Raw genomic sequence first — 139,938 nt, 5'->3', positions numbered from 1 at the left:
GTTAGCCTTGCTGTTTGTCATGTTAACGTTATCGTCGGCAGCCCTGAATAGCTTGTAAAGCTTTAGCATAGTTAGTTAACACATTTGTTATCGGCCCATGTGTTTACTGCTACAGAGAATTAATAAATCTTTGGTTTATTTGCACAACGTCGCCTCTCTGCCGTCTTTTATCACGCTTGCTAACGCTAAGTTAACTTTACCAGCAGATCTGTATGAGGCACAAACTGAGGCTACAGTTAGCAGTGTGCTGATGCTTAGTGGTATTTCGTAATCCTTTCTGTGAAACTAATGTGCATTTAATAAACGTGTACATTATTAGCATTATATTTTTAGGGGAAAATGCAAGTGAAAATACTCGCACCGTAGACCCATGCCTTCAGTGGACGCGCTCCCACCATTGTTTGCTGCTCTGTCTTCATTCAGTGTCCGGCTGTCTCGCGAGATCTCTCATCATGACCTCAGGTGCGAAATGCTGATCTCGCGAGACTACCTGGGTTGATAGTACTGCAGGCTGCTGCAGTCTGCTACCAGCTGTACAACACGTCCACGGAGAAAAATAGTTATAGTAAAAGATCGATTTTTTAATTAATGAATCGATTTTGTGCCATTTAAAGGAAAATCGATTCAAATCGATTAAATCGATTTTTTCAACCCAGCTCTAGAAAATACTGCGGGATTTTAACTTCAAACCTGCTTTTTGTTTGTCAGTGGATCAATCGCTTTACGTTGCCTCAAAAAACAATATGCCAACAAATGGGCCTGACCACACCTCATTTCAAGACCAACACGCCCATGGAAGTACAAATGGACACAAGTACATTTGTACTGTTAGAGAGGGGCCTATGAGTGATTTGACTGAACAAGTAAATGTGCTATTAAATCAAAACATTGCACTAAAATTAGCTTAAAAAAAACACCATGTAGCTGCAGATCTAGTTTATTTGTGGTTCTATCACAGTTAATGAACCCTTTACATTCTGATTAACTGGTAATAGTAAAGATAATTAGTGTACCCACGGTAATACTGAACACTTCTAATGAATCCAACAAACTATTCGTTACACTCAGTTTGGGATGACAGCAGTAATTTCAACACAAAGGTGAGCAGTTTCTTCAAAGCACTTGTGTCAACACTTTGCATTTACCCAAAGAGTTACTACTGCAACTGCCACCTCAGGGCAAAGTCTCCTGTCTTATCTCAGACAGGTGAACCTAAAGGAGACTGTTTCATTTTCAGCAGAGCCTGCAGGGCATCACTGAAATCACCCCGCATAATTACTGCCCAATACAGGCAACAAGAGCAAGACAGACACTGTACTGTCTCTGACAAAGGACAGGGGTGTTCAAAGTCTTTTGTTTGACCCTATGCTTGGTGTGTGTGTATGTGTGTGTGTGTGTGTGTGTGTGTGTGTTTGACAGGAAATAATAAAAGGAAAAAGGTATTATTTGATGCTTTCTTCCAGCTCTGTTCATTCTCGCCTAGATTTATGCTTTTTTGAGTGTGTTCACTTTCCGAGACAGTAAATTAGAGTGGGATTGGCTTTTTAAAAGTGCATGAACCTGTGTTTAAATCACTCCGTTTGTTCAGTGTGTGTGTGTGTACAGTAGGTGTGTGTGACCAAGTGCTCTTCATTCATAAATCACGCCCCACATGCCAAAGAGTCTTAGCCAGGATTTGTCCCTAAATGCATCAGATTTCCTTTTGCAAATGCACCTTTCATCAGCTGAATCTTTTTCAGTGGAGCGACGATAAATTACTGTCAAATTAAAATATTTAATCACCCCCCCGTAAAAGCTGAGATCTCTATCTGTCATCCTGTCCTCCCTCAGAACAAATAAAGAGACTGAGAAAGTTCCAGAGGAGGCCTTAACAAGACACTGCATGCTGCCCGTCCTCTCTGAACTCTACTGAACATATTTGTCATGAACAGTGAATTATGTAGAGAAGAGCTGAACTGAGCCAGCTGGTGACTGGAAGTTACAGTCCTCATGAAATATATTGGCGAAGCTTCCACAAGTCAAAGTTTAAACACTACTGGTGACTTTTAACCTTGTGAGCTACTTATCTTATGTAAGACTTCCTCAAAACTTTCTATAATCCTTACACTCTACAAGTATACTTTGGCAAACTACTGTAAGATCTTGTCTTGATTAGCAGTTTTATCTTGGGTGAATGGCCCTATCTAGAGTCAGTGTTTAGTTTGTCCGTTCTGGGCTACAGTAGAAACATGGCAGACCCAGTGGGAGAGGTCCCGCTCCTTGTGTGGATACGAAGGGCTCGTTCTAAGCAAACAAAAACATAACTTCTATTTTCAGGTTAATATACACCAATGAAAACCTAAGTATGAATGTTTTTTCTTCTGCAGTTACACTTCCAAAACACTAGTTGGCTGGACACATTTTCCCCAAAATATAACATGCTAACGTTATTAGCATAAGCCTAATGGCATTTTACATTGCGTAAATTAGCAGCTAGCAGAGTTTTCCTTTACTCACATGAAGCAAGGAACAACACCAACATTTACCAAAGGTACAGATACATAATACGGCTCCATTACAACTCATAAAATTCACAATGTAAAATGCTGTAGGCTTCTGCTAATGGGTCCATGTCATTGGTTCGACATCCCATTGTTCCGACCATATTAAACTCATTGTTCCGAAGTCCGTTCCGTAATCATCATGATGCCCTGTGGTTAAGGTCTGGTTAGGTTTAGGCACAAAAACCACTTGGTTAGGGTCAGGAAAAGATCATGGTGTGGGTTAAAATGAAAAAGAAAGTGACAAACACATAAGCCGTGAGCCTGCTCCGCCTCAAGCCAGTCGCGGCGCACCATACGCCCGCCACGAGCCGTTCAGCACCGCAGACAGTCGGACTAATGGGATGTCGAACCAATGGGCTGTCGAACCAATGACATGGACCCATTAGCAGAAGCCTACAGCATTTTACATTGTATAAATTAGCCTTGGGGCTAGCTGAGTGAGTATTGGCTTCACAATTTATTGTTTCTTAACTGTGAAATAAAAGTAAATAAAGCTTCATTTCCACTAAGCTCACAAAAACAATCAGGAAGTCTGCAATGCCACGACATGTGGTTACATTTCTGGAGAAGTGCACGCCAGGCTTCGGCGTAGGCTATGGTGTCAATTAAACGCAAAGGGATAAATCCTGCCACACTCATCTGAAGGGCTTTTCCATCTGCACTTTTGGCTGCCCAGAGTCAGATTGTGCTGCACTGATTTGCATTTCCATTACACACAAAAGTCACACCTGAGATAGACCATCTCTGGAGTCAGGACAAAGCGTACCTGACCATCATCCTGTCTCTGTTTCTCCAGCAATAAGCGGTAGATGCCAAGCAAAAATGTAACATCGCTTATGATAAGTAGCTGGCTACCAACAACTGTTGCACATTGCAGAAGTAAACAAAGCAAAAGACTGCAATGCTTTTAGACATCATCAGCTCAAGACAAGCACACCATCAGTTGAAGACATGCCTTCCAGCAGGTAGCCGTGCTGTATAGAGATGCAAATTCCTGCTGCTTTGGGCTGACGTGCAGAGTCCAACCGAGTCAAGCCAATGCACATGCGCATAAAAAAGGGCTAATGCTGTTGTTGTGGAGCGGTGGTAAGAGGCATCTGGGACTCAGAAAACCCAGTAGCTGCCCAGCCTGTGTCAGCTGGCAGAAAAGGAAAGCTCATTCAGAGAGGCATTTCCTGACTGTTGAGGTAATTAGGCCCATCGAGCCTCAGACACACAGGAATAACCCAATCTAAGTGTGGCTACGCTAATTAGACTCGTTAGTGCTTTTTTTTCCCGCTCTCTCTTTTTGCACGTTGCCAACATTTATTTAGTAATGGAGTGAACAGGAAATCCATATCGGGGCTGTGTAATTTCCCAGCCCATTAGGCAGCAAAATAATATTACTGACTATTATTAGATGAGAAGAAATCCTGAGTAGCAATCATCTGGGCGATGACGTTTAGGGAGGGAAGCAGAGAAAGGAAAACATCTTCCCTTGTCTTTCCAAAACAGGTTGAACTCCTGGCGTCAGTGGAGGAAAGGTCAGGAACACACACACAAGCCTCTACTGTTGCTGTGTTGTGGTCGAAAGGTAAAGTCTTGGGAGGAATGCATGCGTGGGTATGGTGTGGGTGTGGGGGTAAATTGTATGCTGTTTTCTTTTTCAGCGATACATCCAGATAAAGGCGTACAGATAATCTAAGACGAGGAGAACAAGAGCATTTGGCATTTGTCTGTCGCGCAGAAATCCCTCTCTACCTGTCACTGAATCATTCATCATCATTATGGTCAATACTTCTCCTCTCCTCAGGGCTGTTGTTGGGGATAAGCTCCGGCTTAGATGCTGTCTGCAGGACGCTGCAGTCCAGAGGTCAACAGCTACAGCTCCGCCCTTGTTTTGTGCTTGTGGGGAGAAAGAAAAGAAAAGCAGATGAAGTTTAAACACAATTGAAAACACACAGAGACACAGCTCAGACTGAGGGAGGCAGTTTGCTGGGAGCATCATTCCTTTCTTCATCACTCATCAAGACAGTAATGTTGAAGGGGGCATTCATTTCATGGGTATAAACGAGCAGCATTATCACATATCATCTCTGAAATACACTGGAATGTAGCTGAAGGAGCGAGAGCAAGAGATGGGGGTGGTTAAAGGTCTTGCCAGACCAGCTTGGGTTGACGTGGTGGTGTGAGAGAAAGAAGCAGGAAGGAAAGAATGAGGGACAGAGGGAGGGAGGAGAGGGAAACAGAGGGGAGAGATCTGCAAAACAAATCAGGGCAGCGTCTGTACACACACACACACACACACACACAGACTCCAAAACACACCAATAACACACTCACATCACCACGCAGGGAGCGGAACAACTGACAAACAGTAGTGAAAACGAAAAAAGGTTTCTGCCGTCAGTCACGGCCTGTAGCCATGACAACAGGACTCAGGGCCAGATGTGTACGCGCCAGTATGAGCGCACAGTCAGCAAGTATGCAACATATTGTCATGTGACTGTGAGCTGGCCTGGCCTGGTCTCAAATCCTGTGCCTTTGAGAAGTGGAGTGCACACAGAGTTTGACCCAAAACAAACACTACAACTGGATGTCAATGAAAAAACACCTTCAGCAAGCAAGGAGGGGATTTATGGAGAGAAACAAGCCTCGATACATGTTTCAACACATAAACCAACCACTATGGACAAATGTTAAACTATTTGATAATGGATATGAGACAAATTGATTGTATGACAGTATTCTAGATAGATAGGTAGCACAGATAGGTTGCACAGGTGGTCCAGCTTCTCTAGGAAGGTTTGCTGTGTCTCCCAGCACAGTCTCAAGAGCACTGAGGAGATACCAGGAGACCGGCCGTTACACGAGGAGAGCTGGACAGGGCCGTAGAAGGGCATCAACCCAGCAGCAGGACCAGTATCTGCTCCTTTGTGTGAGGAGGAACAGGAGGAGCACTGCCAGAGCCCTACAACATGACCTCCAGCAGGCTACTGGTGTGCATGTTTCTGACCACACTGTCAGAAACAGACTCCATGAGGGTGGCATGAGGGCCTGGCATCCTCACGTGGAACCTGTGCTCACAGCCCAGCACTGTGCAGCTCGATTGGCAGTCACCAGAGAACACCAGAATGTGCAGGTGGAAAAGAGTATTCATGTGAAACTTCAAAATGAAAAAGTGTTTTTTGTGGATTGGAAAAAAACTTTCATAATGAACACTTTTATCCCTGGAAATATGCTGGTTCTAAATAGCTAGCTGGTAGCAGACACATACACTCTAGAACACGTGAGGACAAACTATGTCATGGCAGGTGTATTACACAAGACCCAAGGAGGCAAAGTGTGGAGATGTTTGGATGACCAGGTCTTTGAGGAAGCCACAAGAAGCAACATCGAAGTCCAGGCAATCAACCTGATTCATGTTTTGAACAGGCGCTGCACTAGTGGAGACTAATTTCAGAAATACTAAATAAACTCAGCTACTTGGCCACTTCCGTTGCAGCTAAACCATCAATGTACCTTTTCCTATCAGTTTTCTCTTTGGAGTTTTTCCTGAAGATAGAGGCTATGTAATATTCTGCAGTACAGCTTGGGAAACCCTTTACATCAAATCTGTCTCATGATTTTTGGCTAATATATGTACTATTGACTTGATTTGACTTTGGTTAAACAGCAACAGGAGACAGAGGACGAGGACAACGTGAGCAGTGCAGAGCAGGTCAGAGAATCTATTAGAGCTGTATTGCTTCCCCTACAGCTCCAGGCGTGTCCTCTCCCCTCGACAAACACTCAGCCCCGGGGGGAAGTCTCCCTGTCTGCCCTGTAAATCAACATGTGTGAAAAGACACACACATATCCACACAAGTGTTGGAAAAAGAGCACATGCTACAGAAATGAACCAAAGCCTTAAATTAAACACAGTTTTAGTGGCAGAGACAGAAGAGTTGTCTTTAAAGATGGATTCAGGTTGGGTTTTTTTCTTTTCGAGTGACTGCATTTCTAAACGTTGTCACACAGGAGAGAGATTAAATTTTGGATGATACTGAATCTCATAAGATAAGAAAAAAAACCACCCTATCAAATGTTTGTACAATAGGTAGCTTGTGTAGCTAACAACTCAAAAGTCACAAGCACACAAACAAAAAGTTGTTTAGCAGTAGTCAAGGACAACAGCATTATCATATCTGTTCTGAGAGCTGACCACAGCAGCACGTTGCCAAAACCACATCCTCTGCATGATGTAAGACTCATCACAGGACTGAGAGACAGCCCCAAGAATCAGAATGGGAAGTATTAGTAATGGAGGATTCACTGTCGTTGATGTCTCATTTCACAGGGAGTGGAATGGTGGAGGAAGGCCAGGACTATTTGGCTTTGGAGAAATTGACAGTTACTTTGTCTTTTCACACTTTTTTCACTGCTGATTTCACTGCATTTTTTCATTTTCCAGTAACCAAGTATGATTTGAATTAAGGATCTGTGCAGGCAGACATGGGGGGAGTTCAAATGGGAGTCTGTGGCGGCAAGTAAGCTGTAAGTGGTGAGAAAAGTGAGGATGCCAATACTGAGTGGAAAGGTTTCCCGTCCTTGTGTCTCAGTTTTCATTAGCCTGACATGACATGCATACACACACACACACACACACACACACACACACACACACAGCTATCTGGATCAGAGTTAGCCATCTGGATTGGCTTTCATCATTACAAATGTTCCACTTCAGCCAGGCTAGGCTTACCTGAGTTATTCAATAACCAAGCACATGGGTCCAGTGGACAGAATGACTTTTCCATTGAGGCTATATGTGTTAATCTGTTGAAACTTTAACTACCTGGCAATGACAGACAGAAACACACACAGAGTGCCATGACAGCAAAGACTCCACCTAAACTACAACATGGTTCAACTTAGTAATAAAAATCATAGATCTAACAAATAATGGACGTAGCAACCATGATGTCAGACATGGGGTTGTGGACTCTTGTTCTGAAGCCTCAAGTTTGGCATTTTTGGCCGTCGCCATCTTGGAATTTTGGAGCCAGAAGTGAGGGTGGGGCTAGCCCTAACGCTAGCTGCTAGTTTGGTTAGCATGGTGCAATTCGGCTTTAGTAAACTATGATAAGGCTAAAGCTGATTTTCACTAGCAAAAAAAACAGACTTAAAGTCATTAAAACAAGATGTAGTTATTAGAAAAACTGAACTTCTGACTCCTAAGTGCCCATGTCCACATTTTTTTTTTTCAGCACCGGCGTCTTTTTCAATTGTTCCCAATGAGTAGAGGGCATATGCAGCCCACACAAAAAGTGCAGCACCGGTTGCCTTTTTTCAGAGTGCTTTGCCTTTTTTGTGCAGCCACTCCGAGAGCCTCTAATTGAAAATCTCTGAACTTTTCAGAAAGGCACCGGTGCCATCACTGCTGCTTCTTTAGCTAGGCTGCTGGTGACTGTCACAGCAAAGAGAGATAAGGTCATTTTTTGGGAGCAGATTGACCAACAGACACTGGATGATGCTGGTGAGTGTTGTGCTTTTATCACAATTTGCTTTGTTAGCTTGTTGTTGTCTATGTAGTCAGTCGTCTTTTTATGTAGCTTTACGTTAGCTACCTAGCTAATGTTAGTGTCAAGATATTGTTGTCATAGAAACATACCCATATGGAGTACATAATTTAAAAAGTGTGTGCTTTTTAATGAAGCAATAGGATGAAGCGCTTCCCAGGACCCTGCCTCCGCTTTTATTCGTGGACACAGTAGACCAAAACTTTCATGAACTGAAGTGCAGTGTTGGATAATCTAAAAACTCATTTTCGATTGGGAAAAATCTTGTTAACTGTCGCTCAAGTCGGAATGCCAACTCAGATAATCAGTGAAAATTCTGGTACACAAGCTACCAAGTTGACTTCATACAGCAGAAACATGGCGGATGAAAGTAAATGTCAGTTGATGGTAAAAACTTTTTCTAAATTCACAGATTGCATGCCAATTTAGGTGTAATTTTTAACATGGTATTTGTAACCTTTAGTTGCTGTCTACATAGACTGACCTAGATTAGTTCGGAAACTTATTCATCAAAGCAATATTTTAGTAGTTTTTGGGGATGTACTGAAAAAATGTTGCTAAATGCTCTACACAATAAAATACAGTTCTTCTCTGTTGTAGCATCCACGTTGTTTCCACAACATGAGTTAAAGCTCATGATCACACCAAAGTCGGAGGAACAATTTCCAGTTTGGGAAATGGGACCATCCAGGGAGCCATTCCAGGAACTGCAACTTTTGTACTCACGTGTTGGCTTCATTTTTCATTCCCGAAGGCTTAATAATTCAACTGTGGTAACAACAAAATGTATTTGGGTTACATTATTGTTGACCAGTTTTTGAAAAAGATTTCCTGCACTCTAGACACACATTTGTTGTCCATGCATCCAATTCATGTTTGTGTTCCCAGACCAGGTGGGAAATGTAATCCCTCCAGCCATCTTCTGGCTCTGTCACTTGGATTCCTCCCACTTGGACGGCCCTGAATACCTCCAAACGGAAACCTCGAGGAGTGAACCTGAATCCAAAATCCAGAACTCACTCATCTGGCTCTTTTCGACTCCAGTCTCCAGATGTCCCAGCTCCTGTCCTCAAGGGTAAACTCAAACACCCTGCACAGGAAACTCTTTTCTTCCCGCTTGCATTTGTGATCTCATTCTTTGGTCATCCCACAGCTCATGATCATGGATGAGAATTGCAACATCGATCAGCTGGTAAATAGAGAGCTCCACCTTCAGGCTCAGCTCCCTCTCCGCGAAGGTCATGGTCCAATGAAGTCAACAGAGGAACATCATCGGCAAAAAACTGAGATGAAATTCAGAGGTCACACTCTCTTCACACCCTGTGTCCACAATGTCTGTCCAGGAAAATCACATGCAGACTCAATGACAGAGACAACTTCTCTCCACCAGAGAGATGGGCAAGACTCTGACTACCTCCTCTACAAAGGGTGAGGGTGTCCGGTTTAGCTCCTCAGACACGTCCTGAGTTCCAGCAGTTTTGATCTTGACCCAGAATAACAGGGGAGGCAGAACCTTGATGATTAGCCAAAATAAACCAAACAAGCAATGACCTAGCCAAACTTCTTTTATACCCTAAGAAACTGCAGAAACTGGCTTTCTGATCCATTTCTACAGAGTCAGAGCTTTTTGACCCTAGAAGTCTAAATTCTTCAGCTTGACTACTTCAGCTCCACTGTTGGTGTTGCTGTCTTGACAGGCACTGACCAGGCCACAACTCTGTGCAGCAGCCTTTGTAAGAGAGTCTTCAGACATGACAGACTCGGATTTGAAACCCCCAAATTCCCCCGGGTTGCAGAGAAAATTCTTTCAGAGGTGGGAGCTGAAACCCTTGCCGTCAAGAGACCTCAGCCAGATGTTTACGGTTCACCCTCACTGCACATTAGTCACCACTGACTGACAACTTGCTTCACCTAAGAGTCCAAGACATATGGCTGTAGATCTGAATGTCAATCATTGATCTTACTAAAATCTTGTGATCATCATTCACTCGCAGACTGGTCGGATGCCTCAACTCGATGTGTTGTTTCAAAGGTATTACCAATGTGACTGTCGTTAACGGCCACAAGAGTTAAAAATGCTCATGTTCAAGTTCATAAGTTGCAAACTGAAGCATACAATTCACCATTGAGCAAAAATATGAGCATGTTTAATGAACATTAAGGACAACTATGAACTCTTTTAAAACATTTGTTACGGACAGTTCATGAACACAGAGCACAGAAGTCCAATTGAGAAACACTACCAGGTTCAGATCAGGTGGCCCAGAATATCTGTGGAGTCCTAAAGGAACATCGTAAAAGTCCCAAATAACTCCAGAACCCCTCAGAGTCCCCCAGAAATGAGCCTAACTATATCTAATTTGTACTTTCCACATACTGTACTAGGTTTGTCTCCCTCCCCTCTGAAGGTGATATTATGTGTGCCAAAAAGATCCAGTTTTGGTACCAGGGATCAATTCACTACAACAGGATCCCTTGATTACTACCCACTTGGCAGCGAGACCCTCTTCCAGGCTTTGTTCCAGGAGGGGGCCTTTGGAAGAGGTTGCTCTCTGCTGAAGACACTCATCCATAGAGGTCTTTGAAAAGTGTGGCCCCTCACCTTGGACCAAACTGCCTTATGAGACAATAACAGGAGCTGTTGCCCCTGACAACACAGCTCCAAGGGTCATAGGGGCATCAGGGTATGAAAGACACTGGTTCCAGTAGTTAAGGGTTCACTAGCAAGACCTGATACACAGAGTGGTTTGAATAAAAAGTCTTTACTTGAAGGTAGGGTTCAGGCAAGCAGTCCAAAATCCAATAATCCAGACAAAAATATCCAAAAATGCGAGGCAAAGGTCAGAGCATGAGAAACTGAATAATGATCTGATGAAAACAAGGAAAACACAAGGATTAATGGCTCGAATGTCCACTGAAACAGGAAAGACGAACTGGCAGTGACAGAAGGAATCGTACAGACTAAAATACATGTAGGAGGAAGGTTAATGAGGGATAGGTGGAACTAATCAGGACGGGGTAGTTGCTCACATTGGCAAGAAACATACAAGGGCAGGAAGTGAAGTAGCTGAAAGGAGAGACAAAGGTGGTAACCAGAATAAAACAGGACATAGTGATGGGAAAACCAGGCCCCAGGAAGTGCAGTGGGATTTGAAGCCAATTTTTGTAGTGACCAAATTTACAACTCCTGGGTCTGTCATGTGATGCCAGCGGGCCCAAAAAGACCTTTTTCCCATTGACTTACGTTGGTAAAGAGGGTTTTTTTTCACTTCACAACCCCCGCAGAATGATTTCTTCCACTATCAGGATTTAACCCATTGAGATAACAGAAAGTCTAGAGAGTCGCAAGTATAAATTATTTTATCCCTGTTCAAGTCAGAAGTGACCAGCTCGGTCGGAGGAAGTCCTGAGTGCACCGTCTCTGCGGGCTCAATGGTGTGGAAGCAGCACTGATTATCTGGGTAATTTCATACTGTGGAAATAGAGCTTTTTTGGATTCATGAGCCTCTAAGCAGCCTTCAAAAAGACTGAATGAGGGCCTGCCATCAATGCTGTATCCAGGTCTCTTAATAGACCCTTTTAGGGCCAACGTCACAATGACAACTCTCCCCCACAGGGCTGTAGGCTCCATAGGAGTGTTAAAATGTGTTTGTCTTGTTGTGTTATTGGGAGCCAGAATAGAAGGAGTCATGGCTCAAAACCAGCCGCCACTGCCCGTCAACAAAAACAAAGACAACTATGGTTAAATGTGATAAGACCAAAGGACTGGACGGAGGCCATCACCAAAAACGCTCACATGTGCAGCGCACACTTCATATCAGATTAGGGGAAAAGTATTTCCTGTTGTAGGGATGAATAAGGTTATGTGTATTAAGGGTTATCATGTCCACCTCATCAGAAACTGGGGAAGGATTAAGAGGAATATTGGATTTCTCTGGAACGCTAACTTTTTAGCACATTAGCTAACGTTAGCTTCCATAGCAAAACAAACAAGAGTGGTCCTCCTTTGTAAGATTGGCTTCCTGTGACATCATCCATCCACTGAGTGAGAGCATACGGGTCGGCCAGTCTGGTCCCGTTGGTCAGTGTTTACTTATTCAAGTAACACTGGCGGTCCCGGAGAGTGAGTGAGTGCTCTGGATAACTGAACTGTACATTTAGACAGCGCTCTGAATTTATGAACAGTAAAGTTTGTACCAGAATGCACTCAGAATAAGTGTCTCTGACACACCACTCACATCATTGCCTAAAACAAGCCAGCAGAACTTGACATGAGCCAGTGTTTAGACTGCACCATCAGGTTGAGGTGAACCTGGATGATGTGCTGAAACACAGTCTTGTAATCCTCTCTTTACAGCAGTTTGTTTTTCATCACTGCTCCCAACTGTCTGACTGGCTGCCCGCTCATCTGCGTATCAGCATGTCTGTGTGTCAGGTGCTCCGCCACTCTGTCTTTATGTCTGTCAGCAGCTCGGCTCATAAGGCTCCGTTCGTGATTCAGTGTGCAACTCAATTAGGACTTGACAGGGGCAGGTGTCAGGTGGTCAGTCGGTGTGTGTGTTTGTGTGTGTGTGTGTGTGTGTGTGTGTGTGTGTGTGTGTGTGTGTGTGTGTGTGTCCAAGGTGTGTCTACCAAATGAGACCAGTCACTCTCTCCCTCTTTTTTTAACCACACACTTTATCTCCACAGACTGATATTAAAAACCAGCCACACACACACACACACACACACTAACCACACGGTCATTACGGAGCACTGTTGACTCTGAACTGTTATCACTGCCTAATGAATCTGTCATAAAACTCTGGGACTGCTGCCAGCTGTCTGCCTTTGGAACCACAAAGGATAAAAGCCTTTGTATTTGTATGTGGGTACCCTTCAGTGCTCACCCAAAGACACAACAGTATTAGGGTGATCCTTTCCTTTAATGTATTGTGTTGTTGTGTATATAATTAGGCTGGTATTACTACAGTCTCCTACTTAAAAGCTTCCTGTACCCCTGACTTTACTATTACTCATTACCAGGAAACCCTGACATATGCCTTCTCATAAAATACACACATATGAAAACTAAACACACGTTTCTGAGAATATATACAGACAGTGCAGGCAGCGCGATTACACTGTGAGTGGGACCTCCATGGTCAGAAAACATGGCCTTGCGAATAATTCAAATCACCACTGTAGAGATTTGCCTGTGATCAAGGAATAAGACATTCATTTAAAAATGGTGCCATTCACTATATAGAACATTGAAAAGAGAAACTCATATCCATCATGGTTTTTCTTCCTTCAGTCATTTATTTTGTAAAATTGTCTGAAGCAATGTATCACACAATATGTAAAAATATGCTTATTCTACATTTGACAAACAAAATGTCACCTCCACTGGTGAAAACTAAATCACTGCCTCTCAGCCTTATTGTATGAATGGTAAAAGGGTCTGTAAGTAGCTGACAGGCTGGCATCAATCACCCGGCTGCTGCCAAATGAGCACACAGGCTACTGTTTCTACTGTTTGGACAAACACAGGGACAATCAGTGTGTCCTGCTGGGTTGCCACGAGATCAGTAATCAATCACACTGACCGGTCAATTTCTCTCGTTGTGGTGTCGCTGTGTGGTCTGTGTAGGGATCAATGGTGCTGTGGTTTAGCCCCAAGTCAACACCCGAGACGGTCACACTTAATATGAAGTGCATGTGTGTGTGTGTGTGTGTGTGTGTGTGTGTACATGTGTCATCCTGCACAAAACTGTTCAGCTCTCTCATTCCACAAGTTATATTGTAAATATTACTTGTTATATATTTTTATTGATTTTTTTTTATTCTATGATTTTGTTCTGGACTTTTGCAGTAATTTGCCTTTATTTTTAATTCATCTTAATACGTTTATTATATGCACATAAATGGATTTCGGGGATATAGCACACTGTGCATTTGTCCCCCCCAATAAAAACCCGAAACAACGTAGACATTAGCACTGTAAATTGATGCAGAAAATGTACAAATTGCTGCATAAAAATTCACCAGAATCCATTTCACTTTCCATTTGCTTGGCCTGCTGCCCCCATGACCCGAGGGCAGCAGGCCAAGCAAAGCACCCCACATGTCCCTCTCCCCAGCAACGCTTTTTAGCTCCTCCTGCAGGACCCGAAGGTGTTCCAATGCTAGACAAGATACATAATCCCTCCAGAGTGTTCTGGGTCTGTCCCAGGGCGTCCTACCAGTTGGACGTGCCTTGAACTATTCTAACAGGAGGATCCTGATCAGATATCGGAACAACCTCAACTGACCCCTTTCGACACAAAGGAGCAGCAGCTCTACTCCAAGCTCCTTTCGAATGTCTGAAATCCTCCCCCTATCTCTAAGGCTGAGCCCAGACACCCTACAGAGGAAACTCATTTCAGCCGCTTGTATCTGTGATCTCATTCTTTCAGTCACTACCCAGAGTTCATGACCATAGGTGAGGGTTGGGACGTAGATGGACCAGTAAATCAAAAGCTTTGCCTTCTGGCTCAGCTCCCTCTTCACCACGATGGTCTGGCACAGCACCTGCATCACTGCAGACACTGCACCAAACTGCTGATTCATCTCACGCTCCATTCTACCCTCACTCGTGAATGAGACCCCGAGATACTTGAACTCCCTTGCTTCGGGCAGTAGGTCTTTCCCAACGCAGAGGGGGCAACACCGTTTTCTGGCAGAGAACCATGGCCTCTGACGTGGAGGAGCTGACTCTCATCTTGACCTCTTCACACTCGGCTGCAAACCGCCTTAGTGCATGCTGGAGGTCACATAATGATGAAGCCAACAGAACTACATCATCTGCAAAAAGCAGAGATGCAATTCTGAGGTCCCAAAACTGGACCTCTTCCTCCCCCAAGCTGCATCTTAAGATCCAGTCCATGAATATGGCAAAGGGACGACCCTGGAGGAGGCCAGTGTCCACCAAGACCATGTTTGACTTCAAGCTAAGTATGCGGATGCAGCTCTCACTTTAGTCATACAGGGACCGGATGGCTCGTAGCAGTCAGCCTGGTACCCTGTGATCCCGCAGTAACCCTCCCCCCCCAAGACACCCTGGGTATTGAGTCTTGAGTCCTTTATATTTAATTCCTCTTAGTATGCACATACATGGATTTCGAGGGGTATACAGGGGCCACGTCCCCCTCAATATTTAGAACATGTGCATTTGGACAAAATAAATCCATTAAAACTATAAATTGAAGGAGAAAATGTACAAATTGGGGCATAGAAATTCACCAGAATGCCGGGAATGAAGTGTTTGATGCTCAAATTCCTTTGGCAGAGGACCCCAAACCCCATTTTAAATGTGTCCCCCCAACATTGAAACCAAACCCATGCCCTTGTATGCACCAAATGGCAAGGCAAAGTCCTTGAACGCAAAAACCAACTTGACAATACACCCTTCAGATTCAGATTCTGTGTTTGTGAGTGTGTGTTCTCCGCTTTAGTCAGTCACATGGTGGGGTCTGAAATGTGATGACATCTGACAAAAGTCATCCAAAAATAGTTCAAGTTCCAAGTTTGCATATCATGAATCACCAGCTTGAGTTTCGCCTGATTTTTCCACAAGTGCAGAAAATGTGACTGACTCACACACTCTCTGAGCATGTCAGAGGGGTACACACTCCAAACAAACACACACCTAACACTGACTAATGCATGTAATACCCTACCAGTCTAGACTTCTTATCTCTCTATTGTAATCAGACGGGGCTTTTTAGAAAAGGCAGACCAGGTGTGCATTATAAATAAGCGTGTGAGTAAATAAAGTCACTCTGAGCGTCACTTTGTCATTGTAAATCCACGGTGATAAACAGCGTGTCCATAAAGCAGTGTGGTGCAGGAAGCAGGGGAAGAAAGTGGATCAGACGCAGTGTGTAATTACCAGCACGCTACTCTTTCCATAAGACAGACAGGGCCGAGGCAGACTGCAGGGTGAGTGATGTAACAACACAGAGGTAATAATCTACATTTAAATCAACTGCATCTGTTTTACCAGCTGATATACTGCCAGCTAACGATGAGGTTTATGACGACATTTTGAATAAAATGAATCAGATACACCGTCCCAGGAATAAAACCCTCCAGGCTACAGGAAGAGAGCTTTTAATTTCCAGAGATTTGTTTGGAATAAACAGAGGAAGCAGTGCCAGAGTTCAGATAGCAGCATTTACAGAACGCTGAAGGAAGGGCAGAGGATGGTATCTGAGTGAGATCTGACTTGTGAGGAGCTGAGTTGTTATGGCTTGAGAAAACAGTGAGGGTGGGCTGGGTGATTGTGGTCGAGTGAACGGATCATTACAACACACGGAAAAAGTGACCATGGAGGAAATGAGAGGGAAGTTGAGCAGTCGCTGTTTCTAAGAAGTTCCTCATTTTCTTAGAGCCTCTGCTCAGCTGCAGAGTAATACACAACACACAATACATACTTACACTATTATCTAATTATGGAATCATTATCTTGTTTTACTTATACAACAGAATACTTTTGCTACTGCTACTACTAATGTTTTCTCACACTACGCTAATCTCTTTTAATACAAGTGTGTACTCATGATTTAGGCGTTTATTGCAGCTGAAAATGACAAGATAAAATTATATGTTTGATCACCTGTCCTCTGCAACATTAGCTTTTTTTTGTGAGCTAAGAAAATGAGCCGTTTTCAGCTTTGTAACAATGTGTTTTACAGATAATCCAGTTGGGTTTTAAATGTTTAATTTAGCTCAACAAATTAAAGAATTCTCTCAACCCAAATGGATAAACTTCTTCTTTTAGTTTATCTGAAAAATTCAAAATAACCAAATCTATCTAATCTTTTTTGGACAGTGAGGACGGGATACAAACTGTTATGAATGCAAAGGTTGGAGCCACAGATGCTAATCAGTTTATGATTAATCATGTAATTATCAGTCCTCCAGAATGTACATGCCTTTTTTATTTGTTGCAGCCTACATGTCTGTTATCATATCATTTAACAGATGCAACAGATGTGGATGCAACAGTCAGTGGCGCTCCCAAGGAGAGGCCATGGCCCCCTTCATACAAGTGCTGCCCCTTCTTGCAGAAATAATTAAAGGCTGATATTACTGTCCTCAAGAGGCTGTGGTATGCTCATTCATAAGCTAGCATGAGGGTATCTTGTGAGGCTAGACGGCCTAAAGCATCCATTGGTACCAATCGGCATATTTTGTTGGGAAGGGGGTCAAATAAAACTCCAAATTTCTGCTAAATTTTCAGGAGGAAACAACCGGCACAGTCATTTTCAAATCAGCCATGCCTCAAGAGATCTGAATGAAAATAGGTTCTGTGGGTGCCCACGAGTCATGGGTACGTTTGTTAACAGTAAACATTTTGTTCCTCAGGCCCCGTGTCCACCAAAGTGTTTTTCTCCAGCTGAAAATGTCAAGTCCTCAGGAAATGTCCCCAGCTGAGAGTGTGTGAGAGCACTTTGGAGGCGTGGCGTTTTTTCAGCTGAGACGCTTTGGTTGAATCCACTGCTCTGAAACGGAATATCCGCTAAAGGAAACATGTCAGCACAAGGTAGAGTTCTTGCTGTGGATGAGGGGAAGGATGAAGGATTTATGGGGAGTGGACGGACCTGCTGGTCTGTGTGGGTTCATGAGAGGAAACATAATATATACAGTGTGGTGACAGATTTTTTCTCTATTGTTGTTATTCAGCACTTGTACATGTAAAGATGTGACGATATGTCTTTGTGGTATTTGTCCCTCCTCCACTGTGATTGAATGACTGAAATGACAGTGACGAGTGTGGAGTTTTACCCAAAGTTGAAGTCCTGAAATTCAGTTTTGTTTTTTGGTTTTGATGTGCCACCCCAAGATGTTCAGTGGCCCCATCTGACCAACCCTCTGAAACATTTCTCTGGGCGCCACTGGCAACCGCCCGTTTGGTGATTTGTCTTGTCGTTGTCAACACGCTTCAGCCATTCTGTGGGTGTGTTTGCAGTAGAAAAGTGTTTGACAGTTGATCACTTTTGTTTGTGTTTCACTACAACGTTGCACCCCGTGCCCCTGCTTTGGTGCAGAACACCAGGGAACTGTTTTGCCAGACTTAAGCCTTATCTTTTGTTGGTAAATGTGAGACGTTAGCATCGCGTGTGTGTCTGCATCTTCACAACCAGAAACAAGGAAGTGAGTTCAGTGACCTGCGGGACACTACGATGATCACTCAAATTTGTGGAGAAGTTGTGGCAAACTGCAAGGTCGTGCAGGATTCACGGGGAGTGAGGGCAACAATGCAACATCCTGAAGGGGCTGAATAATCAGGCAACAGTTCAGAATATGGTGAAATCAACAGAGCAATGTTAACATGATTTATTAAAATCTTTGTACATTACTTTTACATTCTTTCCATACAGAGTGATAACAATGTACAATTAAATAAGATTAAAAAGATTAAATTGTATATGATTTGATATGCTGCTACGCACACTTTTAATGCCTACACACCCAAATATGAAGATTCAACTGCAAACATATGATGAAGGTGAAATGTCTACAGAGAAACTCGTCCAGTTTTTCCTATGAAGTCACTTTGACGCCTTCGTACGGATCAGTGGAGCGAGAGAAAGAGCAGCAGAAAGGGTCAGAGGAGACGGAAGTGGGTTAAACAGGGACATCCCTCCATCAGAGAGGGATCAATGGAGACTGACAGTCAGCCAGCCTGTTCTATTGATCCTATCGGGCCACCATAGCGAGGCATGAACATCATGTATCACAACCAGGGGCAGAACTGATACAGTATCAGATGCACGTGGCTGCAAGTTGGCACAGATAAGGAGAATGACTCTGACTGCACAGCATGATGTCACAGAGCAGAGCGGTGAAAACAATGTACACACACAGGACGGTGTGCAGTTAATCTGTTAATACACACAACTATACACACACTGACAGAATTTTCCTCGCAGTGGCGAAGGTGTTTGTGTAGAGAAAGAGGAGTGGGAGGTCCTGCGATGAAAGGCGATCTCAGATTCCTTGCAGGACTGAGACGAGAGCGGGGCGTCGCAAGGTCCAGCAGCCAGGAAGGAAAGGGCCTGAGCGTGTTGACATAGATGCTGTAGGAGAGCACACACACACACACACACACACACACACACACACACACACACACACACACACGACAGGGGGTTGTGCAACAGCGGCCGCCTTTAAAGAGCGTGTGCAGTCAGGTGGGAAATTCCCTAGTCACAGTCCCCACATTCCAAAGGAGCCGAGTTAATGCCGCTCGTCACATCCAAGTGTCGGTCGGGTGGCGCGTCAGTGTCGCCCTCCCTGCGTGTGTCTGTGCCTTTTTCTGTGTGACAGACGATAAATGAGGAGGAAGTCCAAATGAGCGAGGCTGCTTGGAGTTCATGACCCCTCCCTTCTCAGTATTCACGACCCAAAACAGGACGAAGACGTGTGCGTGCGTCAGTCGGCCAAAAACACAAAAACAACAGGTTGAGCCATGCGTTTGATCCCCACATGGGGTCTGAGACAGGCTCCAGGCATTCATAATACCACTGTAGTTACCAATACAGTCGAGTCATACACAAGATCACAGGCGCATTGTACAGTTCCTATTCCCCGAGGGACACTACAGAGCAGCTAGGTATTATTTCACTGTGTCACACTAACACACTGCTGTTAGATTGTGCTGAAAGGCTTCTGTTAAATAATAAACATAACGGTCTCCTCCCTTCAGGGCGAGTCTTCAGATCTGATACAGCTCGGATAAAGTTAATCTGATACAGAAAGTGGGCTCAGGTCACAACTTGATAACCTTAAACCCAAAGTCTGACAAGTTAAACAGCTTGCAGAACAAATTTTGAGGTTTTAAATGAGATAAGAAGTGAGCGTGTGTTTGTTCGTGTCAGTCTTAGGCACTGGACAGCATCGTAGACGTGAAGATCTGCTGCAGTATTTGCGGGATCTGCTTGGTGTCCATGGCAACGAAGGATCTTCCTGCTGGAAGCGTCTTCTGGAGCCTGAATCAAAGAAAAAAAAGAGTTTGGGGTTAAAAAGAACTTCAGCAACAGAATCGTTTCCCAAAATAAAAAGACAGACGAGTGCTTGTTTGCTGTGTGAATCAGCACCAGACAGAGGACAGTGTGTGTGAATCAAAGGGCTGCCTGTCACTCACATGGAGGAGCTTTCCAACAAGACAACACGGCCACTTCCACTGCGACTCAGTCCTTTGAATGAACCCACTACATCTGATGGGACTCTTTCTATTCATTCTTGCACATTCATCTCCTTCAATGAGCAGTTTGTCCTCCACATGAGGACACACCAGGACAGTCATAGGGACATAAACAGTCTCTCCAAAACATGAAATTATGTAACTATAGGGCTTTTCCCAGAGTTCCTATGCTTGCACGATGAATATATCATTCCTTGATCTCCACATTCTGACTTGAACCCAGACACTGTACATAGTTAAAACCAGCCTTCAAGAGTTAATTTCCACCCAACTGTGGCTTCTGGAGTTTAAGGGATAATTCAGTTTTTTTGAAGTGGGGTTGTATGGGGTACTTATCCATAGACAGTATATTACATACAGTAGATGTCAGTCAGCACACCCCCAGTTTGGAGAAGCAGGCTGGAGTCTGACATGGAAGCTAAGAAATGTACTGCTGTGGAGGGGTCAGCAACAAAACGTATTTTAGCCACCTAAAATATCATTATCAGTTTAAGTGTGCGCACGTATTTTTACTCATTCATTTCTGTAACCGCTCATCCTGTTAGGGGTCACAGGGGGGTGGAGCCTATCCCAGCTGACACTGGGTGAGAGGCAGGGTTCACCCTGGACAGGTCACCAGACTATCACAGGGCTGACACATAGAGACAGACAACCATTCACACTCACATTCACACCTACGGACAATTTAGAGTCCGCAATTAACCTGCATGTCTTTGGACTGTGGGAGGAAGCTGGAGCACCTGGAGGAAACCCACGCTGACACGGGGAGAACATGCAGACTCCGCACAGAAGGACTCCCCCACCAGGAACCCTATTGCTGTGAGGTGTCGCTGCTAACCACTTTCACAAGTCTTAAACATGCTACAACATAGGATTGTATGCCTCTTTTTTCTGACATTCCACTGTAAATTTTTAAAATGATAGGTAATATCTTTTTTTTAAAATTAATTTCCATCTTCTTAAACTTGTCATTATGGGAATCGAGGCAGTGGAAAACCACATGAAGTGTGAGAAATGCAAAATGCCAAGAAAAAAGGCCAACAAATGCCACGTATCAGTTTTGTTGGTGAACTAAATATATACTTGGATGATGATATGTTTTAATTGCTTGTTCTGCTCCAAAAGTGTTTTTTTTATGTTTGAAGTAGATAAACTAACTTTTTCAGTGGACCCTAAACGTCATGTTTCTGTTATAATATGGAGCCTAGTGGCTATGCCGAAAGCATAGATGGGGAACCAATCAGAACAGGCTATCTGACGGAAAGATAAAGTGGTGAAAATACTCTTAATACAGCGTACACTTGAACTGATGGTGATTTTCTTGGATGGAGCTTTCTTTTAGGTGGCTAAAATACATTTTGTTGCTGACCCCTTCACAGAAGTACACTGCTTAGCATACCATATCAGACTCCAGCCTGCTTCTCCAAACTGGGGGCGTGCTGACTCACATCTACTGTATAATAAACTGACATATATGAGTACTCCATACGGCCCCACTCAATAAAACCCAGTCTACCCCTTTAAAGAGTGATTCCTCCTGTAGCAGGATCAGAGGCTTCTTTCTTTGTGTCCTCTCCCTCCTCTTCACGGAGTCATGAGCGGGGTGCAAAACAGGTCATTGTCATTCTGAAGGTCCCTCAGCTCGTGACTGCGTCCTATCCATGAAGCCAGCGGCCCCTCAAAGCAGACAGAAGAGTGCATTTACCGCTCTTTTGTCCTGCCTGCAAAGCTCAGGACGTAATCTGGGATGTGACACAACAAAGGTCAGCAGGACCAGCAGCAAACGGGAACATGAGTAGACCTCAGAGAGACATTGTTCCACTTCACTTTGAAGTCAAGTTGCTCTTTATGGGTTTTGGATGGCCGGCCACAGTCTATATTAACTCTGAGCGGAGTATCTTATGAAGGATCCTTAATATGAACTAGAGGGCTGTTATTGTTTCATGGTTTTTTGATGTTCAAATGACGGCCATTTTGAGTTTTTTTTATGCCGGGGTACAGAGAATAAAAGGGTAAATTGCTGCACCCACGTCTTACATTGGTTGGGAAAACCGTGCTGTTTACTCTGGCATCATGTTAGTAACAGTCTTAGGTAAACAAACATGTAAAACACAGCTGGCAATATAAAGGTCAGCAAAATGATGAAGGTCAAGTCCACATATCATACGATACATCAATAGGGTAATTATTGTGACAGGCCTACCTCCGCCCATTTCCTCCTCTCTCTGGCATCTTTTCTTCCCCTCATCTTTTATTTTTGCTTACTTCCTTTCATCTTTCCGTTTCTTTGGCTACTGCTCTTTTTTCACCCTCTCATTTAACCCTCCCATTTCCTCCTTCGCTTCCTTTAATGGCTCCCTCTACTTGAAGCACCTACAAGGAACTTTAATTTTGTGTTGATTTAGGTGCCCCCTGTGGACAAAACCAAAATCAAGACTGCCTTTCCCATGAGCACCGCTGTCTCATGTCGCAAAGATCTTGGTCTGGCTAGCTCGTGAATTTGATTCGGAAGTGAGTGAAAGAAAGACGCGTTAGCTAGCTTTGTTTTAGCCACCAACATAAATTGATTTAATGCTACCTGTCGATGAGGCAGAGTCAATCCAGAATATGAAACCTTTCGAATTCTGAAATTCCCCCCATTTGTTAACTGACTGTCCAAGGTTGACGTGTAGTTTCGCCCGTGCTCTACCACTACCCCTTTAGCAAATGTGCGTTTCCTACGATAGCAAAGGCATGGCCTGCCCAACTCTCCCTCTGATTAGGTGTTACTTGTTGCCTTTGTTGCCTAGGTTAGTTGGGTTTAGGCAAGATGATAGGGACTGGTTAGGGTAAGAATGTCAGGGTAAGCCAATCAGAGGCAGAGGAAAGCAGAGTAGGGTGGGTCATGACTTTTCCTATCCTAGGAAACACAAGTTTGTGTCCCTTTTTGTTCTAGGAGCAATTCTTTCTCTCTCTCTTGCTGATCCTGCCCTTGTATCAGCCATAACCACAAAATATAACAACAAGAATAAAATTCTCTAAAGAAAAATCTCCTCCTGCCTCCTTTTAGCTGGCTAACATACAACTCTTTGCCTGGAAAATGTAAACGTAGGTTCGTTGCGTGCCATAAATCCTTTCGCCTCGTTAGGTGGGTGAGTCAGACCAGGGGAAAAGCTTTCAGAATAACTACACAGAAATAGCCAGACCTCTTGCTGATGGTCTCGTTTAATCATACACTTATATTGAGACTGTTTCATGATGAGTTATAAACTCCATGTAGCTGCTTTAACTCCACAGAGAGGCCCCCACCTCCGCCCCAGTCTCCACCTCCTCACCTTGCAGCCTGATCACCGAGGGATCCAATGAAGATGGCGAAGGCATTGACTTGCGGGTCAGAGGTCAGGACCCGGGCGAAGCGCTCGGGCCGGATGCCATATCGCTCCAGGTTGGCGTCGCTGAGCACCACCACAAAGTGCTCGTCGGCCTCTTCTCGTGCCAGCTCCTTGATGCTGGTTTCTGTGCCCTCCAGAGTGTAGTCGCCGCTCATGCAGAACTGAGCGTGGGCATGCATCGTCTACAGGATGAGGGGGAAGGAGAGAGGAGGAGGAGGAAAGAGGCCAGAGAGAGAAGGTTTTACAAGACGTCCAGGCGTCCCTGACCTCAGGCTTATTATATATTATCCAGTGTATCGCTCAGGTGGAGGAGCTGTTTGCAGTGGCAGCGTATGCGAACAACTCTGAGGTCTGAACTCATGGGCTAATTTGCAGTCGTATATCTAAGGGTCAGTCACCCACACTGAAAATATAAAACTGAAGGCCTAGAAACCACCAGAGGAAAAACAACAACAAAAAATTTATGCAACAATTTTCCTGTTAATGAGAAAAAAGATACAACAACACAAACCATTGTTTTCAGTGTAAATAAATGAACATGTCTGGAAATAATCGCTGTACAAATGGACTGATCCTGAATCTGTACCTTGAGGACTTTGAGTCTCTGCTTGTCATTCTTGGGGACTTTATCCACTCTGACTAGCTCGATGTCGTAGCCATCGCCTGAGTGGCCAACAATGTCGTACTGTGTAGAGAAAACAGTTTCAGTAAAAGAACAACTGACACATGTATTGCACCACATAAACAACAGCAACAATGACAGCATTTCAAACTAGCGTAAACCCTGTTGTTTCACTCTCACACAGAACTTTGATTTGTATGTGTAATAAAGTGTAAATAAAGACGCAGGTGTGATGGTGCAGAGACGTCAGGTCGTAACTTATACGAGTTTATCCTCGCTCCGAGCTGCTCCCACTACAGTATGTTAAACCTGTCAAAAGTGTCCATGCCTCCCATAGACCATCTGTCACAGCTGGCTTACATAAGGCCGGCTCAGCCTGGCACTGTTGGCTCCACTCTGCTATTTCAGGACTCAGGTATTATGTATAAGGGCTATTTCTAATAAGGGCAGTTATGACTGTGGTGGTCGAAGGTATGCGACTGTGTGTCTCATCTGTTCATAACACTGTTGCTGGGTAAGAGGCCAGTGTTTTCAAAATGTTTGGTCCAGTTCAGAATCTTTTTTAGACTAAGTACTCTTCAGTTAGGTATTTACACTCCCCAAGGACCAAAAATGTAAATACAAAATATGATTAAAATCACTTATACTAATGTTCAGAAGTTGTTTTTGTCCACGCCTCTGCTTTGTACATTTCATGCACTCTTCCACAGTTATTTGAGGACGGTGTGTTTCTGTTGAACAATAAGCTAGTAAAGCAATTTTACCAGAGGGGGACAGGAAATTTGTGGAAGTATTTACAGCTTTACAAGAAGTTGTGTTATATCGAAGTCTTATAATGTAGCTGACAACACAATCTTTAACTATGTGATAGCACCACCGGAAAAGTCTCACAACTTTATAAAACAACTAACTCCTTCTTGAGTAATGACCTTGTAATACCCTTTTTTTGTTTACTTTTATTTCACAAATAAGAAAGAATAAATTGTGAAGGCAATACTGTCCCCACAAAAAAGCATTTTAAGTCTTGTGTGTGATTTATCCTGGCTTCATATGAGCAGAGGAAGAAAGGAGGCTTGTGCTAATAACGTTAGCATGTTGTATTTATTTGGAAAACATGTTTTAGTATAAGTTTTGTCAGTGAATCTTGTGAGTTGTAATGGAGCCGGATTTTGTAACGTTCCCTTTGTTAAATGTTGCTGTTGTCCCTGGTTTTATATGCTTAGAGGAATAGTCTGCTAGCTGCTAGGCTAATTTATACAATGTAAAATGCCATAGGCTTGTGCTAATAATGTTAGCATGTTGTATTTGTGGGGAAAATGTGTCCATGAATGTGTCTGTGTGTCTGTGAATGCTGCGAGTTATAGTGAAGCTGATTTGTGTACTTGTGTTTGAGATTGTCTCTATTAAGCCATGTTTAAAGTGTGTTTAATGTGTGTTTAAAGTGTGTTTTGAATCAACTAAACTTTACAGCACTTCACAGAAACTCCACCACCGACTAGTGTTTTGGAGGTTTAACTGCAGAGTGACACAGACACACCACCACACAAGTATACGGCGCCTTAAGACTGCATGTAGCACAGAGTCACACAAGTGAAGTGTGTGTCTTATGAGTTATCAGATGCACTTTTATGTACAGTAACTGGTGTTACCCAAAGAAAGCAGTCACACTGACATGTGACAAGCAACACTGTGTGTGTGTGTGTGTGTGTGTGTGTGTGTGTGTGTGTGTGTGTGTGTGTGTGAGACACTGATATGTGATGAGTATTAGGTTGGGTTGAGTGTCACTTAGGGGCCAAGAAGTCTGTCTCCCTTCAACTTTTTTACACACTCTCATATCTCTCCCTCTCCCCTCTTCTCTCTGCTCCTCTTCTGCATGATCCCCCTTTCCCGTCTACAACTGACACCTTAATTTCTGTTCATCAACGGCCCATGAAATGTTGTTTGCTCAAACTAATTGGTTCAAAGTTGAGAAAAGAGCCCCAGCGGCACATCAAATTAGGCAGTAGCAGGCAGGCGGTGAAGATCACAAGGTTATTCACCAGTGAAAATGTATGTTATTTACACTAATGACAGCCCGGTCAAAGTCAAGCACAGTGTGGCTGTCCTGTCCTTGACGATGTCAGAAGCCACAACAACGCATTCACATGGCAAACCAGCTGGATCATGGACTTGGGTGAAAAAGCAGAAGTCTTTTGCTAAGTTCTCACAATGACCTCAATAAATCTGTGACATTCATTTTACAGATGCTTTTGTCCAAACCGACTTGTGTGACGTTTGCTGTGACAATCTCACCTTGAACTTGTGCTCGTAGTTCTCCAGAGCCTCCATGACCATACACACAGCCTCCATGGAGCGCTCCAGCCTTCCATCCACACCGTTGAAGCGGTACATGCTGCCCGACACGTCGGCTAACACCCGCAAACGCTTGGGCTTCTGCTGCGGAGTGCCCGGCTGTAAACACAAACATTTTGGAAAGAAAATCAGCAGCGACTAATGACTGAATTAAAGAAAATACCTCCTCTTGAAAGTGTTTTTTGGGATTTAGTGTAGCTCATTTTCAAATAACATTCAACTCGAGGCCAAGATTTCAAAACTGGCTGCAATTATTTCAATGTAGACCTTCAGGCCAGACCAAAAGTATGCAACGCTTGGAGCTAAATAAGGTGGAAAAACATGGCATGCATATTATGGTTAGTGTGTGTTTCTATGATTAGTGTGGGAACTATCTCCGTGCTGTGTGTGTTTGTACATGACAGCAGGAGAAATGACTAGAAACTGTGTGTGAGCTCGAGCAGAAACACGAGGTTTCATAATAATCTCACACACACCACTGGAATGTATCGTCTCACAGATAGAGGTCAAAATTATGTCTGTGAGGCTGGGTGTGTGTGTGTGTGTTTGGAGGTGTGGCTAGGTGGAGTCTGGAGTGTGGTTTAAATAGTGTAGCAACACACACACACCTCTGGGTCCAGCTCTCCCCTGCGTTTATATATAGCCTTCTCTCCAGTCAGTCCATCAATGATTTTAGCATCGTCCAGTTCTCCCAGAGCCTGGTTCTTCAGCCACTGACGCTCCTTCCCTTTAGCCTGAAACACACACACACACACACACACACACACACACAAAGTTTGAGCACCAGTCAACCAGATGAACAAACATGTTTCAAAATCTATCTGGGGAAAATGATTTCATGTTGGTGCGGCTCTCTGAGGCAACAGATGAGGCAAATAGAAATCCAGACATTTGTAATCCAGGCTGACACATTACAAACAAGAGAGATTTACAGTACGTACAGTATGAGTATACGACAAGGAGCTCAAGACCAGCTACACGTACACACATATGTCACCACCACAGAGGCTTAATACAAAATGCCCGGACTTGCAGACTGTGCCGGCGAGTTCCTGGGAAGTCTGTGAGTGGTGATGACTCTCTAAATCCCCAATTCATCCTGTCCATGAGGGCCTCAAGCAGACTTTCTGCAGACTTAAACAGAGTCCGCTCATGGGTGCAGACTTTTTTACTGTCTTAATTACCCACAATTCATTACAGCATGAATGTGACGCTGTGAACTCTAAATTCTATATATTGTGTTTTTAAATTCAATTCTCAATGTACGTCTGATAATAGCATATGAGTCGAGCCCCTGCCCTTCTCTCTACAACTTCCCTTCTGACAGCTGTTAGCAAATCGAGCACCCTGCAGAGCAGCATCACGTCTCCCTGACCTGCCGTCATGGACAGACAGGTAACGATAGTGTTTGCCCTCAGCCACTGTTGTGAAATTAAACCAGTTTTAAAACCAGAGTGTGGACATTTGGTTTCAGCCCAACAAGAACCTTTCCTCTCCCGCTGTGCCCACAGAACAAAAGAGGCAGGAGGCTGGGGTCTCTTATAAGTCCTGATGTCATGCTGCTTTTTTATTGTGATCACTTGAAAGGAGGGAGGAAAAGCAACATCACTTTCTCCTGTCGTCAGTTTGCTCCCTGAGGAAGTAGAGCCTCTTTACAGAGGAGGAGGATAACAAAAGCAGGAACACAATGCGCTCCTCCACACCCACTCTGGGTCACAGTGATCATGGCATTGATAATATGAACGAAGATGTTCTTTCACAGAACACGTGATGTGTGTACAAAGGAACACAGATCAGCCCTCATGTCACACACAGCACACGTCTCATGACTGAACGTGACTGATAAGAATCCACTGATGAAACAATAGCTGTCACTTGTTTGTAGACAGATAGCTGCTGAACGCAAAGTACAAATAACTTCAGATTTACAGTGCAAGTTGTGCAAATGGACGTGCATTCAGATATGTTTTTGAAAAGAAAAATACACCATCCTAATTTCTACTCTGTGGCTGAGAACAACATCACACTCTCTGCATAACACACAATAGAAGCTACACTGAATGAGCACCACTCCTTGACGGTGAAGACTGAATTAAGGTTGAATAAATAGATATAGCGTGTTGTGTGCTGAGGTTGCAAGCCACAGGTTGCTGACAGCGTCAGGCCCAGGAAGTATACAGTGCTGAATATAGAGAGTGCAGTTTCAGGTTGTAAACTGAACCTGGAGGTTTCTTCCACCCTCGACCATAAACCCTATTATAGCAGATACTACTGCAAGTTTCACAACCATTAACGCTGTGTCAGCCACTGCCAGTCAGCCAACAAACAAACAATATAATCAAATAAAAGATGCTAATTACACTTAACATTCTGATACGCCTGCAAGTCCCCAGTTTTGTTGCCCAACAGACTCTTCATCTGAGTCTGACTGAGGCTGATGGTTCCTTTAATGCTACTGTTAGCCATCTTGCGGCACACTGCTCTTCCAGGGGTCAACCTAACATGAGCAGCGCTGCAGCAGAAAGTGAAAACAAAACTCAGAGTGAATAGCGGTGGTGGGTGGGGCGCAGACCAGATCTAAAATTTCTCAATGAGGGTGACAGCGTAGGCTTACAGACTTTATTCAAACCCTGTCAATACATGTGAGACTCATCTGTTGGCAGCCACTAGATGTGGAAACTTCACTGAATAATCTTTGCAACACTGGATCTTGAAAGATTTCTTTGTGATGAATGACAATAGAGATAATGATTTTGTTTTGTTTTTCTTCAACTCATGTTTTTATTATCCTGCTTTTACTCTTTCAATGACGAAAGGTTGATATTAGTGGTATTTAATTATGATTAAGATCACCCTATTATTCCACTTCTAATAGGTGAATGCATGCAGTTGCGTGATCACCCTGGTGAACCCCCACTGGTGAGTATAACGCTGTTTACTATGCTGATAAATAGGCTAACTAGGTGGCTAGCTGTTGGACTGTAAGGCGCTTTACACCACATTTTTTGCACCCTAAAATTCATTGTTTTCAATGTAGACGTGCGACAGGTGTGCTCCAAAGACAGAGTGTTGCCGCAGCAGTTCACTCGCTTTCCCAAGCACCTGTTTTTAGGGCGCAACGGCTGCACCCTGAAATAAACTGACTTCAACTTTTGAAACACAGCAGCGTGAATCAAATGGCATATGACAAGAACAACCAATCACAGCTGACACATATCTTTCCCTTCGTCCAGAAATATCAGTCTGTGATAAGTTAAACATGTTAGTGCAGGGCTGCCAGAGCTTTACATCTGTCCCACAGACGATAGGCCTACACACTTATAGACAGCTCCTGGAAGAAGATCAGCTCTGCAATCAGGATTTCAGGTAAATAGGCTATGATACGATGCTTGTTAAGGCTGTTTAGTGACCTCAGATGCAATCTGCTGCCACGCTCTTAAAAGCTGGCACAAAAAAGGCACTGGCGTAGCTCCCAGCGCCCAACCCAGTGTTTTCCAGGAGGTCAAAGATGCAGCATGTGTACATCCACTAAAAGAACAAAGGAGCAGGCCAATGTGAGAGGCAAAGGGGAAAGGTAGTGGGCTTTTTCTAATAAAATGGCACTAGTAAAAAAAAACACTTGCTGTGCCTTTTTATTGTTGCCAGGTAACCACGCCATCTTGTCCTCACCCTTAACTTCCTGTGTAATCAATCTACTGTTTTTTGTATTCCTCACAGTAATCAGTGTGTAGTTGCTGACATGTCGGTCCAGGAGCTTCTCCTCCATCATGGACGTTTACAGGCATATTTTAGGATGACTCAGGGACAGTTTGACAACCTGCTGTCTATCATCAGGTCATATAGCTCTGGGTATCCAGCAACTGCTACCACCAGTTTCTCCTCCATTATTTACCAACTCCAGCAAAAACGGCAGGTGCCTAGAGCGCAGAAACGTGAGGTGCCTTGTTGTTAAACAGGTTACATATGAAAATAAGATAATAAGATTGATAACTACTGTAAATCTTATCATATTAACCTAATGCCATATATATATATATATTGTAGAGCTTTAAAAAATAAATGTATACACAATGTTTTACTGATTTATGAGGCCGAAGCTGTTCAGCAATGATTTTACATCACTGAGCGGTGGGGCACGAAACAGTGCATTTATCCCGGGCATGTAAGAGCGATCAGAGTTGATCTGTTGAGCAGCTGCATCATGCACAAGTTGAGTTAGAACATACCCAGTGTTCAGTATCTTTTAATAAGCTAACTGTCATTAAACGTTTCCAAAATATCTCCTGAGAACTCCTCACAGGTTGGGACACCTCTGGAGCTCTCCTGAACTCTGCCAAATATATGAGTCATTTCTCTGCTTAATAAAGTAACAAAATAAAAGGGTCTAAAAGTAAAAGAGAAACTGCATCGCTGTGTGATTTTTTTTGGCTGATTTCCTCCTCTGAGATGCTTCATAAATACATGCCCAGGTGTTTACGCTTGGCAAGCCAGGTCTTTGTTGAGAGATAAATAGAGAGGGGTTTTCCTCAGGGAGACTGACGAGGGTGGAAACAATACACTATAGTTTATTGAAAGCTTGCCAGCTATAGTTAGGTGTGTATGTGTGTGTGTGTGTGTGACTCTTTAAATCACTCCTCAGGTATGATAAAAATAACATGACTTCACAGCGTCACGCCTGCGGGCTGATTAGTATAATCTCCAACGTCTTTACAGTGGAAAATGAGGCCCGCGGCTACGAGGACAAAAACAAACAATAACCAGCGTTCATGTTCAGAGGCGGCGCTGGCACGGCTGCAAACACCTGGATGGAAAACACAAACACACACACACACTCACACACACAAACACTCTCCTACCACAACACATACAAACAGAGCTTCACACCTGGACAGCAGAATAATAAAGCGAGGCTCAGTGTCGCTGCTCTGTAATCATTCTCACGTGCTGCACGATTTTCCTCTCATCACACACGCACACACACACACACACACACACACCAAACCCCGCTTGAATGCGCACATTTCCCCTAAGACGCTTGAACAAAGGGAGGAAAATCTGAACCAAAATAATGAAATGGAGACAATATCACATCCTGGATTTTTAACCACCACTCCCTACGTTCTTGCTTTTCATTTACTCGGCCAATCAAGACGCTCCTGTGGGACAGCGCCCCCCTCCTTCCTGCACCGGGGGTTGTATGAGGTCAGCCAATGGTCATGTACCAACTTCATGACCCCTCAACTTTTGTTTTCTGACTGACCAGGGTCAGCTGGACTGCAGTCCGCACAGTCTGACTGTACAGTAAGATCTCTTTAAGCAAATTACCGTTTTGATTAACCAGATCTAAAACTGACCTGAACAGACAGGCCTGTTTTTGAAAACAACAGTTTTTACCACAGAACCTATAGTGACATTCAAATCTAGATATCATGCTTCAGAAAAGTAATAAACATCAGGCTGGATTTAAAAAAGCTACATACAAAACATGCAGATTTTGCAATTAATGAAAGTTTGGATATTTCTCTTAGCTTTTCTTTACACCTTGGAATAAAATGTGTCTCATATCCAGATATTATTTAATCTGATTACATTTACACCTGCTGTTAATATGTGTCTCCAGTGTCCACACTGTGATCCGATCACTCTGTCTAGCTCAAACAACCAAAGCCATTTCAAACAGGCCCCGCCCCCACCTTTTAAAAAACTATAGTGATAAGAATAAAACAATATTTTTTACACTGGGTGCACATCATGATTGTCTGATGTTTCAGAGCCTACACTGGTGTAAATATAAAACATATTTAAAAACTAGAAATACCGCCTCGCAGTTGTATGCCCTCATGAACTCGTCAAGCTGTAGTTACACTTTACATCCATGTCTGTAAAAACATGAACGCCTCACAAACATCTTCCCCCGGCGGCACAGTAGATCTATACAATCAGCACAGTTTCAAGATTCGTGTCACCAATTCAGTATCTGACCAAATGTCTCCCCTTCTGTTCCTGAGATATGACGCTGAGTAATGGCCAGAAACGTGTTTTATGCAGAACATTATGATGTCACAGTGAAGTTGACCTTTGACCTTTTGGATATAAGATGTCATCACTTCATCATTTTATCCCATTAGACATTAGTGTGACATTTTTTTCATAATTAGCATATGAATTCTTGAGGTACTGACTTTGACTTCTGGCCTTCGACCACTTAATTCCAATCAGTTTATTCTTGAGTCCAGGTGGACGTTTGTGCCAAATTTGAGTGAACTCCCTCACTGATATTTTTGGGATATCCCGTTAACAAGATGGATGCAAGGTCACAACGACCGCTTTGACCACCACAATCTAAGCACTTCATCCTTGAGTCCAACTGGACGTTTGTGCCAAATTTGAGTGAACTCCCTCACTGTATTTTTGAGATATCGTATTCACAAGAATAAGATGGATGCAAGCTCACAATGACCACAATCTAATCACTTCAACCTTGAGTCCAACTGGATGTTTGTGCCAAATGTGAAGAAATTCCCATGTGGCAATATCTTGAGATATTGCGTTCACGAGAATGGGATAAATGAATGGACGTATGGACAGACAACTGGAAAACATAATGCCTACAGTGCCTATGCCTGGGGTGTCGATCACAAGTGTCTGCATTTTCAGAACTAATGTTGACATAAAAATGAAACAAATATTAAAAACAAAATTTTTGCTGATCTGTAGCTGTCTGACATATACATCAGAGCCAGTCAGGAACATTTAGATATTTCCGCCCACGTAGGTATGTGGATTGAAAACCACTTACGCTTGTGTTCAGTGTGGTCACAGTGCATCCCCAACCACCTGTGGAGGTGCTCTGGCTGATCACATCACAGTGTCTTCAATGCGTTTTGGGTGCATTCATACCTAAACTTTCATGTGGTCAAGCATGATCCTATTGCACTCCCATCACCCAAAACGCATTGCTTTTGACATTTAAGAGACTAACCTGTAAACTGTCCAGGATGATGCGTAGAGACTGAACTTGTCTCCTGACGGCGTTGGAGAAGCGCTCATATGTAGCAGCATCGTACTCGCTCATATCAATCTCCTTCAGCCTGAGATGGAAGGACAGAGACACACAGAGGGAGAGAGGACACAGATGACTTGATATGATATGATTTAGGCAAATAAAGTATTGTATCAAAGCAGTTAGTATGTAGGATTTGATCTGCTCATCTGCTCAGGATGTCCCATTCTAAACACGTCACTTCATACAGTCATTGCAAGCTGAAGGTGCTGCTACAAGCATCATCCTTATTCTTTTGTCCATGATTTTTCCAAAATAAAATGAATTCTAAATTTCCAAAACAGGTAGTCTATCGGTATAACCACGAACCTGACGCAGCAGAGCAGAAAAACAACTGCATTTTTTTTGTAAATTTGAAGATCATGCTTCTGCTGCTGCCTCTCGATTTACCGAAACACTCAGGTAGACAGAAAAAGAAATCTTTCATGAGCTCTGGACACCTGTGGACAAGCTTACACCGGGGTCAGTGATGTTAAATATGTAGCTTATTTTCTCATGTGTGTTCTCTCTAAAACACACCTGTGGACATGACGAGACAGGTGGGCTGAGCTTATCAGTATAATCCCACTTGAAACTTTTGGTGACAACCAGACCGTGACCACCGCAGAGATACAGAGCGGTGACTTCAAAACGCAGGCAGGGATTGAAGGATGGAGGAGAGGCTCTGGCTTTATGTGTCACAGCTTGCAACAAACCTTTGAGTGTGTGTGTGTGTGTGTGTGTGACTGGTTGCATGCGAGCAGAGTCAGATGGATGCATTGTGTAGACTGCGCTGGCATCAGCCATGCAATCAGAAAGATCGCACCCAAACACACTCACTCACTCATCTACCAACACGATGTCTGCGATGGATGTCTGAATGAATCGCACCTGGACTGTGATTTCAGAAATCCTTAATGAAGGAAAATAAACTGGCCAAAACAGCCAGTGGAGAGCCACACAGTGAGAGCTAAAATAATCAGTATGACAAAAGTTAAATGATCAAAGACAAGACTTATAAATGTGAAAACTTCAGATCACCCTGCTCACAAAAAGACTGAAAGGCAGCTTCTTTCTTAAAGCTGTGGCTCCACTGAACTCAGACATCTCCACAGACAGCTGATGAGCTGCAATATTTTCTTCATGTCACTCCAAGTTAATGACATCACTCCATATTGAGCCCAGTTGCAAGAAGAAAATGTTGGCACCATACATTTCTGCAAACCCTGGGTAGTTTCATACGTATCATATCAACGTTTCTAAAGTGACATAGTATATGAGCTGACTTTGTCATTGAAAGGTGGAGGGGTAGGTGGATGGCGTGACACCTACACAAGACATCTGCCAAGCTGCAGACCACTGTTCAGGACCAACAGATAACAAAACCAGTTGTGTTTTAGTGAGTCATTGCTGTGTTTTGAGCGGCTCTTCATCCCCCAAACATGGGTGTTTTTTACAGACCCGTGGCTGCTTCTCCAGCGGAGATAGTGACACGAAAAGTTGATGATTTTTATTGCGACATTGCTGCATTTCTGGTGTGGATTGTGTCCCCAAAAGCAGGTCTTTCAAGCCGAAAAATTATTGTTGTGATTTTGTTTCGCAGATTTTGGTTTGCAGAAACATACAATGCCGACATTTAATCTGGCATTGGGTTACCATATCTGTCATATTCCACCTTTAAAGAGGTTTTGCTGCTGCTGATGTTGCACACTTGCTAACTGTATTTTTGTATCCTTATTATTGCTCATATTTTGTACTAATATTGTTCAGATTCTGTACTTTCTTTATCATTGAACATTTATCGTCTCTTATTTCATTCTTGCCTTTTTTTCCTTTGCAAATATGTGTGAAGTTTTTAATACTGATGCACCAATGGGCAAAAATACCATTATAAATTTTGAGCATATTGTAATTATTGGTCTGAGAGAAAACTATTCTTCAGCACCTCCTCTTGGCTGTTTCAGGCTTTAGAAAATCTAACTGACATGACAGGTGACACTGGCCAATCACAGGTCTTTTTAGAGAGAGGGTGTTCCTATTGGCTGATTTACATTTGCAAATGCGTGTGCATCTGCTGTAGCAACCCAAATTCAGCCAGTAGAAACCCCAGCTTGACCGGACAGCCCCAACTCCCTGCCAGAGTAGCAAACTTTCTGTTGCTGCTGTTACATAGGTTAGACCTGGTGCTGCCTCTGGCCACTAGCCCACTGTGACACTCGGCACTTAGGAGTTTACGCTACAGCTGCCACTACAGCTGCCGAGTGAAGGTTCGTCTCACAAGCTTCGGGAAGCGGTGGAGGGAAGGTGGGGTCTGATAATCATAGAGAAAGAAAGCGGAGCAAAGAGGGGCTTAGCAAATGTGCTGCTCGCAAAGGTACAGTGAAATAAAATTAAATATCATGATCATTTTTCATTCATTCATCCATCATCTTCACACACTCATCCTGTGCTGCTCCTCATTCTCCTAGCACATGATGCACTGTATCACACTCACATTATAGCTATTTTGGACGTGCACACAGTCTGCCTGTCTGTTCCTCTGCATTCACACCACATCATGTCAGCCCACAGAGCTGTACACAGCACAGTGACTTCCTCCACACATTCCTAGGTGTGTATGTGTGTGTGCGTGTGAGGATGCACGAGAGTGTACGTGGTGGGCAGACACTCTGGCCAGTTTGCCACGGCCATTTCCTTCAAATTCCTGAACCTTGACTTCAACAGGAGGAAGAGAGTGAATGACAAATACAGAGAAAGAGTCTGTTTGGGTTCGAGGTGGAGACACTGAAGCTTCACACACAACGGCCACAAAAACAAGGCTGACACTCCCCGTGACTACACACACAACACAAACAGCAGCCTCTCCCTCAGGTTGTAGACGGGAATGATTTTCTGTTTACATATTTTACTTTGATTTTCTTAAGCAAACAGACTAAACAAGAATGGTTTTGTTTCAGAAGTGACTTTGCACTTTACTTGCTGCCTCTGTCAGACAGCTGTCCGTCACAACTTTCCACAAACATCAAACTACCTAATGCTCTCTGTTTTTTTTCTGAGTGTGCTGCTTTTACATTTAGGAGGCTTGTGGATTCACTGAATGAAACCAAGCTTATGCAAAATGACTTTCCAAGCAAGTCCACTGTCACAGACAAATTTCCACTGTGGGAATAAAATCATGAGAGTTTTGCCAGAGCTGTGGTGTGCTCCTGTGATCATCGTTTGGTGTTAGGTGGTCAACAAACTTTTCTTAAGTCAGTCTTTTTCTTGTCTTGGAATTCTGATTAAAAAACGTCAACATTGTCAACAACCAATAGCTGCGCTCTCTCTGGCACCAAACAGGAAGCAGCAAACCTGGTAGTCTGGGGCCGTTTAGTGGCCGTTTTGGTAAGCAACCGGAACCAGGGCGAGAGAGACAGGATCCAGAATTCGATGGATGCGCCTTTCCGTCAATTAAATTCGTCAGGCAAAGCTTCTGTAGCGGCTTTAAAGAGGTTATTTTATGTACCCGACAAGTTTCTTGAAGAACCTCTTCTAAAACAGACTGTTGTACGTCCATGTTTAAATGATTAAAATGTATCGATCATGGCGACAGTCTTCACTCTTCGTTCTTTTCCGATTCAACTTTCCAACGTGGAGAAACCGGAGAAAGAAATCGATGGTGCACCAGAATTTAAAGTTTTACTTTGGTGAACACTTTTACTTTGGTGAATTCCGGATCCGCTCTCTAGAACGGAACCAGAATCCAGACAAAATTCAGAGTGAATGGAAACCAGGCTCTTTGCCATATGTGAAGAGCCTGGTGACGCGAGGCTAAGTGGTCTTAGTCTTAGTGAAAGGGGGAGAAACTGCTGGAGCTGTGAAGTGAACAAGATTTTTAAACAAGAATATTGTTGGCATATGATGTTTTTTATCTTGTGTTTCTAGAGCCATGTGTTTTTGCAGACATGTAAGGAAGTGTTAATATGTCATATTTCTTTAAGGGAGTCTGGTGTGATATTTTCCACCAGGAACAGGATGGGGAATAATCTCAAAAGGAATCTAGTTGTAGTCTTGCAAACAGTGACCCTGCGAGATCCCCATTCTTCGCAAAATCTCACAGTCTTTAGATTTGAGAGCGTGTCAGAGTCTTTTATAAGTAAAGTATTCTGGTTAATGGTCGGCATTTTTCTTATTTATTTGTTTCCAATTTCATTACACATAACCAGACTTTTTAAAATACAGGAGATGTTTTTTGAGCCTTGTTACACTTTCTTACGTACAGCACATACCTCACTATGGAACTAGATTAAAACAAACTGAGGACGCAACAAGCAGCAATGAATTTGTGTCTTGACGTGGGTGTGTCTGGAGTGACATTAAAAAGACAAATCTACCTCTAATACCTCTACCTCTATTTTGCCTTCCTGTCAAACAAACTGAGAATCAATGGATCTATTAATGTTGACTTAATGTAAACTTATAAATTAATAAGCTAATTTTGAGCTACAAACATGGTATAAACCAATAAAAACTGGAGGGTTTGCAGGTATGGAGACACAGCCAGAGGCATATCCAGAGAAGTGTGTGTGCACGCTCGTGTTTAAGGCATACCTAAGCTTGTTTTTGCTTGTGTGTGTGTCAGGTGCTCAAGGGTTTACGAAAGGATCACAGTTTGATTGATGCTTAACCTAAAGTTAAGTAAACAAAGGACTGTGCACACACATGGGTGAAGGAGAAGGTATGGAAAAAGCCAGACAGAGCCGGCCTGTGATATGAGAAAACATAAAATCAAGCTGTCCTATGTGCAGGTATTTCCACCATGTGTGCTCACCTGCTGCGTTAAAGTACAGTGACATGTGCTTGGAAGCAGAGCACCAGCATGTAGCTACAAGATTTTGTCTGGGCTTAGTGGAGCACTGATAGACAGGCAGGGGACAGGGAGGGAGGGAGGGACGGGGAGGGGTGTCAAAGAGGAAATTTATAAAAGCAAATAAGAACAGAGGGGAGAGGAGATGAGACAAAAAAAGAGGAGAGTCGAGAGGTTGTCCTCTTGGTGTGAAAGCAGCCAGTGTGTGAGAAGGGCCACGCAGAAAAGGGGGAGGACGAGGGGGATGGGGCACAGAAGAAAGTAAAGACAGTGTTTGAAGCAAAAGAGAACAGAGACGGCCTTCATGGTTGAGCTGGTGAAAGGGGTGCCCTCTTAACCCTCCGCTCTGAAGCGAATGTGTGTAAGTGTAGACATACACACACACACACTCATACACACTGCCCGGTGGGATCGACCACTGCGCTCATCTATCCAGCCGGGGCACTGCAGCCTGTGGTTGTTTGCCCAGGATGGAGCACCATACCTGGGAGGGCTGAGTGACCAGGAAACACACCTGTTCCACATTACACACATTACACACACTTCAGTTCTGGGTAGTTTCCAAAGCGGAAAAAGAGTCAGTCCAAAGCATCTGTACACATAAACACAGCTCCCCACCCCTGGAGCTCCCTCAGGTTGGATATGGGTTATTGGTTTATGATCGTCCATGTTTTCCTTTCCGTGTTTTTTTCCTTTCCTGCACAGGCCAGGCTTTTTTTTAGCATGAGATCACTGCGTTTTCTGTATTCAAGGTATTTACCTCTCTTTGAAGGCTTTCTCACCCATCTCACGGGCTGCTCTGCGGACCTCCTCCGGAACTGCATCTTTCTCAGCCTGGGACACCTGGTAGACTTTGTGTCCTGCGTCTAGCCGATAGGGGCCTCCTTTGCCACCGAGTCCTGCCGTGTCTCTGCCGCCTGCAAAGAAGCATCTTATTAGAAAACCTGAACGGAATCTGCAGATTTTTTTTTTTACATTTTTTAGCAGTGATCCAGGGTGGAAATCTGTTTAAGTCAGTGGAGAAAGCAGAGACAGTCGACTTTAATTAATTAAACGGTCATTATTTTCAATTAATTTGTGTTGACTGACTAATGAATTAATGGACTAATCATTTCACCTCTATTATAACCCTTATTTACTTTCACACGGTCACATACATCTGATTCTGGCAGCTGCCTGGTAACGCTGCAGTCTTTACTACCGTCCTCTAAACCCTTCATTAGCTAAGCAGTGGGAGGTTTAGTTTCTCACTCAGGGGCAACTAAGCACCAGTGCTGTCTCATATTCACCTCCCTACCTGCCATCAATCATTGTAAAATGTGTGTGAAATGTCACCACAGATTTCAATCAGCATTTGGTGGACTGTTGGGATTTGAGCGTGTTGCTAAACCAGGAAGAAGCACTGGTTACCTGTGCCTCCTGCCCACTGGTTTCCCCCAACGTGAGGAGCGTTGTTGGGGTCGATCTTGCCGTGTTTTGGCGCAGTGACATCCAGGCCGCTGTCCCTCTGGATGGTAATCTGAGAAGAGAGGAAGGAGAGATGCCATGTGGGTCAGATTTGATGTTTTCAGGTGGATTTCAAGTAGAATCATCTGAAAGGTTTCAAGGTGGAACCGTTATAAAAGGTCATAGCAGGAACCAAAATGGTTTTCCTAAGGCACAAGCCAAAGAGCCCTAAATGGTTGTAGTTTGCGCCTTTATTTCTCAGAGTTTAGTTATAGTTCCTACTGTATGTTGAGTCTGAAAATGCTAACATGCTAACAGACCCCTGAACTCTCATCCCATCAGGAGAAACTATAACAACCGCTGGGTGTTACTGAAGTTTTTCAGTTTGATGCTGAATAAAAACCCCACATTTGCACAAAGACTGTCAACATTTTCCCCTTAAGATGCTGCTGAACTGTCACACTAAACATTTCATAAAAAAGACATACATGTACATATACATAGAGTTTAGCTGATCAGTTATTGAATAACATTCCAAACCACTGTGGGAGTCCAGTTTCATGAGAAAAGCTGCAGTGTTTAAAGCACTCTCTGGGAAAAGCTTCAATGAAAACACATTGAGTCGTGGCTGTAGTCGAATACGCACTTTGCCACTAATAGAGACATATTAGATTGTACTCTTTTGTTTTCCAAGCTTCTCCTGAAATCCTCCTCTTTGTGTTTACCTCCTGATGAGTTGAATAAGTATGTGAGACAGCCAGAAAAACGCCCAAACAGCCAGCTACCTACCACACAGTCAAAGCATTAAGAGAATGGACCCTGTATCTCTAAAGGTCTGAGGCTTCGGCAGGACGGACAGAATAGTCTCTGTCTCTCTCTGCAGGAGACTGACGGAGTGGGAGGGAGCAGAGACACAGAGTGGTTAAAGCTTCAGATTCTTAGGTCCATCTCAGCAGCACCGTCAGTGCCAAAATCAGCATGCCGGCTCTCACACTGAGGCAGGGCGGCCGGCCAGAGTCTGGCACGCATGAGGGAGTGAGAGAGGAATGGGCAGTTCAGTGGGAGACTAAGTGTATCCCCTGTAGCTCAGCTGCATTCTTACATACTGCAGGAATTTGAATGGTATCTGTGGGGGATGAGGTTTGTGTGTGTGTGTTATTATCTTGGCTGTTTTTGATTTCTGCTTGGTTCATGGTGTACTGAGCGTTTGAAAAGAGACTTATCTAGTAGGAGCAGCAGTCGAGCGGAGAAGGACCCCTCCTCTGTCTCCGCTGGCCCCGTGTCCACACCTCAACTGACACAGTGAAGCTCAGAGCTCAGGCTCTGTTCTCACATCGTCATGAAGCTGCTGTATCAGCACAGCTCTCTATATTTAGCACAGATTAGGAGGGTCAGGCTGATATAAACCATGTCAGATTATAGGACAAGATAACACTCAGTGTGGGAACCGGCTCATACAGTGGACCTACTGTCCTGCAAGTGTTGGACACGATACGTTTCAATGCTCAAACAGATTCACACTGAATGTATGAGTTATTAAACTGTGCCTCTCAACCTTCCACCAAGTGTCCCTGCTGTTTTTCATCTCTGCTGTCACAGCTGAAGCAGATGTTGGTTTTAAATGCTGTTCATAGGGGCACCTTGTTAATAGCTGAAACACTGGTTCACTTTTTCCACACACATTTTACAAGCCAGCCTGGACATTCAACTGTCAGTCTCCCATGAAAAAGCTGTCCTCTTTAACCTCTCCAGCAGAATAAATATCAGTGTGTGGGAGTGGAAAATAGAAATAATGATCAAAATCACTTAATTTAAACATTTCTGGAAACAATCCAACAAACTTCCTTATTTTAGAAAATGGTACCTATGATGAAGAACTATCTGTTTAAATCTTTAAAATGAGAGCACCGTGTATTTACGCTACACTATGAATGCCAGCAGAGGGACAACGCACAGGGCAGCACAGTGGTGCAGTGGTTAGCATTGTCACCTCACAGCAAGAGGGTTCCTGGTTTGAACCCCAGGGTGGGGGAGCCCTTCTGTGTGGAGTCTGCATGTTCTCCCTGTGTCAGCGTGGGTTTCCTCCAGGTGCTCCAGCTTCCTCCCACAGTCCAAAGACATGCAGGTTAATTGGTGACTCTAAATTGTCCGTAGGTGTGAATGTGAGTGTGAATGGTTGTCTGTCTCTATGTGTCAGCCCTGTGATAGTCTGGTGACCTGTCCAGGGTGAACCCTGCCTCTCACCCAGTGTCAGCTGGGATTAGGGTTGTCATGAGAACCAATACTTTGGTACCAAGTTGATGCCAACACGCAAAAAATACGTCGGTACCTGTTTTTTTTCGGTACTGTAAGGACTTTGACTTTGCCCTCAGCGGGCCGTGTCGATTCCTGTCGGAACTGACGGGGGCAGTAAGCGCGCGTCAGTCTGTGCCGAGGATGAGCGCCGAAGAAGAACGCCTGTTCTCCATCGTCTTTGCTAGAAACAATGGCTTCTACAAGTGCTGCTGGAGCCACAACACCTTGGCTTGTCGAAAAGTCAGGTAGTAGGAGTCGTGTGTGGAGATATTTTGCATTTGAGGCAGATGAAAGCAGAGTAATCATAAACTCACAAAAACCAGTGTACAAACGGTGCCTCTGAAGTTTCCAGACCAAACGAGGAAACACTTCAAACCTGGCTAAACACTTAAAAGACAGACACCCTGACTCGTTTAAAGAATTCAAGGTGAGTGAGTTTCAATTTACCATCACTTGTGTTATGTTATACTTATCCTGAAATGTACGTTACATTATTTGGGTTTGAGAGCCAGCTTACTGCGTTTATAGGGGCGGCTACTAGTACTCGCTACCTTACGTTATAACTTACCCTGGAACAGATGGCTAACGTTATGTGACATTAACGATACCGTCTTTAACGTTACTTAACGTTGCGTTTCAAGCAATTATTATCAGACTAATTGTCTGTCACCATATCCGTAAATTCAAAGTTTGAAACAGTTTTAATAAAGTAGTGAATTTGGAATATCATGAGTTCTGTTTTTTGATTTTTATCATGGTATCGAATGAGTATCGAGAATCGTGGAAATTCACTGGTATTGGTATCGACAACTGAAATTCTGGTATCGTGACAAGCCTAGCTGGGATAGGCTCCAGCCCATCCGTGACCCCTAACAGGTTAAGAGAAAATGAAGGAATAAGGAATAAGGACGACACACGGCAACAAAAATGAAAAACAAATATGTTGATATACACCATGTATATCAATATATTTTTCCTCCCATTAACCCACACAGACTGGTGGATCAGTCTCTTCTCTCTCTCTGTGCTTCAGTCTTCCCTTCATCAGTAAATCTGTAGATATTCCAAATTATAGCAACCAGACACAACCAAAGTGTCTCAGCTGAAAGTATTCTACGCCTCCAAAGTGTCCTAAAGCCCTCTCAGCTGTTTCCTGAGGAATGCCTGGCGTATACAGCTGAGAGAAAATGTTTTGGTTGACGTGGGGTCTTAGTTTACAGGTGTACCTAATAAAGTGGACAGGTAGTGTAAGTCAGCTGCAAGGCAACAAGGAGTTACAGTGGAAAGACCAAAAATATGGAAATCTGTCAACCAGAGAGCACAAACAATTATATTTCTAAAATGTCAAATATCCCACAAAGTTCATCTTGATCACGAGTCTTTCATAACCAAGTTCAAGGGATCTTTTTGTAATGTCTCGTATCTTACGTGTCTGTATAGAAAGAACTGGTACAGACCTGTATGTCATTATAATTACCAATCAGTAAATGCAGCCTGTAGAAGACTCAGGCTTCTACAAACACACAGAGTCACAGAGTGAAACGCAGACACACCAGGATCATCATCTTAAAAGCACAGCTGTGTTAGCTGTTGACGTTACAGATCTACATGACAAAAACTGTCCGTTCCTCACATGACGCTAACAGTCAGGACGGCGGGGGAGGGGCTGTTTAATAACCAGCAGGGTCTCAAACGTGGGCACATTAAAATGACAAACATCCTCACTGTCCTACGCAGCTGCGAACCAACACAGCATCTGTGTATCAAAGAGCTTGGCTTCAGTGTTAATGAAGATCAACAGGAAGTGTGTGTGTAGGTGTGTGTGCCCGCTGATGATCTGATGTCAACCTCAGTAACCAGAGAGATCTTGGCACCATAGCTCTGCGTTGAGGTAAAGGGTCAGAGGTTTGAGCCTCTCGTGTCACCACAGCTCACCTTCAGGAGCTCACCTCCGCCATGTGACCGCTCTCTCATTACACACTAATGTATGCGCGAGTCATACGCCGCATACGGCGGAAAACAGCAACAAGAACATGAGCTTTGCTGCACACATGCCGGAGCCACGTTGGGAAACGAGGGCGTGCACCTGATGCATAGGAATGTGCCTTCAAAGGCTTAGCTGTCCAGGCTAGACGTATCGTTCTCATGAGTGTTTATGGATGTGATTACGATCACTTGATAAACACATCACACACTCTTTTCCCTGACAACACCACTTCCATCAGGCCTGTCGGTGCATCTGTTGGGCCCTGATGCTCATTATGAGTGTCTCGGAAATCTGTCCATCTGACAGGAAGTGGAGCTATCAGTTTCAGTAATCCACCTGCAGATAAAACTCTCTTACTGGTGACAACATTCCTCATGTGTGTGTCCTCATGCTGGTAATGGACTCTATTCTGGCTCGACCAGTAAAAGAGTGACTAATGCTCTGCTTTTGGTTTTAGAGAAATGTTGAGTGACGCTTTACAGCATGTGTCCATTTTGGGCTTTTAGAGCGGCCACACTCGGTTCAGGTTCCGACTGTGGTTGTAAAAGAGGCATGAGTCATTTGGGCACTGCAGCTACAGGGTGACGTGTGTGTGCGTGTTTGTGTGTCACATTACAATGTCCCAGCAGAGATCCTGGGGCGACCTCTTGCTCACCTGATTCTTGGGTACAAATCTGACCCGCGACCCTTTACTGTGTGTCACCCTCTTCCTCTCCCTCTTTCCTGTCACTCTCCAGTTGTCTATAATAAAGAACTAGATTACCACCTCACAGTTGTATGCCTCCGTGAGTCCATCACGTTATTCTTTACATCCACGCCTATGAAAACATAGATGCTGCAAGTTCATCCTTGAGTCCTAGTAGACATTTGTGCCAAATTTGAAGAAACTGAGCTCAGCGCAAGTTCAAGACTTTCTTTATACTTTGTTCATTCATAATTCTCTCTCTCTCTCTCTCTCTCTCTCAGTCCCACTGCTTCCTCCAATCAGCTGACTATTGGCATTCCCTCTCCTGGTTAGCCAATCACACTTTGCCACAATCTCCTTCAGCCATTCATGTTGCTGCTGCCAAAGTTTAAATCTGTTCTCCTCTCTGCTCCTGTCAGCTGTCATTTTAGACTCCGTTCACCTCCTGTCACCTTATCCAGAGCCCAGGACGAGCTCATCACCCCTCTTCACATCTAGATCCTCCACAGATCCTCCACACAGACTCCATGGGGAGGGGTTCCCTAATCTACTACATCTTTACCACCCTCCTGGAATAGATGACATCATGATGGGGTCTAATTGCCAAAGACTTTCTCAGACTTATTTCCCTCTGAACAAGTCTCGCCTGATTGAAATTCCCTCAAGACATTCTTGAGATATCACATTCACGAGAGTGGGACATACATATGTATGGCTGGACGCCACACTTAACGCCAGTGCAAAGGCATAACAGCCTAAATATAATAATTTAAAAAACAATACCATGTCCCAGCAGGGATCCTGACAGCAGGACAAGATTCACTAACTACATCAATACCCAACTTGTTCTCACTCTTAGGTCATCAAATACAGAAGCTAGGTCACGCCCCTTGGTGTCTGATACCAAAGTACAAGGCACCCTTGAGCATCTGTATGGGACGCACCAGGCTTTCAATTAACTCCAATGTAAACCCATCCATGACAGTATTAGAGGCTCAGAGCAACTGACGTAGAATAAAGAGTGACAAACTCCACCAAGGGACAAGGTAGATGTCTGGGTCAAGCCAGCACAGGACTTTCACCCAGGAGACCCCACGTCTTCATGTTTTTTATTGGCCAACTGTCACTGTTATTGGTTATTTAATCTTATTCTTACTTTTTTAAATGGTTTTAATATTATTGATAATCTTACTGGTTGGTTTGTTGATCTTAATTATCCATCCATCCATCCATCCATCCATCCATCCATCCATCCATCCATCTTCAATCGTTTATCCAGGGCTGGGTTGCAGGTCCCGCAGGCTGAGCAAGGAACTCCAGATGTCCCTCTCCCCAGTGACGCTTTCCAGCTCCTCCTGGAGGACCCTGAGGTGTTCCCAGGCCAGATGAGATATATAATCCTCCTAGCATGTCCTCGGTCTGCTGGGGTGCTTCCTACCAGTTGGACATGCCAGGAACACCTCTAACAGGAGGTGCCCAGGAGGATCCTGATCAGATGCCCAAACCACCTCAACTGACCCCTTTTGATGCAAAGGAGCAGCGGCTCTACTCTGAGCTTCTCGCAGATGTTTGAGCTCCTCATTATCTCTGAAGCTGAGCCCACCCACTCTACAAAGGAAACTCACTTTTAATCCTTCTTCTTCACATGTATTATTTATGAGTCTGTTTTAACTGCGTTAACTTATGTCTAATGTTTTATCTTAACACTATTCTCATAGTGTTTGTAACTGCAACCTCTGTGGTCGTTCATGTGTTCTGCACACCAGGAATAAAATGTGCTAGAAATAAAGTTTGAGTTGCGTGTTTGATGACTAGAAGGCTGAATTCAGGGAGTGTTTGGGTGGTCTGCTTGATTGACAGCTGTCACCAGCTCCATCCCACAGCTTAAAGTTTGATTTTCCTGCTCCAAACAGATGCACAGATAATGGTGTGCGGTGAACCCATCTTTAGACTTTAAAACCACCCCTCAGTAACAGACACAGTGTTTTCCACAGTGTTTGGTCAAAAACATCCCATAAACCCAGGATTTAGTTGTTGCTATGTTGCCGTTGTTGCTGGTCGCAGCGGTCAGCACTAAGCTAAAGATGGCACCTTAACTCTAAGAAACAGAAAGACAGACAGAGAGGGGAGTGTGGGGCTGGCAGCTCAGAGGAGATTTTTATGACTGTGGGAATCGATGTCGTTACCCCACCCTCCTCTCTCAATGACTTTTCCCCCTCTCTTTTTCCTTCCCTTCACCCAGTGTCTCTCCCCCCGTCTCTCATCTGCGGTCCACGCCTTGTCTTGTGAGATTAATAGCCTCATAAATTTCTGGTTCTCCCTTAAGACGCCTAAAGACAGAGAGTGATTTAGGAGGGATGGCATGTGTTGGTGTGTGTGTGTGAGCAGTCACATGCAAACGAGCCCACTATTTGAGCGCTTTTTGGGGAGTAAATGCCCCTGCGTGAACTTGGGTGCAGGTTAGTGTGTATGTGTGTTTTGATACAACGGCATGAATGTTTAACCATGTGTGTCCACAGTGTGAGTGTAAAATAGTCTTTACGGGGTTTCCACACATTTCCAAGGACAGAATTTTAAAACTTTTCCATGACTTTTTAAGTTCGGAAAAGCACGCACTTCACTGTGTCTGCTGCACTTGCCAGCCTGGTTAGGAGTCTTGCTCCCCATAATAAATACCGCCACACTACGTCACATGTACAAGTAATGTCTAAGAGCAGAAGGCTTGGCCGGTACAAGTCACGGAAAATGAGAACCGTGCAAGCATCAAATAACTTGTTTGAGTTCATTTGCCTTTCTTGACATCTCACTGAAAATAAATCTGCCGTAATGTTGCATTTCATGGAAGCTTATCTCTGGAACTTTATGGAAACAACTAATTTCATTACAAACAACAAAATTCCATGAGTTTTCCAGGTTTTCCATGACTGAGTTTTTGCATCCAAGGAATACAAGAACTAAAATTTAGCTATTTGTTCTTAAGTTCTGGTTTAAAGTGTGTGATGTGGCAACAAGTCTGGCCATAGAGTTCAACACTTTGTTCCAAGATGTCTTTTGTACATTTCAAGAAGGTTCCTGTGAACTGCTGTTGTTTGCAGATTGAGGCACAAGTCTAAACTGCTGCAGACGGTTTGAACTTTAAAAGATGCAAGCAAGTGTATATGTGCATGAGTGTGACTGATAAGCTGGCCTCAGTAAGGTGAGGGCAGGGAGGGTAGAGGGTGGCACATGGCCAACTAGAGCAGCAGCAGCAGAGTAAAGAAACAAACACCCACACACTGACATACGGGTGTAATGACAACCAAATTGTGAAAATAAGTGTCAGGTTGAGTGAGTGGATATATGAGAGGGGACTGCTATGAATGTGATTATACCTCAGACACCTACTTGGCACCAGTTAAACAAAAGATGTGTGTGCAGGGAGATGATGAGTGATGCCTCCTGTGCATCTGAGTGTGCAAAGATGATGTCAACAGAGCTGTAATGGAGCGATGTCAGACAATCACGCACACCTGCATACACACACAGTTCAATCTGTGGTTTTCTAGAAATGTGTGCATGCGCGAGTCAAAAGCAATAAGCTGTCATGTCTTTCTTCTCTGAGGACAGTAGACATGATCTTTGCTAATAAAAACCACCTCTGACAAACATAAGAGGTGAGTGAGAGGATCTCTGTGACTTCCTGCTTCTCCTTTAACATCTCATACTTTGGTCAAAAGCCTGATTGTTACACTCTCTCAGTGTGTCGTAAAAACTTGTTAAGCCATGCAGACGTGCCATGTGCAAACAGGTAACTTCGTCCGGAGGTGAGGTGTGTAAACAGTTTGGTAAAGTAGCATATCTCGAGGCAGATATACAGAGAGCCTTGTCGGCAGGTATGTTTAAGTACAGTAGTGCTACTGTTGTTCCCAGTGAGCTCACACAGAGCACAGGCAGAGTCTGTCCACAGTCTGACCTACAGTGGACTCAAGGTGCCCGATCAAAGAGGACCTGACCACTGAGGAATCTAGGCCAGGGAGAGGTCCCAGTGTGCAGTGAAGGCGTGCAGGTGTATGGGAGTGTGTGTTTTAATGAATATATTCTTGAGTCTCAGCACACTTTTAACCATCATCATACCCACTGTGGCACTGGCAAACCTCAGAGCTATAAACAGAGCTATAAGCTTTAAACAAATTTGTTCCTAATGTCTTCATATCATTGTTTTCTGTTTTATTTAATGCGTTTTAAAAGTACCAATGTGTTGGGGTCCTGCAAGACTCTAGTCAAAAGTGACCCTTCCACCTGTGCAGCTGTATATCAATCACCATTTGCCATTTATATATCAATTACTCACTGTGTGTTACTTCAAATTTGTGCAGAAACCTTTCTTTCATACCTCCAAGGTGAACGAAGAATCCAAAAAATGAACACTGTTCATGTTTAACAGCAAAACTACACCAAAACATCTGTTTACAAACTCTCTCACCACTCCTGCACTATAATCCAAGTCTCATTTATCGAGTTGTATGCTATGTTTTCATTTTCAGTAAAATGATACGATTTACAAACACATCAGTACAAACAGTCTTAGACGCTGCCAAGTAGCATGCCTGGGCACATGCATGTTTGAACTCTGCTCAAGTGGAGCTCATTCACACATGTACGCTCAGGCACGCTCTGGGCGCACTACTCGTGTTTTACACCGCATTGTTTTAGTAAAAAAAGTGCATGTGTTTAGGTAGTACTGAACATACGACTGGATAAATGAGAGTACCTAATGAGTACCCAGAAACATAACTATCACCTCGTAATACGTTTTAGCAGGAGATTTTTGACTTTCCCCTCCTGTCTGACAAAAGAGATGCTTAAACAGAACACAGAACTTCACAATAATACATTTATGAATTTCAACCACTTATTCAAGATTCAACAAATCATCAGTCACTGATTTGCATCATCCACTGATACAATCATCCTCGTTTCAGTCCATGTGAAGGCTTCTCTCTCTCTAACCACACATCTGCAGACGATGCCCGCTACATCTGGGAGGCTACATTATCTTAAGAATTTATCTGCCTGTGCTGTGTATGTGGGCACCTTAACAATGCTTTCTCAGTGCGCTGGTTCCAAATGTTCTGACCTGTACTGGGGGTCAGAGCTGTTGCATCATAAGAACAATGCCCGTCCATTCATACACACCCACCCTGGGTGCAGCCGGGTCGTACATTTCGGGCCTGGAAACATTCCGGCTAGCATAAAATCAGGAATGTTTCAGCAGCTAATATATTCTGCCAGAGGAGTGTGGAAGTATGCAGAGTGACATCCAGCTGAAATTCTCTCCACTGGAGTTATTATTATTAAAGCAGCACTGCCCCTCTGTGGTGTGGAGAGAAACTGTAGGCTGCGTGTTTCTATTCATCACCCAGTCCTCTCATTACAACATCATCTCCATGAGCCACTGATGATTAAAAAACAAAGTTGTGACATTACCTGTAAAGGTCTGCCATCCTCTGTCCCGATCATATTCCTCCACTCCATGAGCGATCGCTGCAGAGTGTCCAATCCTGTCTCCCAGAGCCGGACGTACCCACCCATGTCCACAGTGGCGACACCTCCAGAACCGAGAGCGGCTATGAGCACGTCAGATTCTGAAACCTTGGACAACCAGCTGGTATAAGGCGACACAGACATCGACCTGCCAATCACAAATATGTAGAAAAGATACAGTCACTTAGAAAAGTCATCAGATGTGCATCAAGATGTTTTCATGTTTTACTTATTTGTGCATGGCAGGCAAGAAGTATATATGTGGTCTTGTGCAGAGGTAAGTGTTATGTAGGAATATGGTTATTAGAGTGAGGTAAGTTGTTTTTGCCAACAGGTGAGTGCAGGTATGAAGTAAAGTGACAGTATTATAGCTGTTTTAAAGATTTGTAGCTTTAGAAATGTGGACTTTTACATAGAAAGGCTTCACTCATTTTCACAAAAAGAAATTAAAAAGTGGATAAATTAAATTAGATAAAATGTCTGTAGCAGTTGAGACCTCACAAATTCAAAAGACTGTTTAATGACTTTTAAGGCCTTATTGTTGTAACATTGAATTTAAAAGATTTTAAGACTTTTCAAGGACCTGTAGACACCCTGGAGAATCAGCCTTCTACAGCAATGTGCGTTTGTTTTCCATTTAATATCAAAATGTTGGGTAGTATTAAAAAAAGCCTTATAATCACACACACAAATGTCACACTGTTTAAATTTGATTTTCTAAAAAGTTTTCGGACTATCGAGGCTTCTTCCGAGCTGTCTGAACAATGGGTCGCCACATGTTCGGTACGAGCAAAGTTCTCTAACTTGGCTGATTTGAGATATTTTACAATCCGAGGTAAGACTAAGCGGATAGAAGAAAATGTAATCACATAGAAGCAGCAAGAGTCAAGAGCTGTTAATCCCTGTTTGATGATGGGATTGTGTCTTTGTGACACAGCAAGCTGCAGTGAGCTCTGTGTGTGGCTGTCGTATGTAAGAGATACATTTTGGCACACACATGGCCACCTATCAAATGCAAATGTTTTTCAAGCCAGACAGCTGACAGCCCAGTACACTGCTGAACCTCTCTGCTCCTACCTCAACTCCCGACCTCTCAGATCCTCACAACATTGTCTTTTGACTGTCCCTTGATCGAGGCCGGTGGGTGAGGGGAGATCGTGCCTTTGCGGTAGCTGCTCCAAACCTTTGGAAAAGCCTTCCACTCTCAATCAAATGCTCCCCCTCCATTGACACTTTTAAAGCAAATCTTACAACATACATGTTTTCAGTGGCCTTTGGTTGTTCATAGTGGTTTTCATATTTTAGTATTTTCTAATCTTTTTACATATGTAATTGTTCTTGCAGTGTTATTCTGTTTTATATTTGTGTGTCATTCTTTTAATTTGCACAGCATATTGGTCAACTGTGGTTGTTTTTAAATGTGCTATATAAATAAACTTGATTTGATTTTATTGCCCACAAAAAAAACTACCTTGCCTCTTTCAGGGCTTCCAGAGAAAATATTTGCATGTGTTTTAGTATCATTGTGTGTCTGATAAGAGTAAGCGCACATAAGAATTCAATGACACCAAAAATCATAATTTAAAATAATAATTCTGCAAGTTTAAAAACATGATAATAAAACATACAGACAATTTAACCAGTGTTCCTCAGTGCAATGCTCGCTCTGACCACTAGCTGGTGCTAAAGGATGAAGAATGAGGTTCTTGTCCTGAAAGTGTTGCAGAGTGAGACCCAGTCAGAAACAGGTGTGTTGTGTTTACCTTGGTACAGGAATATATTTGACTTTTTTGGAGTTCAGGTCGGTCACCTCCAGGTATGCTGCCGTCATCGGAGGTGTTACGTCTGAGACACAAACAGGAAAACAAGTCTGAATACATTCTCTGTGATTATGAACAAATGTTTTCTCTGAGCTCATTTATACGATCTGAACTCTGACCTTTGGGGTAGACCTCCTTCAGGGGCACCTTGCTGGGTGGAAGGGCTCGGACCACCTGATTGGCTGAGAGCAGATTGACACAGTTCTCCTGCTTGGGCGGGCTGGACCGAAGCCCACCTCTGACGAACATGTGAGCCCCGCTGTCAGCGCTCTTCATCTCGGAGAGGTCAAGAGGCCTCTTAAAGCTGTACACCTCGTTAGGGGACTGGACAAGAGAAGACACCAAGAGGAGAGTGTCACTACTTAAACATCAAACACAGCTGGCAGCCGAAATGTGAATACATTTATATTAATCAATCAGTTCAGCTCAAGCACCCACACTTCAGAACCTCATTCAGCTGCACTCACAGCTTTCATTCGTGTTCTCAATCCACTTAATTCTTTAAGGCATAAATTAGGCTGACAGCAGGGACATGCTGAATGGTTAACACTGATACACAGACAGACACGTTCAGCCTTGTTATGAGTCTTTGATCCACCTGGTTAGCATGTTTTTGGTACATAAGAGTAGAATGGAAGATATCAGGGAAGCCTACAGTATGTAAACACAGTGAGAGCATTGAAACGTCACAACAAATCTCTGGGGGTCAAATAAAGTTCCATTTGCTCAGTGGCGGACTCAGGCTGTCTGAGGGGCAGTCTGAGAGTTTTCTAGCCTGTGGAGCAGCCAATAAAGCAAATTACAATGTTTATTTACAATAATTTCTGGGTAGAAAACCCTCGTGTCACATAATTAAATCAAACGGCGCTTAACAAACGCTGCCTCAGTTGACCTTTCGCTAAGCCCCGCCCCTTTGTGATGGTCCGACAAGCTGTAGGAGTAAGCATGGAGCCCACACTGTAACTAACTGCACTCCCTGAAGACATATTATCATATTTTTGTAAAGATGAAAGAGTGATGTCAGAGAGAAGCAAACAGAGGGGTCTACAGTCTGTGTTTGAAGGATATATCCAGGATGTCAAACTGACTCAGCAGCAACAACAGGTTAAAAAGACAAAGATAGTTAGAAGCTAAAGCCGAACTATAGGCTACAGATCACAGTGTAAAAGTGAACCACCACATCACTGCTGATCGCCACACAAGACANCTAGCTAACCCTACACTTTTCAGGGTTTGATTTTGGTTTTGGAACAGGGAAGAAACATATATCTTTTTCCAACCTCTCCAGGTAACGAGTATCATTAATACACGACGTGCCCCAGGCACAACATTTAGCTCCAGATCCACAAAACCAGCCTGAAAATGAAGGAAATCTGAAACAATGGAGCACAGCTGTGTTGTTGTCGTACCCTGGTCTGAGCTGGCCCAATGCTACGTTATGATTGGACAGTTCCATCCAGGGGCGGGACTTTTGGGTCAATTGGTTAGTTTTTAGCCACCTAAAAGTTCAAGTGCATGCTAAATTTAGAATATTATATCGTCCTATATCATGATATTGATTTAATATTGATATTGATGATTGATGATATAAGTTTCATATGTCCAAATTATATTAGCGTACCACGAGGTCTGGGAAGCCCACAACGACCCGTGCGAAGGAGCTGGTGTCGGCCAGTATCCGGTTAGGAGAAACAATCTTCTGGTCCAGAGCGGCGCTCAGGTTCTCGTTGGGTAGCTGGTCACATGACAGCATCTGGGGCACGGACACCTCGGCTGAGAAGGTGGGAGGGAAGGGGCCGAACAGAGCATGATGGAACAGAGAAGGAAATGAGGAAGGACATGTTGAGATTACTGAATAAAAATCAAGAAATTAAACGAATGTGTTAACACACTGGACCAGACATTTTACATGTGTACAAAGAGCTGTAGATATATAATAGCACCGCAGCAGTGTGCTTTATGTGTCTGTTATATATCAATGAGCTCACTGCAGAAACCCTCTCAGGAGCTCATATATTTCATATTTAGATTCCCCGTCCTCAGTTAGTTATTACAGTGGCTCCTGATCTTCATGAACTAATGCAGTCTAGATTGTTGGACATTACTCATGACTTCACATTCTGCTCTCACTAACTGTGACATGGAGTGGTATGAAAATTTAATATTGACAGCATCATACATGGTTCACTTCATATTTTTGGTTTGACTTAAGGCCCGTTGACAGATGAGCTAAGAGGTCTTATCAGGGCAGACATATGGCTGCCAGGGGCACCAGTCCATCTCTCTGCATGTCTGTCTGCTTGGGTTTGTTAATAGAGTTGACATAATGTCTTTAATAGGTGCTACAGAGCTGCTGGTTAGAACATAAAAGCCCTGTTAATCTTTGTTTGGAGCTGAGGGACGTCCATACTAAATGTTATATATACCTGAGCTGGCTCCGTGGCCTGAGCTGACTGCATCCTCACTGATGCTGTGGAGCTGACACACTCCAGAGTCTTCAGCCGTCATGTGCATGGGCTTGGTCAGCAGGAACTTCCTGTTCAGTGACACAGAGTGTTGCATTGTAATTGAATTCAAACATGAAAGGAAACCTATTATTCTCATGTTCAGACTGTGAGATTTGTATTTTGGGTTTCTGCTTGAACATGTTTACACACTTTAATAGTCAAATAACACTTTGTATAGCACCTGTATTCACCCTCTGCCTGGAATGCTCTGTTTAAGCGGTTGTGTCTTGAAGACCTCCTCCCAAAAAAGATCAATGTGCTCTAATTCACAAGTGTTTCTGGGTCTTGAATATCTCTGTGTCTCTGCACAGTCATTGCAGCCAGAGAATGACTGTAATGGAGAATAGCAGCACATTTCTACTGTAAAAGATCCCCAGTAAAAGCTTCCAAAACCATTCACACATTCACAACTGGACATGTTTCAGCAAGAATCTGATCCAAAACTGGGGAGAAATTAAAAAACAGCTGCAAAGATTACATGTTTCCCTGGCGTTAGCATGTAGCTAAATGTAGCACTGTACTTGCAGCTGAGGACTGACTGTAACAGAGTATAGCTAAACTTTCTACCGTGAAAAATCACCAGCTTCTGAACCAAAATCTTCACAACCAGAACTGTTCCAGCAGGAATATGATCTGAAATATGTGAAGAATTATCAACTTTGGCAGCCAAGATTACATATTTCCTGTTTGTAGCAAGTAGCTACATGTAGCAGTGTACTTGCAGCTGCAGAATGAGGGTACTGGAATATAGCGGCACTTTCTACCATGACAAATTACCAATAAAAAGCTTCTAACGACAACTGGACATGTTCCAGCAGGAATCTGGACTGAGATCTGGAGGAATTAACAACATCAGCCACCAATATTACATGCTCCCTGATGTTAGGATGTAGCTACACGTAGCAGTGCACTTGCTGCTGGAGACTGACTGTAATGGAGAATAATGGCACTTTATGCCATGAAATATCACCAGTAAAAGCTGGACATGTTCCAGCAGGGATCTGGTCTGAAATCTGGGAGAAATCAACAGCAGCTACCAAGATTACATGTTTCCCTGGTGTTAGCATGTAGCTACATGTAGCAGTGTACTTGCAGACAAATAATGACTGTAACAGAAAACGGCACTTTCTGCCTTGAAAAATCACTAGTGAAAGATTCTAAACCAAATCTTCACAACCAGACATGTTCCAGCAGGAATATGATCCAAAATCCAGGAAAATGAATGACTTCGGCAGCCAAGATTACATGTTTCCTGACTGCAGCAGGTAGCTACATGTAGCAGTGTACTCGCAGCTGAGGAATGAGTGTATTGGAATACAGTGGCCCTTTCTACCTTGAAAATTTACCAATAAAAGCTTCTAACCACAGCTGGACATGTTCCAGGAATCTGGTCTGAAATCTGGGAGAAATAAACATCAGCCACCAATATTACATATTCCCTGATGTTAGTATGTAGCTACATGTAGTAGTGTACTTGCAGCTGGAGATTAATTGTAGTAGAAAATAACGGCAATTTATACCGTGAAAAAATCACCAGTAAAAGCTTCGTAACACAATCTGACATGTTCTAGCAGGAATATAATCTGAAATCTGGGAGATTTCAACAACATCGGCAACCAAGATTACATGTTTCCCTGGCGTTAGCATGTAGCTACATGTAACAGTGTACTCACAGCTAGAGATTGAGTGTAACTGAGAATAACAGCACTTTATCCCCTGAATAATCACCAGTAAAAGCTTCTAAACACAACTGTATATGTTCCAGCAGGAATACAATCTAAAATTGGGGAGATTTAACAACATTGGCAACCAAGATTACATGTTTGCCTGACCTTAGCATGTAGCTACATGTAGCAGTGTACTTGAAGCCAAGGACTGACTGTACCGGAGTATAGCGGTTGTTCTCTAACATTAAAAATCTTCAGTAAAAGCTTCTAAACACAACCCAATATGTTCCAGCGGGACTATGATCCAACTTTGGGGAGAGATTAACAACATCAGCAGCCACAGTTACGTGTCTCCTGATGTTAGCATGTAGCTACATGTAGCAGTGTACTCGCGGCTAGGGAATGACTGTACCAGAGTATAGCAGCACTTTCTGCTGTTGAAAATCACCAATACGAGCTTCTAAACACAACCTAACATGTTCCAGCAGGAATATGATTTGAAATCAGGGAGGAATCAAAATTTCGGCAACCAAGATTTCATGTTATAGCATGTAGCCACTCGTAGTAGTTTATGTAATGTTAACACTTGCAGAAGCCTGCCTGAAGCAGATAACCACATAAAAAAGATCTGACGTCAGCTGGTAGCCAAAGTTGAAAAAAGGGGAAATCATATTCAGAACGGTCTGACGCCTGAGGTTTTTGCTCACAGAGATTACCTTTATGTACATTTACCTAGGACAAGCATAATAGGCCCCCTGTAAGACCCTCAGAGAGATTTGAGGTCCGTGCACTACTTACTTGTTGGTGTTGCTCTCCACCAGCAGCCAGCGATCTTCTGCCACGAGGAAGACGGACTTCAGGTTGATGGGAAGGGAGATGGAGTGAACCCGGCCCTCCAGCACATCCAGCACCTCCAGCTGGTTGCTGCGCACACAAACACACAGACACACACATGGATCAGCTATCAGTACCATCGTATGACAGAGAGTGTGCTGTTTAAAAGTGTCATGGAAACTCTAGTTCAGATCAGAGTATCTTACCCATCCTCTTTATAGAAGAGGAGCCAGTTTTTGTGGGCGAAGTCATGACACATTTTGTGCCCACCCTGCAAAAAAGATTCAATACAAACAACATCAACTTCAAACATCGCTTCCAAATTATTTGTTTATTGATTATGAATCATAAAATTCTGAACAGGATAATGTATCCTAATTCTGTGTTAAGGATCACCATTCATTATGGAAAACTGGACACGTGGAAAACACAACATGTCTCGTCTGTGTCCTCAGTGAATAGGAGAGATGATTCCTGAACATTTGAGAGCCAACAACACTGAAACTCCTGACCTGTTGTTCTTTACTGCTCCACCAGCTGGAGGCTCTGGTGGAGGGCTGATCGGTGTCTGGAGACAGCATGAGCCTGCGCACGGCGCCTGTTACCATGTCCAAATGGAGCACTGTGTTGCTCTGATAAAGAGACAATCCAAAGACAGAGAGGAGGATGTAAGAGGATGTAAATATCAGAGGAAGACTGGATCAAGAAAAAAATAGTTAGCAATACGCGCTAATACCTCAAGAAAGCAGGCCGACATATATGTTGACTATGATCTAACTAGTATAACAATGCAAAATCCCAAAAACCAACATAAATAGAACATAATTCCTGAGACAGAGAGAAAATGAATGATTCAATTATATAATTTACTTACTGCAATAAATGGTCCTTTAAGATACGCTCCCTTGATTTTGTTTTTTTCCTTTTAACATGTGGTTGATCTTTTACATCAGATCAAGCGTGGAGCATTTTTTAATTGATGGAAGACAGCTGTATACATCATGTTTTAAATCTGATTTAAATGCAGTACAAGACTCTGAGACACACACTTTAATTTCCTCAGAGGTAAAGTTTAGAGAGGTCATGGGGGCAGACGTGGTCAAGAGCTCATCACACAGCACAGGTGATGCTACGTGTGTCTCTGAGAATGTGTGTGTGGGCTCTTTGCTCAGGATTTATGTTGTGTTTGTGGCATGTCAAAGGATTTCAGAGTTCTTACCATTGTTCTGCCATCATTAGTTTGGACTCAAGTTAAAGTATCTCACATGTCAAAGGTCAAAACCTATTATTTTTGAATAATCTTTTGCTGCGCCACAGCCAACAGAGGGTGCTTTTCTCTGCGTCACACCCCAGGATCTGAATTAATTCCAACTGATGTGAACACTGCAAGTTTCTTCAATTCAGTTTGCATGTATTGTCCATGTGTGCTTCTGCATTTGTGCGCTTCTTACATTCATATTAGACGAGCTATATGTTGCTTTCATTTTTTATACTGAGTTCAGATCTAAGTATTATTTTAATGCACACAAAAGACTAAGGGGCTGTTCTTTACTTATCAGAGGAGGCGTGACTTCATTTTCCGTTTTTATTTTGCCCCTTCCCGATGCTACAGATATTCTTCCTTGAGCCTCCCTAAGTGACTCGGGGAAAATGCATGACCCTCCCTCCTCCATAGATTATTTAATCAATTTTTAAAACCTACCCTATGATGTTTGAAAGTTTAAGATGAAATTCTGGAGCTGAAAAAAAGCTTTGGTTTTTAAACCTTGTCGCAGATGCTGGTTAGTTTGTGCAAGCCGTTTACTTTTGGCCAATTTTTTAATGAGATGAAGAATAAAATGATTTATAAGAAATATCACAATCTTAAGCTCAGATTTGGTTTTGCTTTTTCTGATGGAAGCAATCGTTATAATAATCGTGTCCAAGGACCATCGGAAATTTAAAAATCCAATGATAATTTCTGTTTTTACAGTTTCTGGCTGGGATAAATGGTGTAATTTAGTTTGGAAGGCTTGTTTTCTTTAAAAATGGGCAGTTAAATAAATACAAAATGCAACCATTTAAATTTGTTTACCCCTACCCTATGCTAAAATAAAAAACACCGGTCCCTCCCTAGTGCTAAAAAAAAATATTTGACATGCCTCCCCCTTTTTACACCACCCCCTCCTCTCTCATAAATAATGAACAGTCCCTTACTGCTCTCAAGTCTTTGTCTAAAATTTGTTAAAATCTGTGTAGTGAGCACTTTTCCTTTTCCAAGATAATCACAGAGGTGTGTCTTGGGATGGTCACAATCAAAGGCTCCTCCCCCGCCTGCTTTCCCTCTGCTCTCCAAGTGGCCTCCGGGTGACGGAGGCTGTTACGTAATACCAAGGGCTGAGGGGAAGTGAATGAGGGCAAGTGGAACCACTAATGAAACACAGTGACTGCACGAGGAGGTCCTGAGCTGGTGTGGTTACATGTGGTCTGCAATGTGAGGTCAGTTGGACGTACTGCCAAAGCTTAACATTCAGCTCATGGGCAACAGCTCTGGTGGACGTTCCTGCAGTCAGCATGCTAATGGCACACTCCCTCAAAACTTGCAATATGTCGCACTGTATGAGGCAAATGTTTGTCACACCAGATACTGACTGATTCTTCGGGGTATCCATGACCAAAAAATGCATTTCTGTAGCACCAGTTATGTAAAATCCTAATGTTTGTTTCTGTTTTTAAAGATCAAACTTCACAGTTTTGAGTGACTTTTTATTGTGACCATCTCAAAACACACCTGTGAAGTGATGATGCTGTTTAATAAGCATCTTTATAATGCCGCACTTTCCAGGTGGATGGATTATCTTGGAGAAGGAGAAGTGCACACTGACACATATTTTAACAAATCTGAGACCAAAATTTCAGAGAAATATTAATTACAAAGTCTTATATCTTTAATTTCAACTCCTGAAAACAGGGAGCAAAAATAAAAATGTTGCGTTTAAATGTTTGCTCAGTGTATATACAGTAAATAGTGTGTGTGTACTGGGTGAACTGTGCAAGGGGCTATCGTTTGTGACGCACTAGGCTTCATCTTCAATTGAGTTTTATGAGAAGGAGTCACGGGGGAGCTGGCCTCGGCCCCCGCTGCCCTGCTTCACACTAATGGCTTCCTTATGGCCTCCCATTCCTGACACACACACTACTGTACCAACGACCGCTCGAGCTATTCAGAGAAAGCAAAGCCCATTTCCTGATTCTAAACACACACAGCCTTTGGAGGGAGTGTGGACATGTGTGAGCACACGTGTGTGTCCAGCATGTGGATGAGTCTTCTGACAGGCCACGGTGTTTCACTCAGGTTGCCTGTGTGTGTACATGTAATTGCATCTTTGAGTTTTCTGCATGTCTTTTACGTGGCATTTTTATGTATGTGCATGCATTCATGTGTAGATGCCTAGTAGAACGTGCACATGTGTGTGTGTGAATGCAAGTGAGTGTGTGTGTGATATCCCTGGAAGGCCAGCAACCTGTGAATGAACTCCCTGTTGTCTGGACCTCTTCATTTTTAGACAGATGTAACACGATCCATCACGACGGTATTTTTAGAAGTCCTCCTCTTGCCTAATATGCAGCAGCTGTAAAAGTGCTCTGGTCATAGAAATAGCAAACACGCATTGTTCTTGTCTTACGATCTGCTGTCGTACGACAGGGTCTTATGGGGTAAGAGAGGTTCAACAGCAAACAACCACTAACCACCAACCATTTTAAGGAACTCAAACTGACTTGTGCGCAGCTATTTTAATTCTGTGAGGAATCTGTGGTTGTCCTCAGAAAAAAAGTTTAAATACCAGTGTTGCGTAAGTGTCGTGTTACATTTTATACCAGTCAGTCAACAAGGACATCAGGCGAAAGAGACTGGACTGTGATGCTTCAGTGTGTGAGTGTACAGTTGTGTTTCAGATCACTGTCATCATTCTTGTGTTGAACGTTGGTGAACCTGAATATGTGAGAGAGTTGGAGGAGACGTTGTGATTTTACGCCAGACTATCTTACTTGTTGGGTGGTGTGTGTGCTAATTGCTGACTAGGGGAGGCGTGCGGTCAGTTAACAATGATTGGCATTCATTACATCAAATTAAATATAAATTTCATTCATGAATCTGGAGTAGGTTTTTAGTGCCAAGGTTTTTAAATGTGCAAGTCTACTCACAAATTTACCGACATTTCATAAATGAGACCCTGTGTTTTGGTGAAAAATATGTTGGTGGAAAATATATATGTATTCAAAGTGAAAGCTCCACAGGGTACCTCCAATATGATCAATATTCTGTTCACTGACTCCACTGTAAAAGCATGTTTTTCCCATGAGGATTAAAAACGAATCATGTCAGTGTTATCGTGCTCGTCTCCGTGTGTGTGTGCTAACCTGCTCCTCGTGCAGCACCACCTGCCCATCCAGAGGCCTCCCCAGGGGAGCGACGGTGACAAAGGGCTGCCAGACGCCACTGATGGTCCTGGGGAAGATGTCGTAAAGCTCCATGCACTGAATTGTGTCCCCGCGCTCCTTCATGGAGTACAGGGACACGGGGTTACACGTGGCCACGTACAGCACATCTGCAAGACAAGAAGAGACGGAATGTAATTCATTCTGCTGTGTGTGTGTGTGTGTGTGTGTGTGTGTGTGTGTGTGTTTGTGTTTGTGTGTGTATACCATCTTTGGTGGTGACATCGCAGATGATATTGACCTCATTCATGGGAATCTGCCAGTGGGCTTTCTCTTCGCTGAAACTCAAAGCCCTGCTTTCCTGTCTGTTGCAGGGGTGACCCTGAACACGCAGGAACACGGGACCCTGGAAACACAAGACACACTCTTGCAGCGGTGCACACACACTCACAAAGTATGAAAACAGCCCTGGTGTTTAATGTTTATGCTTGAAATTCTGAGTAACTGTGCTACAGTAACTGGATTCAGATCACAAGGCTGCTTGTTTATTTTCATAACTTGTTCTCCAACTACTGACGGCGAAGACGAGGCTGTCGTGCCAAGCTGACACCCATTAAACTCCTTAAAAGGTTAAAAGATGATTCTCATAAAAGGAGCTTGACCAATTCTTTTGAGAACACGAGAGATTGATGATTGAATACCACCTCTCAGTGATGTGTCTATATAGTCAGTATCTTCCAAGCAGTCATAGTTTTGCAACAAAACAGCAAATATACAGCTTCAGAGTTTCAGGGATTAAAGGAACAGTTCACCGCAAAAACAAAAATAGATTTTTCCTCTTACCTGTAGTGCTATTTATCAGTCTAGATAGTTTTGGTGTGAGCTGCTGAGTGCTGGAGATATCAGCCGTAGAGATGTCTGCCTTCTCTCTAATATAATGGAACTAGATGGCACTCAAACAAATACATTTAAGAAACTCAACATAAATGTCTCTCTCCAGAAATCATGACCCAGTTACTCAAGATAATCCACAGACCTTGCTGTGAGCAGTTTCATGTAGGAACTATTTCTATGAAGGAAGCCTGCATCTACTCATGGACGAGAGGCTCATGAAGGTGAGAGATGTAAACATTAATGGCGTCCTCCTCAGCTGAGATGTGACGTTAGCTAGCTCAGTGGTAGGTGAGCAGTGGATGCACCAGGGTTGAGCGAGTACACAATTATCTGTATCTGTACTCCAAATGGGCGGAGTTATGTCTGAAATGGGTGGGATTTAAGTTGAAAGTGGGTTAGGCCTGATCAGAAGTTGCAATTTGTCTTATTTGTCTTAGCTATCAAAATGACGATTTTCCTTCATCACGAGTACAGATAATGACACATTTTACTTGTATTATACTTGTACATTTTCTGTACCAGATACTCGTTTCATCCAAGTATTCGGCTCAACCCTAAGATGCACACTTCCTTCTGTACGGTGACACAGTTGGTGGGTGTAGTTCTGTCGATAAAAAGTAGTTCCCACATGAAACTGCTCACAACAAGGTCTGTGGATTATCTTGAGTAACTGGGTCATGATTTCTGGAAAGAGACATTGATGTTGAATTTTTCAAATGTATTCTTTTGGCGCTTTGAGCACCACAAGCTGAGTGCCATCTGGTTCCATTATATTGGAGAGAAGGCAGACATCTCTACGGCTGATATCTCCAACACTCTGCAACTCACACCAAAACTATCTAGACTGATAAATAGCACTACAGGTGAGAGGAGAAATATGTATTTTTGATTTTGTGGTGAACTGTCCCTTTAAATGAGCTTGACCAACTAACAAAGAAGCAGAGTATTTTAGCAAAAAAAGATAAAAAAAAAATTGAAATATTTTTATTTCTTTATCTGCTGTGAAAACTCACCATCAGAAGCCATTATCACTGACTCTAATCCAACCTGACCACAGACACTTTTTTAACTTCTTTTTAACGAGCGATTCTAGGTGGACTATCACTATTTAAAGCTCCAGTGTGCAGGATTTAGCGGGAACAAACACTGGCTCTAGATAGGGAAATTCACATTTTTGTGTGGGCCTCTGTAGTTAGCAGCCCCTCCATGAAGAGAGCGTCGGATAAACATAACTTTCTTTCGACGTGAAACTGCTTTTTTCAGTGTTTTTACAGGTTTAAATGACCTGGTCTGTTTGTTTTGGAGAGGAAGAGACCTCTGTGGATGATTTGGCTTCTGGTAAAAACCTCTTGAAGAATGAACACTGAAGGAATTCTGACAAGAAGTTACAGCTCATTGCAATCTGCCACTTAATTCCCTTATATCTTGCACACTGTTCCTTTAAGTACTGATCCTTAACGTATTTCACCCCGTATGGTGTGTGTGTGGGAATATCTGCTGCTCATGAACTTTCCAATTGTCTTTCTGTGTGTGTTTACCTTGATGTCTATGGGCCGTGTCTCAGTGGGACAGAGCAGTTTGCGGCGAGCGTTGCCACCCTGGTTTATTGTCCAGTATCCTGTCATCTTGACCTCTGGGAGGGGCAACCTAAAGAGTGAAGGTCACATGGTGACGACTGCCTGGTAACAACTGGAAAATTGTGAATTCCTGAGATATAAATAAATTCAAGTTGTGAGTAACGATGCAAATTAACAGCATGTGTTTTTCATGGCACACATTTTGAGGTTTTCGGAAATTTATGGGTTTCACTGTCACCGTTTTGCATCCCTGGTTCAAATAAAATTAACTCGTCTTATGAGGGCATCAACATAGCCACCGCAAAATGACTTCAGATGGAAGTCGTATTCTGTTCTGAGTGGCGTTTCATCAAAACAAAAGCTTTAATTAGATCCCACGATCTCCAGAGAGGGTAAAGCCAACAGAACGTGGGACAAGTGTCTGTGAGTCTATGCTCGGTTTGTTGTGTCTGGCCACATGTTTACTGATCTTCCCATGAATCATTGCTGGATTGTGGCCACAGTCTTATTGGCTGCAGGTGGGGTGAAAGATGCAACATGACCACAAGACACAGAAATTCCGAGCAGTTAAAACGGGTTGGACGACGGACGGTCCTCTAACCATAAATATTTCTATAAATGAAAAGCAATGAGATACATAACAAAACTGTTTCTTGTTTTCTGTGTCCAAAATTGGAAATCAAGAGAAAAAATATTTGCTTTTATGTACTAGAGAACTTGTGGGATATAAACGGTTCAAGATGGGCTTTTAACAACACAGATCCCAAAGATACAAAGGACTCACTGAGCTCGGACGATGCCGACATAGTGGAACAGATAATCTGCACAAACAGCTACGTAACTGTTGAAGGAAAATACTTGTTTCTGCTCTGCTCAGCTCTCAAGATGTTACTTGAGAGATTCATTAAAGTGAATTTATGAATGTGATACGTCAAATAAAACCACAGGAGACAGAAGAAACAAATATTTTCCTTTATTTAAAAGACAAAGCTGAGCATAATGAGACAATGTAGTGGAAATTAGAATCTGATCTTTCCCTGGTAGGAAAGCTGAGGTAATGTGTGTGATCTAGACAACTGTTCATTTAACACTTGAGGGAGCAGTGAGGAGACTTCATGGAAGCCTCAAAGTTTGATTCAGTCTGAAACCAGTCAGAGGGCTAAAAGACAACATGAGCCGATTTCAAGCATTTCAGGATTTCACGTCTCAAAGTTAAAATACACTATAATCACAAAATGGCATCTAACAGGTACACTCTCAACAAGAAGGGGTTCTTAAAAGGTTCTCCTCAGAAATAGCGCTTCTACCCAGAAGTACTGGCCTCTGAGGGAACACGACAAGCTTCTGGGACGACCATTCACTATAATAAAGCTACTTCAGGGGAACTATTTTGGAACCGATGAAGAGTGAAAACTTTAAATATATGTGTGATTTTTGATCATTTCATTTTAAAGTGGAAACAGACAACTGCTACAGATAAGTTAAAGGTCCAGTGTTTCGGATTTAGAGGGAAATATTTGCAGAGACGAAATAAAATATGAATTACTGTGTTTAATTAGTGTATAATCACCTGAAATGAAGAGTCATTGTGTTGTTTATATGTACATACATGGAGTCTGACATGTCGTTCTACAGTTGTTGTCTGTCACATTCACAGTTTAGTGTTAGCCATAGTCCTCCTGCAGCACTCGGCACATAGGAGAAGTTTCCGTTTCTTGCAACCTCACAGCTAGGTGTTGCTAAATCCCACAAACTGGACCATTAAAGCAAAAAAGTTTCTATTTTCACTTCTAATAGCGTTCTATATCAGAGTAGCCCCTCCAGGGTTTCGCTGGCTGTTTTTGGGATTGTTGCAGCCTAAAATTCCTGATTTCACAGCAGCTTTTCAAATAACAAACTGGAATGCGTGTCGCAAAGTTTTGGGGCTGTTTTTGAAAATTAAAAAAATAGTTACAATGCTGTCTCTGATTTGGAGCCTATCATTATGAGCATCTGGTGTTTCCCACAGAGCTGCAATCTGTTTGTGGTGATGTGAGGGAGAGCCTAGGCTCCCGACTATCGACTGCATCGTCGAACGTCAGGTGAGAGAGAGACACCATGCGCCCTGCAGTCTCGCTGCCAGGTGAGGGAGGAGTCTGGCTTTAGAACAGTTCTGGCTTCCCAGCTCCTCCTGGAGGACCCCAAGGTGTTCCCAGGCCAGATGAGATATGTAACCCCTCCAGTGTGTTCTGGGTCTGCCCCGGGGCCTCTGCGACAGTTTGGCAGCTGTTGTGAGACTTAATAGTTTGTGAAGTTAAAACACTCCTACAGTTGCTCTATACAATAATCTGGGTTCGGTGCTCTTAAGTGGTTTGTTACATTTCGTTGTGTATTTGACATGGTGTCCTCACTATGAATGAAACTACGTGAATTGGTCTCTCTGCCTGATTTTAAAGCTCTCATAAGTACATGATGAATGAGTCGGTCGCTTCTTGTCGTTGTGCGTAGGTGTCTATTTTTACATATTTCTACATGTTACTATATATCTTTAGTGTTTTTTATTGTGTTGTTGTTTGGCTGTTACTTTTTGTGTGCTACTGTCTTAGCCAGGTCTACCTTAAAGAGATCATTGATCTCAAGGGGACTTCCCTGCTTAAAAATGGGCTAAATTGAATTAATAAACTGTTTTAGATTTGCAGCAAAGTTGCAGTGATTGTTAAAAAAAAAAAACTGCAAGGTTGCGAAGAACTTACAGGATTTGGCGGGACTAAAGATAATAACACGGGATATATAAACACCAAATAAAACTGTCATTCAGGAAAAAATGCAGCTATTATTCTGTTTTTGTGATGTCAGATTAACTGCTAATGCCATTCAGTATCTTGTATTTCTGCTGTCTGTGAGGATGATGTTGAAAATCACAAGCTTCTTCAGCTTTTGACACATAAAATATCTGAAAAACGATGACCGTTGCTAAACAAAGCAGGTCATGTTGGCCAACAGGTTAATATTTTGAGGCAATGCACTAAAACCCTCCAATAGATTTCCAGTTTGAGGTTCCCAGAAAGAAAAATAGTTCCTGGACTCCTTTTTCTGAGAGTGTACGACTATCAGTCATCGCCACTACCTGTCCTCTCTGAGGGTACAGTAAGAAGACCTCGGCGTAAAAGCTCTGACTGTATTCTGGTCCATCCAGTTAAACAGACTGGGTGAACTTTAGTTTAGCTGCAGATTGTCTCACTGTTGTTTGCTATGTGCTCATTTTTATAAGATCCATAACAGAGCCAGGCAGGCTGTCAAGTAATGCCCATGTCGTCTATAATCCATCACGCTGCTCTAACCCCTCTCTGACTGGTCTCTGTAACTGTGTGACAGTGTGACAATCACTGTGTCCGTGATGTTATATGAATGGATGTGTTCGTGTGTGTTATCCTAGCATCTTGTGCGCCTGATGTCTTACTCCTTAGCCAGTTTGACGGAGCTGGGCTTGGCTCCAATGGGAATCCCGTGCTTGTGCAGCGCTTCGATCAGAACCTCTCGCATGTCTTTGTTGTACGAGTCAAAGTCGAAGACGTTTCGCACCACGTTGGCCAAACCCTCGTCAGGGAATTTCTGTGGAGTAGAAAAGAGAGAGAGCAGAGGAAGTCAGAAAGTTGAAAACAGTGAAAGTTGAAAAGAGATAGCAAGGACACATGGAGAGAGAATGGTGTAAAGGATGGAGGGAGTTTTGGAAAAGAGAGACAGGAGGGAGCGTGGTAGGAATGAAAGGGAGATAACAAAGACAGATAAAAGAGCAGGGAGGGTGGCAAGCAGGAAGAATAATAGGGGAAAAAGCAGAGAAGATGGAGCGAAGAGGGTCAGAGAAGGATAGAAAGTTAATATGATTTACAAGTCTTCAACATGGGTCAACGCAGGGACACAGTCTGGAATAAGACATGCTATCTGGAAGGTAACTCATCTCCACACTGACCACAACACTGACAGATCGGTGCGAAGAAAACTCTTCTTTTCTCTTGCAGAAGCAGCCTTAGATATTGTGTCAGTGATATGATCGGAGACATACAAGTTATATTGCCTCAATAAATTTGCGTAGTGAACAGTAACTATGGTGATACGTTGGTAAATAGGCAATAAAGGCAGAGAGACAGAGAAAGGAAGACGCTGTAAGCTAAAGCAGAGACAGAGACTTCACTTTGCACAGCCAAGAAAACTTTATCAAGTTATTTAAATGTTGGAAAACACAATCCAGGTACTGCTGTAGGCTCTAGTGACTTAAAACAAGAACTGCTGTCCCATTAAAGGCTGGGTGTTGTTTTTGTGCACAAAGTACTAAATTACTGACTATCACTACTCACTATTCACACACTCGCATTACATTCAGGAACATTTCAGTCTTGCGCCTTTTCACACCTGCCATGACACTGCTGAAATCTATGGGGCAAGGGTCAGTCCAGCAGATGGCGGTAATGCAACATTCATGCAGTACATTCACATGACATTAGAGAAAATTGATTTATTGTGTTAGTCTGACTGAAAGCAGACTTTTAAAATTCATGTAGACAGGTTAGTCTGAGTGAAATCGTACTAAAGTGAATTTCTTTAAGTCGTACTAACACACCCAGATAATGTGATTGGGAGTCAAATTCCTCCTGCATGTATACAGTCAATCAGACCCAAACTGGCCGAGGCGCTCTGAGCATGCTCCACAGTTTCCGCCCGGGCTTTGACCCAGAAGTCCAATAGCATTAAATGTGTAAGAGAAGAAGAAGCTGGTAACAACATGGAGAAATCTACATCCAGAGGCGTGACTTTTTACGTAACAGGTTGACCGGAAATAGGTTCAATACTAACAAATATTGAGCCTATCGTAGCGGAGACGGACATACTTGGGTCAATAAATGGCTTCCCCTCCCATGCTTGTATACTGGGACAAGGACAGTAGTCCAATTAAAAGGCCTAGTCAAGCTGTAAGCGTACCTCGACTTGATGGATGCCGATAGCCAAAAAACTCAACAGAAGACTTCTCTTATTATTTTCGGGATAATGGCAGGCGAGGAGCTGTTTTTGTCCATTGCCAATGTTTTTGCAATATATATATTCAACAAGTTTGCGAGACGAGTCATTTTTTCATTCTTAAAGCCCCTACAAGGAACTTTCATTTTGAGTTGATTTTGGCGACCCTGTGGACAAAAGCGGTAGTGTTTTGCTGGAATGAAGCCTACATTTCCCATGAGCTCTAGCGCGTATTGTCGTAAAGACGCTTACCTGGCTCGCGCATGTGTTTGTTTTGGGGATGAATGAAACAACAAGACGGGAAAACTTTGCCCCCGCTCCTATCGGGGATCCCAGCTCACCTCTGCCGCGCCCCAGCTCCACCTCTCCGGCGTAAGCGCCACCGCCGCCGGGGTAAACGCAGCGGTCGGCTGGTAAGGCTGAAGGCCTGTTTGGCGAGCACTTCCACGGCTTCTTGGACTGAGTATGGAGCGGTGCCTCGCCTCTTTATTTCTCGGCACTCGCTGGACCCTGTCGACGCCTGGCTGGTACCTGTCGTCGGCCCGGATGAGGTGTTCCAGCCCCGCGGCCCCTGCTCTCCTCGTCCCCGCTGGCGCGGGGTGAATCTGCGCAACCTGCGGCCTCTGTGTGTGGCTCCCCGGACAGCTAACGCCGTGGACCCGCCGGCTCCTGCCAGGATTGGGCTGGTAAATGCTAGATCGCTAGCGAACAAAACGTTTATCCTGAAGGATTTCCTGACTTCCCGAGGATTGGATTTTCTCTGTGTGACTGAGACGTGGCTGACTGTTGGTGAGTCCAGTGCTTTCACAGAACTTTTACCCGATGATTGCTGCTATTTTAACTCCCCGCGGACGTCGGGTCGAGGAGGAGGAATAGCGACTATTTATAAGAGTCACTATAAATGTAAGCAGCTAGGTAAGATGACGTGTGCCGTCTGAGTGCCGTAAATCGTTTCGTCCTGGAAGCGACCTGGGGGAGACCCAGAGACAGTTTCCTAAAGGTATGGATATACACTATATAGAAATAGCTTATCTTCACACCGATGGTCTCATTTGCTGTTGTAGGTCACGCACAGACATCAGCAGAAACCAGAGACTTTTGCATATCCAGTTAAAAGTTCCTTGTAGCGGCTTTAAACAAGTCGCAGATTCATCATTAGTGGAGTCTCGTGATAGGTTTGCTTGCTTCACATGAAAGCATCTTCCGTCAACCCTCAACATCCTTGTCCCTGCAATGTTACTGTTTTCATTCACAACAGAGCTGTACCAGCATTTTCCCTCAACTGTTACTCAGTCTTGAGGTGGGAAACTGGTGGTTCAGATTTCCCTCAATATTGATCACTACTCTCATTCACACAAGACCCCATGCAGGAAGTGTTCCTGAACCAATCAGGGATAGACTGCATATGTAAAAGGGGCCTTAAAAGGATAGTTTGAATCTTTTGAAGTGACGTCGTATGAAGTACTTATCCATAGTCAGTATTTACATAAAGTAGATGGTGGATGGCACGGCCCAAGTGTAGAGAAGCAGGCTGTGGTGCTGCCACAGAAGCCAAGCAATGTACTGCTGTGGATGGAGGCAGCAGCAAAACCTATTTTAACCACCTTGAGTGTACACTATACAGAGAATGTTTTCACCACTTTACCTTGCTGCAAACCGCTCTTTTCAACACAAAAGCCGTTACTTCTCGAAAGGCATGATCGATAAACTACAGAGATTCAATATCCAGCTCTAGAGCTGATCAGTTGAAACAATAACTGATAAACTGCTGCAGCCATAAGCATGACCCACTCCTCTGGTCAACAGCCTACAGTCTCGATGAGTCATCTTATAGGTAGAAGCTGTAATTGAATATGTGTATACATTTTTAAAAAGCCACAATGCTTGTAATGTCTTAACAGCCCTTATTAGAAACATAATGGCACTTTCAGACGTACATATTACAACATATTTACACTGTTAGGCCTATAAATCAATGACAGCCTCATCCCAACTGGTCACATTTAAAACATAGATTGGATGCAAAGAGCACTGGGCTGTATTGATCCGACTTCCCTGTTACCACAAAGGCACAATGACCAAACACATAATGCTAATTAGGGCCTACACTACCTACTGCCTCAGAAGAAGCAATTTAGACTTTGACTAAATGACCCTGTATCTGTCCCTCTCCTGCACATGTCAATAGTGGAAATGATTGATGACAGAGCGTGGCGGCCAGTGGGGAAATCAAACATAAGGGCTTGTTCCTGTGCATTGAATTATTGATCTGCAGTAGTGCAAGCTCCGATCTTAATTTTCCTCTCCTTCTGGTTATTTTTTCTTCCTCTCCGGGTGAAATGCTGTGCACATTCCCAAAGACAACCTTGTTCATTAAATGCAAACTAAATAAGCATGTGTGTGTACACCTGCCTGCAGCCCTTCACGCAAACAAGCACCTTGTTTTGTCTTTCTCAAGTGAAGGTACTGGCAGCATGGATGAGGATGGTGGAAGGGAGGGTAAGGAGGAGGAAAATCTAAAATATCTATGTAAACGTGTTCTCCACACTGTTTGTCTAGAGATGGATGAATGAGTTGAGAAGCTGCTTACTGCTCAAACAATAATGGCAAAGCAACAAATCAGATTCATGTATGTTAAACTGTGTCTTGAGGGGAGGTGTGTTTTTTTTTAAAGCATCACTTTGCTACTTAAAACTTAAATAATCTAAAAAAAACTGAATTGTTTTCCAATGAAGTCTATTTAGTAAAGTAATACAGATTCAGTCCCCGGTAAGAGAGTACAAGGATCCTATTCAGCATGAAATAAGTTTCACCAAAGATGTCAGATTTCCGAATCACACGGAGGTGAAATATGATCATAATTACTCACAGCTATCTGAGTTTGATGGATGTTTTGTGGTGCATATTTGCGGGCTCTAAATAATGAGGGAAGCTGAGGGACAGATGGTGAAATGGGTGGGTGGAGGGGGAGAGAAAAGTGGAGATAAATTATAAATTCTATGAGACACATAATACTGGTGTGTTTTTATTTCTGTCACCCCCATGCTCGATGTCTCGGTCTCTGCCTGCGTCTCCCAGCCTCTCCCTTTAACGACCAAGATGGTTGTCGAAGGTCGACAGCTACAGAACTTTTCTCTCAACTTCTCTTTTCTTTATTTGTTACACAAATATATCTGTCACTTTTTGTGTGTAAAACTGAGTACAACACTATGGCCCTGTTAAGACGACAACGGTTTCTCTAAAAATGGAAAAGTCTGTTCTTTGCGTTTTAAAAAACTTCCGCGTTTATATGACGACGTTATTGAAATGATCCCCGTTCACATGGACCTGCAAAATCTACTGGAAACACTGTAGTATGCACGCCAGGCCAATGGGTGGCAGTGTAAATTTGCAAAGCAACACCACAGCATGACGCCACGCCCCTACGCTGAAGCGCCTTCCTCTACAACGCGGTGATTACAAACCAAAACAAAGAAGACACACTGGCGAAAGCATGCACAGATAACTTTGTCTGGACGGACGATGAGGTGGAGTTGCTACAGTAGATCTACACTTTGCTGGAGAAGCGTTGATAAATTCATCAGGGTGAGCAGCACAACCAGAGTTTGGGATTGTTGTTGTGATGGTCGACTTTCTCGCGCATGCCTAGTGACTGGAACCGTAATGCGCATGTGCGAAAAGTCTCCGTTTTCAGAGGAACTGCATATTGCAAGTTTACATGACAACGGAGATGCTGCCGTTTCCAAAAAATTGCACTCTGGAACCCGTTTTCAAAACGTTGCATTTCCAGGCACCCAAAATGCTGCTGTTGTGTAAACGATCGGCCAAAACGCAACCAAAGTTTACCGTTTTCAGTTGAAATCGTTGTCGTATAAACGGGACCTATAAATGCCTTTCAGGAGAGACTCTCTGGAAATAAATAATTGTTGCGTCTTGTCGTTCTCTAAGTGTGGCCATTTAGTACAGTGACTGAATGGAAGCTAAGTTGCGACCTTTAGAACTGCACACTTTTCAGAGTATCAGTCAAAGTCAGAAGTGCAAAAACTCCCTCCAACAACTGCTGACTTTGCAGCCATTGTTGTGTAACAGTGTTTGTTGAGATGTTCGTGTCTGTGTGTGTGTTTTCTTGTCTGCTGGACTGACGCAGGAACAGGGTCCCCCTCTGTGTCACAGCTGTGTTGTGAGGACACTCTTGAATTATTAAAGCATCTAGCAGAGCAGGATTAAGGTCACATAATCTTTATGAATTATTGATAGAATATAGTCTGAGACCGAAACTGAGAAATAAAGAAGCAGGAGCAGTGTTGCACTACTGAAGGATATGTATCGTATGTGCATGTTTTAGTTCTCACCTGGAGGTGTTTGACGATGTTGACCACCTCTCGGGTGGAGTAGGGGTACGTGATGGTGCCCTGGTCTGCCATGGACCTCAGCTCTCCAAAGGCGGCCACAAGCTTCTCCAGAGTAGCATCAGGAACGTCGGGGCCGTACTGTTTGAGCATGGCCAGCTCCGCGTGGGGCTTTGGATTGTCAACAGCATGGCAGCTAAAAATATCGCCTGTTGAGACAATAACAATTCATCATTTTCTGTAGAGATAGTTGCTCCAATATTTGCTTAAATCTTTGTTGTACTATGCTTTTTTTTGTGAGAAATGTTCTACCTATACCTAAAGCCTGGCACTTTGCTGGGCTCTGCAACAAGGACAAACAGTATTACTGAGGCAAACCAGGCCCTGACAATATAATCTAGCTGCAGCAAAACTAGACCTGAAGTTCTGATCTAAACTGCACCACCTACAGTTAACGAAGCAACAGTGGTTTAAACCTGCAGATGTAGACATGCAGCATCTAAAGGCAACAAGTGTTAAAAGCTGCTGTAACTTTGACAGGTCTGGAGAACTTTGAGTAAAACCTAAAAGACCATCAAATTCCAGGTTTTATATTGGAACTGACTTTGTACCCATCTCTTTGGTATCCCTGAGGAGTGTCATCTCCTTTGTGTCTGTGATTGCCTGTTGTCAAATTCACCTCTTACGGAAAAATCGCTGACCCCCCCCCAAACAACTCTGACAAAGTTTTACAAACGCTGACAGCACCTCATCACTCACTTCGAAACAACACAATGTATCCTGTTGGACTAAAATGTTGTGTATGATTGAAGGTAGATAATTTTGAACTGTCCCCTGGGGGTATGCATGTAACAGTGTGGTTGCATCCATCTAGGACTGTGACCTTGTGGGGTGCAAGAATTGATGGAAAACAGTGGATTGTCCCTTCAAAGTTGGGAGAGAGTTACTGCCCCAAGCGAGGGAGTTCAAATATCTCGGGGTCTTGCAGTGTCTGCAGTGTTGCGGGCGCTGTGCCGGACTTTGGTGGTGAAGTTGGAGCTGAGCCAGAAGGCAATATTTTTCGATTTACTGGTCCTTCTATGTCCCAACTCTCACCTATAGTCATGAGCTCTGGGTAGTGACCGAAAGAATGAGATCACGGATACAAGCGGTTGAAATGAGTTTCCTTCGTGGGGTGTCTGGGCTCAGCCTTAGAGATAGGGGGAGGAGCTCAGACATCCAGAGGGAGCTCGGAGTAGAGCTGCTGCTCCTTCGCGTAGAAAAGGGTCAGTTGAGGTGTTTCGGGCATTCAATCATGATCTTTCTGGGTGCCTCCCATTAGAAGTGTTCTAGGCACGTCCAACTGGTGGGAGGTCCCAGGGTAGACCCAGAACACGCTGGAGGGATTATGTATCTTATCTTGTCTGACCTGGGAACGCCTCGGGGTCCCCCAGGAGGAGCTAGAAAGCGTTGCTGGGGAGAGGGACATCTAGAGTACTTTACTCAGCCTGCTGCCCCCGCAACCCGGCTCCCAATAAGCAGTTGAAAATGGATGGATTGATGGTAATATCTGCAATACTGTATCCTTATATGTGCAGACTAGTGAATAAAATTTGGTATGTAAAAAAATCTGGGTTTTCGTGAGTGCGATAGTCGTTCTAACTTTAAAATAAATCCTGCTTGCAGCACCCTGGTGGCCTCGGGGTTCAGTTGCTGACAAAACCATGGTTTAAGTCTGCCTGGGGACTTTTGCTGGATGTCATTCTACATCTTTACCTCATTTTCTACCATCTCTACTGTCTCCTGCACTCTACTGCTTCCCTGAGACAGGCCCTTGGTCCTCTACAGATATATAACATCTGAATTTTGTCATTTGTCGAGTCATGAAAACAGCAGATTATCTTTTTTTTCCTTTGATACAGAGGAACAGAGAACAATTAGATCAGCTCATCCGACAGGAGCCATATCAGTCCCAATTTCCTCTCCTAATGTATCTGAGCTGCTTAGTTTAGAGTTTGTTATTACATAAAGGAGAAGATAACTGATCTTTGGCTGCAGATTGTGGTTGCTGAGCATGCATGTGTACCTAGAGCTCCAAAAAAGTCATTTCCCAGGAAGGGAAAACCAGGCCGGTTAGCCAGGACCAGCATCCTGAAGTCTGGGTGCATGACGATGGTGTTGGGCCTCCCCTCAGCTTCACGTGGATCTTTGGAGGAGACACAGTCATAGTTAGCACGACATAACAAGCACATCAAAACAAGTCCTTGTACTTCCTGTCTCTGAATCTGTTTCTGCCTGGAGCCTCTTTTTAATTCTTAAGTTTTGATTTGATTTGTGTGTCCGAGCTCTAACAGTCCTGATAGCATCGGGAGCTGTAAGTTTGTGTTTATGAAGTCTCAAGGTTGTGTTTACATTCCTGTGGGAGGAAGAGCTTCTCAGGAATGGAGAAGCTGTCAGCAACTACTGCGATTACGTGGGACTACTTGGAAAACATACACATTTACGGTCCAGCAGGATCCAAAATCTACTGGTACCTGTCCATAAAGGCTTTTATCCTAAGCCCCCTTTAGTGGCCTGCATGTGATGTTTTACTCCTGTTTGTCTTCTAGGACATCCAATCCTCAACTCGTCCTTTTAATGGTCCCGCTTCTGTCTGCTCGCTGTATCTGGGACATGTCTAACTGTCAAGGTGTTAAACCCCAAATGTGTGTGTGTGTGGGACATGTCTAACTGTCAAGGTGTTAAACCCCAAATGTGTGTGTGTGTGTATTGTGTGTGTGTACCTGAGATGATTCTACGTCCATCGGCCAGGATCATCTCCTGAGATGATTCTACGTCCATCGGCCAGGATCATCTCTCCGCTCTCCACCAGGGTTTTGAGGATGCAGGTGACGTTAGTGGGAGCTTTGTCGGCCTCGTCAATCACTAATATGTTACCATGTTTCACTGCCTTCACCTGTGCACACACACACACACACACACACACACACACACAAAACCATCTGTGTAAAAAAGAGGAAAGAACATGCAGATTTCACGACGGTTACAGCTGTGGTGACAGATGTGACTTCTTTGGTGATCTGTCTCATCATCTGACAGTCAGACTTCTCTGTAATGAAGCCATCTTCCCACACCTCAGCGAGGCAATGGGTGAGTCGGTTATTTAGACCAATAAAAAAAGATGGCAATAACGATGTAAATAAATTCAGGTTCTATCAAACGAGAGTTTTATGGGGTTAAATAATGCTCCAAAGTTAGGTTTAATTTTGACAAGTCAAAAACTGACATGGCCATTTTCACAGGGGTCCCTTGACCTCTCCTCTCAAGATATGTGAAAGACAGTAGGCTCCATGGGTACCCACAAGTCTCCCCTTTACAGACATGCCCACTTTATGCCAGTGTGACATAGTTTCGATGTCTCACTATGTGTATTCCTTTGAGTATACGCATTGTGAGACATCTCACTCGTGTTACTCTGAGAACCGGGGTTACACAAGTAACCTCAAGATTATTTCATGCAATGTGTATTTCGCCTATTGTATTCAAATATTTCTGCTTACTTGGGTCCCTAACTAGTCTTGGAATTACAAAAAATTGTTATACCTGGAAAGCTGGGACTGTTAAGGAATCAATGAGCCCATTTTAATCATGTGTGATGATGTTTGCCCCCTTAGCAGCCATTTTATTGTAATGAAACAATTTTTTTAAAAATTTGACATTGCTGTATAAAATTACCTATTTTGACCTTTAGGATAATCACAGCCTCATGAAACTTTGCAGCCACTAACTAGAAACCTCACATATTCAGAGGATGGATAAATGTCAGAGGTATATCAATAATAAGTGGGTTTCTTAGCAGTTTCCAGAACAGAGGTCCTCCCATCCAATCTCCAAATGGTAAAAGTTTTTAAACAAAATCACAGCAGGGATTTTTCTATGGTCTTCCTCCACATCTTGGTTTCTTAGGAGGGATTTTTGGACCATTTTTATAAATTCTTGAGTGGTAGAAAGTTGCTTAGATTTATCTGTGTTATAACTGGTACCAACACAAAAATTGTTGCAGCAGCTTACGAGACATAACTGAACATGGGAATGGCCATCATATACTTTAATCATTATGTTCTAATCCCCTGTGCAACTTTTAAATCTCTCACAGGCATCTATCCCAAACACAGTGTTTACTAAATATAACTAGACATTTAACTAGAAAAACTTGACACAGTGCTGAGCTGCATCTCAAATTTATCTCCAGGTTCCCACCTTTCAGATGATGTATACCACTTCTGTGTGGTAGTTACTGTTGACCTGCTATCACCCCCTAAAGATCCCCTGCCTCCCCAAAAGAAAGACGAAAAGGGTCTATGGTAGGGAGGGTGAAAGGAGGAGGATTAGTTTGTATCAGTGACCCTTGTTAGTTCCTGATCACACCAGAGAGGTGTACACCCTTCCCACTGCAGATATTCTGACATCTCATGGCAGCATTAATAACGGCCTCATTTCATGTAGGTGTTCCAGTTTTTGCTATTAAGCATGTTGGCTCATTGATGTGGCTAACTGGGACATTCAGTGAAATGGAACATTAATATTTTTAGTTGCACTTGTGCTTTTTCTGCGATTACGAGTCAAAATGTCCGCTGTGAGAAAGGTCAGCTGATGTCAGGACTGAAGGAGGGTCAGTAACATGAGAAGGGTGGATACAGTGTGGGAGCTGGGTGGCAGAGACAGACAGATACTGTTAGTATGATGCTCTGAGTGACCAGATCAAATAAACCAGTCTGTTTTCACATGTGCCCGCCATGTCAGATACATGGACTACTGTTTCATTTGACTGCTGTATCGTCAAGCCAATGTGCTGCTGTCCCTTGCTCACTGAATGCCACACTGAGCAACAGAGCAGGATGTGTTTGACAACTCTTTTGTCTGCTCCAAAGTAAACTGCTAAATGTTTTCAGTGCTTCCTTATCTGTTGACACATGTCAACCTTTTCACTTCCACGGCACCTGAGACTTGAAATGGGAAGTTATTGTTGGAAGAAAGAGAGGTTATTACCGCCTCACGGTTGTATGCCACCGCTAACCAGTCAAGTTGTAGTTAAAGTTCACTTCCATGTCTGTAAAAACATGGATGCTTTTACACACATCAATTCAGTATCTGACCATATGTCTCCCCTTCTGTTCTTGAGGTATGATGTTGAATAATGGCCAGAGAAGTGTTTTTGCACAACATAATGATGTCATAGTGGAGGTAACCTTTGACCTTTAGGATATAAAACGCCGTCACTTCCTCAGTTTATCCTGTTAGACACGTGAGAAATTTTGTCATAATAAGTGTATGAATTTGTTTTTTGAGATTATGTAAGGAAAATGCTCAACTTCAGCTAACACTGAAATGAAGAGATTCAGAGAACCACGGAGAAAAGTTACAGCCAACGGGGTTACTTTAATCACAGAACTTTAGCATACAACAGTATACTAGTCTACAAAGCAAAACAGATGGAAACAGCCCTTAAACCCTTCAAGTACTTTTATACTGGGTGTCTGCTCGTTCATGTGCGTGTGTGTGTGTATGTGTGTGTGTGTGTGTGTATGTGTGTGTGTGAACACGCTTGGGTCGTATTTTCTGGGAATCCAAAGTTCTCCTGGTTTCCTACTTATTCCTAGAGCTGGATTTCGTGTGTCAATATTTTCTATCTTCTTTGTGTCTTTGGCAAAAACAACCGTTTCTATTGCGAAACTTGGCACATCCGTCCCAACGGTCTGGTCACCCTAACCCAGAACGTTCTCCCTCATTTAACCTCCCAAGGCTTGACTTACGCACAAACTACTCAAATGATCAAAACACCTCTTATGGGTCCTTTTTGCTGCCAAATCTGATATTTGACTAGCTACTTCCTAAACCTTGTGTAACTGATCTTATTTTTCACCTTTAGTATAAAATGATACATTATCTGCCTCTACAGTCACAGGGACTTTAATCTTTGACCTTCAACCACCAAATCCTAATCTGTTCAGCGTTGAGTCCAAGTGGACGTTTGCGCCAAATTTAAAGACATTCCCTTTAGGTGTTCTTAAGATATCGTGCTCACGAGAATGAGGCAGACGAGATCACAACGATCTTGATCTTTGATTTTTGACCACCAAAATATAATCAGTTCATCATTGGGTCCAGGTGGATGTTTGTGCCAAATTTAAAGACATTCCATTGAGGTATTATTTAAAATGTTGCTTTCACAAGAATGGGACAGAGGGACGTATGTATGGACAACCTGAAAAGGGATTTTTATGCATAAAAATGCCGAGGCACACTGCTTTCAAAAATTAAAAAGCCTTTAATAAATTGGCTGAGCATCTACACGTTTCTTCTCTCAGTCTTCATCAGGGCCAAGTCAAACCTGTCTTCTTCTTTTTTTGTACTTTACCATGTAATTACATCACAGCTTTATGAGGCCACAATGTCAGTGTGTTGTCTCTCGGCAGCAAGAGGTTCCACTGCCAGTTAAATACCCGCAGGACCAGGACTGGTGACTGATAAGAAAACTAGTTTCTAGATTTTATCCTTTTTACAGGGCTGTGCAACCCTGGCTGGTGTTAGCACTCTGTCTGTGCACAGATTTACAATAATTACCAAGAGACATAATCCTGTAAACAAATGAAGTGTGTCTGTGTGTTACTAACTGACCAGAGGGGAGTCCTCGTACATGATGATGCCGTCCCGGACTGAGGGCTGCAGGGTCAGAGTCTGGACGGTTGTATCTCTGAAACAGAAGAAAACAGAGTTAACACTGTAGATAAAATCAAATTTATCTTTTGCTTTCGTGTAGATCATGTCTAGGGGTTTAGTAATGACACTGACCTCCAGGGGTGGTTTCAGTGCACCGATCTCACATGTTTACAGAGCATCTGCATGATTCTGTGCAGCGTTTCTTTACCTGAACACCATTTCATCACCGAAGATGCAGGCCAGTGAAAAAGGGCGGCAGTAACACTGTGTTTGAGTTCAACAGGCCAGCAACACAAACATAAGCACCTCCCCAATAACTTCGATTCCCTCATGGTGTCCAAAATTATCGCTCCCTCTTTCTCTGAACATCTTTCTCTTCAACCCACCTAGCAGCCCTCCCTCCAGCACCCCTCTGTCTCCTCGATATCTCTCAGTGTGACCCAGGAGCTGTCCTAGTTTCCTTCCTGGCCGGCTGCATCTCTCTTGCTTTTCTGAGCCACATCTCTGTAGGCTTTCAGTCACAGGCTCCCAAAAGCCACATGCACAGATCTTCCTGCCTCTGCCCTGGTCTAATATTAGCTGCTACTACAGTAGCTAACCAGGCCACATCCGAGCCCAGCTCCACTTCGACTTTCACAAGACTTTGACAAACTAAACACAAGCACGCAGACTGAGAGGAGAAATTAGTTTGGCTCTGCATGTGAATGTGCAGCTGATGCTTGCCTGTAGCTTTAATCTCATTACCTGCTACAATGAGATTTATCTGATAGTTCAGTTCCTCAGGTTTGAGGACTCTTTTATTGGCATCCTGTTTGGTGCCTTTCTCCCATCAGCGAGTCACTGACACGTAAAACGCTGCCTTCTTATTAGTGCCGAGATCAATACGAGGCCCATTGCTGCCTCTGATTGATCGTAGCTACATTCAGCAGCAGGGCTGATTTGACACACACAACACACTGATCTGTGGAAGAGAAACTCTGACCTAATTTTCCGGAGGTGTGATTGTGTGAGTATTTATAGAAGCTGAGAAGCAGAGGACTTCTTCAAATGGTTCTTCTTTAAAATGAGCGTGTGAAGTCCTTGTTCTGGTGAAGGATGGCCTAATTTACTGAGGACCAAAATAGTTTTTGACACCCTTTGATGAGAAGGCCAAGGCTGGCAGGGTAGTAAGAGAAAATGCTGGCTGCTCACATCTCCCTTAAATAGTGCTGTGGCTATGTTCCTCCTCTCGGAAAACTACAAGTACTTAAAAGAAACATATGTGATGATTACTCCTGAAGCGCATCATCATTTGCCAACCACAGTACAGACAGTTGGACTGTTTCAGAAACTGATATCGTCTAGTTTGGGAACTTTTAATGCACGACAATAATAAAACAGCCCTCGACTATTAATTGATAATGTATTTGTGAGCTATTCTGGTGACTCAGACATGGAAAACTCTAAACATGAATACAGATTCAAAAGAGCTGTCTGAATGAAACTGAACTGAAAAGAACCTATTGTGCTTTTTAAGAAGAGGATATTCAAAGACAGTTTGCGACTGTGACCCAGAATAGAAAAAGTCAGACAAAAGAGAGGCTGCCTGGAGAAGCTCAAAACACTGAAACAGGATTATAGAAGAGAATAAAAACCACATTGACTGATGATTCTTCCTAAATCTCTTAAAAAATAACCATACATTTATGTGTGAACATGTACAAAGCCCTGTTAGCCAGGTCAGAGCCAGCACTGTTTTGGTGATGTCTGCCTCTGCACGATGTATCGCCTCATCGGTGACGCCTTGAGACATTGGCGCACACACCGACATCACAAGCCGAAAACTCTGAGCCTGTTTGTAGCTGGTAGGTCTCGGGCGATCTGATCACAAGTGAACAGCACGAAATATAAGTGTAAACGATCACTGAGACATATTCTGATCCGATCACTAAAACTACTTGCCGAGGTGGTCTTGGACAAATTTGACCTGAGCCTGCAATAACAGCTATGGGCTTTGAAGTCAGTTTGACATAGTGGCCAACGTGGAAGTACAACTGGGTCCGTCACATGATGCCATGTTGCCCAAGAAGACTTTTTCCAATAGACTTTGATTGTGAAAGAGTCGTCTGTAAATTAGTGGATACATTTAGCATCAAAACCCCCGTAAAATGACTGGTTTCACTATTAGGATTTGATCCAATTGGTCCGATAACACTTTTAAGTCCAGAAGAGCTGCACAATTAAATTATTTTTAATCTCATTCACATTGGCGGAGGGCTAAACTGGAAGTAGCCACTTGGCCGGTGGAAGTTAGCCACTCAGCTCCAATAAGTCTCAAGTGCACTTGATCTATGGGCTCAACAATGCTGAAGATCTGGGTATCTTCATACTGTGGAAATTGAGCTTTTTTTCTCTTCACACATCCATGATTTGACCGCACATCATTTGTAACATCAACACTAATGTGTCCTGATGCTTTCTCAACAAGAACATAACAGGAAATACGTCATCTATGCAGGATGTGGCGGTTGTTTTGGCGACAGTGTGCCAACGCTCTATAACTTGCCCATTTTATGACGACTTGGATGATGTAATGCTTGACTGACCGTTGTTTTTGCACTGTGGATTCTGCTGAAAGGGAGATCCCCAGCTATACAGACACAGCTGCTTACATGACTAGTGATTAGCTAGTGAGTGTGGACGTAATAACTGTATGCAGGGCCCCTTGACCTTTTGGCAGAATTTAGATAGGCAGTAACGAAATCTAAACAGTGGTCAGCTGGAGACGCATATGGGGCCGTACACGTGCCGCAGTTTTGCACCCTTAAAATAATTGATTTAATGTAGATGAGCAGCACGCCAGGGCAATGCCGCCAGAGTGCCTATTTTTCAGCAGAACCCTGAGATTAACTTAGTTCAAATTTTGGTACACAGCAGTGCACGCCGCGCGCATGTCATGTGACGAGGACCAACCAATCAGAGCCGACAGGTATCTTTTCCTTGTTCCATAAATATCAGTGTGTGATAAATATTGATCATTTTGGTGCAGAGCTGCCAGAGCTTTACATCTGTCCCACAGACAACAGGCCTACACACAAACAGCACCTGGAAGAAGATCAGCTCTGCACTCAGGACTTCAGGTAAACAGGCTATGATACGGTGCTTGTTAAGGTCGCTTAGCAACCTCAGAAACAACCTGCCGTCGTGCTCTTGAAAGCTGGCACAGAAAAGGCACAAGAGTAGCGCCCAGCGCCCGACCTCGCGGATTCCAGGTGGTTATAGACACAGCATCTTCACCTTGGAAGGAGTCTCACAAAAGTGTTTTCAAAGCAGTGTGTGTGGATGAAAGGCCAATGCTATGTAAATTAAAAAAAAAACTTGTACTTGTGGATTGGGCCACAGTTTAGAGTTTGGGTAGAATACTTGTGTACACTCTTAATTCAACATGTTGACTGTCCTCACCTGTGCAGCTGCAGGTATTCTCTGGGCCTGTTCAGAAGGTGCAGAAATCGGTCCACTATTTTATTCTTACCCACGCCCTGCAGAAGGAAACAAACATTCAGTAACCAACACAGCTTAATGACATTAATCTTAATACAGCGACTGTGTTTCAGTGACAGAGGCTGTAAAGAGAGATAAAGAGGTGTCAGTTCCATGTGTAGGGAGGCAGTGTTGAGAGTGTGTCCCTTATTTTTGATGGTGTTATGTTCTGACAGGGAGCTGCTCTCCGGGACTCCCACCGGCTTCCCACAGAGCCTGGCTCTCCTGGATGGCTGCTGAGTCCCTCTGCCAGTCTGTCACACGTCCAGTAAGCCGCCCTGACAGCTCCTAATGTCTCAGCTTCGCCCATGCGTGGTCATGCACTCAGATTTGCAAATAGCTTCTTTCACCCAGTCCCTCTCTCAAATGCACACACACTCTTAAACATGAACACAGAAACACACACAGACAACCTCCCCTGGGCTGCCTGTGCAACCATGTCCACTTTCACTCCCTCCTCCTCCTCCTCCTCCTCCTCCTCTTCTCTTCTTTAACCCTGCCCATTAGGGCCTGACTGGGGGCACAGTGTCCTTGGGGAAGTATTACATGCATCCTGATGCTCCCAGTGAGCTGTGAGCGGGTGGGTGTGAAGGGTGACATCAGGGTGCAGGGAGCTTGTTTCATAACTCTTCCTTCCACGCTCATACAGCGCTGACATGTGTGGACTACTTTACTGAGACCCACTAATAGAGCTACACCCCCCGCAAGCACGAGTCTAAGCTCGGTTTGTGTTGGAGCAAAGTGGGATCATGACAGTGATCATAATTGGACCTCTATGGATAAAGGCTCTTGAGGCCCAGTCTCAACATCACTCTTTTCTGGGTGCAGGAGACTTTTAAAAGAGCAGTTCAAACCAGAAATATATTTTTTCTCTTACCTGTAGTGGTATTATTTAATTAAGTTTTGGTGTGAGCTGCAGAGTGTTGGGTATATTAACTGTAGAGATGTCTGCCTTCTCTCCAATATACTGGAACTAGATGGCACTCGGCTTGTGATGCTCAAAGCGCAAAAAATAAAAACATTCATAAAACTCAACAGCAATGTCTCTTTCCAGACATCATGACCTGGTTACTTAAGATAATCCACAGACCTTGTTGTGAGCAGTTTCATATAGGAACTATTTTCTTTCTACTGAACTACATGGAAAATGAGGGTGGCACAGTGGTGCAGTGGTTAGCATTGTCATCTCACAGCAAGGGGGTTCCTGGTTCGAACTTGGGGTAGAAGGTTCAAACCCAGGGTGGGTCCCCGTGTCAGTTTTCTCTGGACTCCCACAGTCCAAAGACATGCAGGTTAATTGGGGACTCTAAATTGTCCGTAGGTGTGAATGTGAGTGTGAATGGTTGTCTGTCTCTATGTGTCAGCCCTGTGATAGTCTGGTGACCTCTCCAGGGTGAACCCTGCCTCTCACCCAGTGTCAGCTGGGATCCAACACACCTGACTCCCAAAAGGATAAGCAGTTATGGAAATGAAAGAATGAACTATACTAGCCTAACAAATCACCGCGCAGAAGGAAGCGTACATCTACCGTTCATCAAAGCACACCCCCATTCGTAAAGCACTCCGTTCATTCACTTTCTTTTAAAAAGCAATGACACTGAGATCCAATATGGTGCAACACTGCAGGGAAGTGGTGAGACCTTCCTGTCAGAGAAGAGAGTTGGCTGGTTGCCGTTGGTTTTCTTTGTTTTCTCATTTATAGTCTGTGTGTACGTAAATCCATTGTTCTCTTGATGAAATCACCAGGTAATCAATTCCTGGGAGTTCTTCCGATTACGATAGTGTGTTCTGGGTAAGGTAACCCACAACTGACTTGACGGAAAATGCAGACTGGACTTGACAGTATTCACATGACTCACAGGTGTTACAGTGTGGTAAAATCCGTTATTCTTACAAGTGAATGGGGCTGAACTTAGATAAAAATTACTTTGTTTTGGGGGTTTATTGAAGTGGAAAGTGGGTTTTGCTGTTTTTTTGGGAGGGCCAGTTTCTCTGTCTGTTTTTTCCTTCACTTGACCTACAAACACACTCACTCTATTGAACTGAGATCTATCTGTTCAATTGTTTTATAGTTTTTTGGCCTATGCTTTTGAGTATGTGTTCTTGAGGGTTCAAGATATGAATATTGGGATTTATGATGCTCTATGTTTCAATCCTGTGTGGTGTGAAAATATCATTCAGTACTGACCGAAATGGCATCTCATGCAACCAGTCATACCGTCACAAGCTCACCTAGAACCACTGAGCTAATAGACTCACAAGTCAGTCTTTAGATGCTTTGCTTAACTAAAGACTGATGTCTTTCTCCCAGATTTTGTGTTTAGATGGGCGGATACAATTTCAGAGTTTAAAAAAACTCCCTACATTGCAGAACCAATAGTAAATCTGCAGGGCGGTCCTTCGGTGGCTCGCTGAACTCTTGTGCTCGTAAACATAGTCCGACTGCGTTAAAAGTTTTAAACAAAGTCGCTGTAAGTCCTTCATTTCCACAATCTTGTGGACTGAGCACACGTTTGATAAAACGGAGTTAAATCTCTCGGCATCCATTTTCAAGCTCTCTGTGTGTTTGTTTCCTTGCGGACGAGAAAAGGGGGAGCGCACATTTCCGGGAGGGCGTGTCCTTTTCAAAAATGCAAGAGGCGTTGCTTTGTTGCCGGCCGTTTTCTCCGGTGTGTTAAACACACTTTAGAAAGGAGTGTCCCCAGACTATCAGAAGGTGGAGATCTCTGATTGTCTGGTGGCGAGACTAGTGAGCTAACTAACGTTACAGCTCAACCAAGAGGGATGTGATTAATATTTACATTTCACGGCGTCACAAGCCTTTGCACACTTCCTTCTGCATGGTGATACAGTTGGCGGGTGATGTGTGGCAGACAGAAAATAGTTTCTACATGAAACTGCTCACAAGAAGTAGATTATCTTGAGTAACCGGGTCAAGATTTATGGAAAGAGAAATTGCTGTTGAGTTTTTCAAAAGTGTTTTTTTGGGGGGGTTTTGGCACTTTGAGCACCACAAGCTGAGTGCCGTCTAGTTCCATTATACTGGAGAGAAGTCAGACATCTCTACAGCTAATATCTCCAACAGTTGGCACCTCACACCAAAACTGTCTAGACTGATAAATAGCACTACAGGTAAGAGGAAAAATATGTGTTTTTGATTTGGGGGTGAACTGTGTCTTTCAGCACAGCAGGGAGTTGCACTATAAATGATGTCACTCACCTGGTTTCCGACCAAGAGGAGGTGCTCTCCTAATAGAAAGTCTTTCAACATGTCTTCCATCACCCTCATGTGCTGCAGAGAGATTTAAAGAGACAAACAAATCAGAAATTAGCTTTATGGACTCACACATGTGTCAGGCAATGTAGTGAACTGCATTTCACATATAATGAAAAAGTATTGTTGTTCCTGTAAAACCATGTGTTTGTGCAAAAATGTGGAGGTCTGTTTTCCCCTGCCCTCCTCCCCCTTTGCTTTTTACAACTGCGCCTCTACTGTGAAGGCAGAAAAGAGGTCATTGAAAAAGTAGGGCATCTTCATCCCATCTCACCCTCTTCCAATCTTATTTCAGTCTCCAATACAAGCAGGCAGAAGAAAAAAGGGCAGAATGAGGACAGAGAGAAAGAGAGTGGGAAAGAGAGAAATCTGGGTCACATGGCGCCGTCAGTATTGCCAGAGGATGTCAGAGTGTCATTCCCTTAGCTGGTTCATCCCTGGAGTCTGGCCAGCAACACATGAGACATCAACATCATTGTAAACAGAATATAGAAGTGACTCACCTGCTAACATCTGACATCTACCTGACTAAGGCTATGTCGCTATATCCAAATCTAATGTGGGCAAAAGTCTTTTCAACGCCACAAAAATCCAAACCTGCTGTTACTGGAATTTATGAGCTGAGCTAAATGATAATACTTTGACATATGTCTTTACAGGCTGCAACTAATCATGGGGCGTGAAGCTCGTCACAGTCACGTGGGATTGATGTTAAAGGGATGGTTCAGATTTTTTGAAGTGGTGTTGCATGAGGTGCTTCTCCTTAATCAGTGTGTTACCTACATCAGATGGCGGTTGCCACCCCTGCAGTATGGAGAAGCAGGCACAACTACTGACCATTACCTAAATTCTCTTCCAAGCCAGACTCCATTGGCAAAAACAGTAATTTAACCTCGCAGAACGTGAAAGCTGCTGGTCTACCGCTGCCTCTATCAGTCAGTTTGTTTATGTTAATGATTGACTTTGGTGTAGGGCTGTACCGAATACCTGAAACTTGGATTGAGGGTGGGGTTAAATGAGAGAAGAGGACATCAGTTGAGGCACCTAAAATAAAGTGACAATCAGCCACTTTGACAGCATTCAGGTTGCACGTTAGCCACATTAGCTAGAAAAAACAGAATTCTAAGCAAGATGCTTTAGATTCAGTAGATTTGTGACATGCCAGTTTCCATTGGCATATCTGTACAAAATCTGAAAACAATCCAGATGCCTGATATATTTTTTTTTGCCCTTTATTGGATAGGACAGTGATAGCATGAAGAAGGAGAAAGAGAGGGGATGACATGCAGCAGAGGGCTGCAAGTAGGAGTCAAACCCTTGGCCACAGCGGCAAGCATTTGGCCTTTGTACATAGGGAGCCTGCTCTACTAGGGGAGCTACTCTGTGCCCCGATGCTTCATGTTTTTATGTTAAAACTGTCCTAGGTTCAGTAGTGCAGGACAGCTTGTGACAGACGTAAGATGAGGGCAAGTCAAAGTCACAAAACTATCACTATTTTCAAATGACCTTGTCTGAGAATAACTAAAAACAATTAGTCAGACAGCTCACGTTTTAAATGTTTATTTCAACAGAAAAACATAGCTAGAATTTGGCGTCTAGACTCCGGCCTCATTGCTCACTGCAGATATGTTTACATGAGATATTGGGGAGTGATGATTAAATATTTCCCCCCTTAGCAGGTGCCTGCAGGTGGATGCTGGTGGAGGTGGGGCTGACAGAGCGAGCAGCAGTACTGATGCAGGGCAGCAGCAGCAGACAAGGCAAAGGGAGAGCTGGGAAGATTTTCCTAGCTTAAAAAGACCGCCAGATTGGGAGGGAGTGTTTGTGTATGAATCAGTGCAGCTCGAGCTGACTGGCAATGAACAAAGCTTCGAAGCTTTAGGGTCAGCAGCCCTTCTTTGGTGAATCCTAACTAACCCTTTAAAACAGCAAAGTCACACAATTAAAAAATAAACCAGCTGATCGAGGCAGAGGTAGACCAGCAGCTCCTGTGTTATGTGAGGTATAATTACTGTTTTAGTCTAAGGAGTCTGGGGGCTTTGAAGAAGAGAGCAAAGATGGATATAATGGCTTCAGTTTCTGTGCTGTCTGACGGCAAGGTAAAGCAGTTAAAATATACTAAATATGGCGTACACTTAAACTGATAGGGATTTTTTTAGGTAGCTAAAATATATGTTGCTGCTGCCCCCATCTATCACAGCACATTGCTTTGCTTCTGTGGTGGTACTCCAGCCTGCTTTTCTAAACTGACGGTGTGCAGACTGACATCTACTGTAGGTAATACACTGACTATGGAAAAGTACCTCATACAACCCCACTTCAAAAAAAAATCCAAACAATCCCTTTAAAACAAGAGATCAATAAATGTAAATACTGACACTAAAATTTTGTATTTAGAGGCTCAGTAACTTAATGTGTGTTTAATGCTAGAAGTTAAAGTTGCATTCACAAACATTTAAAGATGGAAGAAGAGTCTAAGAGGCCGTTGCTGAAAACTTCTCTCTGACTTCAGCTGATCTCTCCTGTGTGTTTTTCTATAACCACACAGCCTCCGATCGCTGCCAGCGCAGAGGCGAGCGCACTTCAGCATTCAACACGTACTGTGACAAAAGTAGGACTGGGAGGAATGTGGAGAAAAGATTTCACTGAGTGCTTGGAGTTCTGCCCGTTTTCACACCCACAGTATGCACTTGGACAATCGCTGCATAAGGCGGGGGAGACTCGTATTTTTGGTGTCTGAAAGTTACAAGAACTGGCAAACCCGAACCTTCCCGACTTTTCTCTGCTTCCATCCTGTCTGAGCTGCCTGACTCTGAAAGAACATGACGTCAGTCTCTGTCTGTTTATGGATCTAAGATATGTGCGGTACTGACTTTGCATGACTTTTGCTCTTTGTATAAGGATCTCAACTACAGCCACTCAATGAAATCAAATTGATGTTTTCCTGCTGCACACTCAGAAATAGAGAGCAGAGTTAAAGTCAGATTGCTTTCTAATCCAATAAAATCCATCAATAGCAGCAATCAGAGGTCAGTTACAGTGTACTGGGACAGATTTCACTGCCAGGCCACGGAGGAACAACACAGAGCACGGCCCTGGAAAATATCAGCTAATACCAGAACTAAAAGTAAAATCCTTCATAATGAAATAATGTCACACTGAAACAGGGACAAAATACTAATAACAAGGAAGACAGAGGAGTGAGACTGAAGGGAAGCTGGTGTTTGACCTCTGTTGAACGAACAGTGCTCTGAACATTCTGTGGTGAAGGATACGTACAGTGATCTTTCTCAGTCTGAGAGAAATTGTTTCTAATCCAGCTTTTTGCCCTTATGTAATAAAATCTGGGTCATGGCCTGGACATAAATGTCTTTTTCAGCCCACTTCCACACTCACACGGGGATTGGTTCAATGAAGTCTTGCAGATACAGATTTGGTTTACGGTTACGGAGTTATCATGGAACATACCATGTGACAGTAAAAATGTGTCTATTTGAGAGCAAATCTGGACTGTATTCTTGCATGATCTCGTGATTCTCATGTGATCTCGCGAATCAAGCAGCCTTGCAGGAAGAGGAAAGATTGAAGCTGTAAATTCAGAAACCTGAAACACCTGTATTGTGAGTCAGTGTGTTGTTACCTGTGGATTATCGTAGAAGAGCACGTCTGGAACCTTCATTTTGTCATTGGGGTTGTACACTGGAGCAGACACACTGCCGATAGTCAACACACCATCCTTCACCGAACCTAGAGAAGTACAGGAGATGGAGACGATGTCTACGTGTGTGTGTGTCATCATTAAACAGTATCTGCAACAAAAAGTGTGCCAAAATGGATCACACAAAGCTGCAGGAGGCGTGGACACATTGCAGGTCAGAAAAATACTTTTAACTCAGACTTTTCACACACTTACTGGCTGCTTAGATGAAGTCAGGCTCGTCGTGTAGCACAAATCGGTGCATAAAAATTAACCAGAATGCAGGAAATGAAGTGCTTGACACTTGCCTCAGAACGCCTATTCATTATGTGTCCCTTCAAACGTTGGAAGAAACCTACAACTTTGTATTTGTGTGATTGATTGTGGTGAGCCTGTCTGGGCCAACTTTTTGTCCCAGTCCACCCCTGGCCTTTGGGATCTTAAACACAGTCTTCTGCTGTTCGTTACTAAGCAACTACACTACAACACAGTCACTTCTCCAATATCATTTGCTGATGAAGAGCACTGTTCCTTACACCCAGACCCACATTTCTGAGACTTGTTTTTGCTTTTTTAACCTCTGATCTTGTGAGCTTAACCCCAATTTATAATAAATTCTTCTGACGCCTCATCATCTTCAAATTTTGATACTAAAGGGCTGGATAGTCAGTGCTGGTGGCGCATATCAATATTACTGTCACTTACACATTCTTTAGCACAGGAAGTAACATCTGACACTGACAACCATCTGCTAATTAAACTATATTTGCTCTATGAAATGTATTTAGAAACACTGAGAAGTTGAATCGGTCTTATCTGGATAGATGAGACTTACAGCTGAAGTCCTGAGTGTGTTCTGCAGGATCTGGTGTGTCCTCTATGGAGCAGTTGGAGAGGCTTTTTTCAAGAGAGGCACGGGCCAGGCTGGGCAGGAACCTAACACACACACACACACAATTATATCATATTAAAAAAGGTTTTATCAAACATGAACAAAGTGCATCACAACCCCGATAAACACAGAGACTGGGAATGTGAGAGTGTGTGTGTGTACCTGGAAAGACAGGCCTTATTGACAGCGTGAGCGATGCTCTCCTCGGGGTACTGAGAGAGATGGCGACAGATCCTCAGCAGCTGTCTGGTGGACAGAGACGAGGCCAGAGACTGTGCCTGGAGACAAACACCATACACAAATATATGACTTACATCACACACGTAAACAGACTGGTAAGGGCACACACACACACACACACACACACACACACACACACACTTACTGTGGGGTCGTTTGTCTTGCGGAGGCTGTGTGTGAGGTGCAGGAGCTGCTCTGCTGCTTCTTTTGGAACATTAGGAGTCTGAAAAGTGAGAGAAAGAAAGACAGAAGGACTGATGAAGATGATGGTTTTTAGATGAGGATACAGTTGATACACTCAGCTGCTCTGTTGCTGGAAGATGTCGGTGTTAGTGGTGTTTTACAGTGTTCAGGGATACACCAGTTACACCAGCCCAGTCACCAGAGGATAATGTTTCCGCAAACCACGTTTGTACATTTGTATGTTTCTTATGTATCATATCATCATTTCTTGAGTAACACCTCGGCTAGATGGCTGCAAAGCTGCAGACCACTGTTCAAGACACACTAGATGAAATTGAATGTTTTTTTTTTTTAAGTCATCAAGCTGTTTCAAGCAGCTTTTTCAGCTCCAAAAATGGTTGTTTTTTACTGAACTGTCGCTGTGTTTTCTGCCAGGGATGAGTGACTAAAGGCAACTGCTTTTAACTGCGACATCGCTGCGTTTACAGCTAGGACTGTGCCACCAACAGTGGGTATTTTAAGCCAAAACATGATCTTTTCTCGTCATATCCAAGTTGTTTTTGTGCAAAAACATAACCACAAGCTAGCTACAGAGTTGTTGAAAGGTAAGGAAATGTAAAGTTTCGACACAGCGCCCACATTCATCAAAACAAAAAAACCTCTAATCTGTAAAATACAAAGAGTAGTACCATCACAGCATAGAGCTACTGTGGTGACAATGACCCGAATGTTGAGGAGACCAGGAGGATGATAGAGGAAGAAGTGGTCATATTCGGATGGAGAGCACATGTCGTGAGAGAAAAGGGAGATGAAAAGGAGGAGGGAGCTGTCACCAAGCCCAAGTGGGAGCCCAAAGGACAAAAAACTTTAGCAGGGTCATTACAAAGAAACGCAGGTGCTGCCACAGCCACAGCCAACTGTTCCTGCTCCATTTTGTTCAGAAAGATCTAAAAGTCTATCCTTAAAGATCATAGTAAGCACAGCATCATCGACACACAAGTTTGGCCATGGCATCCTTAGTAACCACCTTCAGGCCCCAACCAAACAACATATCACCAAATGTCTTTGTTGAGTGGTTAAGATGCTAATCATGTAACAGCAGTGTTTCTCTCGTTGTGTTTTCTCTCTCCAAAAGCCACAACAAATCCACAACGCAGCCTGAAGATGACAGAGGAACCACAGGAACATAAACTTTATGTCTGAGCCAGATTCACTTTTAACAACCCAAACCAAAAAATGCTCCTGAGCAGCTTCACGACATGTAACCACACAACAGGTGAACCAAACCATGCAACACAACATCCCGGTGAATGGCCAAACAAGGTCTGTGCTTCACTTTGTGCACACGTGTGTGTGTGTGAGGCCAACAAGTTGTTTAACATTACACCTTACAGCATCACTGCCAAGCCACAATAATATTGTGACAAACTCCTGTTGCTGAGCTCCACAAAAGTACGATAATCAACTGTCACATCCTTGTTTACCAACTCAGGTTGTGCTGTATTGAGTCCTGGCTCTGGAAGGAGCTCTGCGTATACATATCGTTTTTCTTACCCTGTGATGGCCCCTGCACTAATAAACTCTGCACAGAACTGTTGGGAACTCTCCCTTCCCTCTAACTCGTCAATCACACATCAAAGCCAGTGTCCAGGGTAAAGCAGTGATTCATATTTGGAAACTTCATGACAAAACAATTTGTTCAAAAGTGTTAAGGCAAGTAACAGAAGATGCTTCAGTTAAAGAAACAGCAGCAAAACACATAAGAGTTATTGAAGACTTTTTGCTTTAACTTCTTATCATGAAGTAAATATTGATGTTGATGTAACTCTGTCTGCCACCAGGTGCTTTCTCCTGGAAAACTGAAGGCTCCATTTACAGTGTAAAGGAAGTGCATCAATCACTGTGCAATCAAAACAGGAAGAGGATATGGCTTTTTTCTTTCCCTGGTAGCTATCAGCAGCTACCCCAGTTACCAAAGAGTGTCAAAGAGAAAGTTCTTTGCAGTTACTACCCCCAGTATAAATGGCAGATGATGGAACAACCAATGTTATGGTGGAAAACAAAATGCAGTGTTTCCTGTATTGTTAGTAGTTTTTAGACTGAGGAAAATGGAAAGTGATCCAGCAGTAAAAAGTGCACTGAGTACATCTGCCCACCCTGGGGTGCCATTTTAGAAATGTTCCAGAAGTTAAGAAAAACATGCACTTCGCCTATTTTGACGATGATGCTGCATGTTGTATAGAACAAATCCAGTTTTCCTGCCAACAGGTAATGTATGTGAAATATATAACTATGAGGATAAATACATTTTTAATAACTCAATTACAGCCATTAATCTTTGATCCATCCAATAAAAACAATAAACACAATTAAAACAGAAAAACAAACCAAACAGTTTTGCTTTTTTTTGTGTGTGTGTGTGTGTGTGTGTGTGTGGGGGGGTACAAGTGCTGAAGAACAACAACAACGGACAAGAAATTTGTTAAAGGCTCTCTAAGTCTTCCTAAGCTTGAAAAGTTTTTGTCACATACAGCAAACATCTCCTCACGAACGATGTTTACGTTCAACAATGTTATCAAACACAACGGAGCTAGCTTGCCTTTTAGCCTCATTGTAGCCTGTAGCTTTAACTGCCTCTCTGGGCACCGTGTTCATGTGTGTGTGCTTGCTTTCGCTGGTCTCGCGCCGGCTGGTTGGTGCAGCCTGGACCAAAATGTTTTTGTTGCCATTTACGGAGCCTGGGCTGCCTACAGAGACCGGACTTCTTCACAGCATATTCAGAGAACATGTAGCTAGTGGATCATGAGGAGATGTTTGCTGTATGTGACAAAAACTTTTCAAGCTTAAGAGGACTGAGAGAGCCTTTAATATACTGTATACATATTAACGCTTTGGTGGACAACGTAGCCTACTCGCTAACTTACTTATGTGAGAAGCACAAATATCAAGACAAAACTACTAAATTAACAAAATCTGCAAGTTTACAAAATCGGGCAGGCAAAACGCTCTGATTCTGAAATGTTGCCGGCGTGGTATGACACCATGTGGAGCACAGAAGGATGGAGAACTGCGACAGCGTCTCTCCTGGCTCCCTTATAGCAAAGATAGTGGCAAAGAATTCATCTTGTATCATGACTAATGTTAGTGGATTCAAACAAATCAGGCATGGAATTAATCTGTTGATGCTCTGGTTAAAAATGAGACCAGACTTTTCTATGGATGTCAGTAAACAGTAAGTTTTGTTGTTTTTAGCCCAGCTTATTTGCGGGAATCATGTGGCCCTGTGAGGAGGAGTAAGGAGTCAGTGACAGTATTAAACAGTCAATAAAACTGTTCTTTCAACAAATGAATCTCTGCAACCACAAGAGGTCTTGATCATATAGTCATGCACACAAATATCAGGCTGATTGGTCCAGTGGTTTGTGTAACTCCTTCATCTAAATGGACGTGCCAAATCATAGCCAATGGCATGAAATTTGTGTGTGTCTTACCAGTCCCTGTATGAGGTCCATCTCCTCGGCTCTGGCCATGGGGGTGACAGAGTGGTAGAGGAACATAGTGAGCAGCTCTGGGCCCAACCACTGCTGACCTCTGCTGTTGCTGCTGCCGCTGCTGCTTGTACTGGCGCCCACGACGGGGGGCTCCGCCAGGGCCAGCACCCTGAATGATGGATGGATGGGGAAGATCGACCTGAAAACACACACAACGGACAACAGTTACACACTGGTTTAACATCTGTTCAGCCATGTTAAATTGGATATAGAGTGCAGTTGCACACAGCGTTTGTCACAGATATATGTGTGTGCATTTGTGTGTGTGTGTGTGTGTGTGTGTGTGTGTCCCACCCAATCTATGTCAGGGACAAGAGCATGACTTCTGACAGCGGGCTGTGTGATCCTCTGATACAAGAGGACAGCAAAGTCCGCTTCTATCACCCCACAGAGACACCCACAGCAACGGGATATATTTGCTCTAATGTGGGCGGAGGCAGGGCGCTAACCACCATCATCATCATCACTAGATGAGCGTGTGGGAAGACATTTCATACATGAAGATATCAGAGGCTGTTATTATTGGGCTTAACCATGCACTTAATTCCACTATCCATCCATACATAATTAAAGTTAGGTTTCACATGCTCACTTTCTCCCTGTGTTGCTCTCTGTGTTCAGTCTTGTCTTGTAGTCAGTTGCACAAATTTAATTTTAACATTACATTAAACAAAATCTGCAATCTAATACAAATCTGACTGGTAAATGGGAATAATTTGCCGCTCTGAAATCAGACGCTGCAGCATGTGCTTTCTATCTGTTGATATGAGAAACAACTTTAACATCAGAGACACTCAGACATGATGCTTAATGTTTTAATCCACCACTTTAAACTAAATTAGGCTGCATGTGTCTTGATTTATTTGCAGGATGGAGCAGGGAGGTTTTCAACAGGAGCGTGACTTAAAGAAATCCTGACATGTTCAAAAATCCTGCGGCAGCACAACTGAAAAACTGTGCAGACCTCCAACCCACAAACACACAGAGTCACACAACCGGTGAGGAGAAGAGGAGGCAACACATGTGTTCATATACACACACATTCACACATGTACACATCTTCTGTTGCCTAGCAACTTTCTGGTTCTTTCTCATCCATCTCAGACGTTCTCATATCTGTGTTTGCTCCGCCAGGAACCCTAAATGTTGGATATTAAGAGGAAAACTGAAACCTGTGCTGTAATGCACAATAAAATCCTGGTGGACACACACACACACACACACACACACACACACACACACACACACACACATTGTCTGAGCCACAGCAGTGAGGAAGAGGAAGTGGGTTTATTTCAGCCCAGACGCCCCACCACAAACATCCTTCCTGCCAGTTTAGGTGGGTTTTTAAGAGTGCACACACACACACACACACACACACACACACACACACACACACTTCATGAGTCAAACACAGGGAACAGTTAAGGTCAAGACCAACAACGGTCATTTAGATGCCATAAATCACTGTCAAGCAACAAAACAATGTAAAATGCTGCGTCATAGTTTTATAAACCACTGAACGGTGTTCTGGTAGCTAATAAGGCCTCGAGCTCACAAATCTGTTCCTAAAACTTCCCGTCCTCGACCATATTTCAACGCTCCCCACCACTGCAGACTCAAGCATTCTTTTAACTTTGGGCTATTTTCGGTCTGAACACCTGGTAAGACTCGCTCCCTGACAGGAGGCTCAGGGTAAGTTGGATGATATGAATACAGATCTAGAGGGCAAACTTAGGATTCAACACAAACACGCAGAATGCACCACTCTTCTCTTCAGTTATGTGACTGTTTAACAGGGCATCTATTGAGGACTCTGCCCTGTATACAAGTCAGACATGAGACCTCCAGAAGACGCCAGCATCACTAATCTTAAAATGACGCTCTCTTGCCATCACTTTGGACGGTCACAATAAAAGGTAAAATGATGTCACGAGTTGTTGCCCATAACGTGAATGTTTGTTTCATTACCGTAATACCAAATTCAGACCAAAGATTTGCAATGAGACAAGTTGCAACCACTTGCAATCCACCGTTCTGCAATGCTCCAAAAAACAGCTGCGGTGTATCATCTCTAGTCAACAACTCTCTGTGCTTCTGATCTGTAAGGTTGACTGGAAGTGACCACCATGAGACGGTGTATCATCTCTAGTCAACAACTCTCTGTGCTTCTGATCTGTAACGTTGACAGGAAGTGACCACCATGAGACGGCGTATCATCTCTAGCCAACAACTCTCTGTGCTTCCGTTCTGATTTGCAGCTTTTCAGACTTATTTTGTGGCTGAATATAATTTGTAGCTTCTTAAAATATGAATGAGGATAAAACAGAAACAAAACTAACATCAGATGGACTGTATTCATAATCAGTAGACCACAACAATACAAATAACCAGTTCCAATTAATCACTCAATGATAATCTGTTTGTGTTGGCGGGGCATAAGCACATACATCGAGCAGGAGCAGCGACCCACTATCCGACACCGGCACACCGTGAGGACGGAAACAGTGTCAGGTGACAACATCAGCCGGCTTGAGTCGAGCTCAGACCGGCCAGTTCCCACTGCTGCAACCTTTCTCTGCAACGTTCTAAAACGGTTTCGTCTCGTCGTGAGTCATTGGTCTGAACTGGGCTCAAGACGTCTCCAATGTTGTTTCCGTGAGTTTAGCACTACACCCAACCAGCCTCACAACCACAGACCACATGCAACCACACCATCCCAGGTCCTCCACACCCAGTGTCTTCACCTGTAAGATCGTCTGAGACCAGCTACCTGAAAAGCTGACGCAACAGTTGGTTTGGATTTCTGCACAAACAGTCAGAAACTGCTTCAGGGAAACTCATGCATGCTCATCATCCTCACTGGCGTCTCAACCTGGTAGCAGTTCGGCATTGTAACCAACTTGAGTGGCAAACTGTTCACCAGCGATGGCGAAATTCTTGGGTATTCTTGAATAAACTGAATGTTTGAGATCTCCCCAAAGGGGCTTAATGGTGTTGAGGTCAGGAGGTTGCAATGGCCTCTCCAGAACCTTCGCTGTGTGACGTGCACTTGTAGATAAAATATAGGCCTATATTAATGAAGGTTCATTAGTACGGTTTTGTATTTCTCTGTAATGTAGCACAGTGTTAACAATGTTACTGATACTATTCTTTCTTCTTCAACTCAAACCACCAAAATATATCATTTAATCATTACATTCATATCAGAAACATGCAGGAGACTAGTCCACTGATGGACCTGAATGATGACTGTTGGTCGACCAGGAAAATTCTTAGTCGGGGGCAGCCCTAGTTTTCACAAATTCTGCCAAGGGTATGTAAATCTATATCGCAACTGTATCTATTAAGTGCATAAAAAGTCTTAGATCCTTTCCTTCAATATTTTTGTTCAGTCTATCTTTCCATCTGGAATACTATGTTTGTCTTTACTCTCTGCCTCTCTTCATTTGTCTGTACGCCTCTCTGAGTCTTTCTTCCTGTTATGGCGCTAATGCTGAATGTAGTTATTGTTGTCTTTGGAAAGCCAGTGACCACAGTGTCGTCTTTCCATGTTTGACGCAAATACAGATTCAGAACTGCTCCAAAAATGCTCCTGACCTTTCTCACACATAACCAGTTAAACCTCTGTGGGCTGACCCGCGTGTGTGTGTGTGTACCTCTCTTGCAGTTGCTGGTCACTGAACTGCAGTTGTTCCTTCAGTGTCTGGTATCTGTCCCACCTCAGCAGCCTGGTCCCGTCGTACAGATCCAGCTCCCTGTCATGGAGTAACCTGGGACACAAAACACAGTGGGGTGAGCTGTGTGTGTTTGTCTCTATTTGACATTTACGGCACCAGCTCCTGTTACTTTTGAAAAGCAGCCATAAGAAATCTTTTGAAGTAGAACAGATTAAATCTGAGCAGCAGCGGCAGCACAGAATACAGAGGATAAAACAAGCCATAATATCAAAGTGTCCTAAAAACAATACAGCAAGTGATGGAAACTGTGTATTTTTAGCAAAGTGAAGTACCTAGACAGCACAGCCAGGGTTCCCAGGTTGACCCTGTGTATACCGTCCAGGATCAGCAGCTTCCCCTCGATGGCAGCAGTGACCAGAGGAGACGGCCTCCACGCTGTGTCTCCGTTAGGGAGAGTGTACCTCTGCTGGAGAAGGTCCCTGGCTGTCATGTCCTGGAAGTGGAAGGGAAGGAAGTGGACACCAAGTGACAAAGTTAAAGGAGGTGAATGCATTAGGAGCAACACAGGAGGTGGGTCAGTGTATTTACTGTCACACAGTGGACTTGGATAAAACAAGCTGAGATTTTCTGGCAATGATACATCCCCAGTTTTCCTCCCCACGTGATCTGCTAAATTTGATCCGTCTGCTCTGCAGATAACAGCTAATGGCACATTTGTGTTCGAGGGGGAAACGTCTGTGCAGCAAGACTGTCATATCCATTATCACGCTGCCGTGTCATGGCAGAGACGGAGGGTAGCGGAGGGAAGACAAGCAGAGTTGCACAATTTGTTCCAGGCAGTGATCACTGATCTGCTAACTGCTCCACAGCAACAAGACATTTTTGCACTCAGTCAGAAAGATGCTCTACATTTACATGTGGTATGGAAGCTTAGTACGGCTTTGCTTGCTATTATTTTTTTATGCTGTTATCTCAAGATTAAATGTAATTCAGTTTTATTTATAAAGCCCAATATCACAAATCACAATTTGCCTCAGAGGGATTTACAACATACAGCATCCCTCTGTCCTTATGACCCTCACAGCAGGTACTGTAAGGAAAAACTCACCAAAAAGACTCTAAAGGGGGAAAAAAAGATCACACGTTAATTATCTTCGACAAAACACATTTTCTCATGATGTGGTATAGAAGCAGAGAACGGCTGTGCTTGCAATTATTTTTACTGCAGTTATCGTAAAATCAAGAGAATTATTTCTGTGACAACACAACACATCCTGATGATGAGGAATTCACTTATGTTGATACTTGAAAAAACAAAAGGCAGTTTTCTCACAGTAACAAGATAATTTATCACAAGAAAATGACTTTATTTTTACCCCTTGAGATCACAGGATTATACTTTAAGTTGATTTTAAATGAAAATGCCTTTTGTAAACACTTAAGATCACATTCCCGACCATACGGGGGGCGGCAGTAGCTCAGTCCATAGGGACTTGGGTTGGGAACCGGAGGGTCGCCCCCGTCCGTCCGGACGAGGACTCAAACTCTGGTAGCTGGAGAGGTGCCAGTTCACCTCCTGGGCACTGCCAAGGTGCCCTTGAGCCCCCTCACTCTGACATCTCTCCACTTTGTGCATGTATAGGTCCTGTTTGTGCATGTGTGTGTCTTACTTGTGTGTAATTGACAGCAAGAGTGAAAAAATTGAATTTCTCCTCAGGGGGATTAATAAAGTATATTAAATTAAAAAATTTAATTAAAAAAAAAAAATACGGTGCACCTACTTAACAATATATACTGACATAAATTATAAAAATCAGTTTCTTCATATCCCTATATCAAGGTCCAGTCATGTTTTCTTCGTGCAAAACAAAATATGACCTTTGCCCTCATAAGCTAGTACCAACCAATTTAAACCAGTGATATCACAACATCCACCCACTGATTTAGCTGCACAGATATGAATTACGTTAGCTAGCTAGCAACAGCATGTTACATCGGTGTGTCTTAGTTGCATGGTTCATCATGGTTGCAGCTCACTGGCTCGAATTTATTGAATTTGAGGAAAGTAGTGAGTGTGATAGGTCCAGATTATGTGCAAGGTATTTTACAGTGGACTGTTGCAGCAACTACACAGAGCGCATCATGGACTCTGTCTCTCTCACTGACAGATGCTAATATCCCATCAGTGTTACACCGTTGGGGCCTCACTGTTTGTCATTAAAATATAAGTGTCATATCTGTTTTTTTCCTCTTTTTTTTAGTTTTGACATTCTGTCCCTCTTTTGGTGTGAAAAAAAAAAAGCTGACACTGAAGACACAAATCAGGACGCTGTCACTGAAAAAGATCCAAATGCAAAAATATCAAAATAAACCAAAATTCACGTTTAATGCTTGTGTTTTATTTTTCAGGGGGATTTTTTTGGTGCCAATGTTTCCTTTTTCAATGCCAAATGTTATTTTCAATGTGAAAACTCACAGTCACAGTGTTGTAGCTCCATCGGTAAGAGACTTATACACACACATCTTGCTAAACCAGTGGCCAAAGAAGTGGTTGTGTCACCATGACTTTCCTTTGTGCCCTCCGGAGGTGTCCAGGCAATTCACCTAATCATCTTTAATGACAGAAGCTCGTCCACCTTTTCCTTTCAAAGCTGCTCCACATAATACACCAGGCAAACTTTAATCAGGTTATGTGGATTTGTAAATCTAAGCTGCTGTGACTCTGACTGAAATTACACCTGTATTGTACATTTGTGTGAGCTTCTGTAAGGTGGGGAAATACTCCTCCTCATCTTGTATAATAATCTATGTGTAATATGTTACACATACTAACATATTCAGCTTCCTCTCTGACCCTCTTGTGTTCAGCTACCAACGCAAACGGCTACTCTCAAATACATTACATTTTTTTATATTAATATTTTTTATATATTAGAGGGCATATACACCAACACATTATGTATTTATACTCCACTCCAGCCTGACATGTCACTTTGTTCTCCAAAAATGGGATTTTCAGAGCTGACAAGATGAAGTGCCCGGCGAAGGATTCCGCAATTCCCGCAGTACAAGTCACCCCTGACCTCAGCCGGCTAAAAATAGCTGCAGCATGATGCATTAATACATAAGTCTTCAGCACACACGTTTCCTGCACAATCGTCACCCGGATGACTAAATTCCCCAGAATCACACACACAGAGGGGTGAGGCTTAACAAAGCTTTACATGCATACACATGTACTGTAGCAGCCCCTCTGGGCTCTCTATCTCCCAGTTAGTGTCAGATTCTGGTCTGATGGGTGGCCAGAGGTAATGGAAGCCAGATGTGGGTCTTTTAGCCAAACTGCAGTCCAAATCCTACATAACTTACTGCACTGTCCCTTCACTGGCTTTATATTTGTGAGGTCTATCCTCATCCAAACTCACTTATAATTGACTGGCAGCATTTAACGAACTGATTATCTAACAAGTGGGCAAAGGAACCGTGTGAAAAATGATATGCTTGTGGTTAAAAAGTGACTCACATGACACAAGTGAAGAAAATCCTGGTAAATCAGAGGAGAATTTTCCTCTAATGAACCTACTTGAGCCCAAGCGGATGTTTTTGCCAAATTTAAAGATATTCCCTCCATACCAGTGCCAGACCTAGCACACTTACCCGGCCCCCACACCCCACCTTGTTCAAACCAGAACTACAGCTAATGAGAAACACAAATTAACAACTTACTAAATCACAAACAAACAAAAAAAAAAATATGGTGCAAATGTCATCATCTTTTTCCTTTCTCTTACTCTAATGCTCTCACAATATACTCCACTCCACTGCACCCATCAATGCTCCAGCACAGTGATGCTTAACTTATGACCCGTGACATGGTGCCAGGCGGCCCCTGAACCATTTTCTAATTCACAATGAAAATAAATTAATTCACATTGACAATTGTTTGTACTTTTAATGTAAATAAGGTGGCAGAGTGCAGAAAAAGCATCAAAAATTCACATATTCTGTACCCATGTGGGTTGCTGCAGCTGACCCTCATGTCATTTTCAAAAAGTGGCCTCCAGGCAAAGCAAGTTGAGTATCCCCGCTCTAGCACGTTCTCACAATCTCTCACTGATTAACACTAAGGTGAACTACAATGCAAGAACTCAAGATGGTGCCCCTGCTATAGATCGACCTGTAGCGTTAAATCTTTGGATAATTTTTACCTTATGACCTTTATTTTATGAATCTCTATGACACCTACAGGATGATCTGCCTCTATTGAAGGCGTTTCTGAGATATCGCATTCACGAGGATGGGATGGAAGCAGACAGACGGACTACCCAAAAACATCGTCCCTCCAGCGAGGTATTAAAATCAAACTATTTGAATCTTATCAAAGACCAGCTTATATTTACCTGGTAGAGCATGACCGGCTCTATACTGTAACCCAGCATCTCCGCAAACTCCCTCGCGATCACTGACTTGCCACAACCCTAGAAAACACAAAATTATTGTTATTGAGACCACAGATCACATCCATCACGTGCACTGCATGTGTGTATACTGTACATCATGTGTTTGCTACCTTGGTTCCTATCAGACATATGTCCTTCACCATGTGTGACTGCATCATCTCAGCCATCAGCTGGGAGTGGCTCGGCGTGCTGATGAAGGTCCCGCTGCTGTTGGGTGGTCGCAGCTCCTTGATGCCTGCTGGGACCTGAAGTTTGACGGAGACAAGAAGAAGTCACGAAAGAGCAACCAAGAGTTCGAAGCTGTGGGAAAATATTCCTTTAAATAATGATTCATGGATTTATTAGCATCACTGACGCACGGCTGGGAAAAAAAGCACTGTTTCCACCAACAACACTTTATTATCAAACAATCCATGAGATACACACCACTATATATTAGAAACTATGCTGCGCATGATGAAAACTTCAAAGAGTTAATAAGGGTGACATCATTTGTTTGGCTGGAAGATCAGCACCACTATTCTTAGAAGTCTGGAATATCTCTGTTCTCCCAAACCCCACACAGTGACTCATTCACAAACACATTTTTTTTCATCCAAGAAGAAGAATTAAAGACCGATAAAGACGTTCCCTTCAGAGACTCCTCAGAGCATCAGTCACAGATAAGATGGTCAAGCTACTTACACAGTGCGTCTGTGTGTGTGTGTGTGTGTGGTCTGTCATGGGACAAAGGGTTCTCTGTGCAGTGTGTGACTCACTTTTGTCGGAAACATGTTTTTAGGTCATGATTTAATGAAGGCCTTGTGGTCTCACTCACAGGGACAGTCGGATAATTTAATCTGATATAAATGAAAAATAAATAATATAATAATTCACAAGATTCTTGTCGAATTTTATGTCTTTGTTATTTATTTATCTATCTGTTTTACGGAGCAAAAAAGCAGGTACGTCTCCCGTGCACAAGCATGAGGAAGCCCTTGGATCATTACTGCATGCTGGTGATGTAACACACATTCCTGCCACCCACTGGTTTGTGGACTCCTATTTGGAAGCCTCAAAAGAGTTCAGCATTTTGGCCATCACCACCTTGGAGCCAGAAGTGACCATATGCGGACAAGAGGGTGGAGCTACGGAGGAGCGAGAGATGGATTTGACTCACAGACCGTAGCTACACCTTGCAGACAGCCTGTCACTAAAATGGCCCCGCCTAAAATATGCTTAACTTTAAGCCTTAATAAAATGCAAACAGGTGAGTTATATAAAAAGTCACTCCCGTACAGTTGTCATGAATGTTGAAATTAGCTTTAGAGAACAAAACTGTTTTTTGTACCAGGCTGTAAACATGTTTATTTCCGCTGTTAAGTTGGACATGTTAACATGGGGGTCTATGAGAATTTACTCTGTTTTGGCACCAGCCTCTAGTGGCCATTAGAGGAACTGCAGTTTTGGCATTTCCATATTGGCTTCATTTTTTAGCCTTGGAAGTTGCCACTTGCAAGAAACACAGCAATGCACCACCAATAGTAACCACCACAATGGTGCCCACTGGTTTGTGGACTCGTGTTGCCATCTTGGATTTTTGGAGCCAGAAGTGACCATAATTGGACGAGAGTCTTGGCTTCATTTGTCAGCGTTGGAGGTTGCCGCTTGGAAACAACGGACAAGACTGCAGGATATAACATACAGGATTTAAAGTACTTACAAGAAAACTCCATAGGGTATCTTTAACAGTGGCAGCAGTACTTTATGTCTTTAATCCACCATCAGAATAAATCATCCCATCCCTCCATACAGGTGTCGTAGTTCAGTGTACATGGTCTGCAGACCAGATTGGAGCTTTAGTTTTACACTGTACATAGCCAGTCTACTGGTACCTGAAAGGTGACGTCCTTGTTTGCGACCTTTAATGTGACGTCTGCATGGCCTTCAAGATCCTTCGTCCTGGAAACACTCAAAATGGCGCTGGGTGCCGGCTGACGACGACCATCCATAAGCTCAAACCTCTATGAAAGTGTGCCACAAGATGCAAACAGGCCAAAATTAGGACCTTGAAATAATGTATTCTTATTTTGTTCAGATCTTAACAAGTATACAGATGACAGTTAGGAACATTTTGGTGGTTCACATCTTGACTTACACTGAGCACGCCCTCCACAGCGGTGCGCCCATCCTTGCCCAGGATGCTGTTGTAGGGGTAAAGTCTCTGGACAAGCTGCTGGGAAGACAGCATGGGCAAAGCATTCTGCAACAACACAGAAAAAACAGGCATTGGACACCAGCATTCATGAACCAACAAGGGTCTTTTTGTTTTTAATCCTGGGCTTTCATTTTTCATTCTCCCTCTCTCAGAGTTAGTGAGAGGAAGACTGCTGGTGCCTGGACTCTCACCAGCACAGTGAGGGCAGGAAGCAAGTTGTCCACAGGGAAGTCAGGAAGGCCAAGGTTGGATGATTCCTGGGAGCACAGCGTTGTGGCTAGTGACAGCAGCTGGGACACCCTGACACACAGGATACAGCAGAATATCGTACATGAAGAAATACTGAGCCTTCAAAGACTGTAAAAGAATACTCATGACTCATAGGAGCCATTTAAAATGCTATAAATTTGCTTTTAATTTACCTTTCTGCAGCAATGTTTGGTCCTACTGTGTACAGCAGCTCCAACTGGTCCTGAAAAGAAAACAATATCACGATGAGCATAGGTGGAGGGCTATACACTGTAAAAAAGTTTAGGGGCAGATAAAAGCAACCTGACTAAAACACAATCACTTTTTGTGCCACCATCCCTAACTAGTGATTACATGTATTTGACACATGAAATAACAGGTGCAGCCCTGAATTTCTCACAAGTTACAAAATAAAAAGTCAGTTCATCCAAATTCTAAACACAAACTTCAGCAGTAAAATGATGTCACTTCCACATTTACATATAATCTGTTAATTCCTGGACTGACCTTGAACGGGAGGTAATAGATGTCTCTGGCCTGGAAGCGAGAGCGGAGAGGAGGATCCAACGGGTTGCCCTTGTACTTGGGGACAGGAAGGCCGAGAGCGATGACCCGGAAGTCTTCACTTACACGGACAATCTTCCAGCTGTCCAGCTCCTCTTTGGTGTGCTCCTGCAACACGTCAAGGTACAAAACACTCCAATGTACAACTATTGTGTGTAACCTGGCAAATTCCTGTCGTCATACCCATTTCATCTTAAAGGAACAGTGTTTTAGATTTAAGGGATTATTGGCATCAAGGGGTGAGGACTGCAGACTGCAATTAACTGAAACTTCTCCTGGTTTGGATTCCTCAAGTATACATAGTTGAGGTTTTTACTGGAAGCCAAATTATCCACAAAGGTCTCTCTCTGGTAAAAACATGTTAAAAAAATCTGTCTTTCTGTTCTGTTCTCTGTTTTCGCCAGTTTATCCCCTAAATCCTACACTGGACCTTTATATGTATTTTTTATGCAAACGGCCGAAGCTACACAGCTTCATGTAACAAGTACAGACTCTGAATGTCACACAGTATTTATGGCAAGGGCTTTTTTGTCCACTAAAGATGAGAGGAGCACTGTAGGAGTAGCGTGAAAATTCACTGCTCAAGTGTGAAGATTCAGATAGATGCAGTTCCTTAAACAGCAGTGACCACATTAAGAACTATTCTTAAATGTACACCATGATTCACTGATGAACTCGCAAGTACAGGGGAGTTTTTAATCATTAAATTTAATTTCCCACAGCTTAAAGACCTTCAAACCCTCAAGGGTATTTGACTTTAAGGCGCGTGTGCTGCTCTGACCTGCAGCAGCTTGTCGTAACGCTCAGATGACATAAGGAAGCGTCCGTCCTCCAGCTGCATCTCCCTGTTCTCCAGCAGGTTGTTGAGGACAGGCAGGACATTTCTCTCTGCCTTCTCCAGCCCCTCCAGGACCAGGACTCGACCTTGTGTTGCTGCCCTTACAGCGCACTGCAGAAAAACAGAAGAAGTTGAGACTGGTCAGTGAACAATTAGAGAAGCGGGGGAAGATGTTGGCATCAGGAAATGGCTCATTTTAAGGCTAAACCACAACCACGGCAACCAAGTTAACCTCAGGTCAAATCTGCTGCTTCACTGTCCAGCACGACCTCTGACCCTGTGATAATGTTTGCGGTGCGACAAGCATTTATAAAAAAGAGCAATCTGACTGTGCATCAGTGCTCTAATGACAAAATGAGCGTACCATGAAGCCTTTCCTGAGGATGTCCTCAGCTTATTGTGTTCAGAACATCCTCCAAACTTACTCCAAACCAAACTTCAGAAACAGTCTCAGCTGTTTTTAGGAAGGCCTATTTTCTGCCACCAACTGTGGGATAAAAAAAACGTATTTGGTCTACTTGGTTTAGTTTCAACAGCGTGTGTGTGTGTGTGCATACGTGTGCATGTTTGTGCAGACGCGTTTTTCTGCAGAAATCAAAAAGCACGTCTGACGTCAAGAGGCAGGAAACTTTAGCTGTCTGGGTTCACCACAGAGCAAGTGGCCATATAATTAGGTTAACATGTAAATACGTGGCAGGTTGTGTGGGAAGCAGAGCTATAAAACTATAGTGAGGACCAGATGCTCTAAATTTAACTCCTGATCCATTTTCGGCACCAACGCTATAATCAGATAATTGTTAAAAATGTAAGTGACGCAGGACGGCGAGGGAGACGAGGAGGCACAGACAGGCCTTGTTCTCTGCCTCACACTAACTGTGCAAAACATCCCACCACATACTGAGACGCTCTGGGCAAACATTCAGCAGTGAATGTTACAGACAGCTGAATAAACAGAATATTTAAAGTATGAATATGAACTGTGAGAGGTTGACAGTAACAAATAAAGACCACTGTCTGCATGCCCCGTGTGGACTCGTCACAATGCCTCTGCACCCAACGCACTTCATTATGAATGATTTATTCTTAATTAGAATCTAGAAGTTTTAAAGGTCCCATATTGTATGAAGTCAGATTTCCATGTCTTTTAACTATAAAGCACGTAAAGGTGCCATATAAATACTGTACAAGTATCAAAATGCTCAATCAACACGTAAATGCACACAGTCTGTATTCAGAAACTGTGCCTTTAGACGAGCTGTTAGGACTTCCGTGAAGTTGTGACATCACAACTTTACTTTATAGACTGTTTCAAACTTCACAAATAAACATCCTGAGTGGGTCCCTGACACCGTATCCTAACTGGATGCAAGCTTCCAGACTATTGCGCCTCATTGCCTTACAGCAGACGCTCTCTGTCCACGCAGGATCGTTAAATATGGAACTCCATCACATCTTGTAAACAAACAAACAACCCAGCAGCTGTGTGTTCAGTTACCACTGAATAGATAAGTGAGTACGTACCTCCTTATTATCTATACTCACAATACTATCACAGGTAACTAATAAGATACAATTGTTGTAGCTCCCATACTACGTCATACCACCATCTCCACTTTGTAAAACATGCTAACTCTGCTGAGCATCCCACACAGTTCTTACCAGACATGTTCATCCTCCTGATGCTCTCCCTCCAGCCAGATGCCAACTTATTTAGGTTTCTGTAGTGAAATGAGGTATCCTGCAGGTAATTCCTCATTTAAACATCGTGAATCAGCTGTTCCTCGTTCACTGCGGCGCTGACAAACGTGAACAACAGAATAAAAATAGAAACTGGGCATCCAAAAAAAGTTTGGCCAAAAATGGCACGCCACCTTGCAGGCAGTTAGAACAGTCCAATCAAAAAACGATGCAATCAAACTGATTTAGTCGCTGACACTCACTTGCACAGTTTGGACACGGTGTTACTATTTCCAGTTGGAATATCGTGCAGTGTGTGTGAATGACATCAGCTGACAGGTGGACTCAAGCTGTTGCCTCATAATGCAATTCCAGTGAAACGGTCTATAAAGATAGAAAGTCCTGCTGCAGTGCCATTAGCGTCATTTCCAACCAATGAAATGACGGTTTAATGTGCAGATGTGGAACACCAAAGAAACTATTAAAGTATAAAAGGTCATTACGTCTGTGACAGCATTCGAATTTTGCATTGGAGCCAGAGTTTGGTGTCAGCAAATCACTTTGCTGTTCCACCTTTGACTTAAAAATTTTTTGCACCAAAAAAAAAACACACATTAAATCATGGTGACATGTGTTTTGTTTTATCTCAATGTGTGCATGTTTTTTTCCCTTGTTATTGGTCTCCAAACAAATCACAGATATCGTTAAAGTCCCTGTTTGGTCTAAGATAGCTAACGTTACATCATGATACATAAACAAATGGGGCAGGTCCGACCTGTTATCATTGACCAGACTACAGTTCTAACCACATAAGTCCTTATTGGCTCTGATTATTATTCTGGCTGGACTCCCTGTTATGACCTGTCAGTTTGGTAAATACCTGCCAAACTAGGACTTGACCGTGTGCTATGATGCGTTGCAGTTTGCCTCAGTGATTTACATTCATACCCACGTTAGTCATCTACCATTAATTAGCTAGCTCACATAGACGTCATAACAATGATTAAGCTTGAGACGATTGCGTTTGCCATTACTCACCGACACCAACGCTTCCTGTCCGTTTCTTTTACACCTTTACCACAAGTTTGCTTTCTAACGTTTACGGTCCAAAATGTATGTAATGTAACAGTGATACAGCTGGCTAACATTAGCTAAACAAAGTGCAAATGCTAACTTAGTTCACTGATAAACAAAGTAACGAGTAACGATAAGTGATGAAGGTCCAGATTCATGATAATTTGACAATTAGCACCACCTCCTAACACTGATAGGAAATATCATCTAGCATTAGCACTCCCGAATATCATCAATTGTTTGAAAGTTGGTTAGCCATTGAAAATCAAATACATACTCATGTATACAATGCTAACAATGACCCTGACCCTAGCTTGCAGCTGGTAGCATTAGCAGGTTTTTGAGATGCAGCTGATTTAGATTTAGATGAAAAGCATCAGTAAGCATCATGGTTTTTTTTTTTAATTGTGTGGAAGCATCTGTCAGTTGAAGGTGACACAAAACAGCTATGATGGGTTTAGGTGGGACTTGCCGGGCCCTTATTAACGTCAAAAGAAGTGGCACCAAAGTCTGGCACGGATGCAGAATTCGCGTGCCGTCACTGATGTAATGACTCTTCCTTTTGTTGTAGGTTCCTTGTGGAAGACCTTGACACACAAACCAATCACAGCAGACTAGGGGGCCTTAAAGAGACAGCCCTTAAAATGGACCGTTTCAGACAGAGGGTAAATACAGGTGTGTTAACATTAAGCATGTAAACACGTTCTAGTAGAAAAGAATATTTCCTCGGAGACACTGCTCTCCTTCATGCCTCATATGTACAGTAGGATGTTCTCTGGTGTCATCAGGTCTCTGTGCAGAGACACATCAGATTACGTGAAAGCATGCGGTCGCCGTTATTTCTGGGTCTGCTGCGGTCACACATCTCTGATGATTAAGAATTGTTCTGTTCCATTTGCACGGCCCAAATACCTGGTTACTGCTGCTATATTCTACAACAAACTGTTCCTGTTTTTACCTCCACACATGTGGTTTAGTGTTAATTCAGCATTAACTGTGCCAGTGACACTCTTTCTCTCTCCAGGCCTGCTCTGCTCCACTTCTTGCACTTGAAGTAATAACTATTATCAAAGAACTCAGTTTTGTTTTAGCTGCATTTATTGGTTTTCTTTCACACTTTTCCTCGGCTGTGCCGTAGTTTTGATGCCGCAGGTTTGCACACAGCACTGAGAGCTTTTGCCCTTAAATGGGATTTCTTTTTTTGGGTGTGTACTTGTTACATGTGACCGACATATTACCTAGAAAGTGCAACCAATTCATTTGTTTTAAAAAGAACTGGCTGCGGAGGCTAACCACTGGTTGGCTACACACTGGTTACACTTATTACTGTAATAGAGTCTTCTTTGCAGTGTGGGTTTGAGGTAAGCTGCCTTACATAAGAGCCTGCTAACTGGAGAGAGGTGACTGGAGATGTCAAAAATACAACAAGCATGTGATTACATCCATGTGACTCCATCCTTCATACAAACATGGGCGGAGGTGGAGTGATGCTGGACTGAATGAGCGGAGGGAAAAAAAGACAGAGCGAGAAGTAAAGTGACAGAGAGTGAAGTGGAGGGAGAGGATGGGAGGGGAGGAGTAAGCACAGGGACTGACACGTTAAATCTGAATTTAGGGCTTCAAATCAGCACAGGGCCCTGAGGAATACTTGGATGTTCTAGTTAACGCACAAGCACACACCTCCTACGATACCAAACTATTCTCAAAGAGAAAAAGCTCGCCGATTTACACCCACACGTCTTCAGTCCCTCAGGCGATACTGTAAGTGTACATATACTCACGTACCAACACACACAAAAATCAACTTCATCCTCAACAAGTTTTGTCCAACACACCGACTCATAAACCGGCACGTGCCAAATCACGCTGCCCACATTTCAATGGACAAGACGAGATTCTTTCAGATTCAAGGAAGAGCAAAAATAAGCCGTTACACCTGTTTGTACCACCAAAATATGCTGTGTCTATTTATGAGCTGTTTCCATGGAAACACCTGTTTTCATGTTGATGAGAAGGTGGGAGGCGGATGATCCTTTGGGAAGTGGAGGGGTTGGCTTGCTTTACTTATTGTAGGAAACAGAGAGTGTGTTAAGAAGCCTTGGTTGATACGTTACTGTGCCATCGGTCAATGTCAGCGACTGATCTGTGCTGCGCATGTGCAACACTCAACAGAGGTGAGAAGGAGGTGAGATGGCTATTTCGTTAGCTACATAGATGTATAAAGAGAACTGCATACAGTGTTGGAAGCAGGGCCCTGTTCATTTTTATGTAAATTGCTCAAAGGCAGCAGAATTAATCAGAGCATTTGTATCAAACGCTATGTGTTTGTGCACACATCCACTCTTTGGCCCTGTTTTCCTAACGTGCTAAATCAGAAGGTCATGCAACTTCATAACGCCACCACACCTGGGTGTCATGGGAGTGGTGCAGCAGTGGCACGCATGCAGAGCAGGTATGAAAGGGGCTGGATTTGTGTTTTATTTTTATTTTTAAAAAGCAATAACTCTGTACTGGACGATCAAATCAGGACACCAGTGCATCATTGCCGTGATGTACAAAGAAACATGGCACAAACTCTGCACTGTATATGGCCGATGATGGTGGATGTGTGTTATCACTGCTCTTTAGTTCAGTATAGGGGTGAATTATACTACTGAACTATCGGATTGGTTTCAATTTGAATGATAATTTGAGCAGTGTTGAGCACCGGATTTCAAGACAACACTTGACTATGAGGTCACATCGATGGCACAGCTCTCTGGAGTAATGTCAACTAGTGTAATGAATCATGAAATAATGAACTACATTATGCTGCTGCAGCAAAAGCTACATTTGCTTTACAGAGATGTCACTGCATGGAAAACACAGCTGCAGCTAATGGTATAGAGAATCTATCTTCGTCACTCTCTCTATAGAGTTCCTGTCATCTCTCAACTGTCACTGTCCAACAAAGGCACATCTAATTAACGTAGAGTAAAGTGGTTAAGCACGCATTGACAAGAGTCAATATTTTTGCAAATGTTTGCTTAGAGGCACACCTGATCAAACTTTCCCGCTATTATTGCACGCAGGTGTGTGTGACACCTGAGCGTCGTCTGGTATACGTGCAGGAAAGCAGAACTATTGTTATGCTGCTTGTCGTCTCTTTCCTAATGTAAGTCTATGGGAAAGAGGTTTATTGGGGACCAATGGCACCACATGATGGACCTGGAAATTGTAGTTACACAGTTTGGCCACTATGTTAAATTGGCTTCAACGCTGAGTGCACCTCCTAGAGGCCTGGTTAGCTACGACCATCAACAGCTCCGGAAAAAAACAATGTGTTGAACTCAGAATGTTAAGACTTTTTTTCAAACTGTTTTAATGTTTTTTGGATGCACTCTGATGAGGTAAATGATATGAGCATGAACAGATAAAGTCAATATTGATGCAAATGTTTGTTTAGAGGCACACCTGATCAAACTTTACCCCTATTATTTCACCCAACAGTGGGTGACACCTGAGCATTGTCTGGTATATGTGCAGAGAAGCAGAACTGTTGTTAGCTGTTGAGCAAAGAGGGTCACGCCTTTTTAACGTGGGAATTCTGCCACTGTCAATTTAACGTCAGAAATAAACAAGACAAATGTTTTTCCAAAGGTTTAATACGTTAAAACTAGATGTTGTTCCAGACGGTCTTCGAGTTGCTTCACTAATTTGGACAAGTTTTAATGTTTTCCAGTTGAGAGTATCACAAAAACCCAGCAGTCTTTAATATGTGCGCTGACTTTTTAATGTATTTTTTTTTACATTTCGAGTGTGAAGACACAAATTAGTCTGTAGTTTGGAGCTGGGACACATCGAATGATTCAGACAACAGTCACACGTGCAGATAGATGATGCCAATATCGCAAGATGTCATCAAGGTACATATATGTAGGCAGTTTGTCAAATGAATCTATTGCTAGCTGATAAATAGTCCTAAATAGACCATCATTTTTAGATTTGAGACTTTTGCATGATTGATACACAGAGCTAAGCATCCCTTTTCTTAAAAATAAAATTAACTCTAAACTACACTTGATAAAAATTACTGCTGTTTTCAATAAGTTCTCATATTCCTCTTCTAATCCAGTTGGTATGAAAAATATTCAGTCTGGCTTTTTCTCTGAAGATATTTTGTCACAGAAAGTCAAGCACAGGCGTAAATAATACAATGAATGAGGGCTGAATTCCATTTAGCTGCTTCACTTTCAGGTTTCTGGCATTATGCATGTTGGCTCACTGACGCACTGTAATGGCTTTCTGGGGCCACTTTAATTCAGGGGTCGGCAACCTTTACCAGCTGAAGAGCCACTTAGACCAAAAATAATTCTTAAAAAGTTGGTCTGGAGCCGCAGAACATATTTGAGCCTCATAATTACGGTGACACGACCCAGTAAGTCTAAATTAGGCTATCAACGTTACTAATAGGTCAAATGTTCTGCCACAAGGTAGCTACTCTGCAGTGGGCAGATTTTGTGCCTTAAACTTTGCAGAATTAGTAGTGAAAACAAATGAATCTGTCCTCACACTTAATGCTTTATTTTTCACTAATACTTTTCCTTCTTTGGATTTGAAATCAACAGATAGCCGAGCTAACGAGACTCAAGACTTGCCACTGCTACTGAGGTTTGGCAGAATGTAGAGGAAAAGGTGCCAGGCCATAGATGCATGATGCACATTTTAGTTGATGAAATGTTAAAACTTTCTTTTGTTTGGTGTACAGCCTACACATTTTACAATTGGAGAACGTAAGAATTCATTTTCCATGTGATCAAAGCCACAGTGAGCCAATGGAGAGGGGCTAAAGAGCCTCATGTGGCTCCAGTAGCCTCGCATCACCAGGCTCTTCACGTGAAGAGCCTGGTTTCTGTTCACTCTGAATTTTGTCTGGATTCTGGTTCCGGTCTAGAGAGCGGATGCGGAATTCACCAAATTCACCGAAGTAAAAGTGTTCACCAAAGTAAGACTTTAAATTCTGATGCACCATCGATTTGGGGTGATGAGGGGTGTAAGAAAATCGATTAACTTAATGGCTTGGGGCTTTTCTTGTAAATTATATTCTTTAAATTAAAGTTTCACCGCATTTTTATTAGCTTGGTGCTTTTATTTTGACGGAAAGGTGCATCCATCGAATTCCGGATCCTGTCTAACTCGCCCTGGTTCCGGTTCCTTACCAAAACGGCCACTAATGGCCCCAGACTAGGCTCCAGAGCTGCAGGTTTAATTGTATGGAGCCAGGCTAATGTTATTAATGTTATAAGCAGCACCTATGTTTTCCAGGTCAAAATGTCTGCTGTGGGAAAGGCTTGCAGAGAAAGTGTTTGTTTGCCAAGTTGCAACGGTTTCTTAACCAAACAAAGATGGCGGGTTAATTAACATCATACAATATGCGTATTAGGGGCTGTGGCTCATGAGGTGGAGCGGCTCCTCCAGTCCACATGTCGTGCCAGTTGTGAGTGTGTCTAAATGGTTACTTGAGTAGCAAGTGGCACCTTGTAATGTAGCCTCGGCCACCAGAGTTTGAATGGGTGAATATAAGTGGTTGGAAGGATAAAAAGGAGCTATGTGAACGCAAGTCCATTTACACCAGTTATTTTGTGGGCTGTAATGTTTTTTAACACCATGATGCCAATCATGCAGGATGTAATCAAGGTACATTTGTAGGCAGTGAGTCTAATTATGTGGTGCCTACAAAATGTCACTGCAAACCCTGCAGATAGAACATATACTGTACCTGCTCTATGGCTTTGGCTTGTACAGTCAATAAATACCCTTTTCAACAGTCATGGGCTGGTTTGGTTTGGTTTGGGCCGTCAGCCCAGCACAGCAGGGATTTGCATTTCCATTGTAACAGGGCTATCTACGTGAAGGTGTGTCTTAAACTGATGAATGAATCCGCGTTTCACGTTTTCCTACCATCCATAAATTTCAAAATGTTTAGCTCCTTTAGCTGTCGGAGCATGAATGTAGTTTCCTCGTCCATCCAGAAGTGCGTCTTCTGCTTCATGGTCGCCATGGTGTTTGTTGTTCCAGGAGTTACTGCACTGCTGCTACGTCATCTCTTTCTTCTTCCAAGTGAAAGCCCGCGAAAGAAAAAGTGGTGCATGCGCAGAACACAGAGGCCGACTAAGTGGATACGTACAGCAATAGTTCGACTTTCAATCGAATTGTCTAGGTGTGTTAGTCGAGCTACGGATAGTCCATTTCAGTCGGACTAAGCCAATAATTCAGTTTTCCCAAGCTGCATGTAAACGTACTGAGTGACACATCACCGCGACCCGCCTGAGAGCAGGCAGCCCGACTTTTGGACCCACTATGAAGAGGGTCCATCTCCAGCGTGGCATGGCGCAACATGGCACATCTAAACTGACTATGGAAACACAGATCAGCTTTACATGGCTTTACTCGGCACAGCCAAGAATGACGATGGAAAAAGGGTATAAGATGATTATTCTTTCTCAGAAAGACCTATTTATAAATTAGACTGTAATGTGCTGAAGATAGAATTAAAAGCTTTCTGTCTCTGAGTCTCATGAAGTGTGTCCGTTTCCATTTGTTAAGAATAAAAAAATGCATTTCAGGAAAAAAAAAAAGCTCCTTTAATCACAGAAAAAATAAGGTCATTATTTTACATTTGAAAAAATGTAAATAACAGTAATACAGGCGATTACATTCAACATAAAGGTATTTGTGTTTTCCTGGAGGTGTCTATATGAATGCATCTTTACACACAAAAGGTTAGGCTAGCTTTTGAAAAACTGCAGTGTCAGTGTTTCCCTGTCTGGAACTCTTCCATTCATTTAAGTAAGAGGAATATCACTGTGAGCCCTACGACTATCAAATCAAAAGAATCAGCTAGAGCCAAAGAAAACTGCCACATCAGCAGGGTGACGGCTTTAATTCTTCATCTGCACTGGCACATAAATAAGCCCCTTTACTTTGTATTAAATTATAAAACCACTCAGAGAAGTAACAGCTGAGGTGCAGTGCGGGCCGATAAACAAGTAAACACAGTACAGTCAGCAGTGAACACTTTCTTCTCATCACCAATGATGCATCCACTGAGAAATCTTTACCTATACATGTGATACATATCTATTCAGTCACCACTATACTACTGAAGAAAAGTGGCGTGACACTCGACAGGAGCTGAACTCGCTCCCAGCTTCAGTCTAATTATAAGAACCTCACTAATGAGTTTTCCTCTTCCAGAAGAAGATTTGTGAGTAAAGTCTACAAGATAAATGTGCTGAGAATAAAAAACAAACTTCACTGTTTCCATGGAGTTTTATGTTTGAACTGTTATGCAACCGATTTATTTTTTACACCGATGGAGCCATGTGCTAATTAGCCGTGTGGATAATGACATGACTGAGTAAATGTTAATTATCTCAGCTTATCATCATTTGTCACTGCCGGCTCCTTGAAGCCTGATGACAGGGTTTAATGATCAGGCTTATGTGGATTTTTCTTTTTCTTTTTTTTGGGTACCCCTGAGAAATGAATGGAGATGAATGGAGAACAGAAAGTTCTCCTTAGAGAAACCAGTCTGGGTAATGAGGATCTGCTGGTCTCCATGGTTACTTGACTTACAAAGTCAACAGTGTGCGGGGGTGTACGTTTGCATTAAGCCTGATCGATCAGAAAGTGGCTCGGAGAGGAACAGAACGGTTTATTATGTGAACGTTGTCTGTCTGTGAGCTTCAGAGAAAACTAAAGAGAATAGAGCACGCTCAGTTACTGTTTCACCTTTAGAGAAAATGGTGTTGGTCATATCAGTTCCTCTGTTACACAGACCCTCACACAATCCAGCCCAACCAGATTATAGCTAAAGAAAAAGAAAACTACATCAACTATTGGACATCTACCACAAAAACCCAAAACAAACTTCAATGCTATTTGGCCCTAAACAGACAGAACACGATGGCAAACTATCTGACCGCTGTGACGGATCAGAAAGTGAGAAAGATACTGACTTAGCACAGACTCAGTGATCACAGCCTGGACATAGAGACTGGCAGACACAGGCAGACCTGGCTGCCCAGAGAAGCTCTGTCCTCAGAGACAGGTTGAGACAGAGCGACATATGAAGACATCAGAATAAAGTTCTTTACAAAAATTAAATGTTAACTCAAAGATTTTAATTCACTCTCTGACCAGACTAAAATGCAGCATCTTGGAGAAAGTAGTGTCAGTGCCACAGATGCAGTAAGACATGTCAATGCATGTCACAGCCTGAGAGACAACCAACACAACATGTAGTTCATCTATTTACTCTAGGGCTGCAACTAGCTATTATTTTCATTGTCGACTAATCTGTCGATTATTTCTTCGATTAGTCGACTAATCATTTTATCAAAAAATGTGTTAAAACGCTGAAAAATGTCGGTCTGTCTCGCCCAAACCCCAAAATGATGTCATCTAATGTCTTGTTTCGTACTCACGCCAAAGGGTTTTAGTTCACCGTCATGGGAGAGTGTGTAAAGCTGCCAATATCTGAACGTAAGAAGCTGCAATAAGAGTATTTTGGGTACTTTTATAGTACTTTTCTATGAAAAATGACTCAAACCGATTAGTCAAATACTAAAATAGTCACTGATTATTTTAATAGTCGATTAGTCATCAATTAGTCGACTAATCATTGCAGCCCTAATTTACTCCTTCATGTATTTATTTTTTTTCCTTTAAAACTGTCTATGCATTTGTAATATTACATAGTTGTTAACTGGTTTAGAATTTTCACTGTCTTAAATTGTAACTGTGCTTTGGCAACACATAAGACATGTCATGCCAATAAAGCTTATTAAATTGAATTGAATTGACATTTAGCCAGAACCTGATGTTTGTGACTTTAAACACAGAAACATTACAAAAAATGAAAGAATGTGTGTAGAGACGAGTGTAAACCCAATGTCAGGTCTAAAATGAGAAATGATCTTTTAGTAAAACCATCTCAGTTTGTTGTATTGAGCTGAAAACAAGCCATGAATACGTGTAAATGAGATTCATGTTCATGTTTTCTTCTGTTCCCTTGTTGTCCTTTGTGCGCTCCCTCTGCTGCTGCTGTGCCAAACACTAAATGGCTAGTGAGGCAAACAATCTGGAGGAGTGAATTTACAGTGTACAGTGTATAAAGCAGAAGAAAATCTAAAAGCACAGAGTGGGTTTACCTGGTCGATGTAGAAGGCCGTCCCTGAGCGGATCTCTCTCCTCTGCTTGAGGTCAGTCTCTGTGGTGTCCCTGGACAGGGCGACATACTCGACTTCCCGCCTGGTCAGCTCCTGGACAACAATGAGGGAAAACTTTAGCACTTCAGAAACCCAAGAAAAGTTTCAGGCTTTTTTTTGGCACAATAAAAATATGAACTTAAACATTAATAACATATTTTAGGGATCCCGTTGTGAGAAAACTTAGTATAAAAATAAGAGTGGGACTTTTAATAAAGTAAAAAAAATAATTTAAAATCTGCATTTCAAGAGTCCAAAGTGAGAGCTGTGTCTGCACACTAGGTGTATATTGGCGTGATATTAATGGACAGGATCTCAAGGTGTAGGTCTGGTTTGAGGACCTCAGAATTGCGTCTCTGCTTTTTGCAGATGATGTGGTTCTGTTGGCTTCATCACACCGTGACCTCCAGCATGACCTGAGGTGGTTTGCAGCCAGGTGTAAAGCAGTCAGGATGAGACTTATGAGATGATGAGATAAGGCCACAGTTATCTCTGGAAAACAGTGGATTGCCCCTTGGTAGTATAAAGTTAAAGTTAAAGTCCCACTGATTGTCACACACCTGAGTGTGTGAAATTTGTTCTCCGCATTTGACCCATCCCCTGAGGGAGCGGTGAGCAGCAGCGTTGCCGCGCTCGGGAATCATGTGGTGATCTAACCCACCAATTCCAACCCCTGTGCTGAGTGCCAAGCAGGGAGGCAATGGGTCCCATTTTTATAGTCTTTGGTATGATTGAACACACGACCTCCCAGTCTCAGGGCGGACACTCTACCACTCGGCCAGCTCAGTGGCCTAGTGGTAGAGTATAGTATATATAGTAGAGTAGTATATCACGGTCTTGTTCGCCCCAAGAAAATGGAGTGTGAGATGGTTGGGTGGTTTGATGAGAAACTAAACCTGTATTGACTTTAAATTGATCATTTGTGGTTCAGTCTTCCTTTGATAAAAAAAAAACAACAAAAAAAAAAACCCGGTCCATTAACATTGCACATTTGGAGTGTTTCCGACCGCGTTATGCATTAGTAATGTTAAAATGAAATGAAAGTACTGCACTTTATGGTCACTGTCTGCATGTATTACTACAACCTAGTGTGTGCAGAATCTCATTAAGGCGTATTTGACTGTGAGAAGAAACCAGAGCCAGTGTTTCCTCTAGGATTTTTTTCAGCAGCGGGGGTGGCGGGGTAAGGGGGTGAGAGAGAGAGATAGAGAGTCATAGTTATTTTACAAATACCTCAATACACATTAGGGTTTCCACATGCTGTCGTTTCACAGCTTATCAGTGTGTGTGCGTGCGTATGTGTGTACTCACCAAGTACTGCATAGCTATGGATCGTCTCAGAGGTCCTGGGGGACCAATGAGAAACACATCCTGTCCCAAAAGGTCTTTCTGCATAATCCATCGTAGGTGCTGAGCCACTGTCTGCGGAAGCGAGTCTGAAACTAGAAGGTAACTTTTGTTTTATCTTTTGCCACTTTACTTCTCTCATTTCATGCAGACATATATGTTGTACAAAGATAAAATGCCTTACTGTGTTTGACAGGAACAAGCTCTGGATTCCGGGGTGTTTTGAGTTTGTAAGAGATCTCTCCGATCGTCACTGTGTCACCTGCCAACATCACAGTAGCACATTTTAACACAGAGACATTCAGGACAGTGCAATAACAGTTTCAACTTATATTTACCTTTTATTGGTGTCAGCCACGGCGCACACCTTTGACACAGTAACAATAGAGAGACACAGGTGACTACTTGCTTCCTAGCTACTAAAAAGTCCTGGTTTGTGCCTCTACTGTAACCAATTTTTTTTAGCTTATACATGTTTGCATTGATGGATTTTCTTAACAAAATGAAACCCCCTTGAGGTTATGTGATAAACTAACTGCTGTTTTGGGTGAATTTTGAATTCCTAAAGCAGTCTTCCAATCCAGTTGGCAAAGAAAATATTCAGTTTGCTGTGCAGCTGGCCTCTTGGAAGACATTTTGTCACAGTAAGACAAGCACAGGTGTAAATATTAAAATAAATGATGGCTGAATTCCACGTCCGTGCTTCTGTTTCAGGTTCCTGTCCTGTTACTGCGTGTGATGGCTCATTCTCAGGGGAGAATTTGGCTGCTCACAATAGTCTTTTCTTGTAAATCAGCTTCTTCTTGAAATATACTAAGAGGGGTATAAATACAAGACTAAAGTTACAGTGTGGGTAATATCAATAAAAGTAGTTATAAATAAATAAATATTTGATTTAATAAAAGACAACAGCAAACAGATATGTCTTTAACCTTGATTTAAAAGACGTGAGAGTTGGTGCAGACATGCAGTTTGTTCCAGATACGTGGTGCATAAAAACTATACGCTGCCTCTCTATGTTCAGTCTATAAGATCTTAAATTGAGTTGCACGATAATATTGTCACATCATCGGTATCTGCAGATATTGACTTTGCGTATGCATGCATTATATGATGTTAATTCCACTACAAAAGAGGCTTGATTATCACTAAAATTAGGTGTGGGAAAAAGTGGATATATCAATACCAGTATCAGTTATCAGTCAAATAACTTGTTACACATGGCATATCGGATAACTGGCAAAAAACAATCCAATATCATGCATCCCTAGATCTTAAATTAAGACTGGGCTGAGACAAGAGGAACGCTTTTTCTCAGGAGATGAATTCAGAGGTAGTCAAAAATGTCCAGAATCTCATATTGAAGTTATGTTGAGGAGAAACAGACAGAACAAATCCAGTTTCCCTTCCCTCTGAGTCGTCACACTATCCTGGCTATACTGGCTACCCTTTAACTAAACAGAGCCATCTTTACTGTTAGACTTTACACCAACATGTCTGCTGTGAAAAAGGCCTGCAGAGAAACTGTCTGTTTGCAGAGATGCAACGGTTTCTTAGCCAAACAAAGATGGCAGCCTGGGTAACATCTGCTGGCTCTTTTGGCACAACCTGAGATTATATTGTGCATCACTGCTGTACATTTAAAGTATGTAATAATATCAATTTAAATGAATAAACATTAATGGCCCTGACAATTAAAAAAGTTTCAGTGATACAACTGATGTGTCTTTTGGCTGCCATCTTGCTGCCATGTGTAAAATATCCTCTTGTGTTATTACACAGCCTACATAGTTTTTCAAAGTTTGGTTTGTCTGTTTGGAGAAAATAACATGCATAAAGTATGTGTCTTAAATGTGACGTTAGCTAAAAATCTAAGAATACGTTTCAAATATAAAGTTTATCGTTAATTAACTGTTAAAACTGGAGCCAGCTGCTAACATGACATGACACAGCTGATTACCTGGTTTTAACCTTTAACCTACTGACGTTAGCTAGCGTTAGATAAATGTTTCTAACAGGCTACATGCTAACACTTATCTAGTAGTTGTAAACATTTTGTCACCAGCTGTCTAAAGTAGCTTAGCTAACATTTGGTAACAGCTAATTATTTGTTATCTATGCAGCTAGCAGCGTTACTATAGGCAGCGTATACACGTCTGTGACGGCAGGTTAGCTCTTTCCTAATGGAAACCATGTTAAACACAGTGTTGGCCCACGCTGGTTCAGACAGGTAGCTCACCTGAGGATGTGTTGAGCAGTCTGACCTCATGTGTTCTCCACATCCAGCCGTCTCTTCCCAGAACAGCACCCAGAATATTCCGCATTCTCCTGGCAGCCACTGCCGCTGCGGTGCCGCTACATAAGATCTGAGAGTGCATATTTAAAACTATAATGTCGTCATACAAAACATAATCTAAAATAAAGTCCACGAACCCGGTGTCAAGCTGTGTCCTGACCGGCCTTCTTCACATTTCATAACATCTGTCAGCTCATTTTATGAAGTCGGAAGATAATAAGAGACGGACCGCTGGGTCCGGGGCTTAATGCTTCCGTAGTGGTTTCACGTTTTTTTGTTCCGTTCCGGCGTAAAATTTACAACGTTAATAACATCGAAATGCGACTTTAACAGTTGTTGTGTTGCTAAATCATGGTGAATAAAATAAAGGAATACATATTTTATGTAATTATCCGTCTACATGGCTTCAAATAGTCCGTGGTAATTTTAGAAGTAATATTGAATATTTGGGTAAGAACACATTTTTGATTACATTGTGAGATTGTGTCAGTGTATTTTTGTCTTTGATTTTTTTTTTAATTTGTGTCTGTTTTGTAATATGTAGCCCATGTCTGTAATTTTGATCAGAGTGATCTAAAAAATAAAACTAAAAAAATAATAAGAATAACTGAAAAAGAACAACAAAAAAAAAACTAAAAGGTTGTGTTATGCCCAGAAAAATTGGGGTGGTAATAATAATATTTATATAGGCCTATATCTGTGTCCTCAATAAAGTCAGTCAATTATTTATTTGTTTATTTCATTTTATTTTATTTTATTCTATTTTATTTCGTTTCATTTCATTATTTTATTTTATTTTATTTCATTTCAAGAGGGGTGATGGGTGCAAGGGTGATATTCAAAACTCACAGCATAGCTTACATTAAATTTCATACATACTTATATACAAGCCCTCTCAGTTGGGAGCAAAATAATGTGTAGGCCTAATGAAGACAACAAACATTAAAACTGTTGATACAAGAAAAAAAAATATTATTGAAGCCCACCTTTCCGTTTCTCTCTTCGCAAACCCTTCTCTCAGTAGCCAACATCTGTTACATCTATAACTGACAGCACATCATGAGACTAAGTCCAAACCTATTTATCTCATGATTCATAAAAAAGAGGAAAAAATAAATAAAATAAAAATAATAACATTAAATGAAATATATTTATTGTCCTTTTTGGCATTCACTGTGTTTCACCCCTTTGCTGCTGTTATCATGTGTCTTTATGGGACAGTTTTCTAAATTCAAATATCCATAAAAATGATTTTAATTATGTACAGAGCAAATTTAAAACAAGTGTCAGTCTACTTTACAAAAAATAGGCTAAAATAGGCTACAGTCACATAAACACTCAAAATAATTGTAAAAAAATAATGAATAGCCTCTCTGTGAGTCTTTGAGTTCAAAGAGAGGAGGAGAGGAGAGTTTTAAAACCAAATGACATGATGAATAGAGCGAATTTAGAAAATTAGGAAAATCAATGATCTCATAAATTGGATTAGGAAATACCGAATTCCTAAATGGGTGACGTCACACACACACACACACACACACACACACACACACACACACACAGGCTGGAGTTGCGCGCGTGTGCGGTCCCCGCCGGCCTCTGACAAACAGTGCCGAGCGCCGCGCGCGTTTAAGCGGGTTTGACATTTATCACGTGGAGCGCTGATAAGCTCGGCCCCTCTCCGGAGCCGAGCGGAGGGAGCACAGCAGGCAGGAGGAGAGAGCGGCGCTGGTGGAGGAGGAGGTGGAGTGGTGTGGTGTGGTGGTGTGTGTGGTGGTAGTGGAGGGACGACGCGGAGAATTAAATCCCATCTATTCAGTGCGCATATGAGTGGCGTAAAGGCAGCGAGGCAGGTTGTGAATCCCTCCACCTTTCCCTGACTCGTTTCTTTTCTCCCCGGAGCGGACACAGAGGTCTGGGACTATGGAGGATGTCTACCATTACACCCGCAGCCCTGCCTGGGAGGAACTGGTTAGTAACATCCAACACTGGAGACTTTTTTTTCCTTAATCGCTCCATTTTACTACGAGGAGTCTGCTCAGTTTCTCCACAGAAAAACCAACTAGACCTCTGATTATAAAACACTCGTGGCTTTATTAACCTTTATACTGACTTTATGTCAAACTTTGGAGGTGTTTCATCCTCTTTTATAGCCGCGTGCTCGTGAAGCTTTCCTTTTATTGTCGGCATTTGTACAGTGGGCTACACTTCTAAAGACAGTTTAAATGGTATTTCAGAAGGTTTCAATTTCTTTCTGAGTTTTGGTTCTGGTAAAAACGAAGTGAAAGTATTAAAATGTGTAGGTGTCTGTGGAGAAATGACGCGTATTTGGATTTCATGGATTTAAAGGACGATACTTCGCGTTTATTCCCAGATGAAAGAGCGCGGAGACTTCGCTCCACTTCTCCAAACCGAGGGGAGGTTTTTGTGTCTCAGATATTCCTCCTTGAGGAATCCAATCATGGCCACTGCGTGAAATTTAATTTAACTCTGTCATGGCAAATTAATGCATTCATTCAGCATCTGAACCAGCAGACACAGTCAGCTGTAAAACTACAATCATGAGGAAATTTTACATTTGTAATAAAACAAATAGACGAGTTCAGAAGGCTACAGCATAAATGACATGTTTAATTAACATATAATATATTAGCTGAGAATAATATATAGGAAATTGTTTATATATTATATTCAATAATAATGGTTTATGGTGATATTTATTATTTTTAATACAGTAATTGAGCATCAGAGTTGATTTAAAATAAATCAGAGTAGCTTGTGTTTCCGTGGCAGCTCTCGGTTGCAGTGTTTGTGTGTGAAACAGCCGCTAGGGTCTGCCATGCCACGGACATGTCCACCGGTTAACGGAGGGGATGAGGCGGTCTCTAGCCTCAGTCTGGACTGGCCGTGCTGGCTGGAGCCACAAACATCAGCCGAGCAGGGACCGGGGAGAGGTGGGGAGGGTGGGGGTTATATATACATGCTTTGGAGCCCATCCCCACTGTGCCGCGACATGCTACATCCCCTATGCGTTCACCAGCCCACACACACTCCAGAAAACACAGCCGTCTTTATTATCATAGAGACAGAGAGAGATGACAGCGAGGAGAGACGCGTCCCAGCCGCTGAGCAGCTCTCGCCTCCAGGAGAGGGAGAGGAAGGGAGCGGCGGAGCGGGCGAAGGCTAACCCCGACTGGGTTTATCTCTCCCCTCGACAGGAGCCGGAGAAAGGGCCGGCGTCCGCGGCGGGGATCCATGCCCATGTGGTGGGGGCTGTCGCCGGCTCCGGCGCCGCGGAAGAGTCCTCTGACAGCGAGGCAGAGCAGGAAGGCCCGCAGAAACTCATCCGGAAAGTGTCCACTTCAGGACAGATCAGGAGCAAGGTAAGACACCTCGGTCTCTTTGTGCGTCTGTGGCTGACTGAATATGGCTGTGTGAGTTTGGAGCTCTGTGTTTGTCTGACCAACAACCTGCTGGCTGGGCCGCTCAATGGAGATGTGTGCTGCCTGTAATGATGTCTGAGGAAGCAGTGAAGCACAGTGGCCACTCAGTGTTGGTAGTTTATGCTTTGCCATGCAGACTTACGCACGCAGGACTGCAAACCTCTTGCTGACTGATTAACAGCACGTTACTTTATCTTTTTATTCAGATGTTGCTTGGGATAAAAACAAGACCTTTTCTGCAGGAGTGCAAAACAGAAAATAATTACAACTTCACAAAACTTTCCAAAACCTGTTGCCACTGATCCCAGTGAGTTAAAGTGTGCAGCTACAAAGTAGTACAACCTCAGTAAAGGTACAGCTCCTCTGATTTATTTCAAGAAAACACACTAGCACACAGTGTTTCCTCCTCTCTTCGTGCAGCTTAACTGTGCTCTCAGACTGACATGACAGCAGTATAAAAGGGAGATTTAATCAGCTCAGATAATATCCACTATAATATGTGTATGATTCACAGATGAAACAGAGTTTAACGCCTGCTGCCTCCCCACGTTTAACCTGCAGGACTCAGTAAGAGGATGCTGTCTGTGACACCCAAGCTTTCTTGGCCCACTTATCTTTGACGCTGCAAATGAGTGCCGTCCTCCCACACCAATGGATCCACTTAATTATTGACTGCCCCACTCCGCCCCATCTACATTATTCAGCATGGGGGTATATTTAGAGACTTGGGGCATGAGAATGTCTGGCCATACCTTTCATATGCAAATACCCCCCCTAGCAGTGAGTGCAGTGCTACCTAGAGGAAATGCTGCACGGCTGCAACTAACATTATACTGAATTTATGATTAATTGTCACTTTTTCAGCATATTTATGAACATTTTTGCTCAGAAATTGTGGAAAAAATGACAAACATCAGTCAGAAGTGACCGGAGCCTGATGTGAAGATAATATGAATTGTTTGTCTGACCAAAAGTAAAATATATTAAGTTTAGAACAGAACAGAAAAGCAAGCAAAACCAGGAAATGTTTGATACTTTAACCATAGTTGTAGACTGGTTTTCCTTCAATTGACAGTTACAGTATTGATATGTTGTACTCAGAGTCTAAAGCAGTGATACTCATCTTGCAGCCTGCAGGCTAAATCTGGCCCCTGATAGGGTGCCAGGTGGACCCCCAGCCATTTTCTAATTCAGAGTTTTTTTGTGCTTTTAATATACTTTAAGCTGCTTTTATGCCATCACTTGGTTTGATGAAAGGTATTTCCACATTCAACTGTCTCAGATGCAGGTGCATTGGAAAATATATCTTTGAACCGAAAATCCTGCACACTGCTTTTGCTCAGCTTCACAATTTATTAGTGACACTAACATTTTTATCCTCCTGGACCTTCGTTAAGAGTGTTCAGCTCCATCGTGTGGTGTCAACCCTGGCAACTGCCAACCCACAAGTGCATTCCCCAAAAAGGCAAAGTGTTTTTAAAAGCATCTGCTGTCGCTACGTGATGATGAGTAGATGCTTTGGTGATCATTGGAAGTGCAAGCTAGATCATCTGGAGTTTGGTGGGAGTGTTATTGCGGGCCTTATAAGTCGCTAGCACTATTGTACAACTCCGGGTAAACATGTCCACCCCCTTCTATTTGATCGGCCAAAGCCAGGTGGCTACCACTAGAAGTTTAACACGATGAAGTGAATGAAGAGCAAAATCTGTGTGCCTTCAAGTGGGCGCTAACCGCTTCATACTCCTACCATCATGTTCAAAACCATTTCCCCTCTGCTGCCCTCCCTTCACTGAAGTGACAGCAAGTGGCGAGTTGCTGCACGATGGTTTGAAAGCAGCTTAAGGTGCTAGGGTGCAAACCAAAGCATCAAAATAGAGCTTGTTTATCAAAAAAAGTACCAGGATAGGATCCCCTGGAACCTCAGACAGAGGTCTGGGCTGAGCCCCAAGTGTCCTCAAATCCTAGAAACGCCCCTGTGTACATGTGCAGCGCTGCTGACTGGCTCCTGTCACCTTGTAAAAGTGTCTCACAGGCAGAGCAAGTTGATTACCCCTGGTCTAAAGGTTGATATAATATACAGTGTAAGTGCAAACACAGATCCAGCTGATGACTGTCCCTCATCAGCTGATGTTTGTTGACTGATTGCAAGTTGATTTTTCCATGCATGGGATTTTTTAACTCACCTGTCGCCTCAGAAGTTGCAGCAGGAGTTTTAAAAGTGGATAAAAGTCATGTTGATTTGAGTCGTGATAAGCACACTGTGAGTGCAGTAACCCACGATATACTAAAGGGATGTGAGTTGCGTGGCTGGCAGAGAGCCCAGATGGACTTAATCTGTCCTGCCAGACTATATACAGCAGGCTACATGTCACACTGCTTAATGCTGCTATCACACTAGTGTAACGCACTCCTGCTGTAACTGTATCAGTGTGTTTGGCGCTCTGACATCGTGCTAACAAAGGTCTCCGAGTTGTTGTCGTGTGGGTCAGTGGGTTTTTTCTGCGAGTGTGTGTATGCTGAGAGTTACTAATGGATCATGCAGGCACTGACTCACTGAGTGTTGTTCCACTGGGTTGTTTGCTCAGCTCCGGACTGTGTGTGCATGTGTGTGTGTGCACATGCATGTATGTGTACGCTCGGCCATCACATTGTCTGTGTCCATCCCTCTCCGTCCACTATCTCTGTGGTTCTTTGGTTGCCACAGACAACCACAGCTTTCGTCCCTTATTGGCCGACTCTGTGGCAGTGCTGCCTGTAAGACAGCTGGTTTGGTTGGAGGGGCACGTATACCAGAGGAGGTCTCATTGACTGTCTTCTCAGCTTTACCCTCTCTGTGTTTCCATTTAGTTTTGGGAAAAGTTTAAGATGAATGTCAGTAGATAAAAGCAGGCGAGGAGTGAGAGGGACAAGACAGCAAGTTTGCAGAAACATCTAATTTAACGCAGCTTTGAAAGCATTTTTTCGTAGGAGGAATTAAACAAAAATAGCCATTGTGATCTGGTGGTTTACTTGAAATTGTGCAGGAGTATTTTATGAATATCAAAATTATTGAACATATTTAACATGGATATTGATCGCCGTGAAAGTCTTAACTCCTGACAGAAGTCTGTAACTTCGACCCTGTCCTCCGTCTCTTCCCCTGGCAGCTACTGTACAGGATGCAACTGAAATCATCACGGCTATTTGTAGCTAACCTCCCATAGTTGATAGCCACTTACGAACCCATCATGGCAAATCAATATATTGGCAGCAGTAAAAAGTTGTTGTTGTTGTTGAACTGTTGGCTGAAGCAGAAATGAGATATTGGGTATCATTTATTCTGCCTGATGTTCTCCTCTTGTCGGACAGAGAGTAATGGGATTTGACCGCACAGAGAGGGAATTTGATACTCCATCATACGGGCATCAAATACTGTCATTTCTCTCTTTGTCTCAAATATATTGTTGTAAATATGTTTCAGCTAATTACAATAAAAAACACCCGAAAATAACTGGTGAATCTGACTACGTGATGCTCAAATATGTGAGTCTGAATAACAGTCTTTTCATCGCCTCTTCTCTGCTGTCAGCTCCACTCTCAGCCCCCTCTCTGTCTTTTCAGGGTGTGCTGTTGCAGCTGAGGAGAGCTTATAAACTTGTGACTAATACTGTAGCGGTGTGATTGAAAGCAGAGCTAATGGCACACTGCTGCTGCTGCTGCTGCTGCTGCTGCTGCTGCACAGGGGGCTGCGGAAGCTCTGCACGCCCAACACAGAATAACCCACGTTAGGTAGATGCTGACTTCAGTGGGGTTTAGATTGTTGAGAAAATTCATCTGCGGTCCCATGCATCAGAAGAAGTGACACGCTGTGACTTGTGTTTATGGGAAGCAAGAATGACTATTGGGATAAAATACTCCTGGGATCAGATTGAGTCAATTGGTGGCTATTTTTTTGTTTATTTAATCTGTAGCCAGGAAGACTTATGAGATATACTGCGTCTTTTGCAAGAGCAACCTCGCCACAGTGGCAGCATTGCTTCAACAAACTGATTTTTGCCCGTTTCATTTACCTTGCTCATATTTCCACATGGAAGACACTCAAATAGGTAGGCATAAGAGGGAGAAACAAGCTCTCAAAGTTTTCCTCTGAGTATTGTGGTTTCTGCCCACTCAGATGACTTGTACTTCCTTTTGAGAAAGCGTAGGCAAACATAAGTTCCTTCTTTCTGGAAGATTGTGCTGAGACTATACTTTAAAGGGATCGTTCAGATTGTTTGAAGCAGAGTTGTATGAGGTACTTATCCATAGATAGTCTTACAATTGTGGGTCGGCACACCCCCACTTTGGAGAAGCAGGCAGGAGGACCACCACAGAAGCTAAGCACTTTACTGCTGTGGAGGGGTCAGCAATAAAATGTATTTTAGCCACCCAAAAAAATCAATATCAGTTTAAGTGTATTTTCACTACTGTACCTTTCCATCACACAGTGATTTCCAACGGGACACGTAAGCTGTTAAAGCGCTCTCTTCAAAGCCAGACTCGAAAAACAGCAATTTAACATCCCTGAACACAGGAGCTGCTGGTCTACCACTGCCGTCATCAATTACTTTGTTTGAGTTCTTGTGTGACTTTGGCATTCAAAGGGGTTATGTCAGATTCACCGAAGTCCCGCATTAACTCTAACAAACTAAGGTATCAAAGCAGTGGTCAACCAGCAGCTCCCGTTTTTTAAGTGAGCTAAAATTACTGTTTTTATCAATGGAGTCTGGTGACTTTGACGAGAGCAGAGACGTGGCAGAAAGGTGAAGCAGTGAAAATGCACTCAATATAGCGTACACTTAAACTGATATTGATTGTTTGAGGTGAGACTTTTTAGGGTGGCCAAAATATGTTTCATTGCTGACCCTGTCCACAGCAGCACATTGCTTAGCTTCTGGGGGTGCGGACTGACATCGACTGTATGTAATACACTGACTATAAATAAGCTCCTCACACAACCCCACTTAAAACAATCTGACTGATCCCTTTAACATGAAATGGCCACACGATGATAGGTCATGCTGTAGATAAGGGAAACATGTTGCAGAACATGTTGCAGAAGTGGAGATGTGTTCGACACACACTTGCAGAGAGTAACTCTGCACACTATACCCAAATGTGGCACTGAAGCAATGCAAAGTTGTGTCCCTTTCTGTCCAAAGCTGTAGCTGAATCTAACGGAGGTAATTGTGTGTAAATTGCTGGCCTCAACAACATCACTTAACATCCTCTGCACCCACTTGACACATGTATAAATACCCATGTATGTGGTCCACTATCACAAAGGAGATCACAGACAGTGGAATAACCCCTTCCCAACGACTGGATTGTAATTTTCCCATCACTGTGGTGAAGTTTTAGCATGTGGTGGGAGTTAGAGGAGGAAGGGTACAGAGTTGCAATTACACCCAACACAGAGGACAATACACTAACACAGCAACAGGAGAGGGGGGAGCGAGGAGGAAATTTAAAGATTCAGCACTGGGCTCTAAAAGAGTTGATTGTTCTGGATGCACAGGCTCCTTCAGTCTAACTCAGGAATGACAAATGAGTGGGTAATGGAGGTATAACAAGGCCTAACTGCACGGACAGTGGGCTTCTCTCAGCAGCCCGTCAGCATCCAGGCAGATAAGTAAGCAGTCTTCGATATGGGCTGACCAATTACAGTCACAGCAGTTTAGTCTTATCAGTCATGAGTTGAAATTGCCAGACAGAGATTGGTTTTCCTCTGGCAAGCTGAGATATCTTACCTTCTGTATGTGTGCACATGTAGTGGATGCACGTGCATGAATACGTATGCACGTGAAGGGTCCTGCGAGACGCTGCTACTGTATGAAGAGGAAGTCGCAATATTGGCAGGGCAGAACGAGATGAGAGATACGGTCTTTCTCGAAGTCCTAAGAGGGAAGTCACACTGACATGCATTCCTTCAGCAGCAGCAGCATTAGTGGAGGCTTTATATTTGGGATTCAGAGCTTTTGGTTTTCATTCCATAGCGCTGAGTCGTTAACTTTCCCCTGTTTGTTAAAGACATAGTTCCACATTTTGGCAAATGCACGTTTTTGCTTTCTTGCTCTCATATCTGTCCGTTTAATATGAGGCTACATCCTGACGCTTATTAGCCGAGCATAAAGACGGGAAACGGGGAAACAGTCAGCATTGCTTTGCCATAAGTTAATAAAATCCACCTCCCAGCTTATCTTGTTTGTTAAAGGGACAGTTCACCCCCAAAATCAAAAACACATATTTTGTCTCTTACCTGTAGAGCTGTTAAGCAGTATAAATAGTTTTGGTGTGAGCACCACAAGCCGAGTGCCATCTAGTTCCATTATACTAGAGAGAAGGCAGACATCTCTACGGCCGATATCTCCAACACTCAGCAACTCACACCAAAACTATCCACACTGATAAACAGCACCACAGGTGAGAGGAAAAATATGTAATTTTGATTATGGGGCGAACTGTCCCTTTAAATTCACACACTGACTTGTTGGAGTCTCCGCTGGTTGCCTGTGGCAACCTCACAGTGACCACAAGACTCCAGTAAGTCACTGCATCTGGCCGAGAAATAGGAACATAACTCCTCGTAAAAACCACACACTTCAGTTTTTGTTCGGATTAAAGTGAGTAATCCATAAACATCCGTAAACAGAGGACAGATTTAGTACCTAGCGAGCGTTTGTCAGACAGTCATGGACAAGATGAAGAAGTTCCCGTTTGAGCTGCAACAAGAATAAATAAAATAAAGAGCAACTCTGCAATAAAAAAGCCTTTGAATAATATTCATGTCTAAAGCTGTAACTTTGTCTGTGAATAGAATTTTTTTGCAACTATTTTAGTAACTGATTGATCATTTTGGATTAAGACAAAGTAAGACACTTGGAGATGACAATTAGGGCACTGTGAGTGACAATTTTTACTATTTTCTGCCATTTTAGACTAAACGATGAATACAATTAATCAAGAAGATAATCAACAATTTCATCAATAATTAAGATAACCATTAGTTGCAGCCAGGGTCTGAAATTATCACCTACCAAGCACCAAATAGATGTCGATTTTGTGTTTGGCGATGAAATCTCAGAAAACCATCGGCCACACTGGAGGGTAAATGTTTGTACCAAAACTGTGCTGCGACTCTCCACCATGTTTTGGTGTCATTGACGGTCCCGAGGCATCTGTCCTCTGCTGTCTGTCTGTGTTGGAGATGAGTTTGATGTTAGCAGCAGCCATGGTGCATTCAAGTGCACCTTGTAAACTTCTTTTCCTTTTTTGAATTACATCTGTCATTACCTTGTTGTTCTTTCACCACAGCATTTTTAATAGCTAAATGTAAAATCACAACAACATCTCATTAATTTATGCACAGGCAGATTTTAAAAATTCTGGTTTAAGATTAGATCAAGTTATAATCAGCAGAACCCAAACTATTCCTGTTCAACAGGTCCCAAAGTAGCTCTGCGATCACTTTCAAGTTGTTTTACCACAGCGTTTTAAAATGATTAAATACTGAAGTCATACCCAGTATGTGTACATTATGGCCAGTTAAAATATGCATGTTTAAAATAAAATGAAATAAACTAAAAGTAGCCACCAGTCGCTGCCATTATTTTGGCCGGTTGATAATATGCTTGGTTATTGGATTTTTTTAAATTTTTATTCATTTAATTATCTTTTACATATTTGTATTATTTTCAGAACACAAGGCTGACAGTATTGCAAAACAAATCCGTCATGTGAAAACACAACAATTATAAGGTATAAGCGGTCAAATCTCTCCACATACGTACATATAACAGAAAAACGGATGTCTTATGTAAAATAACATAGAGAGGTAAAATATGGCTGTAAAACATGATTCAAATAATAATTATAATAATGAAAAATATATAAAAATAGATAAAATAAAATTTAATTTTAATAAATAGAAAAGAGGGAAAGACAAAAGGGGAAAAAAGACAACAAAAGTATTGACAATGACAGTATCGCAAAATGTGAAGTATCTTGTCCTCTGACTCAAAATAAGATTTAAAAAATAAGTGTTAGGAAATCTCATGGCACTGCAAAGTCTGCTTGATGTGTTTCAACCCTTTAACAGAGTTTGTGTGGGTGCAGATGGTAAAAAAAATAACAACATTAGGAAAGGGCTTCAGATCTTAAGAAATGAGTCTTCATCATCCCCAAAGACAGCTCTTATTCTCTCATAAGTATAAATAAGACACTGAAAACCTCCCTGTAGCAGACTGTTACTGTGGGTGGAGTGTCTTCAACAGGTTGCATTTGCAAACAAGGAGCAAAAGTTTGTCCAGCACTTTATAATGATTATGGGAGAGTGCTACGTCTGAGGAGGGCAAACCCTGTAAGAACAGCTCTGGATCCTTTCTTATGTAATCATAAAGATCCCACACTACTCATGAGCTGTGTGACTCCAGTATGGAGCAATCAGACTGCTTCCTAACAGAAGTGGAAATGAGTCCCACGGTCTGTTTTACACTTTTGGAGATACCCTGTGGAGGGTAACAGGAGCTACATGTTTTCATTCACTAGTCCCCTCAGTGGGTGAGTCAGAAAGTGAATTTCATGTTCCCGTTTCACAAATTTGGAGGTTTTAATCATGATTTCATTTGATCCCAAGAACAGTTGTGTGTGAAGTGGATCACTACAACTCCCAATCCCAGTTTTCAGGACTAAATTAGGAGCCTTCTGAGGATTGTCATTTTAAGAAACTTTAACCTTTCTTTAAAACACTTATGAAACAATTAAGCAAACCAGACGAGGAGGTGGAAAGGCAAGCATTTTTATCAGATTAATTAGATAGAAACCTCACTGAGGCCCAGAAGGGACTGCTAATTGGTTTAGGACACACTGGAGCTATAAAGTCAGACAGAGAGAGGCTATAGCGTTAGTATATGATGTCGAGGTCCTGCATGAAGTGGCTCTGTGAGTGAGCAGTCTGACCGACTGTTTGTCTGCGTATCGTCAAAGACAGGACGCCGGCCTACTCTGCTCTCTTCATTTAACCTTCCAGGGAACTCCTGCTCTGCTCTTATCCACCAACCACAGCTGCTGGACTCATTTGAACTGCCTGGGCCTTTGTCCATTGTATAAGCCTGTGTGTGCGTTCTGTTTAAGTCCGTGTGTGTGTGTCACCCTGTCGGTGGCCCGGGCAGAGTGGGTGTAAGGTACATGGTGCTCAGGTTACTCATGTCTCTCTGGCACAGGACTCACTCCATGTCTCACAATTTAGCAGCAGAGAGGAGCAGCGCACAGAGGCAGGCAGAGGGAACTATTTATAGATCACTTCTGGCCTACTTGGCAACAGGAAGGAGATGAAGACAAGGAAAGGAACTATGGAGGCCAAGGAGGGACAAAAGAGAAAATAGAACATCCAACTAGAGCAAAGTCACTTGTGCTGCTCCAGCTGGGTGGAGATGATTAAAGTTCCACTTTGTGGCCTCTGTGGCTCAGAGTCTGAAAGTTTCTCCCGAGACATTAAGACAAAATCTCCGGCTATTAAAAGCTCGACCTCCACGAGATGCAGTCTGTGTCGTTCCAATCAAGGTTGTGAGGAATGTCTGTCAGCTTACTGAAGATGACGTGAAACACAAAGCAGCCACTGTGCACTGTGTGTGTGGTAACAGTGTGATTTCCCAAGGATAAAAATATACATTGGGAGTGTCAATACTAGTCCAGCTCATACTCTGCTGTGTGGTGATGCAACTCCCCAGCTCGGAGTGTGCAGCAGTCTGTGTGTGTTTGTCTCAATCAGTCACGAGGTGTTCATTTAATTCTCAGTCAGCACTGTGCTCCTGCTCTTCTGGTTGGATTAGCTGTCTGAATAAATGATCACACCACCTACTATGCTGTTGGCATGTCAGGAGAAGCGTGGCATTGCAGGGAAGAACCATTAACGACACTCTGCTGTTTCTTAGAGGGTTCGGTATTGTTCAACCTGCTCCCTATTTCCCCATGTTTTTGTGTCTAAGTGATGTAACAATGGGAACAATATTTCTTTCAATCGGTCCAGTATTGAGTGAGATTCACAGATTGCAGCAATGAGACAGGCTGCAATGGAAGCACTCAGGGCATGTTCACAACTTCAATTTACGTCCACTAAAAGTGCTTGTTTTAACCACTGACAGGCTCAGATTATTATTCTAAGTGTCTGACAATTTATGGAAAGGATCCCTACAGAGATACACCTTTTTTTTTAAAGAGTAGGATCCTTTATGTTTCACCAGAAACCCACCAGACTCCATTTAAATTATCAGTAATTTTATCCTCAAAAAACACACTTCATTCAAAGTCAACAGAAACAAAATAAAACTCACAGCTGTCGTCTTGGTTCATCTTTCTACTTTTCCAACAAACTCCAGCTCTGGTTTGGTTGAAATAAATCCTTAATTCAGACAGTAAGATGTGAAAATATGCTGCCTCTATACACGCTAAAATGACTGTTTATTTAAATGGAGTCTGGTGAAGTTGGTGATGGTGATTCCGGAGCTGTTTCTGGTGAAACAACAAGGATCTTACTCTTCAACACAAAGGTCTATGTCTGTGGGAATCATTTCCATAATGTAACTTGTCAGACACTTAAAATAACATTCTGGTCCTGTCAGTGGCAAACAAGCACTTTTAGTGGATGCACAAACGCCCTGAGTGGTGACACTGGAGCCTGTTTCACCACAGTCTCCTCAATACTGGACCAGTTAAGCCTGTTCTAATTCCCAAGTTGTCAAATACCGGTGCTTTGTCAGTGATTTCAGCCTCAGCCTCTGATGCAAAAAGGCGGGATGATGTTACGCTGCCGCTAACAACATTATGGAGCTGGAAAGGTCCCATAGGGCAGGCAGGAGAGGAGGTGGATGTGTCCAACAAACCCTGGACTTTACCCTAAAGCCCGCTGTTTACGTGAATGTTGAGCCAAAGTATGGTGTTTTTTCTAAACCTAACCGCATGCTTTTTTTGCACAAGGAAATAAATGTAATTACAACACTGCAAGTTTATTTTGAAAAAGACTTTATGCATCTAATGAGCAGAAACTGTACATTTCCTGTGAAGACATAAGTGTATTTTGAAAAGTCACAATGCATTTAAGAAATGCAAGTTGACAAAGCGTCTGAGAGTGTTCACAGCAGACTTGGCGTGTCATATGTAGACGTGAAAATCCACTAACAAAATGGCGATATATGACAAGATGGGATGAGAACACGTTCACCAGTTTAAACACTTTTAGTTTAAACAGACCGAGGAGGAGCTGTTGATGACGCTGCACGTGCGACTGGCGGTGGATAAACAGGAAACAGCTGATAGCAGGAATTAGCGAGCAGCTAGTAGCAAGAGGGAAACACAAACCTGACAGACACTGTAAAGATGAGCAACTGGGGAGACAAGGAATTGCGCGCCCTCCTTGTCCTCGCAAACGAAGAGGCCATTAACCGTCAGATGACGGGGACGGTGAAGAACGGGCCGACTTATGAGAGAATCGCCGAAGGACTGACCAGCCGCGGCTTCCCTCCCACGTCACTGTTTATGTCACACGCTGAGCTACACGTTTTGTTACTTGCTCACGCCCCCCATTGCCCCGAAAAAGGCGCATTCTGTATAAACAAAAGTAGGTAGGCGGCATTTTGCTGCTCTCCCCGATTTTGTTTTTATACTGCCAATGCTGAAAAAAGACTTTGAAGAATTTGCACAATTCCTGTTTAAAAAGGGCTATAGTTGTTCCCATTAGTCATTAGACACAAAAACACACAAGAAAATAGGGTCCAGGTTGAGAAATACCAAACTTACCCTTTAAGTAGTGCTGTTCAAAAGTTGCTCATGATATCCTAGAACACACTCTTTACCCTCCAGTATTCTCCGGTAGCCCGACGTGTTTAAATGAGGCGATGACTTCATCTGCCATGCTGCTGAATTTCAGTCCCACTTTGATTGTATTTGCAGGCAAGCAGCTCAGTCCTTATAAGGCAGTCAGAATTCAGGTATTTCACCTTAATCCACGGCAGGAATATGGTCTTCAGGACGTACCCACGGAAAGGGAAGAGGGGCATTAACGTAGGTAGACAGCTGTGTCAGAGAATTCGCAGAGCGTCCTCTTCCTGTTGTGTTTTTTCCCCTCAGTCATCGTCTCTGTCCAGACAGACAGTGAACTTTACAGGAAGGTTTGTGTTGATTCAGGCCGAACTTTGAATCCTAATTTCTTTATTATAGTGAACTTAAAGTAGTCCTTATTTTTTAGATGGGCCCACTCAAATTCTATTAAGGAGTGGTTCACCTTTTAAAGAGGCAGTCCACTTCTTTCACTTTAATATGACAGAGTCGTTCGGAGTACTCAGACTGTGAAGAGAGGTACAGTAAAACATTTCTATGGCTTTGGAGGGAGCAAGAAAATTACAGAAGGGACATCACTTCATTAATCAGCATTTGCTTGGACACTACACATTTTTTATTGGAAAGTGTGTGTGTTACAAACTGGAATGGAAGGGTCCAAAAAACAAAAATGCTAACACCTTGCATTAAGCTTGACTTGTACCACGGACTGAGAGAGAGAGAGAGATATTTTGGCCTCTGCTGCTTTGATTTTGACTTTTTCTTTTAAATCCCTCTCTTGTAAATCCCCAACTTTATGAAAGTGCAGCACTGCTCCTCTTGAGAATCACTCTTCTCTTACCTCTAGTGGTATTTAGCGGATGATCTTTATTTAGTGCAATTCGTCCAGATTTTGAGATTTTCTGCAGCCGCCCCACTACAGTTAATCCGACTGTAATTTCTTCTTTGTTGGTCACAGAATTAAACATTAGATTTAAAGTAAATTCACATCAATATCTCTTTATGCAAACAATGTCAGCACTGAGGATAATCCAGAGATCTCACTGTAGGGCTGCACCAAAGATTATTTTATTGTTGATTGTTTTCTTTATTAGTTGTTTGACTGAAAATGTCAGAAAATTGTTAAAAAAAATGTTCCAGTGTCCAGAACACACTGGAGGGATTACATATCTCATCTGGCCCGGGACGCCTTGGGGTCCCCTAGGAGGAGCTGCAAAGTGTTGCTAGGCAGAGTGATGTTTGGGATGCTTTGCTCGGCCTGCTGCCCAGGATAAGCGGATGAAAATGGATGGATTGTTGTCAGTCAGCGTTCCCAAAAGCCCAGGATGACGTACTCAAATGTTTTGTTTTGTCCACAACCCAAAGATATTCAGTTTACTGTCATAGAGGAGTAAAGAAACCAGAAAATATTCAT

The 139,938-nt window shown here is 43.0% G+C and overlaps 2 protein-coding genes across 3 annotated transcripts in view; one reads left to right on the top strand and one right to left on the bottom strand.

Moving 5' to 3' along the window:
• Positions 1-18,430: 18,430 nt before the first annotated feature.
• vwa8 (von Willebrand factor A domain containing 8) lies at positions 18,431-123,434 on the bottom strand. Its single transcript, XM_050048688.1, has 45 exons — positions 123,175-123,434; positions 121,120-121,197; positions 120,900-121,030; positions 119,532-119,642; positions 107,530-107,697; positions 106,692-106,856; positions 106,358-106,407; positions 106,127-106,235; positions 105,876-105,980; positions 105,613-105,741; positions 103,849-103,983; positions 103,679-103,756; positions 99,611-99,771; positions 99,258-99,371; positions 95,539-95,737; positions 92,010-92,087; positions 91,787-91,902; positions 91,568-91,668; positions 90,676-90,782; positions 86,982-87,053; positions 83,684-83,760; positions 80,201-80,276; positions 76,345-76,478; positions 75,609-75,730; positions 73,547-73,752; positions 67,642-67,793; positions 64,164-64,272; positions 61,999-62,137; positions 61,714-61,901; positions 57,825-57,944; positions 57,519-57,583; positions 57,277-57,402; positions 54,731-54,840; positions 53,926-54,077; positions 52,424-52,628; positions 52,248-52,329; positions 50,428-50,632; positions 39,959-40,067; positions 39,309-39,465; positions 33,643-33,751; positions 27,269-27,394; positions 26,601-26,759; positions 24,273-24,371; positions 23,630-23,868; positions 18,431-20,100 (listed from the first exon to the last, which is right to left on the bottom strand). Exons 1-45 carry the CDS (start codon positions 123,311-123,313, stop codon positions 19,992-19,994), a joined length of 5,721 nt encoding a protein of 1,906 aa, XP_049904645.1. The 5' UTR covers positions 123,314-123,434; the 3' UTR covers positions 18,431-19,991.
• Positions 123,435-124,947: 1,513 nt separating this feature from the next.
• dgkh (diacylglycerol kinase, eta) overlaps positions 124,948-139,938 on the top strand; it is an 87,041-nt gene continuing 72,050 nt past the window's right edge. Inside the window, exons 1-2 of one of the 2 annotated variants that reach the window (XM_050048675.1) lie at positions 124,948-125,202; positions 126,450-126,614. In XM_050048675.1, coding sequence (XP_049904632.1) covers positions 125,155-125,202; positions 126,450-126,614 — 213 coding nt within the window. In that variant the 5' untranslated portion in view covers positions 124,948-125,154. Of the gene's footprint in view, positions 125,203-126,314; positions 126,615-139,938 lie in introns of both variants that reach the window. The other variant, XM_050048674.1, reaches the window with a different exon arrangement.

The sequence above is a fragment of the Epinephelus moara genome, chromosome 7, assembly GCF_006386435.1.
Source record: "Epinephelus moara isolate mb chromosome 7, YSFRI_EMoa_1.0, whole genome shotgun sequence".
NCBI lineage: Eukaryota > Metazoa > Chordata > Actinopteri > Perciformes > Serranidae > Epinephelus > Epinephelus moara.
Note: the sequence above shows the minus strand (reverse complement) of the source record. Positions and strands in the feature narration are given on the sequence as shown.

Excerpts from the sequence above, each read along its gene's own strand:
- vwa8 (XM_050048688.1), bottom strand. The coding sequence starts at position 123,313 with ATGCACTCTCAGATCTTATGTAGCGGCACCGCAGCGGCAGTGGCTGCC. Across the intron at positions 95,738-99,257 it reads GACCAGCAACTGCAAGAGAG|GTCGATCTTCCCCATCCATC; the intron begins GTACACACACAC and ends GTGTGTTTTCAG. Across the intron at positions 92,088-95,538 it reads TGGACCTCATACAGGGACTG|ACTCCTAATGTTCCAAAAGA; the intron begins GTAAGACACACA and ends CTCACTTTTCAG.